This window comes from Cupressus sempervirens, chromosome 8 (assembly GCF_028749045.1).
Source record: "Cupressus sempervirens isolate cs-2001-9-10 chromosome 8, ASM2874904v1, whole genome shotgun sequence".
NCBI classification, from domain to species: domain Eukaryota; kingdom Viridiplantae; phylum Streptophyta; class Pinopsida; order Cupressales; family Cupressaceae; genus Cupressus; species Cupressus sempervirens.
In genome coordinates this window covers 494,026,283-494,170,461 of record NC_143125.1, presented here as the reverse complement: position 1 = coordinate 494,170,461, position 144,179 = coordinate 494,026,283, and positions in this window count along the sequence as shown.

Here is a 144,179-nt window from a genome sequence, read left to right as displayed (position 1 = left end):
TTAAAGTCCCTTCCTCATTATATTAACTTGGCTTCTAATCTACATGTGGTTTTTGAGTCAAAATAAATATTGAATTAGTATCTTCTGAGATTATATTGATGAATATTGCATTCTTAAGTAGAGATATGACTGAAAAAACTATTTTAGTGTATCACTTCCTTTAGAATAGGCTAGGAAATTTTGTTTTCATGCATTCCTCCTCACATTTACTCACAAAGAGTAGTTAGGTGAACCCTAATAGTAAGGAATCTGACCTTTTCTGAAGACTCAATCTCACAATTCAGTTCCCACAACTTGGAGATTGTTTCCATATTCCACAAGGTTGCCTTTAGGTAAAAACTTTAGGCAAGGGTGTAAGCTTTGTGATAATAGTTTTTGGCATGCCTAATAGGACTAAAATATTGAAGAATTTTAATCTCACTACTATCAATAAGAAGAGAACTTCAAACACAATATAAGAAGATAATGCTACTCTCAATACTTGAGGCCTTCAAGAGGCTCATCTCCAAATACTCGGAAACTCCACCTCTACATTGTGGTTTCTAGACCAAATTTGTTGTGATAAATAACCAAGGCTCATGAAAGAGCATCTTCTAGAGGTAATTTTCAATACAATGAGATTTCACTTTCAAATCATACAAGAAAAAGAAGTATATTATACCTATCACTAGTTAGGAGTGCAGGAGTAGCACATACACGTGCAAGATCTCTTTCCACTCCCCCTATTGATAGGTCACAACATAAAGTGCCATACTTTCATTTGAATAGATCATTATTTCATATGACTCAACATAGAGCACATGCATTTTCCACCATTAATGGTGAGAGTCCTCTCCTATTGGCTTAGAGACATGATATTCCAATGTCAGCTCTTAAAAGTATAATTGATTTTACTATTGAAATTTCCATTTCTCCTATAGGACATATCCAAGAAATATAAAATGTCTTCAATATAGATGGTATCACTAAAAATGATGTTCTTGTTAGGCTTCTAGCTTCATCCTTAAAGGGAAAAACATTGCAATAGTATAGGGGTTTACCTCATAACTCCATGACTAATCGAGATGGGTTAGGAGTAGGACTTTGCAAATATTTTGAGGACAAAAGTGATCATGTGTCACTTTTATAGAAACTGACAACTATCAAAAGGGTACTCCATGAATGTATGATTGATTTTAATTATAAAATTTCAGAAGACATGTGATAGAATGTTGGAATTAAAAGAGGGAAAGGTAAACTTATGGGAGGGGGGATGAATCATGACTTTATACTAGGACCCATAAAAATTTCACCTTTCATACATCGCATGCATAATAAACTGAAATAATATATAAAACAGATGCATCAATCATGTAAATATGTAATCAAATAGACACACAAACTTAATGCCAGATATGACTACCTAGAAACCCTCCAAATGAGAAGGTAAAATTGGGGTGGGGATGACACCCACAAATCTTCACTACTAATCCAATAAAGTGTATCCAATTAAGGTTACAATGGTTTGACCATGAATCATGATTTTTCCTATGAAAGGCCTTCCTTGTTAAAGGCTTAAAAACACTATTAAGTCCCACCTTGTTAGAAGATTTCAACAACCTGTTAGAAGTGTGCCTTGTTAAAGGACTTTAGGTCATTCACTTGGAATGCCACCCTATTGAAGGATTTGGTAAAGCATATTAGGACTACTTGGGCTACGTGATTTAACTAAAAATCACCTATCAAAATGTCTCATAATAGATCTTGTGGTTGGCACTTGCTTGCCTAATAATAGATCACCTCTATTCAATCTCTGATTAATCCTTCATGATATGATGTATCAATGTTGTATCCTCTATCCTTTGTTCTTCACTTAACCGATTCTTCAATTTACTCTTACTACTAATTCACCTTGAATGCTCGGCAAACTATCTTGTTCACTCCTCCAATTTTACCATCCACCCCTTTCCAATGCTTTCAACTCTATTAAAAATTTAAGGCTTCATCCTCCTTAAGAAGACTGAGGTGGCTTAGCGTTAGGTATGAATCTACGGCTGAGATTTATCCATTTTGCTACTTCAACCTTCTCATTTTTTGATTGGCTACATCTAATTTACATAGGGAATCTACATATATATTTGTCCTTATCTCTAATGGATCAAAAACTATCCTTAGGTTAGCTAGAAAATGGTTTACATAGTTGTTTGTGCCATAACAAACAAATAAGTCCAATTTATGTTACTTGGCATATGTAGTCTCTGATGCTTGACATACACTATTCTAACTTGACACCTAAATTGCTCGACATCTTGTGTTTACTCGACATTTGAATCACTCAGCATGGTCTATCTACTCAACACTTGAGTGACTCAACACATGAGTGACTTGACACTCATTGCAACTTGACATTGTCTAATATTTACATGTACTCGGCATGCATTAATAGTTCAAAATGAACTAAGTAAATGTCTTAAGTGTGTTGACACTCACTTGTCAAAACCAATTTGAGATCAACAATCTCCCCCTTAAATGTCTTAATTGTGTTGACACTTACTTGTCAAAACCAATCCAAGATCAATAATCTCCCCCTTTGACATGAGGGTCAAAAACACTTGAATATACACAATCAATCTAATCTTTCTCGAGTATAACATATCCATGACTTGGCTTATATACAGAACTTCAAAAATTTTAGAAGTTTGTAATAACCTGCATATCTCAAAATTTGTAACTACCCCTGAGTTAATATATCTACTCTCCATTCTAAGTAGGTTTTTCTTTGCTAACTGATACTCTTTGACTTCAATGCACTTATATTATTTAATGCTCTATTATGTTCTAGTTTTATCTTTGCATTGTATTTCTAAAAAATATATAACTCCCCCATTTTTAATTCTTCCACATAAGATATTCTCATCCTTTTTGTTGTCTCTTTTGTTGTCTCTCCCATAGGGTATTCTCCCCCTTTTTGACACTTATGTCAAATGGGCTATACATAAATAGTTTGTTTGTCCAAAAATGATTTGTGGACCTACATTATGATTTTTAGAGTTGCATCCCAGTTGTCATAGGCAACATCTAATGAGTTGAGTTGGATGGCAAGATCAACAACAAGGTGTACTAGGCCATCTAGAGTAGAAAGATTGGAGTATTTCTTTACCAAAGTTTCTACATAGCCTAATTCCTTCTATAGTATTTTCGTGTGAGGGGTGAGAGGCACATATATATTTATCAATTTGGTTCTTATGTTAGCATCTTCAGCTGTAAACACAACTAGTTGACTTTGTGTTTGAAGCAATGTATTAAAATGCTTCTCACTCTGAGCTGGGTTCTAAGGTAACCTTGTACTTGATATATTGAGATTTATCTCCAAGCTTAGAATATGATGTCTAGGCTCTTGGGTGAAGAGTGTAAGGTCACAAAATTTGGTGTATAATGAGAATATATTCTCAAGTACCTTCTTCACATCCTCAACCTTTTTTGCTAGTGCAACTTGAGTCAGCATTATATCACTAGATATCTTCTCTTTGACCTTACTCTAGAATTTCTTTTTTGACCACTCAAAAAAATTTCCACTTGTATCAATGTCTTCATTTTTGACCTTTTCCATTATGTTTGACAATTTCTATAATAGTGGCTTTATTTCTTTAGGAGTAGGCAAGTTGAATGCCTCTAAAAAGTTATCTTTAATTTCTTGCAGTGCTTACTTTTTCTTGTATTCCTTCCTAAGCATTTCTTGATGCTTCTTCTTCTCTAAAGCTTGTTGTAAAATGCTTATTTGATCTATTATCATTGTGTCATAATCAAATTTAGGAATTATTATCTCTTCATCTAAAGTGATATCACCATAATGAATTACCATTTTAGCTTTTGAAGAGCTTGAGCCTGGCACTATGATCTGCAATGATATAGATTCCATGCTTAGCTTTTGAAGAAGTTTTGTATGAGAAGTGCCAAAAGTTGGTAGAGTTACCAATGCTTGGATGGCTTCTTGCTCCTTTATCTTAGGTGTTTGTTCACCTTCTTTAGACTTATCTTGATCTATGACAATAGCTTGACTTGCACTTTGTGTTTTTGCTTCAGGTACAAATGAATCTATCCATCATGTTTGCTTTATTGTTGTCCCTTTTTCTTCTTCTATAGTCTATTTCTATTCAACTGTATCAACTTTAAGATTAGTATCAACCTTAGTAGATGTATCTAGTATTGTTTCAGTGAAAGGTTGTACTTGAGTAATTGAAGGGATGGTAGAAGGTGGTTCTTGTGGTTTCACCTTATCCCTTGTAACCTCTGTTACTACCTTTTGAAGTTCTTCTACATAGACCAAAATTGGATTATTACATAATTTTGCTTTTACTATAGATTGGTCTAGAATCTTCTTCAAATCATCTATAGTTAATGGATTGATGTTCTAAGCTTATGCATCAAGAACATCCTTGATAATTATGGTCTCTACAGTTACACTTATGTCATGAGGGGGACTGGCACTTGAAATTTATGTGTCTTGCAAACTTTGTTCCTCATGCTTCTATTCAGTTGTGGTTGTGCTAGTATCTATGTTTTCAGTCTCCTCCTCAACTATATTTCCTTCTTCCTTACTATCTTCTTTTTCATCTCATCTTTGCCATCATTCTTACCCTTAAAGGGGTCCTCTTCTCTTTGTGTCACAGTGTTTAATCCATAGATCAATTTCCACATTTTTGTGGATTTCTTTACAACATATTCAATGTTATTTTGAAGAATTCCAAATGCTCTATACTTTGGTGCAAACCTTCCTCCATATTTCTTGTTTGCCTTCGCAATCTTCCCTTTTGTTAATTTTGGCATTACCTAGGTTAGTGTTGTTTCTCTAATTTGTTTTTCCAAATTTAAATAATAATGTCACTTTTGTTCAACAATGTCATCTAAGCCCTTTGGTATAGTGTTATCAAATTCAAGTGGAGTGTTCTTAATTTTAGACATCATTACATACATTGCCTCTTCTACTAGATTCCTCTCCTCTGTTCCAAGTTTTTCAAAATCAATATTCTTTAAACCAAATAAATTTGCATTATTTCTAGCATTTTCACACACATTTTGAATATCAAAGAGTGGTTTCTGGCCTTTTGTGTGTATGCACATATGTTGGCTCTGGTGGTAGGAGTAGTAGGCTTGGCTTTGTAATTTTCTTTTCCTTAGTCACAAGTTGCACCTTGGCTTTTCTCTTCTTTGACTCGGCATGTGCTGGTGCTTCCTTGACTTCCTCTCCCTTAGCACCTTCTATTTCTTCTTCTTCCTTATCCTCTCCCATGCCTTGGGTCAATGTAAGAGGTCCTTATGTTTGTTCTTGTTCTTCCTCTTCATCTTCTTCCTTCTCTTTCTCACCTGCACCTTCACCAAATTTGGCCTTTAGCTTTTTCACTAGTTTATCTTTCTATTTAAGTGTGGAGGTAGTTTTCGACTCCATTTCAATTTTTTCTATTTTGTTCACTTCCTCTATTGGAAGTACAGTTATTGATGCTTATGCTTCATCAAAATTGATCTCATATCCAAGTGGTCTTAACCATCTAACCTATTGGGACTCCAAATCAAGGCCCTGATTTTGAGTACCATTGAAAAAATCAAGCCCTATAAGCACTTTTAATGCATGTGTACACGATTGTACGTTCAAGGCCTAAGAGGTGTTTAATGTTTCTAACACCTTGAATTCAGTACATCTATGTCCTCCATGAAGATAAATTGGCATTCTGAGCCATCTTGTGAAGTTCTATTTTGAGCAATGTCTAAATCTACATTTTTGCCTAAGTGTCAAACAATGATAGAAGGCCTTGTTTGCAATTGAATACTCGCACCCAATAACATTTCATGAATCACCACTTTGGTAGTGTTTAGAATCCATACCATAGAGTCTATTTTTTAGATTTTGAGTCATTTTGAATCTGTTTGACTAGGGTTTTAATCCCTCAAAGTTGGTCATTTATTATTGTCATTTTGATGCAAAATGTTCAAAATTTTGGGAGGCCCTATTTGACTTGTTATAAATTTGACCCAAATGATCAAAATGAGATAATTCCTTTTTTATTGTATTTTAGAGGTCATAGAATTTCTATGTGTCAACTTTAAGCTTATGAAAAATTCATTTGATTAGTTTTCAAATGCAATTTATAACTTTATGCTGGTGTCAACAAATGTAGAGTGATTGGTGCCCCTGTTCGTGATGTAATATCTCAAGATCCATGACAGGTGAGATTGAATGGATTATGCCACTATGTTATAATTTAAAAATACATTAAGTGTGCCGATTTTCAAATCTTGATAAATTCATCTACACACTTTATCAAGTCCATTCCATTTGCAGAAAATGTTTTTCTGCTAGTTTTTCCAATCTCCAAGTTTTTAGTAGCCTGTTTTGACCGCTTCCCATTTGTGTCCATTTATTCATCATGAGCCTCAATCCTAGATTTATACTTTGTTCATAAAAATAAACTAATTCCCCAATTTTTTTCTCCCCAAGTGTCAGTTTACCCAATTTTCAGAGCCAAATCTGAATCTGAATTATAGTTTTCTAATTTGTTTTCTTGCAGACAGTTTTGAGAGGTCAACTTCAATAGTTGCTATCGTTTGATTGAGAATTCTTCATAAGATGAGATTTGGAAAGGTAAGGGTATGTAGAGCATAGAATCAATATCCTTAATTTTAGATCCCGATTAGGTTTATTGATAAGTTTTTAAAGCCAGTCAACAGGCCCTATTAGTAGAAAATCATAGCTGCAAAAAGAGGTGAATTGAGTTTTAAAAGTTGAACCAAAAATGATTGGACAGTTTTTAGTCAATTTCAAATATTTAGTGGATCAATTTGAAAATTCAATCACATGAAAATGAATATTTTTTAGTTAGACCCACTTTGTGGGCCTGACTAATTACATCAGATTCAATAAAAATGTGAGGGTAAGAGCATTTTAAACAAAGAGATGGTTGGTTTGATTTCTAAAAAGGAGAAGCCCATGGAATGTCATCCAAGTGGTCTCCATTAGAGAGCATCAAAGCATAAATTTCAATGATCAATCTAATCCATGCAATTTTATGCAACTAGGATATAATGACATTTGACACACTGGAGTAGCTTGAAGCACCATCACTAATGATGACAATGGCTCCACAAACTTATTACAAAAATGGGGTCTTGATTTTTTGAATTGAATATTATTTTTCATACTAGAATTCATTGAGAAAACCATGAAACCAAGCCATATATCTAATTGAGAGCTTAGGGATGAATTAAATGTGGGTTTTGTTGAATTTCGTGCACTAATAGCATATAAATCTTATGGATCATGACTACCAATATAAGAATTATGAAATATAAGCATTCTCATATTGATAGTAGTAAGGAGGAATATATCTCATCTAATGAGCTTGATGAAGAGAGTTGCATATAACGTAAAGAAGTGAAATGGTGGTACATACCTCTTTTCTTTGACATAGAGTGTGGGTTTTCTAGTAGGGCAGAACATGATGAGCACTAAATCAGGAGCATGGAGATTTGAGTTTGGGGCATAAATAAATGAAAGGAGAAGGACATTGACCCATATTGAAGAAGGACAAACCCAAATTGAAGGCAACTGCATTAATTGGAGACAATTGTTTTAAACATAGACTTTAGTTAATCTAACATCCATGGCTTCATCCTTTCATTACCATTTTCTCCTCATTTTCCCAAAAATTCATTGAACCAATCAATGTATGTGGTCTACACATGAATATTGATGATGGATGTATTGACAGTAAGTCCACTACTTAAGAAAAGAAAAGTGGAAGGACAAGCCCACACTTCTTTGGCTATTAATATTTTGTGTATTAAAGCTCAATCTATCTGGGTAGAGAATTCTGAATAGGAGCCTTGCATAAAAAGGAAAGAAGCCATAACAATGGCTGAAACCATGTAAAAAATGGAGCCCCATGCTATATGGAGAGGAGACGTCTATGTTTGTCCAAAATATTTTGAATGATTAGCTCTTGCAATTCCAACTACTATAGATGTAATCATTGCTCACACTCGATATGCTCACATCTTCAAATCAAGCCTATTCTCTAGCATATAGGTGTCTCAACATGGCATGGGTGGTTGTCATTGATCAACCATATACTTTATATTGAAGCCTCAAGTAGCTATATCCCTGAAAATGAATGTGAAGAGGATGGTGTTGACAATTCCATCAAATGATGCAAAGGCCATAGCAAAGTAGGAACCTACAGGGGACTCCCAAAAGTCGAAGAGGAAGTAGAGGTAGCATTATTGAATCCATCACATGGAAAGAAAGAGGCCCACATTAAAGACCATAGAGGTAGCGTGCCTAGAAGGCAGTTTACATAAACTAAGGAAGACATTGGAGAAGTAGGGCAGCCAAAATGATGCCCATCCTGAGGAAAAGAAGAGGAAAAATCCAAAGCAATAGTGAATTTGGAGACCCACAACAATGCCAAACAAAAAGGAGCCACATTTTACTAGGAGTACAAGAGAGAGGGAAATCTTATCTGGCCTCTATTAGTGGACCACATTAGACCTCACATGAGACTTGCTCAGGAAGAGCCACTTGGCCCTATGCTACCCATTATTAGGATCAACTCTACTGAGGAAGGAATTCATCACTGCAATGCGAGAAATTTTAGACTATAGGGATGAATATTCACAAGAAACTTCAACAAAGAAATGATGATGAGCAATGTAATAGAAACTAGAATAGTTCAAATCAACTCTACACCTACACATGGGCCAGATAACTTTCCATTCCAAGAAATCACTAACAAAATTTTGATGTGGACTCAAATCAAGGTGCCAGTAAAACGCATAGCTATGAAGAAAGCCTGAGGCAAATGAAAAGGCTTGTGAAGTGCTAGGAAGAAGCTGCCATGAGAGGGAGTTCAAAGTTTTCAAAGGAATAATCCCACATTGGGCTAATGATATGAATCTTAATGTTTAAACACACTTCTACTCCAAAACATAGTGTCTTAAAGAGGCAGCATTTTAAAAGGTAGAGTCACATGAGGAGGGGCCCACCGTGGATGACTAGTTGGATGTGACCAATCAATAATTTTGAGCCAATGTGCTAGATGAGTGATGACATCAATATGGAGCCTAGATGAATGAAAACTTTCCAAGTGTCAAAGCATATATCCTAGCCTAAGCATAGAAATCAAGTGCCATGTGTTACAATGGACACATGGTGGCATGTCACTTCCCTACTTCACAGAGATGTGCAAGGTTTAAGAAAATTGGGGAAGTGCTAAGCTCCCAGGTAGTAGTGGGCCCCCTCCATGGTGACATGGTAGGAGTGACATTGGAACAATAATAATGTGCCACATGGAAGTGATGTGGTAGGTGTAGGTGAGGTGATGATAGAGAAATGATAGGGTGTTGACTAGATGATTTGTGATCTAATGAGGAGTTTCCATGTGGCAGTAATGAATAGGCCAATTAGAGGGTGCCATGTGATGCTCAATGTCAGCTGACTATGTAACGATCCAACCAATCAGGTGCTACCATGTGGTAGCCTAGTCAAAGTAATGACAGGGTGTTGACTAGATGATTCATGGTACAATGAGGAGTTGCCATGTGGTAGCAACGAGTGGGCCAATTAGAGGGTGCTATGTGATGCTCAATATCAGTTGACTATGCAATGATCCAACCAATCAGGTGCTACCACATGGTAGCCTAGTCAAAGTAGGTTGACTAAGAATGCTTGGTAAGATAAAATTGAAAATCAAATATTTTTAATTATTTTCTCAAAAAGGGGCATGTTCAAAAAAAATTTAAATCTAAAAAGGTTATATTCTAAAGTATGAACTTTGGAATATTTTAAATTTTTGAAAAATAAGTTACAGACTAGAGATTTATAGCAAAGGAGTTCATTTTTCAAAATGACATTCTAGGAGTTCCTAATAAGCGAACATAGGAATATTAAATATCACTAAAACTAGGAGAAGATGAACTTTTTGATTATGGAGTTTGTTTTTTCACAAGAGTCACTAGTTCAAGTTATAAGAAAAAATGTAAAATTTGGGCCTTCTCAGTGAAATGGGAAAAAATTGAAAATGTAGTTACAAGCATGGTAAAAAGCACATGGTAAAAGGTCTATTGAGTTAATCTTGAGAATATTGTGCCAATCTGGTATAATTTGGCTCCAAGTTTTAGTTATGATGGATACTTGTTTTTCTAGTTGGGTTGAATTTTGAGATTGAAGTTGGAGTCATGATTGAAGAATCAAATCTTTTGTGAAATGAAAATATTTTCTAGGTTAGGATTAAATTCTTTCATCCTATATATTTATCTTTCTCTCTTTCATTAGGGGTTCCAATTGTCATTGTGAAACTAGTTTGTTCCAATTTTGGAGAAAAAATTACTCACTATTATGATACCATGTGTGTTCCAATCTTGATTTTTCTTAGATTTGTGAAATCAAGGTCCAGTCTTGATGTGTTTCCCCAATCTGCAAGTCTGTGGTAGTAATGATAACATCCCCTTCTCCACCAATCTATCTTAGTTTCTCCCTTAAAGATGCTTCATCATCTATTTGAATTGGGGTTTAGCTTGGGGTGTATTGTTCTAAATGGGAGGAAGACCCTTGCTCCAATTTCTTCCTCTTTAGGGTACTGGCCATAGATGGACTTTGTGGTCTTTGTCTTTTGCAACATCACATAACCTGCCCTTTTCTACAAAGTATACTAACTAGGAGCTACTATGTTTCTACTATTTATCCTCCTTTGTACCTCTACAACCTTGTATGGATAGCTCTTGGCATATGTAGCCTTCTTCTCATTCATTGTTAGTACTATTATAGAAAAATTATTCATCAATGCTTTTATTTTGGCTCCCCAATATTTTTTTATCTTTCAGAGGGTCATAATTAGAGTCAAACACATTGATGAATTATAAAGTTTTACTAAACACTATCCATTTTTCTTTCCTTAATTCATGTTCCTATAAAGAGAAAATGTTTCTGATAATATCCTCAGGAAAGTATACCTATTGTACCATATAGGAAGCTTTTGTCCTTTCTCTTAAAAGATCATAGAGCCTTTCTAGATCAATAAATCTTACATTGGACTCTGCCATGTTGTACCTATCCATAAATAAACTAAGGTGTTTCCATCCTTTTCTCATAAAGACAAACTAATGTGCTACAGTAACAATCGGGAAGAAAGTACCTTTCTTGGGAAAATCTCTTTCATCAATGGTTCCAATTTGTCATAATAACTCTGCTATCCCTATCTTGAGAGGCACATGGAATGGTAGCACATGAGGCTTCCCCAAAAAGCCATATACTCTTATTAATGTAGAAACATTATATGGCATTATATCCCCCCAATTATGACTAACCAAAAGCCCTTTTGCATGGTCCTTGGGTCTGACCAATTCTTGCAATGATTGAAGAATCCTAGGGCTATCTCTTCTCAAGAGAAATATAAGCTTGGATGCAAAATATCTATCAAACCTCACAAAGCTCGCATATCTAGCCTCTAAAGTCATGTGCACACTCCATAGCTAAATTGGACTCCTCTCACCATCCTTGGTTACTTCTAGCTCCATAGCCTTGGAGAAGTAGGTAACTCCCTTATATAGACATACATGCATGAGCAATGAATACCAATAGAATGGTTTGTTTACTTTCCCTTGTGCTATCCCCACTAAACCATTGCAAATTTCTCATGCAAGAAAAGTGGAAAAATCAAGAATAGTGCTCATCCCATATTGAAGAGTTTGAGCCATGATGAGAACAATGGAACTTGGGATATGTTTTGCTCCATCCATCCCAAAAATCTTATAGAGAGAAATATATAATGCTTGAGCCTTAAGATTGAAATGTCTCCTCATTAATGGCTCTAGGGTGCTGGTAGTAATCACAAACAAAGTACCAATTTTGGCAGAATGTTCTTGTATTGGCCTTGTCCTTAAATATATTCTATATGCATCATTCCTTGCCTAAAGGTCATCTATATGGATTTTCTCATGCACAACATGGTTTGGATTTAAATTGAAAACTTCACTAATCAATTCAAGGAAAACTGTAAAAAGATTTACTCCAACATGGTTCTTTACCCATCTTGTAATAGGATCATACTTCTTAGCTAGATCACTTAGTAGATCACTATCAAAGAAAATTGTAGGGACTATTAATTTCCCAATGTCAAATTCCTAGACATTGCTCATAGGAGTATCTAGTTTTCATTCTGAAAACCATTTCTAAAATAATTCTAATCCTCCCATAGAGACTTGGGTGTCTCTTACCTAGTTAGCCCTATCATAGAAATGCTCAGCTACAACTACCCTAGGGTTCTTAGGAATCAGCTCTCTCCCCTTAGTAATTTCATTCACAGATAGTGGAAATTTTTCAAGGAAATCATCATGCAAAACCCTCTTTAGGTAATCAATTTTTCTAGAGAACTCCTTTTGTGGAGGCATTTTTAAAGTTTTTAAAATTTCTCGACACCAAATTCTTGATTTTCAAAAGTTGCAGAGTACTTACCCAATAAATTTGTGCTTCTCCTCTGTATGATTTTCACTACAATTTATAGAATCACCAAGTAGAATTTTTTTGCCCTAGCTCTACAATTTCTTTATGCTTTGATAACTTTTTGTACTTTGGTGGTTCAATAATGGTGAGATCATGAATTATATTTGGGCATTGAAATCACATGAATGAATTATGAACCATATTAACTTCTAGTAGCCATTATTCTCAAGTTGCAATTATATTTCTATTTATCCATTGATTTCATCAGATCAAATAGCTTTAATTCAAAAAAGAAACAAGCTTTATGACCTTAAAAAAATGGGCACGTGTTGATTAGGTGCTTCCCTACATTGCTTATCTTTCTTGCATTTTGAAAATGTGGGGATGCACTTATCGTCAATCTTCCTCCATATCAATGATAGCACAACTTAAACCTTTTTGACATTCTGAGATAGAGGTGTTGACCTCACCCTAGACACATGCCTACATGGGACTTACTCACATTGTTTAAATTTTTTTCAAGTTCCTTATGTGAGCAAGCACCCTTTGTCGATCTGACCAAGATCAATGATGGGTCTAAATCATTGTCTGTTATGGTCCCATCACCCAATTTGACCAATAAAATAATACCTTTTAACCCTCATGCTCAGATAAGTCCAACTATCATATTAACTATTAGAGATTCTGCACCCATGATATCATCACTTCCAACTAGGCACACATGTCATATTCAACCAATGAATGCACTTGTAACTTTATGAACTTATAGCATGGCATGACTCAACAATCTCCCCAAAATTTGGTCCCACTTGGCCACATGGTGCAAAGGCACTTACCCACATTATTTAAATGTCCAATAGTTTCTTATTGTGGGTAAGTGCTAGCTGCTCATCTTTAAAAGACCTATAATCATGAATGTTCAATGCATCTTTAGCAAACAACCCATTTGAGTGGCCCAACTAGGAGTACAAATCAGCATCTCTTTTTATAGCTTGGCACAACTCAATACAATACCCTATTCAATTGGTCCTATCTTCACCACACATCAAATTTTCCCTTCCTCGCATTACTTAATATTCATGCAACTTTGTAATGCAGGCATGCACTAACCATAGATGTTACATAGATCAATGATTAAAATCTTGCACACTGACCACATCAAGTTGATTGGATGACCAATGAGACACTTTGCTTTAAATCCACTTCACCTAACAGTTTCCATGGAGGATATGTCATTATTACCTTCTAAAAGGGTAGGGCCATGATGTAATGTCGTGCTACATGTCTTGTTTGCACTTCCCCACATTTCTTAATTCTCATGCATTTTCTTATTGTGGGCAAGTGCTGGCCTTTGATCTAAACAAGATCAATGGTGCATAAATCTTGAGCATAAAATAATACCTTCACTTAAAAGATCAACCAATGATATTGTGGGAATTTTAGAATGTGCACTAATGGTATTGATAGTTTTGCAAAAAGGTTTTGACCAACTCTGACAAGTCATAATATTTGTGGTGCACTGATATTCTAACACAAGCAAGGGCTACATGGAAAAAAGACGCTTGCCTATAATAGTTAAAAACCTTCTATTTCAATGATTTGAGGAAGCACCCTTTGTCAATTTGACCAAGATAAATGGTGGGTCTAAATCATACTGCAGTATAGTCTTTCAAGTGGAACATTCATAATAACTATAATAAAAACAAGAATATAAAAGGTTTAACCAAAATTTATTAAGTCATCCTTGCACAATTTTTAAAACTTAGGGTAAAACGTTCTGCCTAATATTCATTTTGAAAAAAATTTCAAAAGTTTTTTAAAAGCTAGGTTAAAATAATATAAAGAACTAGGGTTTTTAATCAATTTTACCTAGGGTTTGACCTAATTTCAAAATTTTAACTCATATAGTTAGGGTATTTCACTGCTAAAATGCACAAAAATAGGAATGGTGAAAAATGAAGCCAACAATGGCTCTATCTAGGGACATTGAATTCTCTAAATTTAAATGAGGGCTCATAATTTTTTGGAGAAGCATACCACAAAACAAGGATCTCTTAAAACTGACAACTTTGAGAGAGAAACAACTATAGGAAAGTGAAAATATACAAGAAACTATACACAAACCAAAGGATTTACAAGAATGTACAGAAAAGTGCTAAACTACTGTTTATGGAAAACAAGTATTTTAGCAGAAATACCTCTTTAAGAATTGTCCATGAACTAGTAGTTCCAAAATATTATCTAACAAATCTTTGAGAATATCTGAGTCTTCTCCCCATGTACTTTCAATCAAATATGGACCTAACCATATAGGATCAAAATTGCCATGTTTTCCTTTATCTTCAATTCTAGCATTCCACATGAGGACTAAATCTCCATCTTCAATTTTTTTCTTATTGTCCTTTTGTGATGTAATATCTTAAACTATAATTACAAATTTTGGTTCTTGAGGGATGCTTCTCTCCTAGTTTCTGCTAATCCTGACAGCTCATCCATCCTTTCTTGCATGTCATTAGTGATATCTTCATCATACATTTGAATATAGTTACATAGGCTCATTTAAAGGTTATTCTAAGGCATCCTTGCTTGAATTTCATTTACCATGTCAAATGGGGCTACTCCAATGGCTTCCTTTATAGTCATCCTATCAGCCCATATTACTAGCTGAAACTTGGAATCCCATGCCTTCTTATTATCATCCAAGGTCCTCTTAATGACTTTTAACAAGATTTTATTTGTGGATTCAGCTTGTCCATTTCCTTTGGATGATATGGGGAGGATGTAGATTTGGTAATTCCATATTTGTCACAAAATTTTATGAAAATTCCTCATACCTAAAGCACATTTCATTATCTGTTACAATTATCTAGGGGTAACCAAACTTGGAAATAATGTTATTCAGCAAAAAATTGTTGACAACTTTACTAGTTTCATTTCTTGTAGGGATGGCTTCTACCCACTTTGTGAAATAATCAGTAGCAACTAAAATTCAAGAATAGCCAGTGCTAGATTTAGGAGAGATCTCACTTATGAAATCCATACCCCATTGTTGAAATGGTGCTTGAACCTCAACTGGCCTTAATGGAGTATTACCTAAGAATTTTAGTTTTCTAGCAAACCTTTGACATGCATCACATTTCCTAACCTTGATATGAGCATCTTTAAAAAGGGATGGCCATTAAATCCATCTCTCATTACCTTGTGTGCAATGGTTTTGGCCATATAATGTCCCCCACACACTCCAACATGCATTTCACTCAGGACTTCTTTAGCCTTTTCTTGATCAACATATTTTAGTAATAGTCCCTCGAAATTTCTCCACCACAAATTACTTTTGATAATTATGTACTTGATGGCTTGTAATTTAGTGCTCCTCTTCTCATTTTCAGTCAAATGAGGTGGAGCTTCCATCTGTTGTAAATAGTGGATAACATTAGCATACCACTCACAGTGATCCATGTCACATAAATCAGATCTCACATCATCTATTACCATATTTATCTAATTAGCATCCAAATTGGATTGAGCCATGAGTTTAGCTAAACCTTGACCTCTTACTAGTTTTGTTATCTATATCTCAATGTTAAACTCTTAGGTCCTGTTGATCCACCTACACCTTCTTCCTTATACTTCTTGTTGAGAAAAAATGTCCTTTACAACAACACTGGGCACAAATGCAATGAAAATATCACCTATCAAGTAGCATCTAAATACCTTAACAACCTTTACTAAAGCATATACTATTTTCTCATTTATCTCATATTTTAATTTAGTAGCCTGCAATGACTTACTAAAGAAAGCAATGGGTTGTTCACATTCTTCCTCATTCTTCGCAAAAAAATTGCAGCTACAGTGTGGAAAGATGCAAAAGAAAATATGTGCATTGGCTTAGTGTAGTCAGGGGTTCTTAGGACTAGAGCATTTTTTATAGTAGTTTTAATATCTTGAAATGCATGTGAAGGTTCACCATCCCAATTAATAGTAGCCCCTTTCTTGAGCATTTTAGAAATAGGTCTACTTTTCTTAGCAAAGTTTGTAACAAATCTCCTTAGGAAGTTAACTTGCCCAAAGGAAGGTTGGATTCCTTTCACATTTTTTAGCTTAGGAACTTTATCAATGGCTGAAACTCTTTCAGGATATATCTTTACTACATCCTTTGATACTATATGTCACAATAACTTCCCTTCAATTACCCCAAATGTACATTTCTTAGGGTTTAATGATACTCCATATTCCAAGGCTTTGATAAATATCTTCTCCAAGTGCCTACAATGGTCTTTATCCTTTTTAGAATAATTTGTGAGGTCATCTTGGTACACAACCATAAAATTATTTATGTACTCATGGAAAGCCACATCCATGGCTCTTTGAAAAGTGGCACCAACATTAATCAATTGAAAAGGCATCCTCACATATACATTGGTTCCCCAGGGAGTTGTAAATGATGTCTTAAACTACTCTTCTTCTTTTACTAGGACCTAGTTATATCTTGAGAATCCATCCATCATAGACATGAGTTTAGACCTAGTTACTTGGTATAACATAGCTTAAATGTTTGGAAATCCATAATTATCTTTTTAGGAAGCAATGTTCAAATTTCTAAAATCCACACATAGTCTAATATCTCCATTCTTTTTCCTAATAGGTACTAAATTTGAAACCCAAGTGGAATGTCTAATAGGTTTAATTATTCCCCCATCCCTTAAATTCATTAATTCCTCTTGCCTTTTAGGAGATAGGGTGGGATTAATTGGTCTCTATTTTTGCCTAAAAGGTTTTACATTTTCCTTTAGTGATATGACATGTTCAAAGAGATCTTCTCTATAAAATTTTAGGTCATCATATGAGCATGCAAAAACATGTCTATACTTTCTCAATAGGTCAATCAAAGGCTCCCCAATTTTAGCTGATAAATTTTGACCAATATAAACTTTCTTTGGAGCCTCATTTGTACCTAGGTTTATCTCTTCTAGCCCTTGAGGTTCACAATCTTTAGCCCTGAGCCTTGCCTTATCTTGGTTATCAAACATGTTCTCCAAAATAACTAGACCTTTAGGTACTTTATTAATCTTTAATTATATGACCTCTTGGCAAAAGATTGTTTCCTTACCATCTATGGTTTCAACCAAATCACTATAGTCCAACTCTTGACCATGGTACTTATCTTCATTTAACAAGAAATTGACAATGTCTTTGTCATCTTCAAACACTTGCCAATGTTGAATATTATCAGGTATTGAGGGTCTATTCTAGACTTCAATCTGTGAGATTCCTACAAATGATATCTCCTATGGTTTAATTGCTACATTTTCTAATAAGTCAGCCATCTTATTCTAAGTTCTATCTCTCCATGATATAACAAATGCATCAAAGAATTCAATATGATCCCAAACAAAATTTCTATACTATTTTAACCTTTTGTTCTTAGAAGCATATGTTCCCCTTATCTATGAGATAATTAGTTCAAAATCACCTATAACTTGCAACTTTCAACCCTAAAAACAAGGCTTCATACTTAGCAATATTACTAGTGCATGAAAAAATCAAGGTAAAGGAATATCTGAAAGTGTTTTTCTGTGGAGAAACAAAAACTATCCCTACCCCTACACCTTCTTTGGAACTAGCCCCATCAAAGAACATTGTCCATAATATTGGCGATTCCATACAACACTCAACTTCATGTTCAATAACAATAGGTAATTTCTCAACTTCTTGGATAATTAATTCAACTTTGAATGCATTCACACCAATATCTAAAAAACAAGTAACATCTTTGTCAATTTCTTCACCCAAGATATGACTAACCCTTGGCTCTCTATCTACTTTAATAGCCTTGTCACCTATGTGGAAAGTTTCATAAGTTAAGTCACATTGTAGGCTACCTCCCATAGCAGCACTCCACTTTCTAGAAAGCTACATTTCATAGTGTGGAGGAATATCAACTACAAGGACTGCCATGGTCAATTCTACCTCAGGATATGCAACTACCTTAAATGGTAAAGAATTTATAGTACCTATGACTAGGACTTCTCTAGCATCCATACCTCTACATTTTCCTTGTTTAGTGTCTACTCTCAATCCTAAGGCTTCCATTACTTTGAAAGGCATGATGGTGTTAGAAGCTCTTGAATCTATCATGCAATTTTTTATGGTCTTTCCTTTTATTATTAAACTGAGAAAAAATGGGTCAATATCTTCTATGTATGCTACTAACTAATCATCCAAGAACATTTGTGGAATTTAGGACATGATACCACTATCTTCTATTACTAAGGGTGTCTATTGAATAGCATTTTTCTCTACATTGTTGGTATTATTTCCTATCCCTCCCAACCATGACAAAGCTTTGCTCTTATGATCTTCAATTCTAAACAATTCAAACAAGGGTACTTTCATAGTAATTTGTGATGACATGGATATCATGCCAATAGGATCAGATATAGTGGGTTTCACATTCATTCTTGGAGTAAGAGCCTTTTGAATAGCAAGAACCATTGTTTACTTGATAATATCAGGTCTTGATCCCTTTTCATGCATAATTGCTTTTGCTATCTCATTTGTTTGAAATTGGATTTTCTTCTTGGGTTCCCACTTCTTGGTTTTGATTTTTTTAATCTTAGTTGTGTCTACATTAGCCTTCTTATCTTCATCTTTCATCTTATGAGTAATATCCTTTATAAATATAATATAAAGCTTCCCAACATCATTGTTAACTATTCAGTTTCTCAAACTATAATTACTATGTACTTGGGAAATCATCTCTATAGTAATCCTATTAATTTTCTCTTTAGAAGGCATTCTCAAGTTCACATGACTAACTTTAGAAGATGTAACACATATTTGATCTTCATCATACGCTTCATTTTCTAAAAACAATTGTTGATGATGTAACTGATAAGAAATTTTCTTGTCTTCAAGATCACCTTTTGTTTCTTCCAAATCAAAATCCAAATCCTCATTTCACATGCTCGCCACATTACAATTTACATCATGATGGCCTTTTTCTTCTTCTTCCTCCTCATTTTGTGCATTATGGTCTGAAGTAAAGGACTGAGCAACAACACAATATTCTAAGGAGTGAGGTTAATGACACATAATACACCATGGTACATCATCACTCATATTAACAAAGATTTTTTGTAAAAGATTTGGTGTACCTTTTTCTTTCACATTTTGGGTCTGGTTAGGAATTGGCTTACCATCCTTCCATTGAGTAGTATAGGGATATTTCTACACTCTAGGTTGTCTATTGAAATTGCTATTATTGATAGGGGCTTTCTCATCAACATTTGGCTTATATGTATTGAAATTAGTTGGGTTCATCTTTTTCAACAAGTCCAATACCTAGTCTATTGTAGGTTCTTTAGACTTCTTTCCTATAGGGGCTTTATTAGCCTCTATTTTGTTATTAGTTTTAGCATTAAAAAACTTTGGATCATCTCTCCTACCTAGCTTGCTAGATGCCTTCCTATTGTTTTGAATATTCATTGCAATCTTATAAGCATCTCTCAAAGTTTTTGGATCTTCATCCCTTAATTGGTAAGCCATTTTGCTATCAAAAGAATTAAAATAAATTGTAAGACAATCATCCTCATTCAAGCTCATAACTTTGAACAATTTGTACATACCCTTTTAGAATCTTACATTGAAATCAAAGGTGGATTCATTAGGGTTTTTCTTAATGTTATTAAAATCATCCAACATAAATACAACACTTGTATTATCTTTGTATTGTTCTTTGAATAGACTTTCCAAATCACTCCATGAATTAATGTTGTCATTAGGTAGTCTTCTAAAAAAATCTCTTGCATCCTTAGTCAAAGAATGAATAAATAAATTCATCACTACATCCTCATGTTCAACCTCAAAATCATTTAGCATGTCTATAAAAACTCTTAAATGCTCTTCACTAGTAACAACATTATTCCCAGAGAACTTGACAACTTTGTCTCTCAAGTCAAAAGATATAGGGTGTGGGGCACTAGGAATACCTACAAATGAAATTTGTCTATATTTTTCCATGTAGATAGGTTTCTTCTAAAAACCAGCAACATTTTAGCTGCTTGCTGTATTGGCTTGATTACGAACAATATTCTAAGATTATTGAGGTTGACCTAGAGAAATTTTTGTATTAATAGTGGATGATAAGGTTGGAGCCATTTGAGATATTCTCTAAATTGAGATTAATGGACCAGAAATCAAAACAAGAGTTGCAGCTGGGAGAGAACAATTTGGCCATGAAGCCAATGCAAAATTTGACTTTACGAATTAGATTTTTCTCCTAGTTTTTGTGGCTTGGGCTTCATTCTCAACCTTTTCAAGTTCTTTTGCAAGATCTTCTTTCTCCTTCCTAGTATTTTCCAAATCTAGATCCAATTTTGACATGGGAGGATTTATGGTTTTGCTTGGTAAAGCTTGTGGTTCATTCATTTAGATTCCTAGGGCTTTACCTTTACCCTTATCAGTAATTTTCATAGTAGGTTCTATAGGGTCCATTTGAATAGGCCTATAAGCTTGAACTTGAGTGATGATAGGTTCTTGTTTCTAGCTTAGGAGTTTTTCTTTTTTTTAGAACCTTAGATTTTAGAGTGTCTACATCTCCAAATACATCAACATGAAGGACTAAGGTCCTCTCTGTTAGCTTCTTATTTTGTTCTTTTAAAGTGACCATCCTTCTAAGCAGATTATCTATTTCAACAATGGCATCTAGGGTAGCTTGCTCATTTTCTTTCTCTAGATAGATATGCATAGCTTCTTCCTTAGCAACCCATTTCTTCAAAAATCACATCTCTGATTGCAATTCTTTAGGATCTATAGAAGTAGCTTCTAAATTAGTAGGGTCATCTTGATCTATAAGATTGGGTTCCACATGTGGGATTTCTCTAGGATTAAGGGGATCTCCAAATGAACTTTTGAGTCCTAACCTATGATTCATTTTCGCTATCAGATCTAGTCTAGGGGACCTATTCCCTATTGGTGACATATTCTTATCATGGTATGTTTTTTTATTTTGTAATGGGGTACTAAATATTCCTCCTAGGAGTCTTGTGGTTACTGATTTAGAGCTGAGTGAAGGAGACTCTCTCCCTACCATTAGCTGGCATTAAGAATTAATTGATATACTACCTCTTGGCCTCCAAGTAGGTTTTGGGTCTACCTTCTTTCTATTCAAATTCTTCCTACCACCCTGAGGTAAGTTAGTAAACATGGGTATATCAGGATTAGGTCTTGTGTAAGCTCTTGTGTTTTTCCTTTTATCAACCATACTCACTATTTATTAAATTAGCACTAGCTTTCAAAACCTTGACTGAGTTGCCACCTTATTCTTAGGGAGAAAATAACAACAAAATATCTCTTGGCTTTAAGGAAAGGACAAAACATGATATATCATATACGAACACATAATAAAACCAATCATAAAAATTTGATAAAACTACAACTCTTGCTTGATAGATAAGACACTTGGAAGGACTGAATATGTCAATGCATCTTCATGGTTTTTGGTTTTCTTTTTTCTCTTTTTAAATTCTCAAGGTTTATCATTAGAAGACACCCCTTACAAACATGAGCAATGCTAAAGGTCTAACACACATGTACACAATAAGACCAAAGAAATTGTAGTACTCTTCATAGATGTGTTGTACAACTCCCCAATAGAGTCACCATTTTGTTGGTGTTTTAATACTACTGAACAACAAAATGCTCAATACCAAATTGATATTACTCATACAACCTAAGGATCAGCCAATTCCTATTAACAGTTACATGTGCAAACCATTTGGAACCAACTTCAACAAAAGCAAGGAAGATTTTCTACTCTTTACGCTTTGCAAAACCAGGATGGGTATACCTAGGGGATGATTCAATTTGACTACTATTTTATGAGAACTATATTAGTTTCATTCTGATCCTCATCTTCAATCCTCAAACACATACCTAATTTTGACATTTTAAACAAAATATGTCCCATATAGCAGATTTGGTCATAAATTCTTCTATAGATTTGCAAGTATTCTCAGAAATAGGGCTGACTAATGCTAGAACATTCCATACAAACAAGTATTGACCATCTTTGAAGATCTTCAAGAAAAGAAAATAAAGTTTATTTTTATTTTAGACTTGATTTTCATTTATGATCTACCTATCTACATAATAGATAAATTAGATCAATGCCTATTGCATTGGGATTCAAATTCTACTACAATTTTATGGATCTAATTTTTTGCCTTACAACAAATATTATCAGCAATTCTTACTCGAATTCATCCTTACAAACATCCTTTCTATTACCACAGTAATCTCATCAACTTCATCAAAGCTTTTACTTAATTCATTAAATTAATAGCAATAATGAACTAACATACAACCTAAATGAATTTCATTTAATTGCACCACCTTTACTCACACAATCTCAAAATAACCAAGTAACAATAAAGGAGACAAAATTCAGAAAGAACTGATATCCAGGGATAGATCAAAATTTGTATTAATTTCTTTGAAAATTGTATACAATTGTAGTAACTTAGAATGAATTTAGAAAGAGACACCAAGACCATTCCATATTGATGTATTCTTAGAAAATATGCAGAGAAGACATATCATAAAGTTGCTCAAAAACTAGATCGAAAACATCCTAAGTGTAATACTAAAATGCATTAGAAATTGGACCCTCCTCTAGCCCTAGAATATCACTTAAATAATGTGAGATGCAACAAGCTTTAGGCGTAGAGAACTGATTAGTGTCCTTTACAAGAGATATTTACATACACCTATCACAAAAGGAAAAAATTGTGTGCGACATAAAACTTATATAGATAACACTTTTCTGGTGGGCTCCTTTTTTGTTACATCTCTTGGAATGAGAAGAAGACTATGATCTAATTCTTTTATCACTCTGAATCCTCGAAGTAAGTGGCTATAAAGCTTGAAAGTGATGAGTCATGTCCAATTACTTGAAAACTTAATTTAACCTAGGGATTCTCCTTATCTTCATCATCAACTCTTAGGGTAATAGTTACTTCAACATCATCTTCTACTTCATCACCTTCTACCATCTGCTCTATACACATGGATTTATCCTTCCATTCATTATAGGTAGTGTCATCAGGCCAATCAAAATCTAGGACCTCCCTTTGTACAATTACTAAAGAATTTCCAATTGCCTCTATATCAACAAGATCTTTCCTAATGTCAGTATAGGATAACTATATTTTTACCAACTCCTTGTAAGTCATTACCCATAACAAGTGGCAAATTTCATTTATGACACTATTCATCCTCTGACAAAATATCTCATCGAACTCTTTTTTCAATTCTTCCTTTTCCTTTACCTTATCAATAGTTTTTAAAGCACTAGGAAATAAATCAAAATTTTCAAAAATATACTTGGAAAAAAAAAATTGTTAATCTTTTCTCAAAAGAATCTTGTTTGTCCTAAAAACCTTACAATTTAGTTAATAATTCAAAAAATTTCTTTATTTGATGATAGGGCAACTGGATGATAGATATGCACATAGTTGTAATGTAATTATTTCTTTCTATCCACTTATGTACAAGAGATCTCAATCTAACCTCATCTCTCCTTAATTCATCCCTAATGGCTACAATCCTTACTAACTGATCAAAAAATGTTGGCCATTCTATCCTATCCATTAAATACATTACACCCTACCCAAATTTCTCTTCATATTGACTACTCAATTCTACATGTAATGCATATAATTTATTCTTCTCCTCTTAAAAATCCTCTACAGTGTAGAATTGAGGCCTTTCAAGGGTTTTTGGTACCTCAATTATAGGAATTGACTTAAAGGGTTCAATGGGTGGTCATGGGGGGTATGCAATTCTGGGTCTACTAGACTCTCCAACCTTTCTTTTCCCAAGTTGCTTCTCCATTTGAGATACTTGGTTTCTAATGACTGTATCTGCATACCCCTTTCCTCATATTCTTTCAAAACTTCTTCAAATTTAGCATTGAGTTGTAAAAACCTATCCTCTTCCTGTCCAGACACCACATTTCCAAATTTCAGCATTTTTGAAGCCATTCCAAAAATTTGCTTGCTGCCAACCTCACCAGCCCTAAATACTGTTAATTCACCAATATGCTCTACAGTAGAGATTTCCTACATTCTATTTTTGTCCCTATTCTTAATTAACCAAATCACTAGGGCTTGGTGGTCATCATTGAATTTGACTCCTCTATGGGCCTGTAGCACCTCTTCTTTAGGTTTATATTGAACATCCTTTTCTTTTCTTATTGAATCAAAAACCATTGAATTAACTATGTCCCACTTTGATAAAATTAGGACCCATGACTATTTAACTATTTTCCTTCTAGTATCATGTGTAAATTGGGAAAAATCATTCAAAAAATTAGATTTTACCTCTTCCTTTATAATAGAGTTTGGTTTATCAAGTTGCTCTGCTTTTATCTTTTCACATGCTCTTTCAAAATTTACTATATTTAATCTCCACAAAAATTGTGCAAAGGCCCTAGATTTAAAAATATTTTCATCATTTATAAACCTCTCAGAAGCTTGGGAAACTATTGGATCTATCTCTTTACCTTGATAGTCAGCAACTGTAAGGTCCAAGGAGGGTGCAAGAGGCTCTTGTGGTTCCCTAATCTCTAGGTCTATGGTAGTAACAATAACATCCCCTTCTCCACCAATCTATCTTAGCTACTCCCTTAAATATGCTTCATCATCTATTTGGATTGGGCTTTGGCTTCGGGAGTATTTTTCTACATGGGAGGAAGATCCTTGCTCCAATTTTTACCTCTTTGGGGCACTGGCTATAGATGGACGTTCTAGTCTTGGTCTTTGCTTAAGGGGAGCCTGTTGCATAGTCTGCACCATCACGTAACCTGCCCTTTTTTGCAAAGCATACTAACCAAGAGCTACTATGTTTCTACTATTTATCCTCCTCTGTACCCCTACAACCCTATTTGGATAGGTCTTGGCATATGTAGCTTTCTTCTCATTCATTGTTTGTATTATTGTAGAAAAATTATTCATCAATGCTTACATTTTTGGCTCCCCAATATTTTTTAATCTTTTAGAGGGTCATAATTAGAGTCAAAAGCATTGACGAATTCTAAATTTTTACTAAACATTATCCATTTTTCTTTCCTTAATTCATGTTCTTGTAAAGACAAAACATTTCTGATAATATCCTTAGGAAAGTATACCTATTATACCATGTAGGTAGGTTTTGTCCTTTCTCTTAAAAGAACATAAAACCCTTTTGGATCAATAAATCTTGCATGGGACTCTGCCTTGTTGTACCTATCAAAAAATAAACTAAGATGTTTCCATCCTTTTCTCACAAAGACAAAATCAAGTGCTATAATTACAACCAAGAATAAAGTACCTTTCTTGGGCAAATCTCTTTCATCAATAGCCCCAATCTACAATAATAACTCTGCTATCCCTATCTTTAGAGGCACATGGAATGGTAGCACATGAGGCTTCCACAAAAAGCCATATACTCTTATTATTGTACCATAGAAAATTTATATGGGATCATATCCCCCCCAGTTATGACTACCCAAAAGCCCTTTTGCATGGTCCTTCGGTTTGTCCAATTCTAGTAGTGATTGAGGAATCCTAGGGCTATCTCTTCTCAAGAGCAATCTAAGCTTTGATGCAAAATATCTATCAAACCTCACAAAGTTGAAATCTCTAGCCTCTAAAGTCATGTCCATACTCCATAGCTAAATTGGATTCCTCTCACCATCCTTGGTTACTTTTGGCTCCATACCCTTAGAGAAGTAGGTAACTCCCTTATATAGACATACATGCATGAGCAATTAATACCAATAAAATGGTTTGTTTACTTTCCCTTGTGCTATCCCCACCAAACCATTGTGAATTTCTTGTGCAAGAAAAGTGGCAAAATCAAGAATAGTGCTCATCCTAAATTGAAGAGTCTGAGCGATGATGAGAACAATGGAGCCTGGAATATGTGCTACCTCATCCATCCCAAAAATCTTTCAGAGAGAAAAATATAATGCTTGAGCACTAAGATTGAAATGTCTCCTCATTAATGGCTCTGGTGTGCTTGCAGAAATCATAGACAAAGTACTAATTTTGGTAGAATGTCCTTGCAGTAGCCCTCTCCTTAAATATATTCTCTGTGCATCATACCTTGCTTGGAGGTCATCTATATCAATTGTCGCATGCACAACATGGGTAGGGTTTGAATTGAAAACATCACTAATCAATTCAAGGAAAACTTTAAAAAGATTTACTCCAGCATGGTTCTTTATCCATCCCATAATAGGATCATACTTCTTAGCCAGATCAGTCAGTAGATCACTATCAAAGAAAACTGCAAGGACTATTAATTTCCCAATGTCAAATTCCCAAACGTTGCTCATAGGGGTATCTATTTTTCATTCTAAAAACCATTTCTTAAATAATTCTAATCCTTCCATAAAGACCTAGGCATCTCTTACCTAGTTAGCCCTATCATAGAAACCCTTAGCTACAACTACCTTAGTGTTCTTAGGAATCAACTCTCTCCCCTTAGTGATTTCATTTATAGATAGTGGGAATTGTTCAATGAAATCATCATACACAACCCTCTTTAGGTAATCAATTTGTCCAGAGAATTCCTTTCGTGGAGGCATGTTTAAAGATTTTAAAATTTCTCAACACCAAATTCTTGATTTTCAAAAGTTGCAAAGTACTTACCTGCTAAATTTGCACTTCTCCTCTATATAATTTTTGTTGCTATTTACTGAATCACCTGGTAGAGTTTATGTGCCCTAGCTTTGAAATTTATTTATGCTCTGATAACTTTTTATGCTTTTGTGGCTCAATAATGGTGAGATCATGAATTATATTTGGGCATTGAAATCACACAAATGAATTTTGAACCATATTAACTTCCAATAGCCATTATTCTCAAGTTGCAATTAGATTTGAATCTTATCCATCAATTTCATCAAATTAGACTACTTTATTTCAAAAAAGAAACAAGCTTTATGACCTTAAAAATATGGCCATCTGTCAATCAGGTGCTTCCTCGCATTGCTTATCTTTCTTGCATTTTGAAAATGTAGGGATGTGTTGGCTATCGATCTTCCTCCAAATCAATGGTAGCATAGCTTAAACCTTTTTGATATTATGAGATAGAGATGCTAACCTCATGTTGGACACATGTGCCCATTGCACTTACCTACATTGTTTAAATTTCTTGCAAGTTCCTTATGCGGGCAAGCGCCCTTTGTCAATTTGACCAAGATCGACAGTGGGTCTAAATTGTTGTCTGTTATGGTCCCATCACCCAATTTGACCAATAAAATAATACCTTTTAACCCTTGTTCTCTAACAAGTCCAACTATCATATTAATTGTTAGAGTTTCTACACCCATGATATCATCACTTCTAGCTAGGCACACATGTTATATTCAACCAATGAATGCGCTTGAAAATTTACAGACTTATAGCATGGCATGACTCAACAATCTCCCCAAAACCTAGTCCCACTTGGCCACATGGCACAAAGTCAATTACTCACATTATTTAAAGGTCAAACAGTTTCTTATTGTGGGTAAGCACTAGCCAATTATTTCTAAAAAATCTATAGTCAGGAATGTTCAATGCATCTTCTGCAAACAACCCATTTGAATGGCCTAGCTAGGAGTACACATCATCATCTCTTTTTACAACTTGGCACAACTCAATACAATACTTTGTGTAGCTGGTCCCACCTTCAACATGCATCAGATTTGGACTTCCTTGAATTACTTAATATTCATGCAACTTCGTAATGCAGGCATCCACTAACCATAGATGTTACATAGATCAACAATTAAAATCTTGCATGCTAACCACATCAGGTCAACTGGGTGACCAATGAGACACTTCACTTTAAATCCACTTCACCAGACAACTGTCATGGAGGATATGTCATTATTACCCTCTGACAGGGCAGGCCCATGATTTCACGTCATGCTACATGTCTTGTTTGTGCTTCCCTACATTGCTTAATTCTCATCATTTTCTTACTATGGGCAAGCGTTGGCCTTTCATCTCTAAACAAGATCAATGGTGTATAAATCTTGAGCATAAAATAATACCTTCACTTAAAAGATCAACCAATGATATTGTGGGAATTTTAGAATGTGCACTAATGGTATTGACAATTCTACAAAAAGGTTTTGACCAACTCGAACAAGTCATAATATTTGTAGCCCACTGATATTCTAACACAAGAAAGGGCTACATGGTGCAAAGGCACTTTCTCACAATAGTTAAAAACCTTGTATTTTAGTGATGTGGGGAAGTGCCCTTCATTGATTTGACCAAGATCGGTAGTGGGTCTAAATCGTGCTGCAGTATAGTCTTTCAAGTGGAATATTTGTAATGAGTATAATCAAAACAAGGATATAAAAGCTTTAACCAAAAAATTTTGAAGTCATCCTTGCACAATTTTTGAATTTTTTTTCAAAAGTTTTTAAAAATCTAGGTTAAAACAAGATAAAGCACTAGGGTTTTTAATGAATTTTACCTAGGGTTTGACCTAATTTTAGAATTTTAACTCACATAGTCGGGGTAATTCATTGTTGAAATGCACAAAAATAGGAATGGTGAAAAACCAGGCCAACAGGGGTAATTTGGAACCATCCTTGTTTCAAAACACCAACAAAATGGCTACTCCACTGGGGAATGTATTGAATCTGAATGGTAGAAAAACCTTGAGAATTTAAAAAGGAGATTGAATAAAATAGGGGAAGTGCATGGAAAAAAGTTATAGTAGTAAGTTCTCTAATGTATTTTCTAGTTTTCTTACTCAAATGTCATGCACCCTAGTGATGCTCTGTTCAGGACAGAAGTATCTTTGAAGGATTCAATGTAGTTTGTGTTGCTACTAAGTTTTAATTTCAATCAATTTAGCTGGTTTGGTTTTCAAAGTACTATTGTACATTTGGTGTCAGAATTATTTAAAAGTGTTTTCTCTCTTCTAAATGTTTTATGATTTGTAAGTTCTATAAGTTGAAAGTTTAGTTCAAATTTGTCATGTTATAAATCATGTTGTAAATCTTTCTCATAGTTGTGAGTGGTGACTCTCTAAATGATCTCTATCCCAGTGAAAATTGGCTCTACATAAATGTTTTTAAGTGTTGTATGTGATCTATTTTCATAAGAAATTTGAATGTAAGAATGAGTCAAAATAGTGAATTCATTTGGTACTCCTTAAGGACATGGCAACTCTACAAGGATTTTATCAATGGTGTTAAGAATTGAAATCAGCACCTATGCCAATCAGCAGATCAATGTTTTCATGCAGAAATACTAAAGGTATTTCCCACTTTCATGTGATTTAATTTCCATGAAAGTAATCTTTACAAAATTTTCTCTGTTAAGTGGTATTTTCAGCACTAATTAGGAGAACGGTTTGATACATCTCAGCTTTGTAAAGGATAGATTCAACAAATATTTTATATTTTGAAGTATGTTTAGAGTTGAATTGGTAGAAAAGTTTTTAGATCTGTTATAAGTTAAAAAATTTGAAAGTAATCTTGGTGATTGAGTTTTAAGTTTGTTAGGAATGGCAAATTTCTTCTCACCTAGTATGCAACCCATCTATAAGAATTCTAGATCTATTTTTGCCAAGAGATATATGCCATTATTTTTTGATGGCATCAACGGTTTCCTGAACCCTATACCATATAATCTCAAAAAGTATTTGCTTAATTTTTGTGGGAACCATGAAAATTAAGCCAATCGTCATGTTCAATTGTTCAGTGATTTGATTAGTGATTTTGAAATTGCTCATAAAGATATGCATGTGAAGTTGTTTGTTCAAACTTTGGAAGGTGATGTCAGGGATTGGTTTTCCTTTCTACCAACATGTTCAATTTCATCTTGGGATGAATTTCTTTCATCCTTCATGAAGTAGTTCGGGGAAAGAGGAAGCATGTTTGATTATTTTATGAAGTTATTGAAGATCCAAATTAGGAATGGTGAGTTAGTTCTTGAATTTAATATCATATTTGCAAAAGTTTTGAATGATATTCCTAAAAAGTGTGACCCAAATGATCAAGTGTGTTTAGTGGTTTATCTTGATGCATTTGAAAAAAACATGAGTTATCTATTAAGAGATAAAGAAACTAAGACTATCAGGCATTCATGATAGCAATAGAGATTGAAAACAATATAAAGTATGGCTTAACTAGGAGTCATTTCTCTATGAACGTTTTCTAGAAAGATGAGGTGCAAAGGAAAAATCAATGTCAAAAGAATTATTTAGTTTCAGATTAACATGTAGGTAATATTATTTTTGTATATAATTTTGTTGAAAATTTAGAATTAGAGACATGTGTAGGTGAAGTTTCTTTGTTTCAAAGTGGCCAAAAATTTGGAGACCCATGATAGTGCCAAACAAAAAGGAGCCACATTTTGCTAGAAGTACAAGAGAGAGGGAAATCTTATCTGGCCTCTATTAGTGGACCACATTAGACCTAACATGAGACTTTCTAAGGAAGAGCCATTTGGCCCTGTGCTACCCATTATTAGGATCAACTCTATTAAGGAAGGCATTCATCACTACAATGCAAGCAATTTTGGACTTGAAGGATGCATATTCACAAGAGGCATCAACAATGCAATGATTATTAGTGATGCAATAGAAATTGGAATAGTTTAAACCAACTACGCACCTACACATGGGACATATCACTTTCCATTCCAGGGATTAAGAGATAGTGGCATTGGTTCTTAGGGAATCACTAACAACATTTCAATGTGGACTCAAATCAAGGTGCCAGTAAAAGACATAGCTATGAAGAAAGCCTAAGACAAAATAAAAAGGCTTGTGAAGCACTTGGAAGAAGCCACCAAGAGAGGGAGTTCAAAGTTTTCAATGGAATAATCCCACATTGGGCAGATGGTAGGAGTTTTAATGTTTATATAGACTTCTAGTCCAATGCATAGTGTCTTAAAAGAGGCAGCCCTTTAAAAGGGACAGTCGCATGAGGAGGGGCCCACCATGGACAACCAACTAGATGTGACCACACAATAATTTTGAACCAATGTGCCAGACAAGTGATGACATTAGCATGGAGCCTAGATGAATTAAAAATTACCAAGTGTCAAAGCATACATCCCAAACTGAGCACAAAAATTGAGTGCCACATGTCACAGTAGACACATAGTGGCATGGAACTTCCACACTTCATAGAGATGCACAAGGTTTAAGAAAATTAGGAAAGCACTAAGTTGCCAAGTGGCAATGGGCCTCATCTATGGTGACATGGAAGGAGTGACCCTAGACCAGTAATAATATGCCATGTGGTAGTGACATGGCATGTTTAGGTGAGGTGTTGATAGAGCAAATGATAGGGTGTCATGTGGTGCCCAATGTAAGCTAACTATGTAATGATCCAACCAATTAGGTGTTGACACATGGCAGCCCAATCAAAGCAGGTTGACCTAGAATGCTTGGTAGGAAAAATTGAAAATGAAATATTTTTAATTATTTTCTCATAAGGGGCACACTCAGAAATTTTTTGAATCTAAAAAGGTTATATTCTAAAGTATAAACTTTAGAATATTTTAATTTTTTGAAAAATAAGTTGTAGACCAGAGATTTATAGCAGAGTTGATTTTTCAAAATAAAATTCTAGGAGTTTCTAATAAGTGAACATAGGCATATTATATATCGCCAAAACTAGGAGAAGACAAACTTTTTAGTTATGGAGATTGTTTTTGCACAGGGAATCACTAGTTCAAGTTTTAAGCAGAAATGTAAAATTTGGGCCTTTCTAGTGAAATGGGGAAAAATTGAAAATGTAGTTATAAGCATGGTAAAAGCACACAGTAAAAGATATTTTGGGTTAATCTTGAGAATATTATGTCAATTTGATATAATTTGGCTCTTCCAATTGGGCTAAATTTTGGAATTGAAGTTGCAGTCATGATTGAAGAACTAGATCTTTTGTGAAATAAAAGAGGAAATGAAAATACTTTCTAGGTTAGGATTGAATTCTTTCATCCTATATATGTATCTTTCTCTCTTTCATTAGGGGTTCTATTTTTTCACTGTGAAACCGGTTGGTTCCAATTTTGGAGAAAAAATTACTCACTGCTATGATACCATGTGTTTTCCAATCTTGAGTTTTCTCATATTTGTGAAACCAGGGTCTAGTCTTGATGTGTTCTCATCACTATGACACCACATTCTTCAACATATTTTCTCTCATATGAAAAGTGAAGATGAGAGAGAAAGTTTCAATCTATTAGGTGTTTTTTATGTTTTGATTTCATGCATTTCAATGTATTGTTTCAAAGAAATGAATACAAATGAGCAAGAATTTCTTTAGTTTCATTCTTGTTCTTATCTCCTATCTTAATAATCTATAGTCTTATGTTATCTAGGAACAAAGAACTAAAAATCATTTGCATCCCTTTAAGGTTGTATGTTAGATATGTTTTGTTGTTGGAACAAAGGGCCAAGTAAACGCTCAATGTGTTTGATAGGATTACTAGTTATTTTGAGAAGGATACTTCACAAGAAGGAGGTCATTATGAACACTAATCTTAGATTCATAAAGTGATTAGAAAGATCTGATATTTTGGTGTATGAAATATGTCCTTGATATTAAAAATGTAAGTATTTGATTCATGAAATTTCCCAATAGATAAGGCATTGATCAGCTATAGGATCAATGTGTTCTTACTGTTTCATATTTTGGGGTTTTTCTGAAATTGACATCATTAATCAAACATCTTTCCCTTTCGTGTTGAAGAGTTGAAAAGGATTCCCCCACCCAGCCGGTGAATTCGAAAGAGTTGCAATTTGTTATTCAACATCTTTGTTATTACATAAGTATAGGAGATTAAGGGTTTTATCTACTTTGTTAGATTAAGGAACATGTTTTAGCACAAGTACCATATAATTGAATCTAAGGTCCACCTACCTAGGTTTTACAGAGCTTGAAGTAGAAGAAGGGTCTAGCCTCATAGTTGGCTTGATGTCTGAAGTAGTATGTTGAAGATGGGAGTTAGCTACCCCCAGATGTACCTTATTCTCATCGAGGTAATTTGGAACCGTCCTTGTTTCAAAACACCAACATGACCCTTGGTGTGGTAGCCTGTACAAAGGTTTAATCAGCATCAACAAGGAAACATATATTGTTGTAGTGTTTCTCAACTAATGAAATAGGTATCCTCATTCTTTGTTTCATTGACTTCTTAAAGTCCTCAAAGTAGCTAGTCGTCAATATTTCAATTTTTTTCCCATTTGTGCAATATACTCATTGATCTACACTACTATTGACCTATTGGTCTTCCATCCAACTATACCAAATGAGGGAAATGTATTTTTCACATAAAGGAATATACAAATAAGTACTTAACCAAATTTAGTTTTCCTTATAGCTCCTAACTTCTCCATCGATTTTTGCAACCATAGCTCAACCATATCATAAGTACAATCTTTCTTCACAATTTTATAGCCAATATCTACCATAATAAAGTTACACTATTCAATCTACTAGATTGATAGAATTTGTGTGAGATTACCCTAACAACAAATTTTAGTAGTGGATCAATGATAGTGTCAATTTTCATTTCTTGTTTGTTCCACTTTGCCCTTGTGTTCCTCTTTATCACTTGTTTTGAGTCACTTCTTAGAGTCTTAGGCTGATCTAGGGTTGGGTAGCTAGTCACCCTATGAAATATCCTCCTTGACAACCTAATTTATCCTCCATCTATCCATAGGGATCCATCATGTATTCGACTTAAGACAACTATGATCCATTTAGTTTTGAAAATGGTAGGAAAATCTAGGGCACGGGTCAAACCCTTTCTCTCGATGATTTTGAATTCTTCTTTGAGAGCATCATTCTCACATAATTTATCATAGGCTTCTCTAATTTCCATGTCTCCTATCCCTCCTATTTTTCAATTGTAACATTTCCTAACATCTTATACCATAATAACTTTTAGTGAGATCATGGATAGTGCACCAGAGGGATCTTGTTTATACACTATGTTAGGGATGGCCTTGAATATTGGCTATTTGACCTCATTACTAACTAGTTGGACATTCAAAACCTCCTTCCCTTCAACATTCTTTGAGCTAGATGCCATTTTGTAAACTAGGTTTTTGTACAATAAAAATTGCATAGCTCGGCTTGTGATAAATAGCTTGAAAATATTATAGAATTGGTGTGAAATCATTGCTAAAATGTTTGTAGTTGCTTCAAACAAATTTTTGAATCACCTTTTGCTCTATTTTCTCTTATTCAAATTTGAAATGACAAAAAATGTGTATACAAAAAATAACCATATACCCTTCAAAAACCCTTTCAATTAATGCTTAGTGTTTGTACACTTGTAAACTTAGCATTAAATTGATTTCAAAATCATTTGGCATCCATTGATATTACCACCACTTGGTAGCTAATCTAACATCTTGGCATCAACTAGCATTCCATTTGGCATCCATTGTAAAATTTTCATGCTTGGCAAGAACATGAAAATGTAAAATTTAATCTTGAATTTTCAACAACATCTTGCATCTTCATTCATGCTAATGTAGTCCTTTTACTACTAACTTCTTTTAGAACTAATGTATGATATAATACTTTAAATATCAGTCCCACATACCTCTTGTTTACTTAGTTTGATGTGGTGTAACCACCTGATGCATTAGGTGAAGTGATCCCTTCTCCATTTGATGTATTGCAACCATCTTTCTTCTTCCATGTCTTATTCATCTCATTCTTGATGTGTTCAACATCTAGCTTGCCTTTTCCTTTATCAAATTTTACAACTTGGTGCCTTTGACCTAGTTGAAAAATTCTTGCTAATGTGACCAATCTTAAAATAGCTAAAGCATGTGGTTTGACTCAACCACCTCTTGTAGTTACTATTGAAGTGAGTCCTAATACAATTTTTAGGAATATGTCTATATTCTTGACAATAATGAAAGCTATATCTTGTATTGTAATCCCAATTATAAGAGTTTCTATAGCTTCTTACCTTTGTTGGCTTGTTTGATGACCACATGGACTTGGATCTGCATTCAAAGGCTCTATGTCTATAATTTTGACAATTGTAGCAATATGCTTTAAATTTTTGTCTATGCATGGTCCTAGTTCATGTGCTTAATGACCTTGTTTATTGCACTTATGAAAATGAGTCATTTTATTAGGCTTGACATTTTGATTTGTATTGTTGCTCCTGCACACATTAGCAATATGCCCTTTCTTTCCACAACTATGACAAGTAGGTTTGGAATTCTTACCTTTGTTTTTCCTTTCCTTAGCAACTTTGGATGATTCTCCTTATTCAATGCTTGTGTAACCCAATCTTAATGTATCTTTGTTAGATCTAGGGGATCTCAGTAATTATTCAAAGTATTTGATGGCTTCATTTGGCTTGTTGAAACTTTTAGAAAATTGCTTTTCTCCTTTTAGGTCATTTTGCAGTTGTTCATTTTGCAACTTCAATGTAGTTATATCAATGTCTTTGATGTTCAACTCGTGATGAACATTAATCATTTGACTTAATGTATCCAACTGCATGTTTGAGATCCTAATTAGCTCTATTGACTTTTCTTCTAGTCTATTTTCCAAAATTCTTTTGTCTTCTTCAATCATGGTTTTGTCTTCCGTGGACTTCTTCTTTTGTTCAATCACTTTACATAGTATTATAGCTTGTGATATTTTCTCCAACTTGAGATTTCTAATTTCTTTAGCTTGGATTCTATTCTTCTCCATTATATCTACAACTGCTACATCAAATTTACTGGAGTTACCATCTACAAATATTTTGGTGGTGTCTATCTCTTTGTATAGCATCTCATTCTCTACAATGGCAATTTCTTTCCTTCTCTTCAAGGAGCTCTTTAAAGAATCTCTTGCTTCATTCAGTTGAAGTATTATAAGATGTATTTCAATCTCTTGGTTCTCAATAATCTTTCCCAATTTGTAGACTTCCATTTTAGGATCTTTACTATAAGCTACAAAGAATCTCTTTCAGAGAACTTCGCTCTAATACCAATTGTTGGAATTACAAGTGGGAAAGGTAAACTTCTAAGAGGGGGGGATAAATCAAGAGTATAAACTAGGACCCATAAAACTTTCACCTTTCGTACATCATGTGCATATTAAACTGAAATAACATATAAAACATATACATCAATCATGTAAACATGTAATCAAACATGTAAACATGTCATCAAACACACACACTTAACACCAAATATGATTACCCAAAAACACTCCAAATAAGAAGGTAAAACTAGGGTGGGGATGACACCCACAAATCTTCACTACTATAGCAATAGAGTTTATCCAATTAAGGTTACAATGGTTTAACCATGAATTATGATCTACCCTATAAAAGGCTTGCCCTGTTAAAGGCTTACAAAGACTGTTAAGTCCCACCTTGTTAGAGGATTTCAACACCCTATTAGAATTGTGCCTTAAGGGCTTTAGGTCATTCACTTGGAATGCCACTCTATTAAAGGATTTGGTAAAACCTATTAGGACTATTCTGCATAAGAGATTTAATTGAAATCACCTATCAAAATGTATCAGCATAGATCTTGCGGTTGGCACCTACTTGCCTGATAACACATCACCTCTATCCAATCACTGATTAGTCCTTCATGATTTGATGTATCAATGTTGTATCCTCTATCCTCTATTCTTCACTTAACTAATTCTACAATTTACTCTTACTACTAAGTCACCTTGAATGCTCTGCAAACTATATTGTTCACTTCTCCAATTTGATCATCCACCCCTTTGTAAAGCTCTCAAATCTATTAAAAATTTAGGGTTCTATCCTCGTTAAGAAGACTAAGGTGGCATAGGGTTAGGTATGAATCTACGACTGAGATTCATCCATTTTTTTTCTTAAACCTTCCTACTTTTTGATTAGTTACATGTAATTTGCACAGGGAATCTGCATATAGATTCATCCTTATCTCTAAAGGATTGAAAACTATCCTTAGGTCAGCTAAAAAATGGTTTACATAGTTGCTTGTGCCATAGCAAACAAATGTGTCCAATTTGTGTTATTTGGTATATGTAGTCTCTGATGCTCAACATACACTAATCTAAGTCAACACCTAAACTACTCAGTATCTATTATTTACTTGGCACTTGAATCACTTGGCATGGTTTATCTACTCAGCATGGTCTAATTTTTACATGTTTTACTTGGCATGCATTACTAGTTCGACATGAACTAAGTAATTTTCTTAAGTGTTATGACACTCATCAAAACCAATCTGAGATTAACATAGAATACCTATTGCAATAAAACCTTCCCCTAGTAATGTTTCCTTACATTACCTCGAAGCCCTAAATAGTGATATAGCTACTAGAGTACAAACTATGGGAGGGGATACTTTAACAAATGCTAATGAAATTTCTATAAGGGAAATAAATATCTTAATACAAGGAGGGAACCTAGCTCCAGGGCCTCAAATTCCTTCCTTTTCTAATATGCCTAATCATCAATCTAATTTAGCCCCTATCCGTACCACATCCACGAGTCAACCCCTTGATATTGTCTCTTTAGCTTCCACATCCTTAAAAGGAATATATGAAATTAAAGATATGATGCAATCTATAATTGAAAATATAGACAATAAGTTGTAGGGTCAAGAGAAGAAGCTTGAGGTTAGGTTCTTAGTGATATAAATGATGAGTAACAAGGTGGTGACCCTAGAAAGGTAGCATGCTCAAAATAATATGCCTCCCAAACTTCAATACCAAGCCCATGTGCATAATAAGCCTCCAAATCAAAATCACATCAATGTCCGTTACAATCAAAATAGACCTAATTGCAATCCCCCTACTGCAAATACAAATAGGGCATTATCAACCAAATGAGCATTATCATGCTAGTCATGATGCTATATCCCATAACACTAAAAGAAAAAGAAAATCTATTAAAGAGGTTACATCTCCCTTAGCTAATCAAGCTTCAACTTTAGCTACTACTCCTCATGTGCTAGTGAAGAATACACAATCCAATTTTTCTCCTCAATAGAGACAAGATATGAGCAACAAAAAGTCTACTAAACCTCATACTTCTCAAATTCAACCACCTACCCATGTAGCTCCTAAGGTTTAAGTCAAAATAGCTAATACTCCTTTCAAAGTGATAGATCAAATGAAAAGGACTAATGTTAATATATCCATATGGGATGTTGTTTCTACTATACCATCACAAAAAAAGATACTACAGTAGGAGTTAGAGGGCATAGAAGTGAAAGATCAGCCACCTAGAGTGGGGAATGCAACAAGCCTAGTGCAACCAAGCAAAGAAGGAGAAACAAGTAATAAAATTAGGCCTCCTCCCTTTTATGTTTCCTTGATCATAGGAGACAAACTATTGCATGATTGATTAAGGGGCTAGTAGTTCTATAATGCCTAGAAGTGTAGTTAATCTCATGGGTATCAAGTATGAACCAATGGTTAAGGATGTGCTACAATTAGATGGTAGCTCTATCAAGACTATAGGAGTCTTAAATAATGTAGAGATTTCATTACATACTTTCCCTAGTTGTATTGTAATACAAGATATATTAGTAACTGAGGTCAAACCCCATTTTTCCATTTATCTATCTAGAGACTTTAGTACACAAATAGGTGGCTATATTTCCTCTAATTGGCCTTATATGTTTTTTAGAACAAGTTATAGAACCAAGGCTTCCATAAGAGCAAAGCCTCTAAGAACCAATCACATAGACACTTATACTCCAAGTCCCACAAATATGAATTGCACTATTTTTGAAGAAGAAGATGGAGACATAGAAAAGGAGCCCGCTACTTCTTTAGCAAAGGTACTTGATTACCTCTTGGATGAGTTGGCTACTACTTATCAATTGGATCCATTACAAAAAGCCCTAGATACTTACCTTGGAACATATTGTATATCAAAAAAGAATGCTCCTATTCCTAGACTCATGAAGACACAAGAAGATATTGATGGAATGTGGGGCATGTTCTTTTATGGCTCAAGAAATAATAATGGTTTAGGGGCTGGTGCCATGCTCATTTCACCTAAAATGGAGGAGTATTATTTCTCTTAAAAGCTCTAATTCAGTTGCACTAATAATGTAGTAGAGTATGAAGCCCTAATCCAACTTCTCCTACTTGCACAAAAAAGAGGAATCAATCCTCCAAAGGTATTTGGGGATAATAAGTTGGTTATTAATCAAATAAGAAACCAAAATATCACAAAAAACAATCTCCTCAAATCATACAAGCACAAAATGTGGTATTTTCTTGAAGGCTTTCAAGCATTGAATATTCAAAGTGTTCCTAGAAAAAAAACAAACATGTTGATAGGCTTGCAACAATTGGTGCTTCTTATGATGTACCAGAACATGTTGAGGATGAAAAAGAGAAACACATCAGGGTGGTTGTAAGGTCTAAAATCCTACATAACAATACCAATAGTCAAGTCTTTGACTCTGATGTGTAGATTGGATTTTTTTTGCAAAATGAGAAAGAATTCTTAGAGAGGAACTAGTCTAGGCTACAAGGCCACTATGGTGATCAAATCATGAACCTCAGTTCAAAAAAGTTACCCAAGTGCCTAATCACTTTGGAGAGTATCTTCAATGCTAATGATCAAGCAAGGATCAAGGGGTTGAACATGGATGCAAATAAAGATGATCACATACCTATACATGTCACTGATGGAAGGACTCTCAATTTGGGAAACGTGTGCTCTAATATTGACCAAGAAAATTTTGTTCATCTATGTCAAGAATTTAATGATATATTTGCATTGACATATGATTATTTAAAGATTTCTGATCCAAGTTTGTTTCAACATACCATAGATCTAAATAATGATGCTAAACTTGTTAGAAAAAAGAAAATACCAATTAGCCCTAAGATTGAGCCTATGATGAAAAAAGAATTATCCAAGCTAATAGAGGCTAATATAATTTTCATGTTAAGCATTCTTCTTGGGTATCCAACCTTATTCCTATTAGGAAGAGAAATGAAGAAATTAGGTTATGTGTAGATTTTAGGGACCTTAATAGTGATTCTCTTAAAGATCACCATCCTCTGCCTTCCATGGAGAAAATCTTATCCAAAGTTATTGGTTCAAAGAGATTTTCTTTCTTAGATGGATTTTTTGGTTATAACCAAGTATTAGTCCAATAGTTTGATAGATACAAGACAAAATTTACTACTAAATGGGGTAGTCATGCCTACAACAAGATGCCTTTTGGACTAACTAATTGAAGTGCTACTTTTTAGAAGGATATGGCTTTCAAGAATATGATTGAGAAAAAAAAATTGTTCTACCTTGATGATATAATAGTTTACTCCAAGAATGTGGCAGATTATTTTGGCCATTTGAGGCAAGTGTTTATCAAATGTAGAGAATATGGTATGTCACTAAATCCAAGTAAGTGTATGTTTTCCACTAGTCAAGGGAAAGTGCTTGGACATATTATTTCTAAGGAGGGTCTAATTATTGATCCACAAAGAAAAAAGACAACTCTTTCTCTCCCACTTCCTACTCTTAAGAAAGAGCTACAAAGCTTCCTTGTTAGAATTAATTTTTTAAGAAGATTTAGTCCTAATATTGCTACCATGGTTAAGCCCCTTACAACTATTCTCAAAAATAATATGGTCTTCACATGGACAAAGGAAGAGAGGTATAGTTTTGAAAAGATTAAAATAGAAATATCATCAGCCCCTACCCTTATAAACCCTACTTTTGATAAGGATTTCATTCTCTATACCCTTTTTGGTGAGTCAAGTATATCAGTTGTTATGACACATCGGAATGATGCAAATGAAGAACAACCTATAGCCTTTTTCAGTGAAGGGCTAAAGGACTATGAAGATAAGTATAGTTATGTAGAGAAATAGGTCCTCTCTATCCTAAGGGCCTTAAATAATTTCAGATATATTTTATCTCATAACAGGATCCAACTCCTAGTTCCTCATGCAAGCATGAAATACTTTCTTTTAAAAAAGGATGTTAATGAGAAGAGGGTTGAATGTATCACTAAGGTCATGGAGTATGGAATATATATCAAGATCACCAATATATTTATAGGTAAAGGACTATGTGAATAGATGATTTCATCTCAAGAGCCAACTGAGGTTGGTCTAGTTATAGGAAATGCAGAACCAATAGTTGATGGAAATTTAAATGATTTGATATATGACATGACAACCTTCTTGTTAGGAGGAGGATATCCACAAGCGTTAGACAAAGCTAAAAGAAGATTATAGTCTAACCCCTTTGTCCTAGCTAATTGGATTGTTTTCACAAAGGATTTGAATGGAGCCCTATTGAGATGCATCAACACCAATCAAACCTATAATAAGGTCAAGGAGTTTCATGATGATCCTAATGGTGGCCATTTCTTAGCTAGAACAATAGCCATTAAGATCATGAGAGCCAGTTATTATTGGACAACTAATGTAGGAGTATAGTGCTTAGATTCTAGTGGAGCTATGATTTTCATGGTTAGGGATGTGTTGGAGACACATTGGATAACCTTTCTTCATGATTTCATAGAGATTCGATGGATTGAGTTGAAGTTTGAGATGTTTGTACTTTGCTACTAGAATTGTGTTTTCTAGTTTTTGGGTGCCTATTATAGGGCATGTAACTAATTTTATAAAATTATTTAGAGGCTAGACTTTTTAGATATTTAAGATGGCCAAGATTTATATCTATGATCCAAAGAACAAGTTTTAATTCCTTACATGTTGGGAGATATAGAAATTCTCCCAAAGTATCAATTTTTGATAGATTGTTTGATGGGTTTCTATGCATGACTTTTAGGATGGATGCACACTTTTTCTTGGGGAACTAGAATTTGTGCACTTACATAGTTATATAGGACCTAAATTAATACCTACAATTTGAAGTGCAAGTTTTAATTCAATTGGAGCTAGGAGATATCACGATTTTTCTCAGACATCAATTTTTGTTCATTTAATTTTTGTTGGAGGCTAACTTGTGGCATTTAATTTATGTATGGGTATTTAATTTGTGTTCTAGACCAACTTTTAGCTTAGTTTTGTATAATTAGGGGGTCTTGTGGTGTCTTATGGTCATTCATGAGGAAGAAATTAATTCATTTGAAGGAGGAAGTGATTCATTCAGAGGAGGAGGAGTGAATGTGGGAACAGTTGAAGTGCAAGTTTTCCTGAGTCTATGGGCAGTGCAAAAAATGTAAGGAAATTTATAGTAGGATTGTGATGAAGTTATGATTTTGTGTATAGAGTGTTCAATATGAGGTAGTTTATACTTGGATCTAGGAGAAGAGCTAGGACTATGGCTGGAAAACAAGGAGATTTCTTAGTGGGCTTGCAAGCACCAATTTAGATTTCCTTGGTGGTTTCTTCTAGATTTCTATAATATTACAGATCTGGGCTAGCTAGGATTGGTTTTTAAAGTTGGATCTTGAGGGATCTTGTGGAACTAATTTTTTAATTTCTATTTGTTTTTGGCCCTAACCCAAAAGGCCTTACAACCTAGCATATTGCATGTAATCAATTATATTTTATGAACAAACTATTGTAATTTGTTTTTGTGTTTCCACTGCATGGTTATATTGATGGGGGATATGACATCTCCTTTGGGGATACACTTTCCTTGCACTACATCAGGTGGTATCAGAGTGAAGATTGTTCCTAAGTGTGTAGACTAATCACTAAAGTTGAGACATTTTTTACCATGACTTGGATTAGAGAAGTAGATCTAATTTAATCTTGATCTAGTCGTGGATTTTATTCCTAGAGTCCTAGATCTCTTGTTTGCAAGGTGCCAGATCAAGGCTTTGACACGCAATTGAAGAGGGCATACAGATGGATAGATGGATGCAAAGACAGAAGACTGAACTTGTTGAGGCATGATTATAGAGATTTTTTGGATTGCAGATCTACGGTCCTAGACATATGATGTGGTTCCTGATTATTCATGTGAGATTGCAGGTTGCAATCTAACTTGCAAAAAATTCAAGGTTGTCACAAGGAGCATGGGAAAGATTTTTCATAGAGGGTTTGTGAAGATCTTGGGAGATTGCTCTAAGAGGATTGGACCCTAAGATGATTGTGAATCTCCATGATGTGGTGGAGAGGAATTTTTCTAAGATGTTTGCTCAGTTTGAAGCTAGTTTGGCTGATCAAACTCAGAAGGTGGTTGCTTAGTTTGAAACTACTTTGGATGATCAAGATCAGGATAGAATGAGGAAGACATTTCATAAATTTTTGTGGAGTTGTAGCCTACTGATCTAGAAGAGAGTTGTTTGGCCAGTTAAGAGACTTGTTCATAAGAGAAGATGGCATAGTAAAATTAAGGTGGAAGAGGTTGGTTTTATTGATCAAATTGTGGAGTCTAATATAGAAATTGTAGAGAAATTGTAGGTTTTTTCTAGATATATTCCTAACCTTGTTGATGTTGGGATAGAGATTGGTTTTCATGATCAGTTGGTTGGATCTGACATGGAAATTACAAAGCACTTGGTCATGGATGATCTAGTTGTATTTGGTAATGAGTTGTGTGTTACAAAGAATATTGTTGTGAGTAATAAGATTGTTGGGGTTGTGAGTTTGTCATATGTTGTTGAGGAATTACATATTGCTATTGATATGGAGTTTTTTGTTTCTGGTGTGGATTCACTAGTTTCTTATGTGGATGAAGGTTTACTATTGAAGCATTACATTTAGTTTGTTCTTGGGTGTGAGGATGCTAATTGGGTTGCTAATATGTATTTGATTCTAATGTTTCAATGGATTAAGCATAGATGGTTAATTTTTATATTTTTTCTATTGACTTTCATGAACTTGAAGCCTTTGGTAAATATGAAGTTGGTTGTAGATCTTTCTTTGGGTATCAAAGTATCAAACATACTTTTCTATTTACCTAGGGAGTCTAATGTAGGAGCATAAATCTTGTATTTTGGTGGAGATATGCTTTTCATGATTAGGGATGTGTTGGAGATGCATTGGATAACCTTTCCTCATGATTGCATAGATATTTGATAGATTGATTTGACGTTTGAGCTATTTGTACCTTGCTGCTGAAACTGTATTTTCTAGTTTCTGGGTACCTATTGCAAGGCATGTAACTAATTTTTCAAAATGAGTTAGATGCTATGATTTTTAGAGATTTAATAAGGCCTAGATTAATACCTATGATCCAAATTAAAAGTTCTATTTACTTATATGTTGGGGGATATGGTAATTCTCTCGAAGTGTCATTTTTTGACAAACTACACAACAGGTTTATGTGTGTGACTTTTAGGATGGATGCACAGTTTTCCTTGTGAAATCAGACTTTTCAAACTTAAGGGATTGTAGAGGACCTAGATTAAAACCAAAATTTCAAAGTGACAGTTCTAATTCAATCAAATCTAGGAGATATAGCATTTTTTCTCAGACATCAATTTTTGGGCATTTAATTTCCGTTGGAGGCTGAGTTGTGGCATTTAATTTATGTATGCGTATTTAATTTTTTTCTAGGCCAACTTGTGGCTTAGTTTAGTATAAGTAGGGGGTATTTTGGAGCCTTATGTTCATTCAAGAGGAAGTGATTCATTCATTCAAAGGAGGAGTGAATGTGGGATAAATTCAAGGGCTAGTTTTCTTGAGTTAGTGTATAAAGCACCAAATGTGAGGCAATTCACAGCAAGATTGTGATGAAGTTATGAGCATCAAATGTGAGGTAGTTTACACTTGGATCTTAGGGAAGAGCTAGGGATGCAACTAGAAAACAAGGAGATTTCTTGATGGGCTTGCGAGCACAAGTTTAGATTTTCTTGGTGGTTTCATCTACATTGTTGTTATGTTACATATCTGGGCTAGCTAGGATCGATTTTGTAAGTTGGATCTTGAGGGATATTATGGAACTTATTTTTTAATTGCTATTTTGATTTGGCCCTAACTCGAAAGGCCTCATAGCTAAGAATATTGCATGTAATCAGTTATGTTTTATGAACAAACTATTGTAATTTGGTATCAGATCTTGCATTGTTGCTTCTTGTTGTTGTGTTTCTGTTGCATGGTTATAATGTTGGGGGTTAGGACATCTCCTCTTGGGATACTCCTACCTTGTGTTGTGTCAACAACTATGTTTCATGATTTTTATAAACATGTAAGGGGATGTGAGAAGTGTACCTTATTCTCAAGAAAATAGATATTAAAAGGCCTTCCCCTAAATCCTATTTAGGTTGATCAACTATTTTCTCAATGGAGCCTAGATTTTATAAGTCCAATCAATCCACCATCTAGCTCTAGTCACAAATGGATAGATTAGCTACTATATATTACTTTACAAGGTCGAAAAAGGTAGTCGCCTTGACAGATGCCACAAAGTCTTTAGTGGATGAATTCCTTGATGCAATTGTAACTAGATTTGGTGTTCCTTCAACACTCATAGCTAATAATGCTAAGTATTTTGTTGGGAACCATATTTATTCTTGATAATTTGACCATGGTATGTATTCGAGCACCTCCTCAAAATAATACCCTCAAAGTAATGGCTTGGCTAAGTCCTCCAATAAGAACTTGATCAAAATCATGAAGAGGACCATTGAGGACAACCAAAGGTGTTAGAATTGAAAATTAAGAATAGCCCTTTGAGTTGATAGGATTACACCTAATAGAGTAGTAGGGAATTCATATTTTATGTTAGTATATGGAAAGGATGCAAGAATTCTTATTTTAGTTGAATTCCCTGAGAGTTGGAGCTAATTGAAGATGATTCTGTGATAGTTTGGATGGAAGAATTAATGTAGCTATAAGAGAAAAGACTATAGGTTATGCATACACTTGAGATTCATCAACAATAGGTAAATAGGAGCTTTAACAAGAGGGCCAAGGCAAGGGTTTTCAAAGAGGGAGACCTTGTTCTCAAGTGGGATGTAGATAGAGCTAAGCTAGGTAGGTACTCTAAATTTGATGCTATCTAGAGTGGACCTTATGTTATCACTAGTTATAAGATAACCAATACCTTGTAATTATCTAGGCCCAATGGTGATATCCTACAAATTCTGGTCAATGGAATTCATATATATTAGGTTAATTTCCAATTTTTCCAAGAAGTGTCGAGCATAGGTTATCTCTCTATGAGATAGCTAGGTTTTGAAAATTTTGAGGTTATAGAGAAGAGATGAGGTAGAATTTTCAAATTTTTTTTGTTGCAGAGGTTGCAGCTCTTTAGTGTTTTGGTTCTACATAATAGATTCATGTTCTTTACAGCTGTGTATCCCAATGGATATTTAAGGTCACTAATCATATACTTAGTGGGCTAGTATCCCCTCTAAGTCACTATAATTGTTAGTCATTTTTTCCCTCTTGCCAAAAATTAGGTTTTTTCTATCAAACAAGCCCAATGGTCATATTTATTCAAATATTCAAATGGCCTAATGTTATAAAATACATTTAAAAACTTAAGTTATTCTTTATTGCCTAAGTCTTTAAGTGGTCATGTATTAAAACAAATCCCAATGGTCCTACATCTTCTCATTTTCCCGATCCTCCAAGATATATGACTGTCACTTTGTCATTTTTAGAAATTGCATGAGCAAAAGTTATAATGACATAGCAACAAAATGGCATAGTTCCATGTGGGGTCATTTCTCTTTATTCATGCACAAGAATCAATATGTAACAAGGTGGACTATTAATTGGATCTAATCTATAATTGTCATTATATTGCTATGGAAAAATGCACAATCAAAATTCATAGTGACATGGCAACAACGTGCCACATATCCTAGGTGGTCCTTCCTTCTCTGTGGCTGGTTGAGTTGGCAGACAAAGTACAACTGGTGAGATTATATTTTTTATTTATGAAAGTGGGCTAGTTCTTGACATATCTTGTCCTCCATTAGATTGGATTGATCAATGGTTGTCACCATGTTGCTAAGGAAAAATGTGTTGGTCTAATTTTTTACATATATTTTTTCTTAAAATCATGATATAAAAATCAGATGTGAGTTCTTTTTTATTTTTTGATCCTAGGGTTTCAGGTTTTGGGTCTTTTATTTTTTATATCCTTTAAAATTTGTATTAAACCCTAGGTCTTGACCTTTTTGAAATTATCTTGGCACGAAATCTTTTAAAAAAGAGATAGAGGCCAAATATTTTTTTCTCACCTACTTTGAAGTCATTTTTCAAATCCTTTTTGAAAAGGTTTTTTCAACGTCGTTGGATCTTGTTTGGATCTACGAATGTCGCATGCTCACTATAAAAGGTTGCAAGGCTATTTACTATAGCGATGTAACGACCATTGGAAAATTTTGTCATGGTACAATAAATGTGGTCCAGCACTGGAAAAGTGTATCAATTAAAGAACATTATGGTCACGTGCTTTTTCCCAATGTTGTCAGTACCAAAAAGGATGCACATAGAGCAATTCACAAATGGTGTCACTAGGACCTAAGATATTCTTGTGAGTGACTATATCGCGACTGAAAAATCTATTCACTCTGCCAGTAGTGACATAGAAAGTGCTCAAAATATTAAAAAATTGGCAAAAATTTTCAATAATGATGTGACCATGGAATTCCCATGCATTTTCATAAATATACACGACCACCTTCTTTGATAGTAGTATTAATTACTGAAATTTAAATCAATGTGTCGTATATTTTCTGTCACCATAATTCTTAATCCATCAGAGCTCACTACATTACGACTTGAAAAATCACAAAGTTTCTAGTAGCGACATAGTGAGTGCCTAGATATTGCAAAAGACAGTCTTCTTTTAAAATGGGCAGTAATTTTGAGGATCTTGAGGAGGACATCTTACAAATTATGCCTTTATTCCTATGGTAGTTGTGTCAATCATGGTTATTCTAGTTTTTAATTTCCTGGTGCTGATTTTTGATGGGTTACCGGAAGTTGCTATGTCACCACCGGAAAGTTGGCCATTTTTGTTGGTAGCCAAGTAGTGACTCACCTGAAAAATAACATACTGCAAATCCAAGGAGGTGTGATGTCACTAGGGATTAAAATTATATATATATATATATATATATATATATATATATATATATATATATATATATATATATATATATATATATATATGTATGTATGTATGTATGTATGTATGTATGTATGTATGTATATGTATGTATACATATATATATCTATACATATATATGTATATATATATATATACATATGTATATATATATATATATATATATATATATATATATATATATATATATATATGCTAGCATGTTAAGCCAACTCAGTGTTAATAGTAACCTGGACCCACGCCCCATGCATAAAACATGTGAAGGATTCTAATCATCACATCAAGCATGGATCAAGGATACTCATTATTTTGCTATGGAAAGATGTGCAAAAATTATGCATAGTGAGGTAGCGAGTAAGGGACCCACCACATTTTCAAAGATCCATGCAGTTTTCATGCCCTTAGATTAACCTTGAATTCACAACCATTGCTATCTCACTATGAAGAGTTGCACAAAGATTATGTATAGCAAGATAGCGAATGAGGAACCCACCATTTCTTTGTTAAGAGTTGTATCAAATGTTTACCAGATGATGAAAGCAACATCAATGGTTATTGCTATCTCACTATAGCAAGATGCTCAAAAGTTATGCATAGGGAGGTAGCAACTTGATGACATGTTTCCCCAATCATCAGTGGGCCCAAACTGAAACATGAGCATTGAAGGAAAGCTATAGAAGGAAGCATTTTATTGGCTTGACCGACAACATGTTAATAAGAAAGGTGACCCATCCCAACTTTCATTCCTAGATCATAGGATTTTTTTAGGATCAACAACCCAAATTTAAAAGGAAATGTCATGGCACTCTATTTTTCAATTCTATGCATTTATCATCAATGAAAGTTTCATGTGTGAGAAAAATAGAGTATAATATAAGAGATTTTTCCATTTCTAGTCTCATGCAAATAAATATTTCACATTTTTTGAGCACAAGAGCCTAATGATGATATTGTGATAAGCCAACAAAGATGTGAAGTGATCCTCCCTATTTGTGAGCTATTGAAGAGGTTTAGAGAAGAACAATTTTGGCAAATCAAGTAAGTAGTCATATTATAACCTTTGTAGCATTCAAATTCCTATGAATTATAGTCAAGATGCCTCTAAAGAAAGCATTTTCTAGGCAAGAAAATTATATGGATAGGAATGTTCATGACGATTTGCTAGAATTACATGCAATGTCCACCATCGAACCTGCACAATTTAAGAAGTTAATTTCCTTAAACCCTAGGCTTAAGATTGCTGATGGCCTATATGATAAAGGGAATTGGGTTAGGGATGCAACAACTATACAAACTAGTCTTATTTTGTTCAAGAAATGGTTTTTAGAAATGAATTTGTTTGCCCCTCATGCTAACATTTGGAATTTTGATTTGGGAAAACTAGTAGTTCCAAGTGTTTTCATGGATTATGATTTGCTTGAAGCTATTGCCAAGAATTATGACCAACCTATTAGGGTGGTGATAAGAACTAATGGTGTGCTTGTGATCTCAATTAGTCCTGAGGAAATTAGAGAGGTTTTTCACCTTATAGCCATTGTTAGATTATCATGTACCAATTAATCTGTCAGAACTAGAGAATGAATACAAGGAAAAGAAGGATGTGATTAGGGGAGGTGCACTAAGGCCACACATTGGTACAACAGGAACTTTTCCAATAATCACTATATCCTCAAGGGAACCTTTTAAGAAGAGTCTTTTTACTTCCTGGGCTCTAGAGATATATAGAACCCTGTCTCATGTTTTTGGTGAAGATGAGTAGGATTTCATGCAAATTGGCCTAATGTATATGATGGTTCAAATTGCCTCTTTTGGTGTAGATGTTATTTTTGATTTTGCTTCCTTTTTAGTTGAAGAAATCCATGTTGTTTTAGTTGGAATTGCCAAAGGGAAAGTGGAGAAGACATTTGGGCACTATTCTCTATTGATGCATATGTTCTTGTTTAAAAGAGTGGCATATTTTGGTAAAGAGATGGAATTGAATAGAGAAGAGAATGGGGAAGCACTACCAGTCTAGTTGTGGAGTACAGATATGACTTAGGATGTAGATAAGGTTAGCTTTGTCAGGTTTGATAGGTGTTTGCTTCTAAATTGTGATGCCTTATATTGAGTGACAATCCCAAGATCCCTAAGGCACTAATGAATCTCATTAGGCCTATGGATAATCCCCATAATTTGAAAGTTTCACACAATTGGGGAGATATCATTCCTTACTCTATTTCTACTATTTTCAAAATTTATGGTTTTAGGGGGAGCTCTCATGTATTGCCCTACCAAGTACCTTTAAAGGTAGGAATGGTTGAAGTTTTATGGCAATTAGAAGGAGTGGAGGAGATGTTTCTATTGAAAAGGTCATTGGGGTCAATTTTTGCTACTTGTACTATGGCACACTAGTTTGTGATTACCAAAGGGGGTTGGCTCATTTTGCATAAAATTTTGGATCAATATATAATGGTTGTGTCCCATCCCTATTTTTGTATACTAAGGGATTTTTTAATCGAACCTTGAGATATAGGATTAAATTGGGTCTTTTCAAACATGATTCATATTATCCTGAGGCCATTATAAGGAATGAATTATCATTGTAGGAATAGGAAACTAAAAAGGAAAAGTGGAGAGTTTATTCCCAGGTTTTAGAATTCATTCATTGTTTTGATTAGAAATATGGTCCTCTAGATAATGTTAATACAAAGGCTGATAAAGTAAATAAACTCATGAATACTTTCCCTAAAATAATGGAAGCTACGAATGAGAAGAAATATATTTTTATTGATTCACACCCAAATAAGGCTAGAGAGGTCATGAGGAGGTTGGATTTCACTCCTAATATAAGAGTTGGACAAATAGTTGTTCAAAAGAAACCTGGTTATACTATAATTCAAAATAAAAAGGCTCCTGTAGATAAGGGCAAGAAAATAATGGGATCCACCAGTGTAGTTCAAGAGAAGAGACCTGATGAACCTTCTCCCAAGAGGTATAAGGTAATGAAGGAAAATATTCCTCAATTTGAAGAATATTCACCTGCTCAATCTCCTTTGAGGATTGAAGAAGAACAGCTCACTAGTAAGAAAATTGAGCAGATTGGATCATAGGTAGGTATTTTTATTACTCAAGCATAGTTAGATGAGGGTAACCCCCAAGAACCTTCTCCACCAAGTTTGCATCTAAAAATAGCTAACTATAGAGGTAGGGAATTGGACCCTGTATTAGAATAGGCAAGTCATCAATTTTTGGTTGATGAGAGTTTTGTAAAGTCTAGGGCTTTCTAGCAATTTGCATGAAGGGTGAACATGAATAAATTTGAAGAAAGATATAAAAGGTTGAAAATAGAGCATCCAAAAATGGATGAGGCCTCCATTGGGAACCAAATAAAAGAAGAAATGACAAGAGAATTTTATGATATAAGCCCTAAAGAGGGAAGACAAATGGTAAGAGCATCTAGCATTTTGTTGTTACCAAATTAGGACATTGTTGATGCTTTAGTTTTCAATTCAATTTCAAACAAATTGAATTTGCAAGATCAAAATAAAAAGGATTTCCAAGGTACTGCATTTATTGAGGATCAAGCTGCATTGGTTAGCTAGTCATTAAGAAGAGGGTCTAGAGCCACATTATCATAACTTGATGAGTCTGGATTGATGGGAAATATAATTATGAGGAGAGTTGTTGATATCTCTCATGTACAGTCAACACATTGGAATGTGGATTCATCCCAATTTCTTTTAGCCACTGCTAAGAAGGAAGAATAGGCCATGTTTGAATTATAGAGAAAATATGAAACAATTCTAGAGGCCTATAATAAAGAGGCTAAAAAGAGGATTGAGCTTGAAAACAAGCTAACGGGGAGGTCCATAAGGCCAAGAATAACATACCCTCACCCCCCAGTTGAACCCTTCAAATCCACCCCCCTCAGATAAATACTAGATACATCCCAAAGGCTAAAATACTACACAAAAAAAGATTTTGAAGAAGAAAAAAGTAATTTGTGTGCATTACATGTGGCGTTAGAGGAGAAATATGAAGATAAATTAGGAAAGGCTCTCACTTATTTTGGGGACAAAATCAAATGGCCACTAACCTATGATCATTTGGCTAGGGTGATAAATATTTGGGAGGAATTGAAAGAAAGTGATGAGGTTTTAAAGCCTATTGTGAATAAGTGGGTAAGGAGGAGAAAAGAAATGACATTTTTATGTTATTCTATCATAAAAACCTCCTATGATCAAATTGAGAAAACTTTTCATATTGTTTCTGACCTTTTTTATTTTGATAATAAAAGATTTCATTTGCAAAGAATAATAGTTGGCTACTTGAATAAGTACAAGAGCCAAAAGTTTAGTTTGTTTCCTCATGCCATAGATAGAAGAAATAATTTGAAGAACAAAGATGAATGGGCCAAGGAGCTAGATGATTTATTTTGTTTAAGGATGAATAGGATTATCAATGAAAATGGGCATGCATGGTGGGATACCACAACTAAAGAAATAGTGAAAGCCCAAATATTCTTTGATTCTTTAAAACAAGAATTTATTGATATTGAGAGGGAGGTAGAATATGTTATCAAAAAGCAACAAGATATTATGCAGTTTGATTGGCCAGATGATACAATGTTTGATACATGGATGGTGCATATTTCTTCTGGTGAGAAATTTGAGGAAGTTGGAATAGATGATGATGAGGTACAAGATGATAAGGTGGAGATTATTAACACATTAGCACCAGATATGAAAAATGAAGAAGGTGAAGGTCACTAGTTAGCTCCAATTGTAGGTACAAAAGCCCAGGATGTGGATGTGACAGAGAAACAATCAAGGATAAAAGTAATGTTGTCTATCCAAGGTGAAAATAGTGAAAATCCAAGGGTAAAAGTTGATTTAGAGACACCACAAGAGTCGTAATTGGCTAGCCTAGTGGTAGCATATTTAGAAGATTCAAAATAGTGGTGGCAAATCAAAATAGCTAGTATTTTGTTATGATGTAATAGAAATGGGCCTACCAAAGTATATATTGATATGTTAGCTTTTTGTTACATTAAGTTTTGTTTTTCTAGACACTTGTTAAGTTTTCCAAGCCTAAAGCTTGTTGCATCTCACATATTTAAGTGAGATCCTAGGGCTGGAACAAGGGTTTGAATTCTGATGTATTTTTTGGGATTGTCAAGAAATAGTGCAGTTAGTCTAGGCATGTGTAGTTGTGTTTGAGTTTATTCCTAGTTATGTACTTTTCTAACATCAAATAGAAATGATAGTGTCAGCATGAATCCATGGGTTCTTCATTGAGTCTCTATTGGTTCTTGTATTAGTCAGCAAAAGGATAATACAAAAGGGTATTTACACTAGATCTATGTCACTATTTTTTTATCTCCATTTAATGAGTTTATTAATTTTCAGATCATTTGAATAGGATTCACTTGGTTGAATGCAGTCTGGATGGGTTGTATATTGGTTTATTGTTGCTTTTAATTCAAGGGATTATGTAAATGCTTCAGTAGATTAGTAGAATTCATGAGTTTATGAAAAGGATATTTCATAAGAATGGAAATACGTGATTATAGTTGATAAATTCAATTACAAGTTAATTGAACAAAATCTCCTGCTAATAGTTGACTCTTTGCCCCTATAGATAAAGAATTGGTCATATAAATCAAAGGTGTTAGAGAGTAAATTTTGCTGCTACATATCCAAGTTTTTCAATTCTAAAATCATTCTTATTCCATTTTATTTAGAGTTATAATGTTGGTCAACACTTGTTTATATTTTACTCCTGGATATTAGATAGCTGTTATTCCCAAAAGTAATTGTAAACTTAAGGAGAATTAGGACCAAATCTGCTTAAGAGGGATATATATGAACCAAAGAATATCAAAAAATGGATGAATTGCATATGTGATAGGGATAGAGGATGAAGATTAGAATGAAACTAAATTAAGTCCCATACAGAAATATCCTGGTGAATTATCCCCTAGGTATACCCACCTTAGTTTTGCAGAACCTAAAGAGTAGGAAATCATTCATGGTTTTGTTGAAGTTCTATCCAAAAGGTTTACTTATGTAATTATTAATGGTAATTAGCTAATCCTTATGTTATGTGAGTATTATCTTTTGGTATTAAACATTTTGTTGATTCAGTAGTTTTAAACACCAACAAAATGGTAACTCTATTAGGGACAAGTGTCAGTATTACAATTGTCAGATTCGATTAACTACTTGTGGTTTTAGTGGACTTTTCTAGTGACAAACCTTGAGAATTTAAAAAGAAGGGAAACAAAACCCCACTCGCCAGGTCTACACTGACCTATACCATCCTTGTAAAGGTGTCTTATCCGCTAGGAAAGAGTATAGTCCCAAAACAATTTTTGATTGGGTGTACTTTATTTGTCCTTTTATTTCATAATAATCTTGTAATAGTCTATTAGGTCAAGAAGATTATTGTATTACTTTTCCCTAAGTGGGTGGCGATTCAGAAAGGTTTTAACCAGTGTCAAGTTTAAGAACATTTTGTATCATGCGAAGTGTGAAAAATATGTAGGCAAATGTGAAGAAGAACCCAACTATTAAGTTACAGATGGACCTTACTCCTAGAGGAAAGAAAAACTAGGCTATGAAAGGAGCCCAGATGTAGAAGGGAAATTACTCCTAGGAGAAAATGGCAAGGGAAAATAATACCTACATTTTTTTTGAAAAGGATCCTTTTTGCAAGGGGCCTAGATCCCATCCTATTTTGTCTAATGATGATTTCAGTAATACTCCTAACATGATATGTTAAGAAAAGGTTGTACAACCACATACACTTAGTCTATAGGATAGGACTAGTAACAATCTTTTCCAACATAACACAAACCCTTTCATGTTAGATTACTCCACTAAAAAGGAAAGACCAAAAAATTTAGATCCTGAAAGTTTTAATGATGAGGAGACCTTTGGTTCTGAGTTTACCATTCCTAACCCTGATGAGAATGAAATGTTGAGAATGCAATTTTCTAAGAAAGAAGCCATTGATAGGAAATTTTAGAAGGAAAGGGAGGAAAAGATCATGAAGGCCTATGAAGAAAAGAAAAAATTACTTAGATGGATTACTGCTTTGAAAAAGAAAAATGAGATAACAACTAGTGCTTGGCAGCCTAAAATTGTAGGTCAAGTGGAACAATTTAAAATACAAGAGCAAAAGTTGTTATAGGATCAAGATCTAAACAAAGAGGGTCCTATGATACAACAAATCAAGAGTTATAAGACCCTAGATGTTAAACAAGATGTAGAACATGTTGTTGACATTCAAGATAAAGGAAAAAAAAAAGGAAGTTGGTATTAGGATAAATGAACCAACAAAGTCCATCTAGATCCATCATTCTTTCTCACTTTCTAATGTTGAGTTAGAAAAAAGAAGGAAGGAGAAGGAAGCTTTGGCTAAGAAATTGGAAATTGTAGAGAATGAGGCAGCCATAGCTAAGATGAATAACAAAATTAAGTTTCTAGAAAATGCTAAGAAGAAGTCTGTATTTTCCCCTAAAGATAAGGATAGAACAAATTTTGAAAATTAGAATATACTAAATTGTCTACTTCCTTCTTATCTTCTTCATCACAAAAAATGGATCCCAATAAATCTATTGTAGATCCTAGTACCAGTAATGTTTTTAATAATAATGAAAGAAATGTTGTTAGTGCTTCTAAGGTTGATTTACAAAGAAGGCTTATTCAGTTAGAAGGCTATAGGTAGATATGCTTTGAAGGAATTCATGGTTTCCCTAACCCCATCCCAAAAGAAATGAAGAAAAGATTGCCAAGTTTGCTGGGAATAATGCTATTACTTGTGAGGACCACTTGAGAAATTTTCTTGACGTGATGAGTGATTATGAGGTTGAGGCTAAAGATGTTATCATGAAGTTATTTATTCAGTCATTAATTGAAGATGCTAGAGAATGGTTTAAGAGGCTTCCTGAGTCATCCATTGCAAATTCGAAAGATATTGAGTATTGCTTTAAAGAACAATATGGTGATAAACAAAACCCAAGTTATATTCTAAGTGAGTTAAATAATATTAAGAAGTTTCATAATGAATCTATTACTAATTTCAAAACTAGGTTCCAGAAGAGGATGTATAAGCTAATGCAAGCCATGTGAGTTGATGATAAGGTATTTATGATTACTTATTTGAATGCCTTTGATGGTAAAATGGAATATCAACTTAGGGATAAGGAGCCTAGGAATTTGAGAGATGCTTTCAGAATTTCTATCAATATAGAAAACAATTTGAGGATTTTAGGAAGATTGGAGAACAAAAGAGATGACCCTAGGTTATTTGGGAGTAAGGGAAATAGAAAAGAAGAGCACAAATCTATAGGAGAAAAAAGGTAGGAGCCTAGTGAGATGAGTCAAGACTTGAATGCTATTAAAGGTCTAAATCTTCCCCAAAGAAAAAATGATAGGAATCACCCTAAAAATAAAGTCCCTTATCAGTCCAATTTTGGTAGATAGAGTAGATTGTAAAATTTCCCTTATAGTACTACTTGGAAGGACGGTCACCCTAATGTTCCTCCTAAAAATACCAGTAACAAGGTTACCCTTGACCCTTTATCCAAAAAATTTGTAAATATGATAGATGACCCTAACCCCACTTCTAAACCTACATGGTGTTTTGTTTGCCAATTACCTCATGCTCCTGAGTATTGTGCAGTAGCTTTGTCATTTCTTGGAAATCAAATTGAGGTAGAAGAAAATCAAGAACATGAAGAAAGTAGTGATGATGTAGGATGTAATATGTTACATTATGACCATTATGATAGTGATGACCCCAACAGAGATGTAGTGGAACAAAGGCAATTTCAAAGTCATATACAACAGTAGGTATTTTCTAATGAAGAGAATAATGCTAAGGACAATGTATGTAACATGGCATCTACTAGAGAGGAGGTGATACTAAGGAACCCTTCTAGAGAAAAGGTTGATTAGATTACTACTAGCATGGTAGCTCAGTTATAGACCAAACATATGGCTCAAAATGCTAATAATGGTAAGGTGGCTAGTATATTTATCAAGAAAACTGACCCTAATAAAAAGGAAATTGTAAAGCTTAAAGAAATTCCTACTGTGAAGGTCAAAATTTTAGGTAAAAAGTGGGAACCAAAGAAAGGAGGAAATCTTAAGGAGTTAGAATGTTCAAATAATTTTCCTAAGAAGTTTGATAATAAAGTATCAAAAGTAATCATTGTAAGTGACAAGAATCATCAAGGTATCTCTAATACACATCATGAGAAGAAGGATATGAATATTGATAATTCCTTAGATTCCTCTACAAATATGCTAAATGTTTTATCACAAATCACTATTAAAGTTCCCTTGTCTAAATTGTTAAGGATCCCTGAACATAGAAATAAAGCCATAGCATGGTTAGGAAGTACTAATGTAAAGATAGCACTAGATTACAATGAAACTCATGATCCCAAATAAGGAAGTAAAGAAAAGGTAAAAGATAAAGAAGTTGAAGTAGTTGTGTCTCAGATTCCTTAGATGTTTTTGGATAGCTCTATTAATGAATGTTTGGGAAGTGTTGATCCATTTTTCTTGAGTATCATAGTAAATGGTAAAACATTAAAAATTTTCATGATTGATTCTAGTGCTTCCAACACTATTATGCCTTTTGAAATAATGAAGGAACTAGGTTTCAAAGTTGATACTAGTCAGGGAAGATGTTGTGCCATGGATAAAAGAGAAGTGACAGTCTAGGTACTATTAATGCTTTACCCTATAGATTAATAGCCTGTCCAAGCAAAGAACTTACTATGAGTGTGTTGGTTGTCGATATTCCACCTCAGTATGGTATGTTATTATCTAGAAAATGGAGTGCTACCATGGGAGGAAGTTTGCAATGTGATCTATCATTTGCTACTTTTAACATTGATGGGAATTTGGTAAAAATAAATAGAGAACCAAAAAGCATATATATGATAGAAGAAGATATTGAGAATGATATGACAAACTTTATGGATACAGATGTCAATGCATTCAGAGCAGAAGTTTCAACTTTGAAGAAGGAGAAGCATAAATCTCAAATTGAAGTAGAAGCTAATACAAAAATAGATAAGGGAGATTTATGGACCATTTTTTTGATGGTGCTTGTTGCAAAGATGGAATAGGTGTAGGTATTTTGTTGATATCTATAGCAGGGGTAACATAAAAATTCTCTTTTACTTTAATTTTCCCTTTCACCAACAATATAGCAGAATATGAAGCTTTACTATTAGGTCTTAGACTAGCTCATAAGCATGGAATAAAATGTTTACATGTTATAGGAGATTCTGAATTGGTTGTATCCCAAGTAAGGAATGCTTATGTTTTAAAGAATAAGAGATTAAAATAGTATAGAAATGTTATATGGGATTGATTTTTTTGATGCCTTTGGGATAATTTGGAAGGATAGAACTAACAAAAAAATGGTAGACTTCCTAGCTAATATAGCAATCAAACCTGATGATGTCACATTCACTAGTGTCCAAGGTTGAGACTCAAACTAGACCCTTTGTTCCTGATAATGTCCATAATTGGCAAGTGTTTGAAGATGATAAGGATATTTTGAGGTTTTTGAACAGTGAGAATATGTTTTCAGGACAAGAAATTGATTGTGTAGCTTATGTAGAAAATATAAATGGAAAAGATACTATTTTTGGGTAGGAAGTTGTGCAATCAAAGATAAATAAAATCTCAAAGGGTCTAGTGGTTTTAGAAACTATTTTTGACAACCAGGACAGGTCACAAATGAATACCAGTGAATATAATACCAAAGATCTAGTGGAGGTAAACTTGGGAACTGAGGAAACACCTAAAAAAGTATATATTCATAAGAAATTACCTCCTAAAATTAGGAAAGATCTGATAGACCTACTAAGGAAGTATAGACATGTGTTTGCATGGTTGTATGATGACTTAAAAGTCTATAGGGAAGATCTTTTTCAGCATGATATCCCTCTGAAAATAGATGCTAAGCCTTTTAGACAAAAATCAAGGCCAATAAATCCCATGGGGGAGGAATTGATCAAGTTAAGAGATGCTAGGATTATAAAGCCTATCAAGCATTCCTCTTGGGTATCCAATTTAGTCCCTGTTAGGAAGAAAAATGGAGACATAAGGTTATGTGTTGATTTTAGGAATCTTAATATATCTTCATTGAAGGATAATTATGGATTGCCAAATATGGAAGCCATGTTGCAAAGGGTTACTAGTTCTGAACTAATGTTTATGATGGATGGATTTTCAGGCTATAATCAAGTAGTTGTTAAAGAATCAAAAAATTTCAAGACTACTTTTACTACTCCATGGGGTACTTAAGTTTATGTTAGGATGGATTTTGGGTTTACTAATGTTGGGGCTACTTTTCAAAGGGAAATGGATGTGGCTTTTGCTAATATTATTGATAAGTTTCTGGTTGTGTATCAGGATGATCTCACTACTTATTCCAAAGATGAGAATGATCATTGCATACATCTGGAAAAGGTATTTGTTAGAGCTTTTAAGTATGGTATTTCTTTGAATCTAGGGAAATGTAGTTTTGGTGTTAATGAAGGAAAATGCTAGGACATTTAGTTGGTAAGCATGGAGTGAGGATTGACCCTAAAAGGATAGAAGCGGTAGATAAAATTCAGAAACCCAAAAGTGTTAAAGGCATCTAGTCATTTTTTGGACAGATCAACTTTCTTAGAAGATTTGTGACTAATTTTGCAGAGATTAATAGGCCTATATCAAGGATGCCAAAGAAAGGATCTGAGATAAAATGGGATGGTGAACTTAGTATTGCATTCTAGAAAATTAAGCAAGCTATTAAAGATGTCCCTATTCTCAGAGCTCCAAATTATGATAAACCAATGCATATATTTTCTTTAGCCTCATTTCACACTGTTTCTACAGTATTGTTAGAAAAAAATGATGAAGGTTATGAATAGCCCATTGCATTCTTTAGCAAGTCTTTGCAAGTAGTAGAACTTAAGTATGACATCAATGAAAAATAGGCACATGCACTAGTGAAAGGAGTCAAAGCTTTTAGGTGTTACTTAATGGGAGCTATTGTTATTTATTTTGTTCCTACTACTGCTATAAAGGATATTTTTTCACAACAAGAGGTATCTAGCAGGAGATGTAGATGGATTAATAAGATACAAGAATTTAACATTGACATTCAGATTACTAAATTGGTTAGGGGTCAAGGTTCAGCCAAATTAATGACAGAAGCTAATCTAGAGGCAAACCAAATTAACCAACTAGATGATAGTTGCAAAGATAATCTTTGTGATATGGATACCTTTGACTGGTACAAAGATGTGATTTATTATTTGCAAAATATGAAATCTCCTTCAGAGTTGATAGACAACCAGAAAAGATCCCTCAAATTGTAGGCCATAAGGTATGTTATAGTCTAGGGTCAGTTATGGTGGAGAAACATGGAAGGAGTACTTTTGAAGTGTGTGGATGAGATTGAATCTAAAAGAATTTTGAAAGATATGCATGAAGGTGTATGTAGTGGTCATTATATGGCTAAAACCACTGCTCATAAAATTCTTAGGGCTAGTTTTTGGTGGCCAATACTTTTAAGAGATGCTTGTCAAAGGTTTAGTGGAAAGTTGAAATTTTCTGGGAATTTACCACTAAGACCTATTGAAGTATAGACACCATTTAAGCAGTGGGGAATTGACTTCATAGGTGAAATCTCAAATAAATCCAGTGGTGGACATTCATGTATCCTAGTTGCTACTGATTACTTCACTAAGTGGATCAAAGCAATTCCTACTAAGAATGCAACAAGTAAAGTGGTGATTAATTTCATTCAAAATAATATTGTGACCAGGTTTGGATGCCTATAGAAGATTGTAACTAATAATACTATGTGTTTTAGATCAAAGGAATATAAAAAAATTTCTAAGAAGTATGGCATTACAGAGTACACATCATCACCCTATCATCCCCAAGGAATGGTTAGGAAGAATCAAATAATAAATGTATATTGAAAATCATTAAGAGGATTTTAGGAGAAAACAAGAAGGCTTGGGATTTAATTTTTCCATTAGCTAAATGGGCTGAAAGGGTTACTATGAAAAAGGCCATTGGATGTGCCCCATTTGATTTGGTTTATGGTATATAGGCTAGACTTCCCCAAAACAACTTAAAGGAGATATATAAGTTTCTTCAACTCTATGAAGATGATATTGTTGATGAGATACAACTTAGAATGGATGAAATCTTGTAGTTAGAAGAAATAAGGAGAGAATCTTCTGCTCATAATGCCAAGCTATAGTCATAGATGAAACATTTATATGACAAAAGAACTACTGGGAGAAAGTTTGAAATAGGTGACATGATTTTAATGTGGAATGCTAGACTAGAAGATAAGGGAAAGCATGGTAATTCTGATCCAATTTGGCTTGGCCCATATTGCATCTATGATACAAATGGAGAGGACTCATATTTCCTGAAAGATCTAACTGGAGATGTTCTTGAATTGCCAGTTCATGGAAAATTCTTGAAGAGGTACTTTTCTTAAAGTATCTATTTCTCCATGAATAGTAGCTTTAGTGTTTTCTGTGTTCTTGTACATTATGTATATTTTGTAAATCCTTGTAGTTTTCTCTATACATTCTAGTTCCTTGTTTCTAGGTTTTGTCTTGTGCTTTCTGAAGAAGTTTTCCTTATTGTATCAAGTTTGTGGTCTACTCTCCCAAAGATCTTGAATTCTTGCATAGACTCAAGTAGTCTATCATCCCTAGATAGAGCCATTGTTGGTCTAATTTTTTACACATAACTTTTCTTAAAATCATGATATAAAAATTAGATGTGAGTTTGTTTTTTTTTTTATTCTAAGGTTTCAGGTTTTGGGTCTTGTATTTTTTATATCCTTTAAAATTTGTATAAAACCCTAGGTCTTGACCATTTTGAAATTATCTTGGCATGAAATCTTTTGAAAAAGAGAGAGAGGCTGAATATTCTTTTCCTGTCTGCATTGAAGTCATTTTTGAAATCCTTTTTGAAAAGGTTTTTCCCCCACCATTGGATCTTGTTTGGATCCACGGATGTCACATGCTCACTATAAGAGGTTGTGAGGCTATTTACTATAGTGATGTGGCAACCATCAAAAAATTCTATCGTCGTACTAAAAATGTGGTTTGGCACCAAAAAAGTGTATCAATTCAAGAATATTATGGTCACATGCTTTGTCCCAACATTTTAGAATTAGAAAGGACGCATGTAGAGCAATTCACAAATGGTGTCACTGGGACCTAAGATATTTTGGTAAGCCACTATATCGCAACTGAAAAATCTATGCACTCTATCGATAACGACATAGAAAGTGCTCAGAATATAAAGAAAGTGGCAGAATTTTTCAAAAATGATGTGACTGCAGAATTCCCATGCATTTTCATAAATATGCATGACCACCTTCTTTGATAATAGTTTTAATTGCTGAAATTTAAATCAATGTATCATATATTTTCCATCATCAGAATTCTTAATCTGCTAGAGTTCGCTACATCGCTACCAAGAAAATCACAAAGTTTTCGGTAGCGATATAGTGAGTGCCTTGATATTGCAAAAGCCAATGTTCTTTTAAAATGGACAGTAATTTTGAGGATCTTGAGGAAGATATCTTACAAATTATGCCATTATTTCTATGGTAGTTGTGTTAGTCATGGTTATTCTAGTTTTTTATTTTCTTGGCACTAATTTTTTATGGGTCACCAAAAGTCGCTATGTCACCAACGGGAAGTTGGCCATTTTTGCCAGTAGCAAAGTAGCAACTCACCTGAAAAATAACAATATGGCGATGCCAAAGAGTTGTGATGTCACTGGGGATTAAAATTATATATATATATGCCAGCATGTTAAGCCAGCTCAGCATCAATAGTAACATGGATGCACACCCCATGCATAAAACATGTGAAGGATTCTGATCATTAGATCAAGCATGCATCAACAATACTCATTATCTGACTATGGAAAGATGTACAAAAATTATGCATAGTGAGATAGCGAGTAAGCGACCCACCACATTTTCAAAGATCCATGTAGTTGTCATGCCCTTAGAGTAACCTTGAATCCACAACCATCATTATCTCGCTATGAAGAGTTACATGAAGATTATGTATAGCGAGATAGTGAATGAGGGACCCACCATTTCTCTCTTAAGAGTTGTATCAAATGTTTGCCACATGATCAAAGCAACATCAATCGTTATCACTATCTCACTATAGCAAGATGCTCAAAAGTTATGCGTAGCGAGGTAGTGACTTGATGACATGTGTCCCCAGTCACTAGTGGGCCCAAACTAAAATGCCATCATTGAAGGAAAGGTACAGATGGAAGCATTTTATTGGCTTTACTACTAGCATGTTAAGAAGAAAGGTTAGGCAACCCAACTTTCATTCTTGGATCATAGGATTTTTTGAGGATCAACGGCATAAATTCAAAAAGAAATGTGATGTCACTCTATTTTTCAATTTTATGCATTTATGATGAATGAAAGCTTTGCATGTGAGAAAAATAGAGTATACTATAGGAGATTTTTCCATTTCTAGTCTCACACAAAAAAATATTTCATGTTTTCTGAGCACAAGAGCCTATTGATGATATTGTGATAAGCCAGTAAAGAAGTGAAGTGATCCTCCCTATTCATGAGCTATTGAAGAGGTTTAGAGAAGAACAATTTTGGAAAATCAAGTAAGTACTCATATTATAACCTTTGTAGCATTCCAGTTCCTATGAATTACAGTCAAGATGCCTCCAAAGAAAGCATTTTTTGGGAAAGTAAATTATATGGATTGGAATGTTCATGGAAATTTGCTAGAATTACTCCCAGAGTCCACCATCAAACCTGCACAAGTTAAGAAGTTAATTTCCTTAAACCCTAGGCTTAAGATTGTCGATGGTCTCTATGATAAAGGGAACTCGGTTAGGGATGCAACAACTATGCAAATTGGTCTTGTTTTGTTCAAGAAATGGTTTTCAGAAAGGAATTTTGATTTGGGAAAACTAGTAGTTCCAAGTGTTTTCTTGGATTACAATTTTCTTGAAGCCATTACCAAGAATTATGACCAAGCTATTAGGGTGGTGAGAAGAACTGATGGTGTGCCTTTGATCTCAATTAGTCCTAAGGAAATTAGAGAGGTTTTTTACATAGAGTCGTTGTCAAATTAGCATGTGCCAATTAATCTATCAGAACTAGAGAATGAATACAAGGAAAAGAATAATGTGATTAGGGGAGTTCCATTGAGGGCACACATTGGCACAATAGGAACTTTTCTAGTAATCATTGCAGCCTCGAGGGGACCTTTTTAGAAGAGTCTTTTTACTTCTCGTGATGTAGAGATATACATGACCCTATGTCATATTTTTGGTGAAGATGAGTAGGATTTCATGCCCATTGGCCTTATGTATATGATGGTTCAAATTGCCTCTTTTGGTGTAGATGTTATTTTTTATTTTGCTTCCTTTTTAGCTGAAGAAATCCATGTTGGTTTAGTTGTAATTGCCAAAGGGAAAGTAGAGAACACATTTGGGCACTATTCTTTGTTGATGCTTATGTTCTTGTTTAAAGGAGTAGTGTATTTTGGTAAAGAAATGGAATTGAATAGAGAAGAGAATGGGGAAGCACTACCAGTCTAGTTGTGGAGTACAAATATGACTTGGGATGTAGACAAGGCTAGTTTTGTCAGATTTGATAGGTATTTTGCTTCTAAATTGAGATGCCTCATATTGAGTGACAATCTCAGGATCCCTAAGGCACTAATGAATCTCATTAGGCCTATGGACAATTCCCATAATTTTAAAGTTTCACACAATTGGGGAGATATCATTCCTTACTCTATTTCTACTATTTTTAGAATTTATGGTTTTAGGGGGAGCCCTCATGTATTGCCCTACCAAGTACCTTTAAAGGTAGGAATGGCTGAATTTTTATGGAAATTAGGAGGAGTAGAGGAGATGTTTCTGTTGAAAAGGTCATTGGGGTCAATTTTTCCTACTTGCACTATGGCACACTATTTTTTGATTACCAAAGGGGGTTGGATCTTTTTGCAATAAATTGTGGATCAATATATAATGGTTGAATTATAGAGCAAATATGAAACAATTCTAGAGGCCTACAATAAAGAGGTTAAAAAGAGGAATGAGCTTGAAAACAAGCTAATGGGGAGGTCCACAAGGCCAAGAATAACATACCCTCAACCCCCAATTTAACCCTTCAAATCCACCCCCTCATAGAACTACCAGATACACCCCAAAGGCCGGAATACTACACAATAGAAAACTTTGAAGAACAAAAAAGTAAGTTGTGGGCATTACATGTGGAGTTGGAGGCAAAATATGAAGATAAATTAAGAAAGGTTCTCACATATTTGGGGGACAAAATCAAATGGCCACTAGTCTATGATTAGTTTTCTAGGGTGATAAATATTTGGGAGGAATTGAAAGCAAGTGATGAGATTTTAAAGCCTATTGTGAATAAGTGGAAAAGGAGGAGAAAAGAAATGACATTTTTATGTTATTCTATCATAAAAACCTCCTATGATCAAATTGAGAAAACTTTTGATATTGTTTCTAACCTTTTTGATTTTGACAATAAAAGATTTCATTTCCAAAGAATAATAGTTGTCTACTTGAATAAGTGCAAGAGCCAAAAGTTTAGTTTGTTTGATCATTCCCTAGACAAAAGAAATAATTTGAAGAACAAAGATGAATGGGCCAAGGAGTTGGATGATTTTTGTTTTTAAAGGATGAATAGGATTATCAATGAAAATGGGCATGCATGGTGGGATAACACAACTAAAGAAATAGTGAAAGCCCAAATATTCTTTGATTCTTTAAAACAAGAATTTGTTGATATTGAGAGGGAGGTAGAATATGTTATCAAAAAGCAACAAGATATTCTATAGTTTGATTGGCTAGATGATACAATTTTTGACACATGGATGGTGGATATTGCTTCTGGTGAGCAATTTGAGGAAGTTGGAATAGATAATGATGAGGTACAAGATGATGAGGTGCAGATTATTGACACATCAGCACCATTTATGAAAAATGAGGAAGGTTAAGGTCAGCAGTTAGCTCCAGTGGTAGGTACAGAAGCCCAAGATGTGGATGTGATAGAGAAACAATCAAGGATAAAAGTAATGTTGTCTGTCCAACGTGAAAATAGTGAAAATTCAAGGGTAAAAGTTGTTTTAGAAACACCACAAGACTTGTCATTAGCCAGCCTGGTGGCAACATATTCAGAAGATTCATAATAGTGGTGGCAAATCAAAATAGTGAGTATTTTGTTCTGATGTAACAAAAATGGGCCTACCAAAGTATATATTGATGTGTTAACTTTTTGTTACATTAAGTTTAGTTTTTTCTTGACACTTGTCAAGTTTTCCAAGCCTGAAGCTTGTTGCATCTCACATATTTAAGTGAGATCCCAGGGCTAGAACAAGGGTCCAAATTTTGATGTATCTTTTGGGATTGTCAAGAAATAGTATAGTCAATTCAAGCATGTGTAGTTGTGTTTGAGTTTATTCCCAGTTATGTACTTTTCTGATATCAAATAGAAATAATAGTGTCAGCATGAATCCATGGGTTCTTCATTGAGTCTCTATTGGTTCTTGTATTAATCAGTAAAAGAATAATACAAAAGGGTAGTTACACTAGTTCTGTGTCACTATTCTCTATCTCCATCTCATGAGTTTATTAATTTTGAGATCATTTGAATAGGGTTCACTTGGTTGAATGCATTCTGGATGGGTTGTTTATTGGTTTATTGTTGCTTTTGATTCAAGCGATTATGTAAATGCTTCAATAGATTAGTAGAATTCATGAGTTTATGAAAAGAATATTTCATAAGAATGGAAATAGGTGATTATAGTTGATAAATTCAATTACAAGTTAATTGAACAAGATCTCCTACTAATAGTTGACTCTTTGCCCCTATCGATAAAGGACTGGTCATATAAATCAGAAGTGTGAGAGATTAAATTCTGCTACTACATATCCAAGTTTTTCAATTCTAAAATAATTCTTATTCCATTTTATTTATAGTTATAATGTTGGTCTGCACTCATTTATATTTTACTCCTAGATATTAGATAGCTACAATTCCAATAAGTATTTGTAAACTTAAGGAGAATTAGGACCAAATTTGATCAAGAGGGATATATATGAACCAAAGAATATCAACAAGTGGATGAATTTCATATGTGATAGGGATAGAGGATGAAAATCGGAATGAAACTAAATTAAGTCCCATACGGCAATATCCTGGTGAATTATCCCCTAGGTATACCCTCCTTGGTTTTGTAGAGTCTAAAGAGTATGAAAGCATTCGTGGTTTTTTGAAGTTGGGTCCAAAGTGTTTACCTATGTAATTATTAATGGGAATTAGCTGATCCTTAGGTTATGTGAGTGTTATCTTTTGGTATTGAACATTTTGTTGATTCAGTAGTTTTAAACACAAACAAAATGTATGATGGAAATTCATAATGAGACAGTAACAATGTGACATGTAGATGTGTGGGTCCTATTTCCATTATGGATCGTAGGAAAAAGAAAGAATGTTAGACGATTTGGTATAGGGTATCATTTTTATTGGTCAAGGTACCGACAAGGGCCAATACATCTTTGGAACCATTAGATTGAATGCATATCAAATGTTGTCTTTATGTCGCTAACTAAATATGCGAGGTCATTATCCATGGCTACATAATGATAGGTGGACACATGTCTCAGTGGTCCCAAGTGCAGTGCAAGCAGTTGGAAATGGTGGTTAAGATCATATTTGTAAAGTTATGAAAATTTCTTATTAGTTAAGGTTCAAATTATGATGGTATAAATAGTATGTTGGTAGTTAGGTCCTCATTGTTTGTAGGGTCATTGATAGTTGTTGTTAGCCATGAAAACAATGGCAATGATGCAAAGGCTTAGAATCATGCAGTCATCAGGTTGCAACAACTAATAAGAAATGTTGGAGACAAGCTGTAAAGTAGTGACAATGGTTAGTTTGACTAAGTTAAAGGTTTTACAAGGTAAATAGTTAATAAAGGTAAAAAGGTGGTGAAGTTTCGATTAGTGTAAGACATGGGTCAACATAAGTTTGAATGGTTAGCTAGTGAAATGATAAAACATGATGAGTCCACATGAGGATCCTAAGGGTTGACTCTAGTTGAGTGATGACATGGCTGACATGGCATGCTGATAACAAAGAAAGACAATCTTCTAATGGTGAATTTTATCTTCTTGATTGTTGACAACCACTTTCATCGATCTCCATGCCTCATAAATTCAAAGGGAATTCCCTTCACTTCCTAGTTATCCATGTACCTAGTTAGGGCATTAACAATCACCATTTCTATCTTCTTAAAGTTATGTTTTTTAAATAAAATATTTTTTTTACATTTGGATGTGTACCATGCTCAAATTCTTCTCTAGATTTGTAGTGATTGTTCTCTACAACCATTAATACATTGGTTGAATGTGACGTTTAGCTGAAGTTATCTAAGTTACATTTGAACTTTTAAAGTAGGTTTTATAACCCTTCTTAGGGTTGATCTTTTTTTATAATTCTCTAGCAACAATATTCTATTATGCTGCTATAATTCCCTTTTGTCTATGAATGAATATAATCTCTATTGTACCTTATTCTCGACTAATATAAGTGTAAAACCTTCTTACCTTTGTTGATGTGTTTGGTTTCATTTTTTAATCTACTTTCAAGTATCTACTATTTCTCCTTTCAATGTTAGGGAGTGAAGTCCCTTCCTCATAATATCAACTTGATTTATGATCTACATGTGGTTGTTGAGTCAAAAGAAAGGTTGAATCAACATCTTGTAAGATTATATTGATAAATAATGCATTATTAGGCAGACATGTGACTGAACAAACTATTTTGGTGTATTACCTCCTTTAGATTAGGTTAGGTATTTTTCTTTTCAATCATTCCTTCTCTCTTTTCCTCTCAAAGAGTAGTTAGGTGTACCTTGATAGTAAGGAAGTTGACCTTTTCTAGAGACTCAATCTCATAATTCAAGTCCCAAAACTTGGAGATTCTTTCCATTTTTCACAAAGTTTCCTTTAGGTAAAAATTATAGGCAAGGGTACAAGATTTTGTGAGAACAGTTAAACTTAATCATGTCATCTCATCACAAAGTAAACAAAGGGTTACAATTTGTTATTGTTGCCACCAAATCAAAAATAGATCAATGCGTGTTGTTATGTCTCTATAAAGTGTTGCATAAAGAATAATCATAGTGACATAATGAAAATTCAAAGTGAGTACATGAAGGGATCCACGAAGAAAGTGATAAGACAAAAATAAAAAGGTTTATAATGATTTAATATTGATTATTGATTTGAGATCAACAATGGAAGTTCAAAGCTCTAGTAACCATTATAATATGAATTATACAGACTTGGCACCAAACAACAGTATGAAGAATTAAATATTTCTATAGGATTTTATAAAGTTGTAGGAAGATAAACAATCATTGTATATTTTTAGAAGTACCATGGATCCATAATCATTGATAGAAAAGATGCCACATATTCATATCATTGAATAATTTCATATTTAGTTCTCTTTTTCTATTTTGTGATTGTTGCACTACTAAACTAAGGGATGATAAAAGTCTATAAATGTAGCTTCTTTTGGTAATACAATGGTCAACAAACTTGATGGTAAATTGGTTTGTAATTCCATTTATCCTATTTGGTTTTCATGTGTTTGTGGCCTATGCATAGAGCAGTTTTGCATTGAGATTCATGAAAGACAATCAGGTATGATTATGTGAATAATCAAATGAATTCCATTTCACCTTGATATTTTTAGTATAGTGATTCTATTTACTTTCTTTATATATGGTTTTGTTTCTTCTCTTGTTAGTTTCATAACATGTTAGATAGTTTCATTGGAAAATGAAAGATGAATGTGTATGAATCTATTAGTTATTGGATTCCATTTCATTCAAGGCCAATAGTGAAAATAATTCCATTTGTCCTCTTGGGTATTTCCTTTTTCATTCCTCTTTTCATTTAGATAAGTTTAATCTGCATTTAGAATAGGAGTAAGAGTCATAAATCTCAAGATAATCTAATAATTTCATTACATTGAGTGTGGTAGGTTATTTAAAATCCATCTTGCCTGAATTGTTTGTATCTACAAGAAATTTGGTTATCCTTTACTGCTCTTAGGTTAGGAGCTTAATTTTATCAAAACTTCTAATCTAATAAAGACATATTCATTGCACATAATTGAAAGTCTTAAGGGAGATGTACCTAGTAATTCAAAGGGTAATGATAGAACACATACACAAACCCATTTATTGGTAACATCCTTTTGTATCTTTAAAACATTGAATTATAAATAGTCAAGATTATAAAATTTAATAGGAAAATAAATTGCCAACCAACAAAACCCTACAAAGATTTCTTCAATCTACATACCATAGCCTTATCTTCTATAAAAGGAAATCCTTTAGGCTATTTAACATAAAATTCTTCTTCAAGTTCTCCATTTAGAAATTATCATGCCCAAAATTTACAAGGAAAAACACAACCAACAAATTTTTTTCTTTTTGAAAGGTGAACTAGAGGATAGTGCATAAACATATACTTATATTCTATTACAAATATTCTATCAAACTATGGGTTGCTCAAAGTATAAAAACTCATATCCCTTGAGAATATTAGGATGTTACTTTAAGCTATCATTAAGTTGAGAATAATTAATTTTAGTTGATGTGGAATAATTTATTTTCCATTTCAAATTTAGTACTCCAAGTCTCCATGGAAGGCCAATTAGTTTTCTACTATTCATTAGAATTCTAAGTTATAATATAAAAACTAAATGGTATTATCTTTTCAATTCCACATCCTATCCTTGTGGTAAGATATTATGTATATAAGTATGAAGTGCAATTTTTGTATCAATAAAGTTGTAATAGTTTTAATAGTCTACGAATACGAAGATGATTATAATTATCTTGGATGTTTTTGATTACAAGTCATCTTACAATATATAAATATACTTTAGCTTATTACATTCTATGTCCAATCTATTCTAGTTTATTATTTCAAATTAAAATAATATACGTATTAATTAATAACTTTCTATATCCCCAAATAATTCTATCATTACTAAATATCTACATAACACTTTTCAAGACCAAAAATAAAATGATAAGATAAAAACATCATAACTATTAATTTAGTATTAATAAAAAATGCATTTCTTACAAATCCTATTATCAAACTTTTCATGTCATAAAAAATACAAAATGAAATAATCATCATTACCTACTAACTTCCCACCATTCTTCCTAACACACCAAGGCTTTACACAATGATACAACCTAACACACCACTAATTATCCCATTAACAAACAACATTCCACAATAACACATGATTCCACATCTCAATCTAACCCCAAATAATCCTAACTACCTACATTTAATGAGCTATCCTTATCATCAAATTAGGTGCCTATTCACCCATTTCCTATGGTTACCTACTACTCCTAACCCCTAGTACCTGTCCCTTTCCCATCCTAAGTCTACATCCCCCTTCCAAGGTGCCTACTTACCTAGGGTGGTGCATTCCCTTTTCACCCAAGATGGAGGTGCTTGTGAAAGGTAGGTTCTAACTTATGTTAATGCCTAGTCAACATCTCCCCATCCTTACATGTGATTAAAAATGGTTCTTGAAAAGAGGGATGCCAAGGATATGTGGGGTCCTATGTCCCACTAGCAAGATTTTAAAGTTTATTTGACTTCCTTACCTTTTTGGCAGATGGGTGCCCACCTAGTGTTTTTTTAGGTTTGTACATTTTTTAGTTTTGAAATATATTTATTCCCCTAAAATTGGCGCCTAGCTAATAATATTTAGGATGGATGCTTTTTTTGTTGTTTAAGTTTTCTATATTTTTATTTTATTATTTTCTCTTCTTGTCTTATATTTGTATAAAGAACCACTATATCTACACATGCCTACACTCAAGGGAGTTATATCTAATCATAGTTTTGATGTGAATTTAACATGGTTTATGTACCTAGGTAGGTACTTAGGTTGGTATATTATTATGTTATCTTCTTTTTCTCTAAAGTGGTTATTTTAATTGTATCTTATGAAGAAGATTCGCGATATATGCTTTCTAAATAAAATATTGGTCTATAATAGGTATCAACACATTTTATTTATCCTCATACAAATTCTAAAGAAATAAAGTAAACCTACAGAAAACTTTTCTTATAGATTTTTAAGCTAAGTCATAAAAGGAGTGATTTTCTTTCACTTCAACTATGAAACTAAGATGATTTATGGATGATGAAATTGATGTTATCCTCTATTCTATATAACCTTATTGATTTAAATGATGCAAGATAATTCAAATTTTAACACTTCAATGTATAGATTCTATCCTTAAATGTTTCTAAAGGATGATTATTATCACATATGAAAAGAGACAACTACTCATAGAATCAATGAATTCAAGGATGATTGAAATGATATATGGAAACCATTATTCATAGAGACAAATGAATTCTTTCCATACATACTTTTGTACAAATACTACATTGGAACTTTTATTCATGCTTCACCAATCACCTAACAAGAACTTTGCAATACTCTCATTTATTCTAACTTGGAAATAAAATGTAAACACTAACTTTCTATCATAAAAATGCTACATAGTTAAGTTATGGATTGAGTACACAAATCTACATGTGTACAATGAATCAATCTCCTATCTACAACATGAATTTTCTAGAATAATGAATATTACTTCACTTGATAATTTCCAACAAAATATGTACATCCCCTATATGAACTATTTCTTTCTTCTTATACAAAAATGAAGATACTATATTCACAATATCAACTACATGCATATCATAGCCCACATTTTACATCTCCATAATCCCTTTTACATTTTAGAAAACATAATAAGGAGGATTTGACCCTCATAACTCATGACAAAATAACATAAATAGGATGAACGCATCACAATCCTTGGTTTTTCAATAATGTTAAGGCAAGACCCTAACTTCTTCATGATTTTTATTTGCACAACTTGCACAAAGCAATACAAACTGGGAACCATGGAAGCTCACTTCCCATCCTAGGCTTTTATGAAGCCATCCACCAATTAGGGGAAACAAAGCCCAAATGGATTACACACACACAACATTTTCTAATGCATGAAAACACACAACAAAACACATAGCAATCCCTTCCATGGTTTGCACATTGATTCACCATTGGAGACATAAATACATTGGGTGAAGGTGGGCTCTTCAAAGATGAGATTTTCCATGTCAATACAATTCAAATACATTAAATTTTACCATGCCTCTACAATGCTTGCATCATACATGATTCTCTTCACAATTTTCACTTATTACCCCCAAATCATAATATCAAGACAATGGCTTCAATGGAGCCCATACTCCATGAAAATTTCCCCCCTTTTATCCAAGAGAAGAGGTTCTCTACTACATTTTTGAGCCCAACTAACCCCTTCACCCAAGGCTTCTCTTCCCTCCCAATGGTGAGTGAAGCCTTCACACCCATTAACAATTTGACATTCAAATCAAAAATAAGGAGGTCAAAGAATAAAATCAAGAAAATGCATGAAACACAATTCACAATCACAACACAACACAAAGATTACAATAATAATACATGATCCCATCACAACACTCCATACTTGCAGATTCATTATGTAATGCTAAAACAAAATGGTCATGGTTTGAGCACCAACCTTGCTCCAAGCTAAAGGCAATGCTAGTTGATGAAGAGCTCCCTTAGCCTTGTTCCAAAACCCTAACTATCTCTAAACTTAGAGAGTGAGTGAATACCCCCTAGTTTGTCCAAGACTCTCTAAAAAGGCTTTCCCATTAACTATTTTGCCAAAAAAACCTAGCCATTCCCTCTTACAAAATTTTCTTCCCCTAGGTTTGTTATTTTTGACTTAGTGAAAACATGGGGAGGAACTCATGTGACAACTCCATTTTCGAATTGATGGAAGAGTACATGGGTAAAGTGACCCCCTAGGCTACCTAGGCATTAACATGGTCAAAATTAGGTCTCAAACATGTTATACAATCATATGGGTAGCTTATTTACACACAAAAGACACCTTGGGACCACCTAATGACCCTTCAAAAGTCTAGTCAAGTCTAAATTCGAATTTCCTTTGATAGTGACCCATCCTACCCCTTGTCAAGTGGGTTTATTTAATCATTAACATGGTAATTAGTTTTAGGGTAAAATGCTACCATGACCAAACCCTAGATGAGATGTCATTAACACACAAGTCCACAATCGCAAGTGACACATAAAAGAACATTCCATATCATGATGACATGTCCCAAATGCATCTTTTGATTAAAAATTTCACACACAAGAAAGCTTACATTTACAAAATAAAATACATCACAACGAGGCTTTTGAATCTTTCAAAGGTTCATCTTGGCTAAATTGTGATCACATTAGTTTGGAACTTGTTTCCCAAAAAAAAATCCTTGGTTCCACTCCCTACACACTAAACTCAAGCATTAGTAGTCCAAGAAGGTCATATAAAATACATATCATAAATGCATAAGAATTTAAATGCTACATAATACATATTAACATAATTCAATGGAATTCCATTACTTAATCATTTCAAATAAAACATTCAAAATGTCAAAATATCAAACTCTGCACATTACATTAAATCATAAATCATCATAATCAAATTAACATTTTGCATGACATCATAACTAATTCTATCCTACCATGTGTAAAATTGCATCCATATTTGTTCAATCATCCCATTCACAATATTAGGTTCTTAGTACATATCATAGATATAAAACACTAGGGTAATGACATAATTGATAGATAAAATAAGCCACTATCCATCTAAGTCTCAAATAAATGTCAAAATATCAATTTCATGAATATCAAAATGCAAGTAAAAATATCAATTCTATGATGAGTTAGGGTGAGGCCTCATAGAAATATTGACTTCACATCCATCTAATACACTTTAAACTTTTTAATTGCTACATAAGCCAAGGACATTCTTACTACTTCTATCATGGGTATAGGGGAAAATGTTTCTTCATAATATATACCTTCTTTCTTTGAATATCCTTTTCATACCAATCTAGTTTTCTTTCTTACAACTTCACCTTGTTCATTTATCTTATTCCTAACTACCCATTTAGTTCCTATATAAAATTCCCTTCTTTAGGTCTAGGAACCAATTTCCATGTCTCATTCTTCACAATCTTATCTAGTTCTTCCTTCATTTCTTGAATCCCATTATCATCTGTGTATGCCTCGTATGTGCTCTTAGGTTCAATTTGAGAAATAAGACATAATTCCTCATACAATTTGTTTCTTGTCATTAATCATTTGTCTTTGCTTCTAATAATCTATTTAGCAAGGTAATTATTTTCCAACTTCATGTTTGGTGTAGGAGTTTCTATTTCAACTCTTATCTCTTCTCTTGGTTTAGATCTCTATTCTCCTCTTTTCTCAACAAATTATACATCATTTTGAAAATCATCGTTAGTCTCAAATAAAACTTCAACATTTTCTCTAACAAATTTAGGATTATCTTCCTCATCATCAGAAACATAATCCAACAATCTTTCTTTAAATACAAACTTTTTGTCCACGTTCACATTTGCACACTCAAAAATTATCTTAGTCCTTTGATTGAAATATCTGTAAGCTTTTTTTCAATGAATAACCAAGGAGCATACTTTCATCTCTTTTTGGATCAAACTTACCAATATCATCAACTATCTTTATGTAACACTTACTTCAAAATATTCTAAAGTACTTTACTAAAGATGGATGTCCAAACTATAGTTCATAAGGAGTCTTTTTTGTACCTTTTTTGATCTACACTTTGTTCATCGTGTATACTATTGTATTGATTACTTCTCTCCAAAGGATACATCATTCTCAAATATCATTGCTCTTTCCACCTATGATACAAATTTGTTCCTTCTTTTTCCAATCCCATTTGTTTTAGGAGTCTTAGGTGATAATAATTGTCTCTCAATTTTATTCTCTTAAAAAAACCATGTTAAACCCTCTATAAGTAAAATTGCCACCTCTATCTGATCTTAAATATTTAATCTTTACACTAGATTCATTCTAAACTCTATTCTTGAACACCTTAAATTTTTCAAATGCCCCATATTTTCTATAAGAAATGCTACCCATGTCATTCTAGTGAAATCATCAACAAAAATCATAAAATACCTTTCTCCATAGAATCTTCTTGTGCTAGTAGGACTACTCAAGCCTATATGAAGAATCTTCAACTTATTTTTGGTAGTGAAATTCTTGCTAGGAAATGAAACCTTATTCTTCTTAGCCATGATACATTCTTTGAAAACAACATTAGCAGGCTTCATGATTCTAGGCAAATCTAGATGACTATAAATTTACTACTAGCCTTCACAATGTTATCAAAGATTATATGAAAAAGCCTTCTATGTCATAACCATCTGGTGTCCACTTTCACAACCAAATAATTCATCTCAATAGGATTCAATTAAAACACATTACCTTAGGATCTTGTACCTATTCCCTTCAATGTATGATCAATATCTTTGATGATGCAAGTCTTATTTGTGAACTACAACTGATAACCTTTATCAACCAATTGTCCAGCGCTTAACAAGTTATGCTTTAACCTATCAAGAAAATAAACATCATCAGTATTAGTCTTTCCATCAAGAGTAATAGATCCTATCTATGTGATGTGATAGGATGCATTGTTTCCAACTCTAACAATTCCTCCATCATGATTTGGAAACTTAACAAAAAAATTCATATCACTAGTCATATGATGTGAACATCCATTATCTATAATCCCATCAAATTTCTTTTCAATTTGAGAAACTAGGGTTTTTTCTCCTCCAATTTAAATCTCATAGCTCTCTTCTTTTATAGACACAAATCCTAATTCATCTTCACTTTCACTTTGAACTCTTTCCTCAAATTCATCATCTTTATTTGTATACAAAAAATTTCTAGGTCTTTGTTGGTTAAGAGTTTGTCCATCTTGCTAACCTGGCTTTACCTTGACTCTAGATGCTCAAAATGTGAGGAAACAAAAGGATTCTACCAAAAAATGGGTTAGTGTATGTGTTATATCATTGCCCTCTGAATTATAAGCTACAACTCCCTTATATGCAATATATGCAATGAATTGTGTCTTTAATAGATCATTGGGATAGGGGGTATGCTCTTAACCTAAGAGTAGAAGAGGATAAACCAGGATGCTCATAACTATAAACACCCTAGGAAGAAATAGATTTGGACAACCTATAACATCTAGTGGAATGGATATCACAAGCTACCTTGAAGTTCTTCTAACACATATTCCTTCTTCTAAGTATAGATTAGTCCTATTGAAATACAATCTAGAGATATAGCAGAGATGCATATGAAAGATGAAATAGAATCCACCTTGTCTGATAAGTCTCTACTAAAATGGAATCTAGTAGGATATTGTCAGCTTCAAATATATTTGTCTTATAATCTCATATAAATTATTCTAAAATACAATTTTAGCTCAGCTAAAAAAGGTAATGAAATAAACCTATGCATGCTATTCATAAATGGAACTAGAACAATCACATTACCTAACTACAAATAGCATATAAATCCTTCATTCTATCTAATCCTTTGATTATCACTCAAAAAATGGAAATGTAGGGGGAAAGGTTAGATAGAATTTTTTATCCTTGTATTATCAAAAGAAATTACATTTAATGGCCCCCTCTTAGGGTTCTTGGCCACTTACAGATTCATCAGTTACATTAATAGAGCACTTGAAATGCTCAAAAATCCAACAATCAACAATTACAGTTCAATACATCAGGAAAATACATTAGAAATGATTAGAATTTATCAAAATGGTTCACATTCTCCTTTGATTTGTAGCAATCACATTAGCACCAAATCCATATAATTCATATTCCAATGATTACTATAGTTTAGAATTTTTGCCGTCAATCTTAAACTAATGACCACAATTAAAACCCAACCATTTCCCTTTATGACTTGCTCCATAGGTCAACCTAGGTACATGTTTCAAATCATGATTATTTTGCTAAGATTATTTTCCTTGCATCTTTTGTAAGTGACATAACGATAAGCATTGATCTTTTAAGATGTGATAGTTACAATAAAAGATCTTAACCATTTGTTTACTTTTCAATGTGATGACATGATTAAATTTAACCTTTTCACTAGGTTTCATCTTAGCATCTCTTTATTTCATTAGCTACGATGACTAGATGACAACTACTCATTAACTATTGTTGTGATTTCATAGAATTAAATTTAATTGCTTCTTCTAACCTTAGACAATGCAATGACCATTTGATGTTAACTATTACTGTAGTCACTAGGTCACAACTTAACACTACTTGAATGTCTTTTAGCCTATGATCATGCCATGAATATTTGATGCTAACTATTTTCTATTCTTTGTGACTTCGTAGTATTATATTTGAGTGTCATAATTTGCATTTGACCAAGTGACAATCAAATATTTTCAAGATCTGACAACTAAGATTTAGAAGGCTTTAATTATCCTATTTGTTTTGTAACATGGGTCCATCTGCTCTACATGTTGTGCTATCATTATGTCACTATAATTGACATTCAGGCTACTTTACATAGTGATATAATGACAAGTGTTGATTTCAAGTTTGATCTATAGTGATGATTCTTCTAGCAATCTTACCCTTAGTTGGGTCCTTTGAATAGATGTCAACTTGTTGCTATCTCACCGTGATTATCAGTAGAGAATTTTTTTTAATGATATAGCGATGATGACAGATGTTATTTTGATTTAACTTTAATTTAAATATCTTAACTTACTCATCTCCTTTGTAGTGTGGGTCAATCTATTCTACATATTTAATCATCATTATGTCACTTTAGTTATTATTCATGCAACTCTCCATAGAGACATAATGACAAGAGCGGATTTGTTAGGATCTAATGGCTAGGGAGATTCATCATTGAATACTTATAATTATGTCTTTTAAACATCATATGTCAATTAGGTCTTCATTTGACAATCTAGATTTAATTTATGATCCATTTGAATATTCAACATTGCAATATAGAATTGGGGTTTCAAAATAACTTTCATCTCATCTAAGAGACACATAGACTTACCCTCCCTTTTCCTAGTAACCTAATATGAACAAATGCATAGATTTCTTTTGAATGCCCACCTAGGTGCATACAAAGGAGTGGATGATAAGAGAAGTTCCTTAAGGAAATATAGACACATACATAACATCACATTGACTAAACCCTAACCCTAAGTTTCAAAAATATAGGAGACTTAAATCATGTCAAAAATTGGCTCTGATAGGGAACTAGGCATGTTAGTGCCTAGGTAGGAACCTAGCAATCTATGGTTTCAAAAAAAGCTCAGCAAAAAAACACACACACAACAATAGGTTACCTACTTCATTTATTATAGAAAACACCAAATAGCAAAGATCACTGCCTAGTTTATTGGGTTGTAGAGTCTTAAATAGAATAGGGAGATGCTATGCATTTGGGTGACGGGGAAACAAGGAAACCAACACAAAACAAAAGCAAACACATAGAAATAAGGAAAGAAAAGAAAGACAACTACACTAAACACACACCTAGCTTAACATATTTATAGAGGTGAGATGAATCTTACCTTATGAAACAAGCAACAAATTATACTCAAGTGAATCCACTTACTAATTGACTGAAGTAGGATCCCTTCCTCCACAATTAATTTTTCTCTCTAAGTAAGATCCCTACTTGTAGCAACAACAACAACATGGAAACTCAATGTGTTTCTTTGATTACATACACTAGCTAGCTATATATCTATTTAGGTCTGAACAACCATTCTTGTTCATATACTTCATTCTCTCTCTTTGTATTTTTCATGTTATTCTCTTAATTGTCTTCTATTATGTCAAGGAGAGGAGGAAATACATACACTTCTTTTAAGAAAGTGAGCTAATTTTAAGAGTGATTTCTACTTCCTTTATGAGCCTAAGAATAGGAAGATGTCACCTTCACCATGGAATCCACTAGTTGATGGTTTGTCACCTCATTACTTTCAAAAACCAAGCCAATTTCATCCCTTCCCTCTTTCATTGTATTATTGCTATTATCACTACCTTCACAATCTGAATGCACATAAATAAACTCACAAGCCAATGACCTTTCTTCAAATTTTAATTCCATAGATGAGTCATGTCAAGAGGGTTCATCCATTTGGAGGGGTTACAGGAACTCACAAACAATCTCATCTTCCTTGGTATAAGAGAATGTTGCATCTAACAATGAAACTGATTCTTCTACAAACTTATAATTGATCTTAGGACTCTTTTCTTCAATCACATCTTTATCAAGGATAAGAGTCTTACTAGTGGGTTTGTGAAGTTCTTTCTCATGCTAACACAACCATTCTTTGGGCTGAAATTCATTTCTTGTTTCTTCAACTAGAGTCAGATTTGTAACTATTGGCAGATAACAAGTAGAATGCTCTAGTATAGGTAGATGATCATCATATGATTATTATTTATAGGGTTCTAATGGAGTATTGTTACCTTGATCTATAGCATCAGGAATAACATCTTGTCTACCAAAGACTTCAATACTATGAGAACTAGAATTAGTTGACATTACCATGGGAGCTTCATAATTAGGTGTAGAGGTTATCTTCATCTTTAGCTCCTTTCTATTGTCCTTTTGTTGATACTTCAACTTGTAGAATCAATTGTAGAGATGGCCCCATATCTTCCTTACTTTGGGGTCACCTCCTTTATTGAGACTCTCTACAAGATTTAATAAGATCTTCTAAAAGACCTTGTTCTTAGTTGTATGGAGCTCTTCTAAAGAAGGTTCAAGCCTTGGCCCTTCCTTGGTGCTCACATTAGGAATGTTCACCTACTCTTTAAACATCTAAAAACCATAAGGAATAGAGTTAGGTGACATTACCAAAGGTTTTTCATGTTCAACTATTTGTACTTTTTTTAGCTTCCTTATTTCACTTTCTTTTAGGTATTTGTCTTTGGAAATGAGCACAAATGTGATTCCAAAACATCTTTGACATATGATCATTTTTTATGTTGATGTTTTCTTGGGCTACATAGGAGATGCTTTCTCTATAAAGTTCAAAATCTCATGAATCAACTTGTCATTTGTGGTGTGAAGTTCTTCAAAAGTAGGAATGAGCTTCTTCCTTGCTTGCTTTAATTGTAGCTCCTCTCTTTGCATGTCTTTAAGCTTGTAGAATCTAGAGCATACACATTTCCACATGGAAGTGAAAGCATGATCATCTTTGATGCTAATATTCTTTTGGACAATATGGGAGATGCTTTCTTTATATAGAAGTATAAGCTCTTGTAGCAACTTGTCATTAATCTCATTAAGTTCTTGGAGGGTGGGTTTAGGCCTTGTCATTCTTCAATGAGTATTTAAACTTGGCATGACCATTGAGTTACACTTGATGTTCTCAAACCAAAGAAAGTAGGTCTTTCATACAGAGTCGCCAATCTTCATCTTAGGAAAGACACCTTTATATTTCTAAGAATGGGAAACCAAACATTGAGCTTTGATTCCAATCCCTAGTAGAGTAGCTAAAAACTATCGGTTAACAATTTGTCCCTCTTGCTAACTTGGCTTTACCTTAACTCTAGATGCTCGAAATGTGAGGAAACAAAAGGATGTTACCGAAAAATGGGTTAGTGTATGTCTTATATCACTACCCTCTAAATTATAAGGTACAACTCCCTTATATGCAATAAATGTAATGAATTGTGTCTTTAATAGATCATTGGGATATGGGGCATGCTCTTAACTTGAGAGTAGAAGAGGATAAACCAAGATACACATAACTACAAACACCCCAGGCCGAAATAGATTTGAGCAACCTATAACACATAGAGGAATGGATATCACAATCTACCTTGAAGTTATTATAACATCCACTCCTACTTCTAAGTATAGATTAGTCCTACTAAAATGCAATCTAGAAATAAAGAAATGATACATATGAAAGATGAAATGGAATCCACCTTGATTGATAACTCTCAACTAAAATGAAATCTAGTAAGATATCATCAGCTTCAAATACATCTATCCTAAAATCTAATAAAAATTATTCTAAAATTCAAGGCTAACTTAGATGAAAGATATAATGAAATAAATCTTGGCATGCTAGTCCTAAATAGAATCAGAATAATCAAATTAACTAACTACAAACATCACACAAATCCTTCATTCCATATAACTCTTTGATTCTCACTCAACATCTAGAAATGAAGGAGAAGAGTTAGACAAAATTGCCAATCCTTGTATTATCAAAAAAAATTACATTCATAGCCTCCCTCTTAGGGTTCTTGGCCAATTATAGATTCATCTGTTACATTAACAGAGCAGTTGAAATGCTCAAAAATCCAACAGACAATAGTTACAGTTCAATACATCAAGAAGATATAGTAGAAATGATTAGAATTTCTCAAAATGGTTCAAATTCTCCTCTGATCTATAGCAATGAAATTGGTACCAAAGTAATATAATTCATATTCCAATGGTCACTATAGTTTTTAATTCTTGCCATTGATATTAAAGCAAAGATCACAATTAAAACCCAATCATTTCCCTTTATGAATTTCTTTGTGGTTCCACCTAGGTATACATGTGAAGTCATCATTATGTCACTAAGATTATTTTCCTTGTATATTTTGTAAGCAAGATAATGAAAATTATTGATATTTTAAGATCTGACACTTACATTAAAGATCTTAATCCTTTATTTACCTTGTGATGTGATGACATGATTAAATTTAACCTTTGCACTAGGTCACAACCTAGCATGCCTTTATTTAATTAACCACAATGACAAGATGGCAATTTCTCATTAACCATGATCATGATTTCATAACATTAAATTTAACTTCCACTTTTGACCTACAACTATGGGATGACCATTTGATGTTAACTATAATTGTAGTCGCTAAGTCACAACTTAACATTTTTGAATGTCTTCTATCCTACAATCATGCAATGATTATTTGATTCTAATTTTTTACTATTCTTCATGACTTTGCAACATTATATTTAGTTTTCTTAATCTACATGCGACTGATAAAAACTATAGATTTCCAAGATATGATGGCTGAGATTTAGAATGTTTTAATTATTTGGTTTTCTCTATAAGATTGGACCATCTACTCCACTTGTCATGCTATCATTATGTCGCTATAAGTAATGTTCGAGCAACTTTCCATAGTGATATAATAACAAGCATTTATTTCAATTCTAATCTACAGTGGTGATTCTTCTTGCAATCTTACCCTTAGGTCCTGCAGACAAATGTCAACTCATCACTATGTCACCATGATTATCGATAGAGAAATTTTTTACAATAAATAGTGATGACAATGGATGTTCTTTTGATCTAATAGCTATAATTTAAAGATCTTAACTTATTGATTTCCTTTGCAATGTGGGCCCATCTATTCCATGTGTCTAATTATCATAATGTCACTTTAGTTATTATTCATGCAACTCTTCATAGTGACATAATGGAAAGCATGGATTTTTTAAAGATCTAACAATATGGGAGATTCATCATTTAATACTTATATCTTTTTAACATCTTCTATCCATCTAGTCTTCATCTGATGATCTAGATTTAATTTTTGAGCCTTTTGACTTGTTAACTTTGCAACATAGATAGTTAGATCAAACAGAACTCATTTATTTAATTTCAAGGAGATTCATACCACCTTTGACTAGGTTCTTTACTATTTTTGCATCTTTTAGTCTTCACTCTACATCAAATTCAATTGATCCTTCTTGTAGCTCATTCTTATGATCTGCATATTGTCATTAACCTTGATCCTCATATTCTTTGCTACCATTTTTTTTTAATATGTTTATGATTTCCTTCTTGAATGCATCATGTCTTCACCACAAACACTTGATCAAAGCATTAGAGTTTCAAAATAACTTTCTTCTCATCTAGGAAATGCATAGACTTAAACTACCTTTTCCTAATCACCTAATATTAACAAATGCATAGACTTATTTTGAATGTCCACCTAGGTGTACATAAAGGAATAGATGAGAAGAGAAATTCCTTAAGGGATATCTAGACACACACCTTACATCACATTGACTCTACCCTAATCTTAGAAGTTTCAAAAATATAGGGGACTGAAATCATGGCAATAGTCTTCTAGGTTTGAAATTTCTCTTACACTCTTTCTCTCCTTTTGGATTCTTAAAAGGATAATGACCAAATTCATCATAAGTCCAATGTTTAAAAAAAATCTTACCATTTGGTTGTCTTCTAACAAGTAGGTCTATTAATTCTTCAATCTTTTTATCTTCTTCATATTTGGATCTGTTGCTTCTAGCATAGTCTCCAATTGTGCTTACACTTCATGTAAGACATGGATGAACTCTCAATGCACTAAATTTTTCCTCCATTCTAGTCAATTCTCTACATTGCCTCAAACTTAATTTTGCTACTTCCAATCTTCTAAGTAAAGTCTCTCTAACTATATTCATTTTCAAGAAGAGGTGTCAGTAATGATTATCTATCTCACATATTACACATAAGTAGATTTCTTTTAACTTCACTACATTCCTTAAGCTTTCTTTCTTGCAAAATCTCTTTTTCATTATTTGTTAAAAGCCAATATCCTAGACCCATAAACAAAAATTGAGTTTTCATCTTTTCCTTCTAGCTATCATAGTTATCTCAATCAAATTTAGGAATTTCTTTTCGGAAGTGACTCACCATTGATCTCCCAAAGTTATTAAGCTTTCTCTTCAAGGAACTAAAGCTATGCCACCAATTTTTAGAAATTAAAGTTCACCAATATAACTTTGAGAGGTGGTGGGCGGCGAGTGAATCGGTTATCTAAGTATTAAAATATTTATCAACCTTATTATTCTTAAAGAATGTGGACAGTATAATCAACAACCATAACAAGATACTCATACACAATAGAACTGGATATTTTAACTAGGGAAACCCTTCATCAAAGGGAAATCCCTGGTTAGGATGGAATCCATAAAATGATGTAATAACATTAAAGATCTTTGTTAGATGGTGAACTCTATTATAAGCCAATGACATTCAGTACATATTAGTCCCTGTTTGGAGATTCCAACCCTTTAGGAGTTGTAGAAGGAAAATTGACCCATTATCCAAAAAAATTAGGGGTAAGATCATTGTACTCATTGTCTAATTGGTCTCCATATTATTCCTTTTAGAATAATAGAAATTAACTATGCTTATAGCTCCTTTATCCTATCAATCAGAATTCCTCTTCTAATCTTTATATTGGATCACCAACTTCACATCCAATAATCCCTTAGACCACTTAGTCACATTTACCAAATACTTTGCATATCACTTGTTAATTGCACACTTTATCAAAAATAAAATAACCTTCCTTTATGTCATTTCCTCAAAACAATCCCTTGAGTCATTCTTGAGGCATTCCCAATTAATTATAATAGGTCCACATTAAGATAATTAATTATATTACAATTACACAACATTATTTGCTCATAGTCTTTACAAATTCTTACACATGTCAGACCTTGCACACTCAATGATGTCCTCATTAGGATGTCTACTATCACTACCTACCCTCCTATATCTATATTTTATCTCTATTAGGAGATGCAATCCAAACATAATAAACTACTTTTCAGGTACTTTTTTTTCTTATTTTTCTCTATAAATCAAATATAAATTTTGCATGTCTTAATATTTCTTCGTGCACACTTAACCAATTCATCAAGGAATAGTGTAGAGTACACCTTTAACTACACTTCACCTAATCATCGATACTCTATCTATATGACCTAGTTCTCTATCTGCTACTCTATCAACCTTTACAAAAATATTGTTATGTTGAAATCAATGACAAACACAATCATGAATGCAACATCTCAATCATAAACAATCTCTACAATTCTTGGGATACTCCCTAAAGAAATACCATTAGCATTCATGCTAACATTTAAATATTCAAGAAATTATCTTGATAAACAAAAAAAATTATTAACATAAATTACCATTTCCCTTAACTTTATCCTATTTGGTTTGTGTTGAGTCATGACTGTTAAACCTTTAACATATTCATTTTTACTATTCATAATGACTTGTGGAAATAGGTACGAAATCTTGAAACTCAACTTCCTCCAAGTAACTATGTAGATCCCAAAATTTCATCTATGAAGTATGCCAACCAAAAAGGTGTATGTGCTGACAGATAAACTCTGTGACACTTAAAGAATTATCTAAGCATTCAAGTCAAAACTTTTCCTTCATGATATGGTGACTTAACTAGGATGATATATTTTCAGAGATGAATACCTCAATACATTTCCATACTCACCTATTATCCAAATTTATAACAATCTCCCCCTGGCATTGATGGCAATATATGGGAAAATTGGTGAAGCTCAAAAATTGCAAAAAATCAAAATTTTGAAGTTCTTTATATGGCAGTAAAAGTTCTTAAAAATGTGGATCATTTATATATTATATACCATTTTTTCATATCATACTACATCTTAGACTATACTCTACCTTATATCTCCTCATAATTTCATACACAATTTTCCATACATTACACTCTCAACTTGAAATTAGTGATAAAGATGAGTCAAAAACTATTTATAATTCAAAAAAATTAGTCTTCCTTCATTCATCTATGCTAATGAATTATTTAACAAGGTGATAGAATTAGAAAAAAAAATCTTTATGTTGATCAAGCCTTTGTTCCATGCATCATTAACTGAATCTCACATAGTGATTAGTGTGCATAGTCCATAAAATGTCAATTATGTAGCTTGGATGTCTAGATAAGAAAAAAATTCATATGATAGTTTGACCTTTAGAAAATCATCAAAATGCTTCTACACTAGGTGTATTTGTAATGCTCTGCCTAGAGATCCTTGGAACACAAGGACAAAACATGAACTAAATAATTATTTTTCTTGAAATAAGTTACTTAACAACATAAAGTAACCAAGTGCAAGAATGAAATATTGATGCAAGAGCATCTTGAGTGTAAGAGCAATCTTGTATCAACCAAAAATATATTTCATTTAATTTTTTTGAATAAGGGTTGTCTTAATGTAGAGTCATTGTATATGGAGGCTTGATACTTAGTAAGTTAGTCATACAAGCTTGGAATGTCCTAATTTAAGAGGTGGGTATTCATCTTGGATATATCAGCCTATAGTTGAGGCTCAATGCCATATCATGTGTATTCATGGATTTATTGCAGATTTTTGGTTTATAATTTTGGCATATAAACTTTAGGCTCATTAATGGAAGTTTAACAATGTCTGGATGAGGCCCCAGAAACTCAACAAATGGGTGCTTGCATAGATCCAAGCCTATATATTAGAAGTTTAGGTTTCTAAAAATTGGTTATAATAGCCAATCAGAGCAACAGTTCAAGAGTTATGGCCTTCCAAAGTTGGGCAAACTAAAAATTCCAAAATTAATGTCAAAAATGTATTTGGGCAACTCTATATGTATTGTTCGGGTCTCTTAGCCCTAGATAATAAGAAGCCCATATTTTTTTCTCACAATTTCCATTTATTCTTTGTTTCTCTTATGTGTTTATGGTATTAAAGGGAGAACCCTTCATGAAGTGGTATCAGAGATATAATTATTGAGTGTGTGGACAAATCACTCACTGTGAGGTAGTTTGCAGTAAGACCATGGTTTAAGCAAAGTGTCTAGACAAATTATCGATTGAAAGTAGTTTACACTAGGGTTTTAGTGGAAGCACAAAAATGCCTCTATTAAGAGAGCATGGTGGAAGAGTTGAAGGTGTTACACCTAAAATGTATAGAACCCTCCAAAGGGAAATGCAAGAATTACAAGTATAGATGCATAAAGGAATGAATCTTTCTATAGGAGATGATGAAAGTGAGGATAAAAGAGAAAAAGGAAATGCAAACCAAAAAATGGTAAAGGAAGTTCTTAACCCAAAGGAGGTGAATCTTTTTAAGGCTATTTCTAATATTGGAAAAAGACCTAAGTTTGATGTTCCAAGATCTTGAAGAAATCTCAACCCATAGGAATTGATTGACTAGATCAATGAATTGGAAGAGTACTTTGAATATAAAGATATTGAAGATTCAAATAGGGTCAATTTTGCAAAGGCCAGACTGAAGGGTCATGCAAAGATCTAGTGGTAGGAGATCTAGTTGGATTGAAATAAAAGAGGAAAGAAAAAAATCACCAGATGGGATCAGATCATAGCTAAAATGAAGTAATAATTCATTCCCATGGATTATGAATTTGATCTATTGAAGAAGAGGGAAAATCTATTCAACAGTATACCAAAGAGTTCTATTGAGTTCTCATTAGAATTAGCCATGTAGAAGCTCAAAATGAGAAAGTGTCATGTTATCTTAATGGGTTAAGGCCAAGCATTCAAAAGGAGCTGAGTCTTGTTTGAGTGACTAGTATTGAGGAGATATATGAGTTTTCCCTAAGAGTTGAGGAGAACCTAAACAAAAAGCTTGAAAACAAAAATAGTGGTAGAGTTCATGGTGGAAGATTTGGTGGATGGTCTTATGGAGGCAAAAATAATTACCAGAAGAACAAGGGTGAAACTAGAAGTAGTAGTAAGAACTAGAGGGGAAATAGTTTCAATAATTTCCATGACTAGAATAATAGAGAGATCAAAGAGGAAGAGGAAAGGAAAAGGATCTTAAAGAGGAGGCTTTCATGGCAAATGTTTTCACCACATAGAAGAAGAGCATAGAGTATTTTAATATTCCCAATGCCAAGGAAGGATTTTTCAAAGAGTAAAAGGCTAGGCTAGAGTTGTACATGCTAATGAAGATGTCAGATCATTACATTCTAAAGATTCTAAAAGAGGAGAAGTCCTAGTTAATTTAAGAGTCTTGCTAAGTGTCAAAGAATTTGATGAGGAGCTTGTTTCATACTCGATGAAAATTTGAAGATAAGTGTTGTGATGTGATAATTAATGGTGGAAGTATTGAAAATATGGTGTCAAAAATGATGGTCATAAAGTTGAAGCTAAAGAGGCAAAAACACTCAAGTTCATAACATATTTCTTGGGTGCAAGATGACCACAAGGTCATGGTTAGTGAGAATTTCTCAATAAAGTTAAAGATCATAAGTTGTATGAGGTCCTTTGTGATATTATCCTTATGAAAATATGTCATATGTTGTTGGATAGGCCATCGTAGTTTGACAAGCATGTTGTACATGATGGGCAAGAAAATACCTACACCTTGATAAAGGATGGAGTAAAACATAAGTTGAAGCCATTGAAGGAGAAAGAAGAAAAGGTATGTAGTGCTTCCAAAATATGTTTCATTGATGGAAAGGAGTTTTTCCAAGGTATGAAGTGTGAGCATAAGTGTTTTTCTCTAATTCCAAAAGATGTTAAAGAAGAAGTAGAGGTACCTTTAGAAGTTGCAGATACGTTGGGAGATTTTTACAATATTGTGTTAGATAATACACCTAATATATTACCCCTAGTGAGGAATATTAGTCATCAGATACATTTGATTCTAGGAGCCAAATTTCCAAAAAAGGCAATAGACAAAGTGACACCAGCAAAAAGTCAAGAGTTGAACATAAAAGTTCATGAGTTATCGTAGAAAGTGTTGATTTGAGAGATTCTTTGTCTATGTGTTATACCAATAGTATTAGCACCATAGAAGAATGAATGGTGGAGGATGTACATAGATTCATAGGCTATCAACAAGATCGCAATCAAGTATAGATTTCCATTTCTAATGAGAAATGATATTATGGACTATTTGAGTGGAGTTGTATATTTTACAATGATAGATCTAAAGAGTGGGTACCATCAAATTTGCATCAGAGAAGGTGATGATTAGAAGACTAATTTCTAGACAAGGGAATAAATATATGAGTGGTTATTAATGCCTTCTAGGAAAACTAATGCACCAAGCACTTTCATGAGACTCGTGTATGAGCTACTCAAGGAGTTTTTGGGTAAGTTTGTCATTGTTTACCTAGATGATATATTTATCTTTAGTAAGAAATTGGAGGATCATTTGATGCATATTCAAAAAGTGTTTGATAAGTTGTTGATAAACCTAAATAAGTGTAGTTTTGTGAAGGAGGTGGTGTACTTGGGATTTTTAGTCTCATCAAAAGATCTAAAAATAGACCCAAAGAATGTGAAGGATCTCCATGAATGGCCTACTCCAAAGAGTGCTATAGAGGTAAGATTTTTTCATGAATCATATAGTTTTTATAGAAATTTCATAAGATGTTTTAATAGTATTTGTGGACCCTTGACTAAAACAATGAAAGAGGATAGGAAAGAACTTGAGGGAACTATAGGAGCAGATAAGATTTTTAATTTATTGAAGCAAAAAGTTACAAAGCAACCTACTTTAGCACTTCTAGATTTTAACATGGTGTTTCAAGTAGGTTGTGACTCTAGTGGTATTGCAATATGAGTTTCTTTTAGTAAAAAAGGTAGACCTATTTCTTATTTCATTGAGAAGTTGAATGATGCCAAAATAAAATATTCTTTTTATGATCAAGAATTTTATGTGATAGTTCAGACATTGAAGATGTGGAGACATTATCTTCTTCCTAAAGAGTTTTTTGCATATTGACAATCAAGCTTCACAATATTTGAATAGTCAAGAAAAAATGAACCAATGGAATTTGAAATGGGTTGAATTTTTCTAGAGATATACATTTTTTTGAAAAATGGGAGTAGGAAGTCTAATAGATTTGTAGATGCTCTTAGTAGAAGATATTTTTTTCTTATAGAGATGTACATTGAGGTGGTTGGGTTTGAACTAAACAATTTGTATCCAGAGGATCCTTATTTTGGTGAAGCTTGGAAGGTTTGTACAGAACCTATTATCATAATCCAACATGGTATGTTGTTCAAAGGAAGCCAGTTTTACATTCCAAGAAATTCAAGGAGAGCGAATCTCATCAAGGACAATCATAGTTAAGGATTGGCTAGACACTTTGGTAGGGATAAAACCATTTCTTTGGTTGTTGAGAACTATTATTGGCCACATTTGTAATGATATGTGAAGAAGTTTGTACCAAGTTGTATAGTATGTTACATGGAAAAAGGAGTAAAGAAGAATACATGGTTGTATTAGTCATTGCATGTACTAAAGAATTTGTGGGATAATGTTAACATGGATTTTGTTCTTAGATTAGTGAGGACTTAGTGAGGGCATGATTCTATTTTTGTGGTGGTTGATAGGTTTTCAAAGATGGAACATTCCATTCCCTACAAGAAGACAAGTGATGTTGTTCATGTAGGAGAGTTGTTTTTTAGATAAGTGGTGAGAGTAAATGGTCTGACAAACAATATAGTTTTAGATCAAGATATAGAATTTGCTGGGTATTTTTGGCATACATTGTGGAAGAAATTGAAGAAAAATTTGAAGTTTAATTCATAACATCATCCAAAGACTGATGGATAGATAGAAGTTGTGAATCACAATTTGGAATTTTTTTTGAGATGTTTGGTTGGAGGTAAACCCAAAGGATGTGATCTAATTTTACCACAGGCATAATATGCATATAATAATTTTTTCAATAGGAGTATTATTAAATCACCATTTTAGATTGTATATGGGAGCAATCCTAGAAATGCTTCTAAATTGAGGTTGTTGGTTAAAGGAGAAATAAGTAGTGTTGAAGCAGAAGAGTTTTTTGAACATTTGAAGAACATCCATGAGGAGGTGAGGAAGCACATTATAAAGATGAATACCCAATACAAGGCTATGGTAGATGTTAAAAAGGAGGTATAAGGAATTTACGATTGGAGATGAAGTCATGGTTCATTTGAGAAAGGAGAATTCTCTAGTGGGTATGTATAAGAAGCCAAATATTATGAAGTTTGGACTCTGCAAGATAGTGAAAATGCCTATGAATTGGAGTTTCCTATTGAATTGAATATTTCACCAGTATTAAACATTTTAGATTTGACAGAATATTATGAAGGAGGTTATAAGGATAAAGTGTTAAAAACATAGTGGAGTATTCTAGTAGCTTGTTCATCTACAAAGGAGATTGAGGAGACACTAGATAGTTGTGTTGGAAAAATTACAAGGAAAAAAACTTATGAATAATACTTGGTCAAATGGAAGGGGGTTTGCAGATGATTCATCATGGCTAGCAAGGGAGGAGGTTAACCTTTGTGGTTTTCCTCTAAATACCTAAGATGTGACAGGGTCATTCTCAAATTACCCTAGGTGTCTGATGCAAGAGCATCTTGGGTGTAAGAGAAATCTTACATCAACCAAAAAAATATTTCATTATAGTTGTTTAAATAAGGGTAACCTTAATGTAGAGTTTTTTTCTATGGAGGCTTGCTACATAGTAAGTCATTCGTACGAGCTCGAAATGTCTTAATTTCAAAGGTGGATACTCATCTTAGATATATCAACCTACCAATAAAGACATAATTCCATATCATGTGTATTCATATATTTATTTGAAATATTGGGTTTTGAATCTTGTTATATGAACCCTAGACTCACTAGTGGAGGCATAAAAGTGCTTAGATGAGGCCCAAAAATTCAACAGATGGGTGGTTGTTCCAATATAAACCTCAAGATCTATAGGACTAGAAAATATGTTTGAACCTAGCATACTATGAGAAAGCAAAAAATATCAATAAGTATACACTAGACCATTATAATCTACCACGAAAACCAATTCAAGCAAAGTAATTAAAACATAAGCAAACTCCCTCTTCAATTATAGTTCTTATGTCCTTCTTTCTTCTCCATTTTGATGTAGCTCAAATTGCCTATAATGCACACAACTAAAAGAAAAAGACTATGATGTGTTGAATTCTATTGAGACTACTAGAAGTTTGGCTTGGGCATGATGTGTGAATAGAGATTCTAAGGATATTTTAAGGATTTTCTTAAGGATAAAAATGGGAGCAAGATGGCTCAATTTATAGTCAAAGTGAAAGAGTAGAGACTTGAATGAGGGGATGGACACTTGTTACATAAAATGTGCAACTTGGCATGATATTCATTAGAATATATATGAAAAACATAACACAATATGCCAAATGTAGGATTCTAAGACACATGAAAGTCAACATGGCTAAAAGTACAGGAGAACCAATGACATGCATATGACACCTCAAAGTCACTTGTAGCTAACAATCTTATGACAAGTATGGCTTATTATAGTCATGCATAAGGAATAATATATAAATAATATAAAATATATTAGCCAAGTTTAGGGATAATAAATATGGCATATGATGTCCATGTGTCAAGGCTAGGTGGAATATTTGAATTTAAAATTCATAATTCCACACAAATGGAAATTAGTCAATTAGAAATTAGAGGTGGAAAATAGGACTTAGGAAATTGATAATTCCCATAATTTGCAAAGATGAATCAATTAGTTAGTAAAGATCAATTAATAGAGAATGTTGGTTAGTAGGAATAATTAGTAAACATGAGATGAAAATGGCTGAAATGACATAGGATTAGATTATGGCTTATCTAATCCTATAGGATAAAGTAGTAAATGATTGGCCACTTTGATTAGATAAATGCAAGATGAAATATGATGACTATGTAGATCAACTAGGATGATGGTGAGTAGATCAAAGCCATGATCAAATTCATTGAGTGATTAAGATTGAAAACATGCCAAGGATACATGACATGGTTTACTCACACTAGATTGAATTTGATTGATAAGATTGATCATAATAACATTGATAGACATTGTCAATGTTATTAAATTGATTGGATAGGGTCATGATCAAACATTGAGGACTCAAAAATATTAAAGATCTATCAACAAAAATGATACTTTTGACCTAGTGTTGAGGGACATGATAGTGCTAAGGTTAGATTTGATAGGTTTTATAGTTTTGATAGATTTCCAAGGCACTGATACACACAAAAATTCCTAGGGTTCGATAGATGATGATTGATTTGAGATATTTGACATGTTTTGAGTTGATTGGGATTAATTTGGGATGGTTTTGAGTTGACTTGGGATGATTTTGGGTTGAAAAAATGAGGTTTTGATGATGTTGAAATGGTTCAAATTTGATTCCAAAAAATAGAAAAAATGAGAACTGATTCCAAAATGATTTGCAATTAATTTCAATGGGGGTATGAGTGATGACAGATATTATCAAAATATGATTGAATGATAATCAAGTTGGAAAAATGATCAAAATTAGTGAAATGAGAAAATGGGAGATTTTATTATGAAAATTTTATTAAATAGTAGACATGGACCATTTTTGAATGTCTACATTTTACCCCTCTTTGATACGATGTGATTTAGAGCATTGTGTCAAAGAATACTGATGAAAAGGCATAAAAGCATGCCCCAATAAGGGTGATATACAAGGGTGTTCCCTAAATAAATTGACCAAATAATGAAAATGCTAAGTCAATTTTTCACAATGAAGAGACAAATCCATAGCAACTGATAGATCAAAAATTGGAGCCCAAACATAAAGTTGCGGGATCTGAAGTACCAAATGGGGGTACAATGGGGCCCCAGGAGGAGTTCTAAGCATCCAATTTCCCAAAGTGCACCCAAAAATCACCCAAGTATGCATAGGGAACACTATCTTGTGTGCCCTAGGATGATCAAGTGTGCTCTATGTGCAGTTGGGAAGCTCAATTGTGCCTAAGGATGCTCTAGGGGCCAAAATCAATTTGACTCAACTTGGAATGGCCTAAAACTTTGTGTGCATGATCAAAACCATAGAAAGAGGACATAAAATAGGCTAAATAATTCAACCATTGTCAAATTTGGTCAAATTTGATCAAACCTAGGATAGATTTAGGTTAAACTTGGTAGAGAGTTGATAGAGAGCTCTATAGAGGATAAAAAACAATGCAAATAAACTCGTAATGACCCAAAATTTGGTATGCATACTAAAAACCCTTAAAGGAGTCAAAACATAAGTCAAAATAGTAAAAAATGGTCAAAATTTCTCAAACCTAGGTCAAACTAGGGCCATACTTGGTACAAATCCATAGAAGGTTAACAGATAGTTAATGATTATGCAAGAATGTAGGAATGCTTAACAAAGACACTTTTGGTGTATTTGAGTGCATGACTATGGTGGTGGTGGATGAGTGGATGCCAAAAGATAGAGGAGATGAGATGAGGGCCAATTAGTATGAGGTGAGGACTTTTTTCTTTTATAAAGTGCACTATATGTCAATGGAGCTTTAATTTTATATGGCAAATGGAATGCAACACATCATAGCCATTGAGGGCCAAAGCGCAAATGCAACCATTTTGTGTAAAAAATCATGATGCAGATAGAGAATGACCTTATCCCTCCTAAGGCATGTATACATGCCCTAGACTATCAAAGGGATATTCAATAGACAAAAAACAAGAGATGGCCATGAACCATCCCAACCATTCTTATAGATCAATTTATACCATCGAGTGGCATAGGAACATGATCAAAAATTAAAAAAAAATTTAAAAAAATCACTCACTAAAAAAATGAGGAAATAGCTATTATTTTCCATTTTTACTTTCTTTTTAGTGTTTTAGGCCTTTAGAGAGTGTTTGATAGGTTGATTATCTAATGGGTCTAATTTTTGGTTTGATTGATAGGATCAGAGTGACAATTCAAATTGATCATTGGTTTGCATTCCTTAGATAGTTGGCTAAGGTGTGATTTTCATTAAAGCATAATACTTTGAGTTTCAAACTACAAAAGTGCAGGTGTTTAAGAAAAAGGGGTGATTATCCACAATGAATATCTACAAGATCTATTGTAAATTTTTGATGGGTTTTGTGATTTTTAGGATTTTTGGGGATATTTGATGTTTTTATGTTGCACATTTCTTCAGAAACTTTTATGATGGTTATGGATGTTTTCATGACATTATGTAATTTTTATTGTTTTGTTCAGAAATTTTATGGCTTTGAGGTCTTTTTTCAAGATCATATTTGAACTTTTAGGATATTTTCAAGGTCATAAATGATTCACAAGTGTTAACTCCAATCTGATATGTGATAAGTCCAATGGATAATGTGTGCTTAGGGACATGCCCCCTATTCAATTTCAAACTCACACACTATGTAGGAAACATGCCCCTAGATAAGACACAAACTATGTATAATTGCCAAAGATAGAGTATGTACATACTAGTGATGTTTGGATAAGATAACAATAGGTATTAAGCAGTTCATATGCCATGATCAAACACTAAGGATGTCCTAGGTTATGAGAGATGTGATCAAGGAATGAAAATAGGAAAGAACTAGATGGAATCCTGATAGATGGAGGAGCAAAAATTGATTACACATGGTGCCTATTTGCCATGTTTTCACCATGGTACCTACCCAAAGTGCCTCTTTGCCAAGTTTTCACATTTGGATGAATTTTTTTCTCTTGACACAAATTTTCGTTCCAAGATGCCTATTTTCTAGGTTTTTATCAAGGCATCTTTTTTAGGGCTTTTTTCTTTTTAATATTTTTTCAAGACTTTTTGCCATTTTTTGATATTTTTCAAGACATTCCAATGGAAATCAAGAGTGTTTCTAACAAATGCTAAGAATGAATCTATTGTTGGTGCTACTAGATCATAACCTCTAGACCCATAATTGATTATAATTACATCGGATTCATTCCAAGTTTGTAGCTAAACTCAGACCACTAGAATAACCTCTAGATATACCATCGTGTACCATATGCAAGATGGCTTCTTCCTCTTGTGAATCAAGGAATCTATGGATAACTAGGTCAAAGGATCCTTTTTAAAGGATTTTACTAATGATGACATGCTCAAAGATTTTCTAGATAGAGATTTTATTTTTGGTGTTGGATAAGTCAGATAGTAGGACTTGGGCATCAAAAGCTAGATATAAGAAAGAATTGGGAGGACTAAGACCAATAACTTCTCACATGAAGTCTGATTGAGAGAGATAAAGTACAGAGAGAAAAATATTTGGTGACATGTTGAAAATTGGAACACTTATATTCATGGCACTAGCTTGTTCCTTTTGTATCCTTTGGAGTTGCTTAGCATTTTCTTTTTCATGTTCTAATGGTGCCTTTCAATTTTCACCAAGAGTCCTATTCTTGCCAATTTTTGAATTTATTTAGCTTTTCCATTAGAACATGAAGTTGATGTTAAAAATAATAGTCCACCAAGATAAATGAGTGGGGGGGAAGGGGGTGAATCAATTATCAAACAATTAAAACATTTATCTTCTTTAAATAAACTTAACCATTCAAGCAAAGTAAACAACAACCATAATAAGATGCACATAGACAATTACACTAGATATGTTAACAAGGGAAACCATTAATTAGAGGTAAAAACCTAGTGGGAATGATGCCCACAAGATGATGTACTAATATAAATATTCCTTATTAGAGGATGGACCCTATTAGGAGTCTATTACAACATTTAGTATATATGAATCCCTATTAGGAGACTTTGAATTCCTATTAGGAGATTCCAACCCTATTAGAAGTTGTGCCAACATTGTTAGGAGTTGTGGTACAATTTATGCAAGATGAGACCACTACCCAAACATGCAATTTCAACTACAAGGAGAACTCACTACTCAAACATGCAATTTACTATTATGTTCTTCTTTCCTTTGTTCTGTCAATTGAACCAATCACTATTAGACCTTGTAGACCAAAGTCACAAACCTCAAATCCAAATATCAAACCTTGGATAACTTAGCAAAACCTTGCAAATGAAGTCTCCTTCACTTTTGCTCTCCTCTACTCAACTTCACACTCCACTCTCTCTGCTACTTACAATCACTTCCCCATATCAAAATTCCATCTAAAATGGTAAAGGAAAATTTCCTACCTTTATACCAAGTCCATAAAAAATTCCCTAAGTCATTTGTTAGAGATTCTCAATTAATCATTATAGGAACACATTAAGAACATATTACCCTTAGCAATAACATTAATCTTCCACCTTAGAACTTGAATATCTTTTTGTACATGCAATATTATGATGAGTGAACTTAGCCACATCATCATCAAAATGTCTTCTTCATATCCTCAACCTTGATTTTTAGAATAACAACTCTGCTAAGTGATATAACAAGTTTACTAGATTATGCCTCTATAAACTCTATCTCAGAATTAACATCACCAAAACTAACATAACTTCTTCCAGACTTATCATTTCTTCATCCAATGTTAACTACATATACTTGACAATTAGAACTATCTCCCATAAATTTGTATAGTTAGAATACTCAACTAGTCATCCATACCAACTTGATCTTTCTACTATTCTTCTGTTAAATACCACAGAAGACTGCTATGTTGACATCAATGACAAACTTAGTCATGAATGTAACATATCATTGTAGTGGCATATCTACAATACTCCCCCATAGGAATATCATCAAAATTCATGCTTCCAACAATCTCCCCCTTTGGCATTGATGGAAACATAGATGAAAATACATTTAATTCCAATAATACCAGCAAAAGATTGTTCGTCTTTCTTTTCAAATCCTCTTCATCAATAATTCTTCCCCATTGATATACCTCAATGTGCTTTCTATTAAATGTTATTCCATGCTATACTTCTTATGAACATGTTTTACTTTTTCTTGCTTGTCTTTACTTCTCCCCATGATGTTCTCATGATGTTTTTCATGTTGAACTTCTCCCCTGTTGACATCAATTTTAAAAGTTTCAACAACCATCAAACTTAGAAATAATTGATTCTTACTAGCTCAAGTATCCAAAGAAACTATTTTAAAAACAACATTCAACAAGAGTCGTAGATGACTCTATCCATCACAAATACTCCCCCATATAGGAAGCATTAGAATTCAGTCCAGACAAAAATGGTGCTCTGTTACACTAGACTGAAGCACTCTTGTATCTTCTACTCTTATTTAGGAAGAGGCATAACCCCTAGCATAACTCAAGAATATTAAAAAGTCTCTTTGGCAAGAGGCTTGGTGAATATATCTATAATCTTCTCTTTAGTGCTCACATACTCCAATCTAATTTCCTTTTCTACAACTTTCTCTCTCAACATGTGATCCTTAATAGAAATGTTCTTAGTCCTTTAATGCAAGAATGGATTCTTAGACATATTTACTATGCTTGTGTTGTCATAATGTATGAAAATAGGTTCACTAATTTATATCCTTTAGCATCTACTTCTTCCAAACAACTTGATTGTAATGGTTTGCTAATGCAACATATTTTGCTTCCATTATACTTTGTGATGTAGAATCCTACTTCTTTCTTAGCCAAGAAACCAATCTTCCTCTAAGAAAGAAGGCCCCACCACTAGTGTTCTTTCTATCATCCATACTGCCTATCCAATTAGCATAAGTATAGGTACATTAGGTGAAATCATTAGATCTATTGTACCATAAACTAAACTTAGATGCTCCTTTCAGATATCTAAATATCCTTTTGACCACTACATAATGTGCTTCTCTAGGATAATCTTAAAATCTTACAATAATTCCAATAGCATTTTCTATACTGGCCTTGTGTGAGTCAAATATTACAATCCTCTAATCATAGAGTTTTACTTCTACACAATAGTAAGTGTCTCATCCTTTGTAGATAACTTGTGTTTAGTTAGCATAGGTGTTCTAATGGGTTTTCATGTTTCCAAACAAACCTTTTTAGTAAATCCTTCAAATACTTAGTTTGATAAATAAATATTCCTCCTTTATACTATACAATCTATAATCCTATAAAATATTTCATTTCTCCTATCATACTCATCTCAAATTCTTTCTTCATCTCTTTAGAAAATTTTCAACTTTCATCATCATTTCCTCCAAATATGATATCATCAACAAATATTACCAAAATCATCAAACCATCACCAATTTCTTTTCAATATAGATTACTATTTTCCATATCTTTTCTATATCCAAGCTTTGTGAAATGCTTGTCCAACATTGCATACCAGGTTCTGGGTTCTTGCTTCAAGCCATACAATGATTTCTTTAGTTTGCATACTATGTCCTTATCATCTATCAAAGGACAACCTTCATGGTGCTCTATTTACACTTCTTCTTCAATCTCTCTATTCAAAAATGTCAACTTCACATCCATTTGATATACTTTGACTTTGTTTTGTGCTACATAAGCTAAGAATAATCTTACTACTTCTATTCTAGCTACTAGAGCATAGGTCTCACAATAGTCTATTCCTTCTTGCTATAAGTAACATTTACATACCAATCTTACCTTTTTCCTTACAACTTCACCATGTCTCATTCTTTGTCTCATTCTTTACTATCTGATGCAATTCCTCTTTCATATCTTATTTCCAATAATCATCTTTACATGCTTCATCTGTATTCTTAGGTTTAACTTGAGATATCAAACATAGTTCTTCATTGACTCTTCTTCTTATCATTACACCTTTATCTTTGCTTCTGATGATCTACTCAGATGGCTGATTATTTATCATATTCTTTCCCAAAGTAGGAGTTTCTATCTCAAATCTTGGCTCTATTGAAGGTTCTAAGCTTTGTTCCTACCTTAGCTCTCCTTCATTCTACAAATCATTGTTAGTCTCAACAACTACCTCATCATTCCTTTACTTAGTAAAAACATCATCATTTGAATTGTAATCAACTATTCTCTCTTATATCCTAAATTTCCCATCAATTCTCACATTTTCACTTTCCATAATAGTCTTAGTTCTTAGATCATAGCATCTATAAGCCTTTCTTTTCAATGAATAATCAAGAAACATACCTTCATCACTTATAGCATCAAAATTACCAATATCATCATCTCTTTTGATATAAACTTTCTACCAAAAATTTTGAAATACTTAATTATAGGTGAGTGACCAAACCATAGTTCATAAGGGGTCTTATTTGTGTCTTTCCTAACTTTCACTTTGTTTATAGTGTAGACTATTGTATTCATGGATTCTCTTTAAAAAATCTTGGATACACCATTCTTAGATTCTCTTTAAAACATCTTGGATACATCATTCTCAACTAACATAACTCTTTTTTCTTTTGTAATTGACTTGTTCCTTCTATCTACAATGCCATTCTATTTAGGGGTTCTCAAAATTAATAACTATCTTTTGGTTCCATTTTCTTTAGAAAACATGTTAAACTCATTTGAAGTAAATTCTCCTCCACTATCTAATATTAAACATTAATTCTTCATACCAGATTCACTATGAACTATATTCTTGAATATCTTGAACTTATTAAATGCCTCAAATTTTTCTTTAAGAAATGCAATCCACATCATTCTATAAAAGTCATCAACTAGAATCATAAAATACCTTTCACCATAGAATCCTTGTCTTCATAGGACCAATGAGATCCATGTGTACAATCTCAAATTTTATTGTAGTAGTAAGCTTCTTGCTGCGAAAAGAAGTTCTATTATGCTTTTCCAAAATACACTCCTTGCAAATTATGTTAGTAGTTTTTATAATCTTAGGCAAATCTCTAACTACAAACATACTACTAGTCTTCACAATACTATCAAATTTTATATGAAAAAATCTCTTATTCCATAACCAATTGTCATCCACCTTTACAACAAAACATGTCATTACAATAGGATTCAATTGAAATACATTACTACTAGATCTAGTTCTTGTTCCAATTACCTTTTCATCTTTACCTCTAATCATGCATGTCTTCTCTATGAACTACAAATGATAACCTTTTTCCAGTAGTTGTCCAACACTCAAAATATTATGCTTCAATCCATCAAAAAAATATAATCCTTAGTGTTAGTTTTACCATAAAGAGTTATCGATCCAATACCCTTAACTTAGCATGATGCATTGTTTCCAACTCTAACAATGCCTCCATCCTAACTTTTGAAATCAACAATTTTTTTCATATCACTAGTCATATCATGTGAACAACCACTATCAATTATCCAATTAGATTTCTTTTCAACCTATGACACCAAATCTACTTTCTTTGGACTTTCTTCTTCAATTGCCACAAATTCAATTTCATCATCACTAGCACTTACTGCTTGTTCATTAGAATCATTTTCTTCATTTGCATACAAACACTCTCTATCTCTTCTAGTTTTATAATTTCCTTTATAATTTTTCTCTCTTTTATGATACTTAGATGCATAATGACCATATTCATCACAAGTCAAACATTGAAAGACTTTTCTTACTGCATTTTTCTCTTCTTACCAAAAGGGCTACTCCAACAATCTTTCTATCCTCCTCAGATCTACTACTACTAGCAAAATCTCCTCTAGAACTTTTGCTCCTTGATAAAATAGGTCAAATATTCAAGGCACTAAAATTTGTCTCTATTCTAGTCAATTATCTAGACCGTTTAAGCTCATTCCCAACTACTTTAAGTCTTCCAAGAAATGTTCCTTTGTGAAATATTTGGTACAAGATATCAACAACTGTATCATTTGAACTGCTAACTTAAATGGTGATCTTAGAGCAATCAATATCTTCCATATAACCTCATCATCTTCTTTGGTTCCTCCTTGAGATTTAATACCTGTAGTAATTTATGATATCCTTCCTACATATATTTTACTAATTCATCTTCTATCATTTTAGCATCTTGAAATGCACAAATCCAATTTGTAGCCTCAACTTCTTAGAATGTGCATCACCTTCAAAACTAGTTTCCAAAGCTTTCCAAATAAAGTGTGAAGAAACAAGTGATTTTACTTGACTGTATTTAAATTCAAGAAGTGCATTCAATAGTGCTTCTCTAGCTCGCATGTCATACATCAAATGATCTCTTTCATCCTTGGTACAATTTTCCAAATCCTTTTTCAGCAATGATTGTATTCGCTGATTTTGTCAAGATCTAATATCCTAGACCCTTACATAATAGATGTATCTTCATCTTTTCCTTCCAACTATCATAATATATTCCATTAAACTTTTGACAATATTTCCTAAACATGTTTTCCATGGATCTCCCAAAGTTGTTAAACTTTATCTTCAAGGACCTGATGCTCTGATACCAATTGTTAGAAACAATAGTCCACCAAGATAACTAAGAAGGTGGGTTGCGGGGGCAAATCCATTATCCAATAATTAAAAAAATTATCTTCTTTAAAGAAACTTAATCATTCAACCAAAGTAAACAATCACACCATATATGTTAACTAGGGAAACCCTTGATCAGAGGAAAAATCCTGTTGGAAATGACACACATAAGATGATGTACTAATATAAATATTCCTTGTTAGAGGATGGACCCTATTAAGATTTTATTACAATATTCAATACATATGAGTCCCTATTAGGAGACTTTGAATCCTTGTTAGGAGTTGTGGTACAATGTATGCAAGATGAGCCAACTACCTAGGCATGCAATTTCAACTACAAGAAGAGCTCACTGCTCAAACATGCAATTTATGATTATGTTCTTCTTTCCTTTTCTCTATCAATCTAACCAATCATTTTTATACCTTGTAGAATATGTCATGAACTTCAAATCCAAATATCAAACCTTAGATCACTGAATAAAACCTTGGCAATGAAGTTTCCTTCACTTGCACTCTACTTTTCTCAACTTTGAATTATGCTCTCTTTGATGCTTAAAATCACTTCTCTATGTCACAATTCTATGTCATATGATAAAGTAAAATTTTCTTCTTTTATATTGAGTCCATAAAAAAATTCCCTAAGCTAGTTGTTAGATGTTCTCAATTAATCATTATAGGACCACATTAAGAACATGTTACACTTAGTGATAACATTAATCTTTTGTGTTACAACTTGAATATCTTTCTGTACATGTAATATTATGATGAGAAAACTTAGCTACATCATCTCCAACATGTCCTTTTCATATCCTCAATTTCAATTCTAAGAATAGAAAATCTACTAAGAGATATAACAAATTTGCTAGAACATGCCTCTATAAACCCTATCTTAGAAAAAACATAAGAAAAACTTAAACAACTTCTTCTAGACTTATCATTTCTTCATCTAACAAGTCATCCATGCCAACTTGATCTTTCTGTTGCTCTTCTGTCAGATACCACAAAAGACTATTATGTTGACATCAATGAAAAAATTAGTCATGAATATAACATATCATCACAGTAGCATATCTATAATACTCCCCCATAGGAATATCATTAGCATTCATGCTTCCAATAGTTGACTCCCCAAAATATGCCAATATGTTTACTTTAGAAGAGATTTCTTCTTCTTGTTCATCAATTGTAATGTCTTCATAGAGTTCAAAGTCTGTTACAAGAGCATCTTCATTGTTGTATTGATAAAAGATGAATGGTCGACTTTGGTCCCAATCCAATAGTTTAGGATAATGTGAGTGGATGTCATCATCAATGTCAAATGTGATCTAGTTAGAGGTATATATATGGGAATCTAGTTTAGTAGTATTAGTGGGATCATGTTCAAAATTTGGAGCACTTGGATCCCATAAAATGTGAATCCAAGGTGCATAGCTAGTTAGAGTGACATGTGGAGTTATAGTAAGATGTTTTTACTCTTCACATGTAGGCTCTTAGGGTCAAATTCAAGTTCATAAGGACTATCAAGATCATTAGTTTTAGGTTGGGTATCATCAAATTCCTTGTCATTGGTCAAAATATTTGCAATCTCAAATAGGTTGTAAATCCAAGCCCCAAACAAGGAGGTCATCCTTTTGTAGTGATAGATTTAATTATTACTTGTCTGTGAGATCCAAGACCACTAGATCTATAATAGCCTTATTTTTGCACTATAGTAAACCTCGATCCATACTTGTTAGGAGATATCAAAGTGGGTTCTTGTTCTTCCTTTTCTTTCTCAATACAAACAAATGTATTTTCAAACATGTTCTCTATGTAGAACACCACCACTAGTGAAGTTGATAGAAGTGGCTTTTGTGTATTGATCTTAGACTATTATGCTTGTAGTAGTTATGATTTTCCAGAAGATTGGGAAGAAAGTGGTGACTCCCTAATGTGGAATACTTGAGGTATAAAGTATTTTCTATACCCTTTGTCTTCAATCTTTAGCTTTTTCTTGGTCTTACTAAGGAGTATATTAGGGTCCACATATTTAGAAGAATTTTTGGATTGTGCTTCATTGTTTTTTGGGACTTGATATATAGTAGCATCTCTAAGATTAGAGAAAAATTGAAAAGGATCTTAATCACCTAGGATGGTAACCTCCACATTGTTATGGGTGAACTACAGACACTAGTGCTATGTGGATGGGACTTCTTTTATAGCATAATCTAAGGAGGTCATAAAATCATGTTGCAATTCATTTCGATAGCTAGGACCTAGAATAATGTAATTCTTAGTAGCTAGACCAACTCTTATAGGTAATATGATAACAACTTTGGAAAAGCATTCACCATGATCATAGGCCTTTATTGTGATTCTATAGGAGGGATCAACATCTTCTTCAAAATAACCAAGACCCTTGACAAATTTAAGGGTATAGATGTTTAGACATATATGACCTTGGAATTATGGATAAAGACCTTGAGATGAAGGGGATCATTGTGATTAAGTCTATCTTTAGGGACATCCTTGTGTTGAAAAGGTGATATGTTGTGACACAGGTAACTTCCCAACCATGGCCTAGAACTAGGAAATATCAATTTTATTAGGTATTACTAACTCTTTTAGGGCTTGATCAAGGATCCTCTAATGTTGGGGATGCACGTAGAATATCCAAAATGGATACATGTGTGGGGGTTTTTTCAAGCTAGGGCACAAGGTTGTAATCAAAAGAAGTAAGAGAATTAGATCTACTAGGGGCTATAGGTCAAGTAGGGGTAGTAGGTCTAGAAAGGGCTCAAGGTAGGGTGATCCTTGTGTTATGCATAGTGATAGTGCAATGAGGATCCTCAATCTTTAGGGTGAATGTGGACACATGTGAGTTAGACTCATTGAAGTAGTTGATGATGTAGTCATATCCAGTGTATGTGTAAAATTGCCATTAAATCTCCCTTTTGTGTTTCCTCCTCTCCTTTTTCCTTATTCTCTTCTTCTCCTTTTTTTGGTGTCTCCTCTTCTGCGTTCTCTTCTATTTTCTTTTCCTCCTCCACTACTTTGGCTTCCTTTTCCTTCTCACTGGTTTTAGCCTTATTTGCTTCTTCATCCTTGTCATCAGTCAATTTGTATATTGACTTCCACAATTTTGTGGACTTATTCACTACATCTTCAATTTTATATTGTAGAATACTAAAGGCTCTATATTTTGGTGCAAATTTGCCACCATGTTTCTTAGTAGCCTTAGTAATTTGACCTCTTGTCAGATTAGGCATCACATGTGCCAATGTTGATTCTCTGATCTCCTTCTCCATTTTGAGACAATAATGCCATTTGTTTTCAACTATCTCATATAACTCCCTAGGCATGGTATTGTCTAGCTCTAGAGGTGTGTTCTTAAATTCAGCCATCATCGCATATACAGATTCCTCTATTTCATTTTTTTCTTCTCTACTTAACTTGTTAAATTCAAGGCTTTTCAAATCAGTTAAATCGGTATTCTTAATATTTTCACAAATTTTATCTATGGTAGAATTGGGAGAATGGCTTATTGCTCTAAATTGGTTGTTATCCTCTGACTCTATTCTCTCCTCTTCATTGATGTCTAGTTGTGTTACATACTTTCTTCTTTTCCTTTGCACTTAACTAGTATGTTCAATGGCCTTCTTCTTCTCTCTTTTTTTTCTCCTTGGCCTTTTGAGTAGAGGCCCTTGTGGTAGCTCTTGTTACTGGTGCTAGCTTGACTTGAGTTGTTTCTGTAGCCTTCTTTTTCTCTTTTGGTTGGGTTGCAAGCTAGGCTTTGGCCTTTCTTTTCTTAGACTTTTCTAGTGCTTCCTCAGCTTCTTCTTCCTCAATATCTTCCTCCTTATCTTCTCCTAAGCCCTGTGTCAATTCCATAAGGCCTTGGCCTTGTTCTTCTTCTTCACTCTCACCTTCTTCTTCTTCTTCCTCTTCAGCACCCTCAATTCCTACACCAAACTTCCTATTTATCTTCTTCACCAGTTTATCTTTCTTCTTCAAGGTGATGGTTGTTTTTAGTTCCATATCTACCTTGGAATGCACAACATCATATGTTCCAAAGTGAGGTGCCTCTTTATCAATCTCTTTTTCAAGAAACTTTGTGATTGCTTCTGAGGCTTCATTAATGTTTATCTTATATTCTAATGGCCTTAGCCATCTCACCCTTGGAATTTTCTCTTGGATGTAGGTGTAGTCAATGTCCACTAAGAAATAGATATCATTGACCTATTGTTCCACTAGGGAAACTAGTATCCTCAACCTTTGCTTCATGGATTTCTTGAAATCCTCAAAATAGTTTTTCATTTGGGATTCAAAGTTGTCACCCATCTATTCAATGTTCTCATTGATTTGAGTGATTGAAAATTTGTTTGAGTTCCAATTTACCTTTCCAATTGATGGAAACTCTTCCAAGACATAAAAGAATATGCACACAAGAACTAAACCAAACTTGCAATGAGCACCTTTTGGCCTTCTTATTGCTCCTAGGTTCTCATTTATCTATTGAAGCATTAGTTCTACTAGATCATATGTATGATCTTTCTTTACAAGCTTATAGGCTACATCAATAGCAATGCATGGTACACTATTTAATCTACTGGATTAGTAAAATTTGTGAGATATCACTCTCACTAAAAAATCTAGAAGAGGATCTATTATAGTATCAATTGTTATACCCCTCTTATTCCACTTAGCCTCTGTGTTCTTTTTAATGACATCTTTTGAATCACTCTCAGGGTCTTAGGCTGATCTAGGGTTGGGAAACTCATAACCCTATGTACTATCCTCTTTGTTATCTTCATGAGTCCTCCTTCTAACCATAAACAACCATTGTGTATCCTACCTAAAACAATTCTTATCCACTCTATTTTAGATCCTGTAGGGTAAACTAGGGCATGGGTTAAACCCTTTTTCTTGACTATTTGAAATTCATCCTTCAATATTCTATTGTCACATAGTTTATCATACACTTGAAAAATTTCAAGGTCTCCTACTGCTCCTATTTTGCAACTGTAACATTTTCTCACATCCTACACCATTAGGACTTTGAGTGGAATAATGGACAATGCACTAATAGGGTTGTTCTTGTAGGCTACCTCAGGAATGGGTCTAAACTCAGGTTGTTTTACTTCATTACTAACTTGGACCTCATGACTTTCCTTTCCCTTGGGGTTCTTAGAACTAGAAGCCATTATACCAATCTACGGTTTCAATATATTAAAACTTTAACACTGTGTAGGTCGGCACTTGATAAATACCTTAGATCAACAAAATTTATGTAGAATCTCTATTGAAATCGGTGCAAAAGGCTTCAACATTTCTTTTCTATCACTTTTTCACTCTTCTCGTCTTTGCTCTATGTTTGAATGGCATAAAAATGATCAAAAATTACCTTATAACTTTCAAAACCTAGCATTAAATGCTTAGTGCATACAACTACACACTTTGCACTTGAAGGTTTCAACATTATTCCATTAGATTCCATTCACTTAGCTTCCACTAGATTTCCACTTCACTTGATTTCCATTGACATTTCTCAACTTGACACCAACCATCAACTCAAATGCTACTAGCAACTTGGCATGCACTGGAGCTTTCCTCAGCATCTGAGGAGAACTCGACAATATTTGCAAAAACTTCAAATTTTGACTTGGACTCTTTGCTCATGTCGATTTCTTCTTTACAATAGTACTTCTTTGTCTTGGGACTGATGCATGATACAATTTTGTATATTAGTCCCATACACTTATTCATGCTTGGTTGGATGAGGTATGATCATTTCACCTCTTGGGTGAAGTGATCCCTCCATTTGATGTGTTGCACTCATCTTTCTTCTTCAATGTCTTGTTCATTTGCCTTCTTATTTGTTCAACATCTACCTTCTATTTTCCTTTATTGACTTCTGACTTGGGTGCCTTTGACTTTGTTAGGCAATTCTTGTTGATATGACCAATCTTTAAGAAACTAAAACATGTGGTTTGGCTTAACCACCTGTTGTAGTTCCCTCTAAAATGTGTTCTTATGTAGTTCTCAAGAATGTGTCCATATCCCTGATAGTAGTGACAACTATACCTAGTGTTATAGTCCCAATTATAGTGATGACCATGGTTACCTTCTCTTGTTGCCTGATTTGATGTCCACATAGGCCTTGACCTACACTCAAAAGCTCTATGTCCATATTTCTTACAATTGTACTAGTGATCATCAAATCTTGGTGTTCTGATAGTCCAAGTCCTACATTCATGTCCTCGATGTCCTTACTTCTTGCACTTATGATAGTAGCTTGCATTCTTAGGCTTATCATGTTGATTTTTCTTCTTACATTAGCAACGTGTCCCATTTTAGCATAGAAATGACAAGTGGGTTTAGTGTTCTTACCTTTGTTACTCCTTTCTTCTACAATCTTGGATGATTCTCCTTGTTCAGTGCTAGTGAAATCTAGTCCTAAAGTGTCATTGCTGGATCTTAGTGATTTCAGCAGTTGCTCAAAGTGCTTGATGGCTTCACTTGATTTGTTGAACCTTTTTTTTCTATCACATTCTCTCTCCTTAATTCATTCTACAGTTTTTCATTTTGCTTTTTTAGAGTGGAGATCTCAATTTCCTTCATATTTAGCTCATGATGAGCATTCATCATTTGGCTAAGGGTATCTAACTACATGTTGGAGACTTTTACAAGCTCTATGGACTTCTCCTCTAGTCTATTTGCAAGGTTTATTTTTTCATCCTCAAGCATGGTTTTGTCCTCAATGGCTCTTTTCTTTTGTTTAGTTATCTCACTCAGCATCATGGCTTGTGACTCTTGCTCAATTTTGAGAGACCTTATCTCTTCTGCTTGAACTCTATTCTTTTCAATCAATTTAGCTATTGTTGCATCAAACTATTTGGAATCTCCATTGGAAAACACTTGTGTGGTATCAATCTCCTTGTAGTGTATGTCATTTTCAGCTATGGCTATAGCCTTTCTTCTTTTCGAGGACTTTCTCAATTCTTCTCTGGCTTCCTCCAATTTGTGTAGAGTAGGGTGCACATCAATCTCCTGATTGTCTATGATCTTCCCAAGTTTGAAGACTTCCACCTTTAGATCTTTTCTCTAAGTTTTTAGGCTTTTCCTTGTGAGAACCTTCATCTCATAGCAATTTTTGGAATAGTCAAATAAGAAGAGTACTTCTGAGATCTGGGGGGGAGGGGGGGTGAATCAAAAGTAACACACTTTATCCTTTTCAAATCCTTAAAAATAAATAAATGAAAGTAAACTATATGCATGTAAACATATTAAATAAGCATAAAGTAAACACATGCATCAACACAAATAATACTAGAATTTGGTAACCCAAAAACCCTCTAGGAATAAACAGGTAAAATTGGGGTGGGGATGATACCCACAAAATCACTGCAGCAATAATGTTTGACCACTTCTGATGGTCTACTCAGTGAAAGCCTGCCCTGTTAAAGGCTTTACACTATGTCAATAGTGACCTAGTTAAATGATTTAAAACACTTTACATGAAGTGTCACCTTGTTAAAGGATTTAGTTACCTCTTCAAAGGATCTACAAAATAGTTGTTAAACTAACCTATCAACATAGGATTTACCACTATCTAATACAATTTCTAGAAAGTATTAGAAATATTTTGACCTGATTGCTTACAATCTTCAATTGTTGATTTTAGGCACTTGATTTGCTCATTCTAAAGTGATCCTTACTTGATTTGATATCTAATCATAGCCCTTGTTCTATTCTGGTCAACTAAATGTGTAATTGCTACTCAATTCACTAAGTCCTTGACACCCTTGTTGCTTGCCCTATTCTACAATATGCTATCTGCTTAGCAACTTCCTTAACAACTTCCTTAGCAACTGCTTTGCATTATGAAATTATGGGGTCTAAGCCTCCTTATAAAGACTTCATAGACCTAGGGTTTGCAATGAAATCAAAAACTCAAATTTCCTACTCAAATCCTTGGATTTAGCCTATTGATTGCATGCTATATCCAATTTTTTGATTGGCTACATGCTGATAAAATAGGAAAAATGTAAAGATTCGATCTTATCTTCTAATCTCTTTGTGAATCATCCAAAAATGGTTTTGTATCTAATTTTGTAAAGGCACAAACTTATATGTTGATTCTATATTACTCATCACATACTATATTACTGGTGCTCGGCACATATACTATCCTACTTTACTTGGCACCTATTGCACTCTATCTTGCTCGGCACATTTATGACTTTGGCTCACTCAGCATCAACTGTGACTTGGCACCTATATATCACTCAGCATCTATTGTCCACTCGGCACCTAAAGTCACTCGGCAACTATTGAAATTCTAGCTTGACACATACTGTAGCTCAACATATGTAATGTACTCGACTTCTATATAGAAAGTGGTTAATTGTGTTGACACTCAAATGTCAAAACCATTTTGAGGCCAACATTTTTATGAGAAACCCTAATAACTAAATTGCCTTCCTTGATTTTTAAAGTAAAGATACTACTATATACTTGTTGTTATATTCTTTTGTATGTCTTATTTTGACCTTATTTTATTTATACTGCCCCTTTCAATGTTTGGAATGAATTCTCTTTAATACCCTATTGGTGAAGGGTCACCACCTTTCATAAGAATTGAGTCACCACTTTTCATTCTTTTGTTTGAGGAGAATATATTATTCCCCAACTTGATCTTACTTTTTTTTTATCTCCTCCACCTTCTTCCCTTTATATCTTCAAATGTGAGGAACATTCACACATCTGCATAATGCTCACAACCTTTCTTAATGAACAACCTTTCATAATTAAGCTCTTGTAGTGCCCACCCATAGTTTACTTTTCTGTTATATTTAGCAAACTTTGTTAATGCATGTGTTAGTTTCAAGGGTATTGGATTTATAATTATGAAATTATTTCATGACTTGGATTACATGTATATCAATACAGAATTACTTAGTTGATTACATTCCAAATGTTTATTTATGATTATGATTACTAGTGCATTAATAATGCTTTAATGATCATTACTTCATATTTGTAATGATGCATTATTTTATCTGAGCATTTGGTGTTTGACTTATAATTATTACAGTACTTACCCCATGCTTGCATGTGTATGGTGCATGTGTTTGTTTTATCTTTTTATTTTCCATGTTTGATGTCGTCAAGGGAGGGAGTCATAGTCACGTACTAATCAGGATCTACATGATGTACCACTCCCTATTATTGTCTGTTTAGTATATGTATGTATGTATGTATGTATGTTTGAATTTTATGCAGGATTGCAAGTAACGGGCATTGGCTTCCATGAATTGCTAAGATGATCATGCCCTATCACAATAACTAAATGGTAAGAATGGGGAGATAATGTTCAGGTCCAATCCCAACCATAGCCTAAATACTTGTATTGTAGGGAGGACTCGTAACTAACTTTCCACTCCTTTTAAAACACACGAGTTTATCTTTGTCTTTGTTGTTTGATTTTGACCTTTGGCCTATTTTGGTAACGTTACTTTTATGTGCATTTTGCTATGTGATTTATTTGGTAAATGATTTAATTATAATATTTTGATTAATCATATAATATTGAGAATTATTAAATATTATTTGATTAAAAAGAAAATATTAAAGTATGAGAATATTTAATTAATTAAAAATATAATTAAATATTTACTAGAATTTAAAAGTATTAAACTAAATTTAGAAAATTGGTTAAAGAGAAATTTGAATATGATGATATTTAATTAATAATTAATTATTAATTAAATAAATATGTACTTCTATTTAAAAGATTTAATTTAAAAGTCTAATTTAAGAAGTTGGACAAAAAGAGAATAAAATATTAAAGATTTAATATTGCTCTATTATAATTATTTATTTAATAATAATTAAATTAGAGTTACATTTAAACAATGAGCTTTGATTATTATTTCTAATTTAAATAATAAAATATGATTTAATTAGTGCTTGCACTAATTAATAAACTAGAGGAAAATAAAATATAAAAGAATAAAATTTAATGATCAAGTTATAATTCTAATTGTGGCATAGTTATATTTATTTAATTTAATGATAATTATTTAGGAGTTTTATTTTAATAATAAACTCTACATGATGTTATTAATTAAATTAATAAATATATTATTAAAAATGCTTCAAAAATTAATTAAATAGAGAAAGCTAATTATTTAAATTAAGATATTTTGTAATTAAATATCTAAAAGAGTTGTGTATGAAAAGGTAAAAGGTAATAAAGTAATAAATAATAATTGATCTATGAGTTCCCTCTCGTGATTGCACAATTAGAGCCCCAATTTAGGTGTGAACTCTTTATCAGAGATCTAGAGCTCATTTTGCAATTACACAAATTATCGGGAGCAAAATTCAGATTTGGATCAAAAGAATTGTTGAAATTTTCAAAGGGTTTTGATTTGCATGCATTCACAGATTGTCTAATATTTTAGTTGTGGTTTGGAGGTAGGGTTTAAAAACCCATTGTAGAATTTTGCTAAAAAATCTATCTACTTTGTGTCTTCCTAGGTGTTTGCATATTGCTTATTAATTTAGTGCATTGATTGTTGAATAAAGAATTACGTTGTAGATTTTGAAGGTTTTGCAAATGGGGATGCAAGCTTTGGGTTTAACCATGGAGGAAACTCTGTAGTTAAGTTCACTCTGGCTGGAGTAGTACTGGGATGAGTGACCTCTCAGGAAGTCCTAGTCCTTCACCCTTGTGAGCATCACCTAGATCCAATGAGTGCTAAGTGTTCCATTTATTCTCATGAGATATGGATTCATGTTGAATCACTACTCATTAAAGATGGTTCAATGAGTTTGACTCAAAATCACATAGTTGAATCCTTATAGCAATATCAGAATTTGACTTGATTTGGAAATTATCTCCTACATATCAATTGATGAGCATAATGTGAAAATTAACACTATTGTAGTCATTGATTATTAATCTCCTATCATAAATAATTATTAAACTTCATAAATTAAATTCATAGCTAATACCAAAAGATAACACAACTACAAATTCACCAATAAAATATGGAGATAAATTTAGAACAAAAAATAACACAATATTTTGGGACAAATCATCCCTGGAAAAACTCCCAAGGGAAAACCAGTTTTGCAGATAGAAAATATATTAACTTCAGGAAATCAAGAGATACAAAATTCCTTTCCTTTCACTGGCAGAATTCAAAAAACTTCCTAATTTCTCTCACCAATATTCTCCACTACTATCCACAATGCTATCATTGTGCCCTTGCTAACACTACAAGACTATTTGTTATCACTACAAACTTATTTGCTAACACTGCAAATGCTTCTACAACTCTTTTTTTTCTTTGTTTTGTTCTATTCTCCAAATGCCTCCCTTGACCCCCTTTTATACTGCTTAACGAAGAGGTTTCTAGTTGCTTCTTGATAAAGACAACTCAACCAAGAAGTTTCTAGTTGGTTCTCAATTAAAATAACCTAACTAGTAGGTTACTAGTGGCTTCTAGAAGGAGTTAGTTAATTAATAAATATGTGTCATAACTCTAACAATTATTCACCAATTAATTACATATGGATGAACAGCTATCCAAGCTACCTAAAAATAACACTCCCTCTTAGTGAGGAAGTTGTTCTACATGACACCCAACTTATCTCTGAAGAAGTTGAATTTTTCCTTCCCCAATGCCTTTGTCAGAATGTCTTCTACCTACTCCTCCATAGGTATGTATTGTAGCTAAAAAACCCTCATTGTACACAATCTTTGATTAAGTGATATCTAATTTCTATATGCTTCGACCTATCATGAAACACTAGATTCTTAGACAAGTTGATGCATCTCTAGTTTTCACATTATATCATGGTAGTCTCAACCTTTTGACCAAGCAAGGCTACTAACAACTTTTGAATCCATATAGCATCACATGTCACCATACTAGGTGCTATGTATTTTGCTTCTGCTAAACTCAGAGCTATGGATTTCTACTTCCTATTGAACCAAGATATAACTCCTCATCCCAAACTAAAACAACACCCTAAAGTGCTCCTTTTTTCCATTGTACTTCCTACCCAATCTGCATTAGTATAGCCCATTAATCTGATACCTTCAACTTGAACATATAATACTCACTTTAATTTGCACATGTGGGTCTCTTTGCTATGCACTACAAAGCCTTTTAGTTGTTCTACGTATACCTCCTCCTTTAACTCACCATTAAGGAATGTTGTCATGACATCATTTGATGGATCTGCCATCCCATCTATGTTGCAAACAAGATCACAACTCATATAGAAGTATACCTAGCCACTAGAGGAAATGTCTCCTCATAGTCTATTCGCTCCTTCTGAGAGAACCCCTTGGCCATGAACCTTGCCTTGTATTTCTCAATATTATCATTTTCACTATGCTTTATCTTATAGATCTAGCGTGATCTAACTACTACCTTATATGTTGGTCTATGAACTACTTCCCACACACTATTCTGCATTATTGAGGAATACTCCTCAACCATAGCATCCCACCAAACCTGATGCTCTACAGCTTCCTAATAGATGGAAGGTTCACTATCTACTGACTAACTAACTAATGCAACATAGTCATTGAACTTGGATGGTTGTCTCTATTGTCTAGTACTCTTCTTAGGAGCTCCTACAAGCTCCTCATTATCTCTTAGTATCTCTTGAATCTCATGGTTCCTGCTGCCAACTGTAGAGGATGAGATATCAACCTCTAATTCTTCTAGATGCATTTCCTATTGCACCTATTGCTCCATGATTTATGAATCTTCACCACCTGAGCCTACACTTGTATTGGTGACTATACTTGTTCTCCATTGCCCTTGACTAGGCCTTGGAGATTTTGTTGGTTGCTCACTCTAATCATCTACTAGCAAATCTCTAGACCTTCTAAATGTCTTATCCTCCATGAATTTAACATCATGCCTAACAATAATTCTTTTGGTCTTAGGGATAAAAATCCTATATTCCTTTGAGGTTTCAATGTACCCAATAAAGTACCCCCTCTTTGCAGTCTAATCTAATTTGGTATGTGTATCACTTGGAATACTACAATATGTCAAACTCTTAAATATTCTAAAATGGCTAACATCAAGCTTCTTACCTATGAAAGCTTCCTCTAGTGTCATCCTCCCTAGTACCTTGTGTGAAACTCTGTTCTGAATGTAGACTAATGTACTACACACTTTTTCCCATAAGTAGTGGGGCATATCCTGGTCATGTATGATAGATCTTGTCACCTCTGATATAGAACAATTCTTCCTCTCAACAACTCCATCTTGTTGTGGATTGTAAGGAAAAATCCACTATCTCTTGATTTCTTCCCTGGTATAGAACTCCTGGAAGTTATTTACTTTATACTCACCTCCATTGTTTTACTAAAGAACCTTTATCTTCTTTCCTGTCAAGTTCTCCACTAGAGCCTTGAACTCTTGGAACTAACTAGAAACCTCATCATTGGTCTTCAAGAAGTATATTTGGGTCTTCCTAAAAAAAAAATTGATAAAACTAACATAGTACTTATATCCTCTGATAGAATTTATTGACATCGGTCCACAAATATCTAAATTTACTAGATGAAGAACACCTTTAGATTTAGTGTCACTCCTTGGAAAAGATGTTTTTCCAAAATTCCCCAACATGCATCATTTACATACCTCATCATGCTCTATGCTCACCTCTGGAAAGCCTGTCACCATCTCATGAAGTAATTTGAGTGCTCTATGGTGAATATGGCCCATCCTCCTATGCAATAGCTCTCTAAGATCTCTAGGATTAGTGATGCTCATGAGTGCCTTAGGAGTATCAAATTGCAACCTCTAAAGGTGACTACTCCTAACTCCAATAGTTATGGGTGATTTCCAATCCTTGTGCTTATTCAACACATGTGCCCTCTAAAGAGTACATTATACCCCCTATCTTGAAGAACAAATATGGAAATCAAATTCATACCTAGGCCTAGCACATGCAATACATCATGAACTAGAATTATCTTTCCATTCTCCCTTTGAAACTGAACAATCCCTTTCCCAACCAGGTTGAGTTTGGACAAGTTTCCCATAGAAATTTGGATATTGGTGTTCTCCTCCTTATAACTAGAGAAGTACTCTCTAACTCCTACCATATGAAATGATGCCCCAATATCTATATACCAAATAGTCTATTAGGTTGAGCTCACCATACAAGCTATAAGTGCGAACTCATCTTCCAATCTACTGAAGAGTTCTTTTGCACTTGTTGAAGCTGCCACTTGCTTCTTTGCCTTCTTCCTTTTTGGGAAATCACTACCATAGTGACCATAATTATGACATCCAAAGAACTTGACCTTACAAAGTTCCTTCTTCTTCTTCTCACTTTGTGAGCTAGATCCCTTATTTTCTTTTCATTTCCCTACTAGGGCAATGTTCTCTTATTCCACCTCACTTTTTTTACTCTTATTGGACCTATTGACAAGACTTAGTCTAAACTCCTCCTAAGTGAAATCAGTCCATAGTCAATCCCAACTCGGTAAGGTATCTCTTCCACTAACAACTTTAAAAAATACACTCCACTTTTTAGAAAACTCATTTAGGGATATTCTCACTAGCTCATCATCACTGGGACTATCTCCAATAGCTACTAACTAATCCTTGACAAATCTAAGTCTGGTGTAATAACCTGTAACATCTTCTCCCTGGTTCATCTAGGTATCCTTTAGCTTCTCTCTAAGGATCATATTCCTATTAGTGGCAGCATTCTAGTATAGATTCAGAATGGTGTTCCACATCTCCTTTTTTGTATCTAGCTCCACAATATGTAAAATAATATGATCCTTGACACCATCAAGGATAATCCTTCTCACCTTGGCATCATCCTTATTATATGTTGCAAGCTATATAGCATATGTAGGTATAGCTATATCAGTGGTATCATAATCTTTGATACCATTCTCTTCCAACAATAACGAAAGTTTGGCCTTCCAGACACCAAAATTTGAGGCACCATCCAATCTATCCTAATCTCTCAAACTAGTTGATGCCATCTAAAGATATTAAAGCAATAATTCTAAAGGGATCAAAATTTCTTTCCTAGGGAAAAACTCTTCTACCCTCAACAATGTTCTGATACCATGTGAAACTTAAGACTATTCTAATCACTGATTATTAATCTCCTCTCGTAAATGATTATTAAGCTGTCTAAATTAAATTCATAGCTAATATCAAAAAATAACACAAGGGTATATGCAAGATCATGGTGTACCAAACTATGGCCTTAAGTGGCAGTGAAAAATCAGCAAATCAGGTTGATGTCAACTTGACACATAATTTTGAAGTGGTTATGGACTTTATATCAAAAAGTTGTAAGAAAATAATTTGTAGAAAATTGAATTTAGCTTCTAAACTACTAGGCCTTATCAGGAGAAAAAAATAATTGATTGGTCAAAAGTTTGAATTTTAATGCAGTACGAAGAAAATTTCAGGGCGAAAATAAAAAGTAGGTGTATGTCTAACCACCTTAATCAAAATCAAATCATAATATTTTTTTAATATAATTATAGATATGAAAACTAGACTCATGCCCGGATGTGACACATATTTTTTGATATTTTTATTCCAAATAAATAATTAAATATGAATTTTCTACCAAAACTTTTTTGGATTAAAAAAAGTCCCGTGTCTGACCACCCTAACTAATAGAAAATTTGATCAAATTTTTCTTTTTTTATTTTTTTCTTATACTAGGCAAAGTATAGAATGTGACACAACTTTTAAATTTAAAAAATGTTATACCGTTTGAAAGTTATAGCTATTTTTCATTCAGTATGTCAATCAGCACTTTACAATAATCTTCATTGATAATTAACTAATAAATACTTATTGAACTCAGAATTTGATAGAAATTATATTGATGGAATCTAGAGAGCGATATTAAAAAACCGATTTCATTTCATTCAATTTCGATCAAAATAACATTGTTAGACGGCTACCTGAAATCTGAGTATCACTAAAACTCTCTATAAACACGTCTTTGGGGTTGACCAGGCAGGCTTGGTAAATACCAAGCCTGATTGGATATCCGATTTGACATCGGATATCCGATATGGCTCGGTAGTCAAATTCCAGAAATTTTCAAATTTTGAAGAGAAATTCGATTTAAATGTTCTAGTTTTTTATTTTTAAATTATTTCACTTATATTAATATGTAAAGGCATATTTTAATATATTATATATATATAATAATGTAATGTAAACATACAAGATATAATCTAGTAATATATAATAATATCTTACGTTAATCTTATTACAATCTATAAATATAATATATATTATTATTATTTTTACTAAATATAATAACGTAATTTATATATATATAAAATACGTATTATATATTATTATATTAATATGTATGTTATTAATATATTTATATAATAACGTAATATTTTTATTAAATATAATAATGTAATATGTATATGTATATATATATATATATATATATATATATATATAATTATATTGATATGTATATTATTAATATATAAGAGTCAAAGGGGGTCATAGGGTGACCTATAACCCTCTATGACCCATTAAACGAGGACATGTGTCTCTAGGGGTCCTAGGACCCCTAGGGACATATTCGAATCGTTCATATGGGTGAAAGGGGGTCATAGGGAGACCTATGACCCCCTTTGACTCATTAAACGACGACATATGTCCCTAGGGGTCCTAGGACCCCTGGGGACATATCTGAATCGTTTATATGAGTCAAAGGGGGTCGTAGGGTGACCTATGACACCCTTTGACCCATTAAATGATGACATATGTCCCTAGGGGTCCTAGGACCCCTAGGGACATATTCGAATGGGTAATATGGGTCAAATGGGGTCATAGGGTAACCTATGACCCTCTTTGACCCATTAAATAACGACATATGTCTCTAGGGGTCCTAGGACCCCTAGGGACATATTCGAATCGTTCATATGGATCAAAGGGGGTCATAAGGTGACCTATGACCCTCTTGACCCATTAAACGACGATATATGTCTCTAGGGGTCCTAGGACAACTAGGGACATATTCGAATGGGTAATATGGGTCAAAGGGAGTCATAGGTCACCCTATGACCCTCTTTGACCCATTAAACGAAGACATATGTCCCTAGGGGTCCTCGGACCCCAAGGGACATATTCGAATGGGTAATATGGATCAAAGGGGGTCATAGGGTGACCTATGACCCTCTTTCACCAATTAAACGATGACATATGTCCCTAGGGGTCCTAGGACCCTAAGGACATATTCGAATCGTTCATATGGGTCAAAGGGGGTCATAGGGTGACCTATGACCCCCTTTGACTCATTAAACGATGACATATGTCCCTAGGGGTCTTAGGATCCCTAGGGACATATTTGAATCATTCATATGAGTCAAAGGGGGTCATAGGGTGACCTATGACCCCCTTTGACCCATTAAACGACGACATATGTCCCTAGGGGTCTTAGGAACCCTAGGGACATATTTGAATGGGTAATATGGGTCAAATACCCTATGACCCTCTTTGACCCATTAAATGACGACATATGTCTCTAGGGGTCCTAGGACCCCTCGGGACATATTCAAATCGTTCATATGGGTCAAAGGGGGTCATAGGGTGACCTATGACCCTCTTGACCCATTAAATGACGATATATGTCTCTAGAGGTCCTAGGACCCCTAGGGACATATTCGAATGGGTAATATGAGTCAAAGGGGGTCATAGGTCATGCCCATTAAACGACGACATATGTCCCTAGGGGTCCTAGGACCCCTAGGGACATATTCGAATGGGTAATATGGGTCAAAGGGGGTCATAGGGTGACCTATGACCCTCTTTGACCCATTAAACGAAGACATATGTCCCTAGGGGTCCTAGGACCCTAGGGACATATTCGAATGGTGCATATGGGTCAAAGGGGGTCATAGGGTTACCTATGAACCCCTTTGACCCGTTAAACGATGACATATGTCCCTAGGGGTCCTAGGACCCCTAGGGACATATTTGAATCGTTCATATGAGTCAAAGGGGGTCATAGGGTGACCTATGACCCCCTTTGACCCATTAAACGACGACATATGTCCCTAGGGGTCCTAGGACCCCTAGGGACATATTCGAATGGGTAATATGAGTCAAATGGGGTCATAGGATAACCTATGACCCTCTTTGACCCATTAAACGACGACATATGTCTTTAGGGGTCCTAGGACCCCTAGGGACATATTCGAATCATTCATATGGGTCAAAGGGGGTCATAGGGTGACCTATGACCCCCTTTGACTCATTAAACGAGGACATATGTCCCTAGGGGTCTTAGGACCCCTAGGGACATATTTGAATCGTTCATATGAGTCAAAGGGGGTCGTAGGGTGACCTATCACCCCCATTGACCCATTAAATGATGACATATGTCCCTAGGGGTCCTAGGACCCCTAGGGACATATTTGAATGGGTAATATAGGACAAACGGGATCATAGGGTAACTTATGACCCTCTTTGACCCATTAAATGATGACATATATCTCTAGGGGTCCTAGGACCCCTAGGGACATATTCGAATTGTTCATATGGGTCAAAGGGGGTCTAAGGGTGACCTATGACCCTCTTGACCCATTAAATGACGATATATGTCTCTAGGGGTCTTAGGACATATTCGAATGGGTAATATGGGTCAAAGGGGGTCATAGGTCATTTGACCCATTAAATGACGACATATGTCCCTAGGGGTCCTCGGACCCCAAGGGACATATTTGAATGGGTAATATGGGTCAAAGGGGGTCATAGGGTGACCTATGACTCTCTTTGACCCATTAAATGACGACATATGTCCCTAGGGGTCCTAGGCCCCTAGCAACATATTCGAATCGTTCAAATGGGTCAAAGGGGGTCATAAGGTGACCTATGACCTCCTTTGACTCATTAAATGACAACATATGTCCCTAGGGGTCCTAGGACCCCTAAGGACATATTTGAATCATTCATATGAGTCAAAGGGGGTCGTAGGGTGACCTATGACCCCCTTTGACCCATTAAACGATGACATATGTCCCTAGGGGTCCTAGGACCCCTAGGGACATATTCAAATGGGTAATATGGGTCAAATGGGGTCATAGGGTAACCTATGACCCTCTTTGACCCATTAAATGATGACATATGTCTCTAGGGGTCCTGAGACCCCTAAGGACATATTTGAATCGTTCATATGGGTCAAAGGGGGTCATAGGGTGACCTATGACCCTCTTGACCCATTAAACGACGATATATGTCACTAGGGGTCCTAGGACCCCTAGGAACATATTCGAATGGGTAATATGGCTAAAAGGGGGTCATAGGGTGACCTATGACCCTCTTTGACCCATTAAATGATGACATATATCCCTAGGGGTCCTAAGACCGCTAGGGACATATTCGAATGGGTAATATGGGTCAAAGGGGGTCATAGGGTGACCTATGACCCTCTTTGACCCATTAAACGAAGACATATGTCCCTAGGGGTCCTAGCACCCTAGGGACATATTCGAATGGTTTATATGGGTCAAAGGGGGTCATAGGGTCGGACATATTTGAATGGGTAATATGGGTCAAATGTGGTCATAGGGTAACCTATGACCCTCTTTGACCCATTAAATTACGACATATGTCTCTAGGGGTCCTAGGACCCCTAGGGACATATTTGAATCATTCATATGGGTCAAAGGGGGTCATCGGGTGACCTATGACCCTCTTGACCCATTAAACGATGATATATGTCTCTAGGGGTCATCGGACCCTTAGGGACATATTCGAATGGGTAATATGGGTCAAAGGGGGTCATAGGGTGACCTATGACTGTCTTTGACCCATTAAACGATGACATATGTCCCTAAGGGTCCTAGGAACACTAGGGACATATTTGAGTGGGTAATATGGGTCAAATGGGGTCATAGGGTAACCTATGACGCTTTTTGACCCATTAAATGATGACATATGTCTTTAGGGGTCGTAGGACCCCTAGGGACATATTCGAATCATTCATATAGGTCAAAGGGGGTCATAGGGTGACCTATGATCCTCTTGACGCATTAAACGATGAGATATGTCTCTAGGGGTCCTAAGACCCCTAGGGACATATTCAAATGGGTAATATGGGTCAAAGGGGGTCATAAGGTGACCTATGACCCTCTTTGATCCATTAAATGACGACATATGTCCCTAGGGGTCCTCGGACCCCAAGGGACATATTCGAATGGATAATATGGGTCAAATGGGGTCATAGGGTGACTTATGATCCTCTTTGACCCATTAAATGATGACATATGTCCCTAAGGGTCCTAGGACCCTAGGGACATATTTCAATCGTTCATATGGGTCAAAGGGGGTCATAGGGTGACCTATGACCCCTTTTGACCCATTAAACGACAACATATGTCCCTAGGTGTCTTAGGACCCCTAGGGACATATTTAAATTGTTCATATGAGTCAAAGGGGGTCATAGGGTGACCTATGACCCCCTTTGATGCATTAAACGATGACATATGTCCCTAGGGGTCCTAGGACCCCTAGGGACATATTCGAATGGGTAATATGGGTCAAATGGGGTGATAGGGTAACGTATGACCCTCTGTGATCTTTTAAATGATGACATATGTCTCTAGGGGTCCTAGGACCCCTAGGGACATATTTGAATCGTACATATTTGTCAAGGGGGGTCATAGGGTGACCTATGACCCTCTTTGACCCATTAAACGATGATATATGTCTCGAGGTGTCCTAGGACCCCTAAGGAAGTATTTGAATGGGTAATATGTGTCAAAGGGGGTCATAGGGTGACCTGTGACCCTCTCTAACCCATTAAACGATGAGATATGTCGCTAGGGGTCTTAGTACCCCTAGGGACATATTCGAATGGGTAATATGGGTCAAAGGGGGTCATAGGGTTACCTATGACCCCCTCTGACCCATTAAATGATGACATATGTCTCTAGGGGTCCTAGGACCCCTAGGGATATATTCGAATGGGTATTATGCGTCAAAGGGGGTGATAGGGTGACCTATGACCCTCTTTGACCCATTAAATGACGACATATGTCCCGAGGGGTCCTCAGACCCCAAGGGACATATTCAAATGGGTAATATGGGTCAAATGGGGTCATAGGGTGACCTATGACCCTCTTTGACCCATTAAACGACAACATATGTCCCTAGGGGTCCTAAGACCCTAGGGACATATTCCAATCGTTCATATATGTGAAAGGGGGTCATAGGGTGACCTATGACCCCCTTTGACCCATTAAATGACAACATATGTCCTTAGGGGTCCTAGGACCCCTAGGGACATATTTGAATCGTTCATATGAGTCAAAGGGGGTCATAGGGTGACCTATGACCCCCTTGGATGCATTAAACGACGACATATGTTCCTAGGGGTCGGACATATTTGAATGGGTAATATGGGTCAAATGGGGTCATAGGGTAACCTATGACCCTCCTTCACTATTTAAATGATGACATATGTCTCTAGGGGTCCTAGGACCCCTAGGGACATATTTGAATCATACATATGGGTCAAAGGGGGTCATAGGGTGACCTATGACCCTATTGACCCATTAAACGATGATATATGTCTCTAGGGGTCCTAGGACCCCTAGGGACATATTCGAATGGGTAATATGGGGCAAAGGGCATAATAGGGTGACCTATGACCCTTTTTGACCCATTAAACAACGATATATGTCTCTAGGGGTCCTAGGACCCCTAGGGACATATTCGAATGGGTAATATGGGTCAAAGGGGGTCATAGGGTGACCTATGACCCTCTCTGACCCATTAGACAATGAGATATGTCGGTAGCGGTCCTAGGACCCCTAGGGACATATTCGAATGGGTAATATGGGTCAAAGGGGGTCATAGGGTGACCTATGACCCCCTTTGACCTATTAAACGATGACATATGTCACTAGGGGTCCTAGGACCCCTAGGGACATATTTGAATGGGTATTATGGGTCAAAGGGTGTCATAGGGTGACCTATGACCCTCTTTGACCCATTAAACGACGACATATGTCCCTAGGGGTCCTTGGACCCCTAGGGACATATTCAAATGGGTAATATGGGTCAAAGGGGGTCATAGGGTGACCTATGACCCTCTATGACCCATTAAATGATGACATATGTCCCTAGGGGTCCTAGGACCCCTAGGGACATATTTGAATCATTCATATGAGTCAAAGGGGGTCATAGGGTGACCTATGACCCCCTTTGATCCATTAAATGACGACGTATGTCCCTAGGGATCCTAGGACCCCTAGGGACATAGTCGAGTCGTTCATATGGGTCAAAGGGGGTCATAGGTCACCCTATGACCCCCTTTGACTCATTAAATGACGACCCTCTTTGTATTATATATTATTATATTAATATGTATAATAATATAATATATATATATATATAACAACGTAATATTTTTATTAAATATAATATATATTATAAATATTATGATATTAATATATATGTTATTAATATATCTATATAATAACGTAGTATTTTAGTATATATAAAGTAATATTTTAGGATATACTATTTATACTATTCTAGGATAATAATTATAATATAAATAAACATTAAATATTAATATTATTATATGTATAGTAATAATAATAATACTATTATAGCTATAATAATAATATATATTAATACTATATATTGTAGCTTAATATAAATAAACACTATATATTTACACTATTATATCTATATTAATAATATTAATACTATTATAGTTATAATAATAATATTGATACTATAGGTATATTAATACTATTTTATATTAATATTATTGATATTTTATACTAATACTAATATACTATTAACTTAGTTATAAATTAAAGTCGTTTGCCTCCAAATATTTTCATAATATTAATATTATTGTGGCAAAGGAGGGAAACCTTAGCAAGTTTTCCCCCCAAAAGTCCTCTTCCTATATCGGATATCCGATCCTGGATCGGATATCTGATCTATTATTGGATATCCAATTATACTGGCATCAATTTCAAATATTTGACTGTCCCTATAGACTCGACAACATTACTTTTTTACCTCTTTTTTCACGAGATTTGTAAAAAGTCGTGTTTTGGGGCCCAACCAATCGAAAAGAATTCAAAAATATAACCTTAGGTGTTCGAATTTTTCATTTGAATGGGGAGCAGCAGTCATCGAAAGAATAAATGTAAAAGGAAGATATCCAAAGAAGACATTGCAGCATATAGGGAAAAGGACAAAATGAAACACTAAAAAAAAAGACAAGGTATGCTAAATATCAATCAAGTTGACGATGAATTAATAGAAGGTGAAATCATAGAGTCAGATAATGAAAATGTACCTATTGAAAATGATAATGCGGAAATTGAAAATGTAGAGATTGAAAATTTTGAAGAAGAAATGCCACCAAGTCATAATCCAAATTGCATAATTGACCATGTCGAAGATGACAATGCACAGGAACTTAATGCACAAGAACCTTACATATCTCCTAATTATAATCAACATGAAGGTTCTAAAACACCAAAATGGATAATTGAAATTGATGAAACGATTATGACTAGTTTGGAAGGAAAAAAATCAGAAAGAACCATTCGGTTATGGGCTTCAAGACTATATCAGATGTTTTTCGACAACAAGATAGTGGTAGGGCAATGTCAGTTTTTCATGCACTTATTAAAGATGCAAAAGATGAGACCTATGCTTTCCAAACTGAAAATTTGTGTCAATAAAAAGTTGAAAATAAATGCCATTATTGTGAAGAATCTTTTCAGTGCTCTCAATAGCGTTGGGAAAAATAGCAGAGAGAAGGATAATAGAGCTGCTCGAAGGGTTATTACAACCTCTTTGGTAAGTCATCATTTGAGAAAGGGTAGATATATGAGACAAACTTGTATTGATTTGAATCTAAATTGTACTACTTTGAGAAGAGCACTTAGTCGACGAGAGAAAATTGATGATCCTCTTCAAAATGAAACATGGGCATTTGGTGGGAGACTTCCACGTTTTGATAAGAAGCTATCCGACGATGTGAAGGAAGAAATTATAAAATTTTGGCACTCTAACTCATGAGTATCACCCAATGCTAAAGATGTCTTAAAGTTGAGAATTGGCATCAGAGACCGCACACCACATGCTAAACACTATTTGGAGGTAAGTCAAACTATGTTGTTCAAACAATTTAGAGAGAGTCATCCAAGTGTTCATATATCACAAAGGGCTTTTGAATCTTTGAAGCCATTTTATTGTGTGCCACTCAAAATTTAAAATACATGTTGTTGCAAATATCATGTTGAGTTTTCTATGCACCATGAACTATTATCCTCCATCCGTTCTACTTTGCATAGTAAAGAAATGTTGGAGGATTTTGGGGCTAGTGGGCTTCCAAAATCATCAAGAGACTTGTTAGATCAACTCTTATGTCGTAGAGTTGATGGTTGTTCCTTTTATAAAAATGCTTGCTTAAATGAGAAGTGTTCAGAATGTGGTGGCTTATCCAAGTTTGACACATGTTTCCATGAGGGGTGTGAACAAGATCTTGGAAAGACAATAGTGAAAAAAAGGGTCTATGAAATGGTGAAATACACATTGAAGAGTGGGAGTGAGAGCTCTAGATGTGAATTGGTTGGAAAAGATATCAATGTGGCTAATTTTATTTTAGATTTCAAGGCAAATCTTTTTTACAAGTATGCAAGACATAGTCACAGGTCTCAGTGGTTGGATCAACAATTTAGAACATGTAAGGAGACTTTTCCCATTGGCACTATTATATCAATTGTTGATTTTGCTGAGAACTACACATTGCAACCTCAAAATGAGACACAATCTCAGTATTACAACTCTATTCAGATTGCAATTTTTATTCACATAACATATAGACATGCCCCTGATAGTGCGAAAGATAATCGAAAGATTATTAGAGAGTATCATTTTTATATGAGTGATGATAGATCTCACTCTCACGAGTTTGTGCAACATTGTTTCAAGAATTTTTTTTATTTCTTACACGAGCATGCAATTGCTATGGATAGACATATCATTTGGTCAGATAATTGTACAGGTCAATTCAAGAATGCTCGCATGTTTTATTGGTTGTGTAGGATGCACGTAGAGAGAGGGGTGCCTCATATTTGGAGTTTTTTTGAGTCCGACCATGGAAAAGGGAAACATGATGGAGCAGGGGCATGTGTGAAGAGAGCTCTAGTTAAGGAGCAACTGAAGATTTCAACAACAGAGCTTTTTGATGCTCGTAGCATTGTTGATTAGTGTAGTTTAGCATTATCACAGGGGGGGACTCTTAATTCAGTGGTACGCAGGTTCTTTTGGTTGGTTGAGGAAGGGTCCATAGGTGATAGATCAGATTGTGCTACAGTGACAAACTCATCAAAAATGCATTCATTTTGGAGCTCTAATTCTAGTACATGGAGCATTTGGACACGACAACTAGCTTGTTTTTGTTGTACTTGTTTTCAGTGTGATTGGGATCACTGTGAGTCAAGTGAGTGGGTGGACACATGGGCTCCACATTATCTTACTCCATTGTCTATCATACTCTCTATCAAAAATGATGACATGGAAAGTTCACTTGAGCATAATCATCTATCAGATCTATTTCAGCCAGGACATGTCTTTGCATTGGTTGCACCACAGGGGAATGATGAGAAATCTGATTATTGGTTAGCACGTTGTGTAAGAGGAAAACAAAAACTGGCACAACCGATCACAGATGATGATGGATTCACGTATCCTACTGGTTCAGTGGTTGTTGCTGGAACATGGCTGCGGACATACATGCTTAGAAGGAACAGAATTCCTACATTCGAAGACTATCAAAAGCACAAAGTAATTCTCATATATTCGCATCTTATTATAGCAACAAATGTAAAGTTATTGAAGCATCAAGGAAGACCAAAAGTAAAAGAACTTTTTACTATTGCTAATGTTGATCATGAAGCCTTGTTGGAGACCCTAAAATAGAGAGAGGACCCTATTGGAATACTTGACTAGGTATATATACTTCTTATGTTATTTTCTTCATAATGATTTAATGAATTGATGATTATCTTGTTTAATACAATAAGTTACTAATTTTTGTATGATATTGGAATGTAGGTACATCATGAAGAGTTGGAGGGGGGTGGTATTGGGGAGAATTTCTAAAATTTATGATGTATTATGATGTAAAATGTGTAGCTTTTTGTATACGGTTTTTGTATTTTGGTAGGTTCTTTGTAAGGAATTATAAGAGGAAGATATTGAACAAGTTCTTCCAAATCATATTTTCATGTGATACAAGGCTATAACAACAATTTTAAGAGCATTTATAACTATATGAAAGATAATTGCATGCGGATATCTTATTACAAATTTGGTTTTTTCCTTATTTGACATAAAGCTGACATTATGATTATTAAAACTATTTTTATCAAACTAATCAAATAAGAAAAATCCATAAAGTACAGATGAACAATTAGAATACTTGATTTCTTCCATTTTACAACCAATCATAGCATTTGAAAGCATAAAGAGTAATAATATTGTATAATGTTTTGAAAGACTTTCATATTGAAAAGTTGTATGAAGCACATTTGGGATAAGCCATAAAATCCATGAAAGAAGACAGCATGTAGGATAAGCAATTAAAGCCAATAAGCAAGATAGCACATGCATACTGACACGATATGAAGTTGGATATGAAGGCTATGAGTGGATGAGTCATTAGAGGTATCAACAATCCCATCATAAATGAGATCTTGGATTTTATGTTTCAACACTATGGAATCTTTAGTTTTATGAAATTTTCTTCCATGGAGATTAATTTAAGAATGCCCCGTGTGTATGTAAAGGCTTAAGGGAGATTAATTTAAGAATGCAATATTCTCCTCTAACCTTTTCTCAAGTTTAGAATTGATTTCTATCATGTGCTTAGAGAGATGAAGGTAAGAAAGATTATTTGTCTCTTCTAGCTCTTTGTATTGAACATATAGAAAGAGAGATGACAAGTGAACAAATTTAAGTGTAGTCAATAGATCAAGGAAACCATTTAGTGAAAGAAATTCTTAGTATGCATATCATAGACCATGAAGTTAGAAAATAACAATAGCTCTAAGACCAAAGAGCCATTTAAAGTATGTTCAAGCACTAGAGACATAAAAAATCAAAGTCAATTTATGAAACTCCCCTTAGCAAAAAATGCAAACAAATATTTGCATTTGACATTTTGACTTGGTTGAAAAAGTTTGACAATAATTGATAATATTGCAAGCTTGATGTTCAAAAGCAATTTTTTTTCCAAGAAAGATAGTGACACATGGAGTAGTCTTCAAACAATCATCTATCATTTGCGGCCACCCCATACCGAGGAGTCTCCAAGGTGCTCTAAGTGCATTTGGAGGTCGATCTTTCGAGGGTCATAACTCAAAGCTCATGAGGGCTATTGATGAACTGTCAAATGCTACAGGATGATGATCCTGAGGCCTAAAATAACCTATCTCATTTTTGAGAGATCACATTCTGTTTGGATTCAGCACAGCGATCTCGCTCGATGCAAAAACTCGCAGTGTGCCTCAGTTCATAGGTGCACCACAGCGTAACTTTGAAACTGCTGATCTTGGCATCGAATCATCAGTGCCATTAGCTCCGAATGGGCGGGTGAACCCTAGTCACACCTTTTTTCTGGCCACGAAGACCATCCATCATTTGCGGCCACCCCGTACCGAGGAGTCTCCAAGGTGCTCTAAGTGCATTTTGAGGTCGATCTTTCGAGGGTCATAACTCAGAGCTTGTGAGGGCTATCGATGAACTGTCAAATTCTACAGGACGGTGATCCTGAGGCCTAAAATAAACTATCTCATTTTTGAGAGATCAGATTCCGTTTGGATTTAGCACAGCGATCTCGCTTGATGCCAAAACTCGCAGTGTGCCTCAGTTCATAGGTGCACCACAGTGTAACTTTGAAACATCTGATCTTGGCATCGAATTGTCAGTGCCGTTAGCTCCGGATGGGCGGGTGAACCCTAGTCACACCCTTTCTCTAGCCACAAATACCATCCATCATTTGCGGCCACCCCGTATCAAGGAGTCTCCAAGGTGCTCTAAGTGCATTTTGAGGTCGATCTTTCGAGGGTCATAACTCAAAGCTCGTGAGGGCTATTGATGAACTGTCAAATGCTACAGGACGGTGATCCTGAGGCCTAAAATAACCTATCTCATTTTTGAGAGATCACATTCCATTTGGATTCAGCACAACGATCTCACTCGATGCCAAAACTCACAGTTTGCCTCAGTTCATAGGTGCACCACAGCGTAACTTTGAAATCGCTGATCTTGGCATCGAATCGTCAGTTCCATTAGCTCTGGATGGGTGGTTGAACCCTAGTTACACCCTTGTTCTGGCCATGAAGACCATCCATCATTTGTAGCCACCCAGTACCGAGGAGTCTTCAAGGTGCTCTAAGTGCATTTTGAGGTCGATCCTTCGAGGGTCATAACTCAAAGCCAAACTAGTGGAGTGTTTGCCAAAGTTTCTTGTTTTATTTCTACTTGGTTTTGTTTTCTTTTTTTGTGCTTGACTATTGTTATGGGATTGGGACTTACACTCACCATTGTGGGAAGGGAAGAGAAGTCCAGGGTGAAGGGCTTAAGTTGGGTTCGAAAAATGTATTGAGAACCTTGGAGTATGGGCTCCATTGTATGACATAACATTTCATATCTTGCTGGGGGTGATAAGGAAAGTATGGTGTAGAAAGGAATTTTGAGGAGTTACAACTGATGGTAGTGGGCTTGGAGGAGGAAATGTGGAGGCCCCGAGAGGGCATTAAATGGTTCATTTATGATAGCCCCGAGAGGGCATGAAATTTGGTGAATTATGATAGCCCCGAGAGGGCATGAAAATTGTTTATTGCAAATATGGTTTGGTATGGTAAGTCTCCATTTTAGAACACACCTTCACCCTATGTTTATGGTTCCATCTATGAAGCCATTGTGAAATAGTCTTGGGGGGAAATTGTTCAAGTTTGAAATGTAATGTTTATGCATTGAAAGATTGTATGTGTATCCCAATTTGAGCCTTGTTCCCTAGCACGGGGGTAGTCTCTTTGAGACCTATGGTTGGGTGGAAAGCACCCATGGTCCTTGTTATTTTGTTGTGTTGCATATGCAGATTTGTGTCCAAGGGAGCAATGGAAATGGCTTGGAATGATCATCTTGCAGATTGATGTTGGATGAGAAAACTTGACATTGTGCCCTCATTTGTGAAGGAGGATTCACCAGCTTGTTCATGTTCTCAATGATCATGTTGGACAATGTTCATGCTACTCATTGTCCATATCTTTCAATGTCCATGTTCCTTATAATTTTGAAAAGTCCCTTTTGTTGCCCCATTGTGATGGAAGGAGATTGTATCATTGTTACCTAATGTACATGTAGAAGAAAATATTGATAAGGTTGTATATGCATGTTTCATTTGGAGTTTATATTGTTATGAAAGCATTGGTACGAGTCACAGATTTGCTTTGACATCATTGTTATCATTTGAAAATGTGAAAGAAAGTTTTCTCCTTGTGGTATTGTAAATGACTAGTTGATAATAACAATCCATAGATGTTATGTGATACCATTGATTGTATAAATTTAAAACTTAGTAGATTTCTTACAATCTTGTTGTGCACTCAATAATTTGGTGAGGAATCAATGTTGATAGATAATGAGGATATAGTAATATACTAATTGTCACATTAATATATATTGTAATGATTAATGAATGTGTACATTGGTAATGAGGATAATAAGTAATTCTGATCCCCTTCCCTTACATGCTAGAATCACGACCTAGTCCATATGATACAACTGATAGGCCCTAATAGAATATTAGTATCAGAGGCTTGTTAGGATATGAATTACCTCACTAATTTATGAGTGTTGTATCTTGAACTTGCTCGTTTGACTCGTGACGCTAACTTGAACTAGACTGTCATCCAATCTATTTGAAAACCACCTGTGACTAAAATGTTAACACCTTCACACTATTCACATGAGTCTTGAACTCCTATTCAATGATAACCTTGTTTTACAATATGTAATTTCTTATGCGACTTCATAAGCTAAAAAAAAAAAAAAAAATTGTTGTGTTTTTACTAGTAAAATTTAGGGCATGATACATGATCCACGATAAATTGAACAATACTAGATACTAAATTAATATGTATATCATTGTGCACGTAAATGATAAAAATATATATCAAAATACATGTATCCATAGACAAAATTTTAGACAAATATATATCAAAGATCATGTATCCATAGACAAAGTACTCAAATATATATATATCAAAATACATAGATCCATATACAAAATGTGGCTGATCCTGCCATCAGAATGTGTATAATATCAATGTTTCTATATACAATGTGGCATATTCCATCTCAAAATGTCTCATGATGCATCCTACAAAAACTATACTATCCTAGGGTGCTGGTGGATGATCAAAATGCAGCCTCTTCGCTGCACTAGGTGGATCGGATGCCTCCTACATAAACAAAAAAGGAAAACTCAAAGTTAGACTACTAAATTTATATGATTCTACGTATCTAACATTGAATTACTCAAATGCATAATGATCTTTTCCGTATTGGAGATTAATACTATCAAAATTTCATAATTAATACCTCTCTCGTCGACCTCCTGCATCGGTCAGGAGTCCTCTCATATGCCCTCGGCAATGCTGGTACCTCTGTGATTGTGGGCTGTATATGTTCAAATACCTTTGTCAGATGAATCTAAAATTTAAACTATAACATTATAATTCATAGCATGCTAAATTTATAACATATTTAATCATGAATTCAAACTACAACTTACTATTGTAGGCTCCTCCTCAGGAGTGAGTGGTCGCGTCATCAAATCTACATAACTGTCCCGTCGAACCTCATGTGCACTAGGAGTCTCCTATGAGATACAAAATAGTAGTTGTTAATATCACGAAAATTAGTTTTGAATTTATTTATGAAGGTAAGTGATGCAAGAGCATCCCATGCTCATCAGGGGAACATTAAAGATCCAAGGCATTACAGAGGTCATGGAACATCTCTTGAAGTCAATTGGGCAATCCTTGCACCAATTATGGCTCATGGAAGCATACAAAGTTATAATGTTGGACTCATATGTGGAAGAAAGTTGTAATTGGGCATGAGATAGGATTTTAGGATTTCATATGGTAGATGTGTCATTTGATAGGTTCATGTAGGTTGTCATGATCATATCTTGTCATTAGACAAGTCAAAACGTTCTAGAATTGAGTTTTGGGGTTTGAACAAGCAGGCCCTGGTTTTTAAGCCATTTTAAGGAGGGTTTTGAATTTTTGGTGTTTAGGAGTGTGACCAAGACCTATAATCTGGAAAATCTTTAGTGTGTTGGTCCCTTTGTTGAAGCCTTGGTGTGTCTAATTCCTCCTTGTGTGTCCCAGAGTTGAAAGGTACATAAGTGGTGTCTAGAGATTTCTTGGTGAGGAAAGAAAGAGAATCAGTGAGTTGGCCCTTGGGAAGGAAGAAAACTTGTTGTGAAAATGCCTCCTAAAAATCAAATGGCTAGAGAACTTGAAGAATTGAGAGAAGAGTTGGCAAAAGAGAAAAAAGAGAGGAGACAAGTTGAAGCATCTAGAGTGACGGAAGAAAGACAGATGAGAAGAGAGAGGCTGAAGCTTATTGCAAGGATAGAATCCTTAGAAAAGGAAAGGCAAGAACCTAGAGGAGAAGAGGTTAGAGGAAGAAATCATGGAGAGAACCATGAAGAAGAAGAGGTTGGTAATGCAAGGAAAGAGCATGAGACAATAGATGATCCTGAAGAAAGGAGATTTATGAGAATCATTAAGGCAATACAAGGTAATGGTGGGAAGAACCATATTGATTTTCCAATATACCAGGGTAAAATGGATAGTGAAGAAGTGCTAGGGTGGATAGAGGCCCTTGAGAACTACTTTGATCTTGAAGACATAGAGGCAGATAAGAAGGTAAAAGTAGCAACAACAAGACTGAGAGGAACATCACTCACTTGGTGGACTAGTTTTCAGAATGAGAGAGAGGAAAGGTGGTGTAGGGCACCTAACCTATGTGGCAGGGGGGAACAAGTATCTCTATTGCCGGACACCTTGCCACTCCATGAAAGCGAGGATTCAAGTAGATTAGGAAGTTGGAATAAAGGTTTGGTCCATATTTTACAAGTTGGTCTATGTTTTGTAATAAAGGCACATGTAAGGCCCACAAGCATTTTGGTGTGGTTATAAACCAAGTGACTCCATGGGACCAAAAGGCCTTAGAATAGGGTATTTAGAGTCTAAACAGTATTAGCAAAAAGTGGTTGTTTGTTTGTTTTATGGTTGGGAACGCCTATATGGTTGTTCCAATGGTCATGTAGACCTTTATATATGTCATATGTGATCTCAGTTGAAAGGGGGAGATCAGAGTGTACGGTGGTTTTGAGAAAAAATAATAAAAACTTCAATTTTTTGGAAATTTACTTAGTTGCATTTAATAAATCCATATGACCAATTTTGAGTCAATGGAATAGTTTAGAAAGTTAGGGAATGCATAAAAACTATAGTTTGAAATTTGAATTTCAAATTCAAACGGTCATATTAGTTTTGGAGGGAAAGTAGTAATTTGGTATTTGTTTGATTAAATAAACCTTTGTAACCAACTTGGTCGATTGGACAGGTGCATATAAGCCTATTTAAGTTGTAATGGACATATGCAAGACATGAATCATTATTGGTACGGAAAAAATCATAGAAATTGTATAGAACAACAATCATACTTTCCTCTGCATCAATTAAAAAAATAAAAAATAAATGATACTTATACATACAATGGGATTCTCTGTGCGAATGAAAATCCCTGATTATCTAGGACACCGAATCTGTACAGGCTCATCACCAATAGCCACACCCTATATACAATAAATAATGTAATTAAATGAGATTAACACAAACATTTTACAAGAATGCATCAATATTTAATCAATTAGAAAACATCTAATTACCTTTCCTTTGTCAATGCATGCTGGTTCACCCCCCGCACTTTGTCCCCCCGGGGCAGGTGGTATCTGCAAGATAAAAGAAAGAATAGCAACCATATATGCTACAATATCAAATAGAAAAAAGAAATGCGAACACAACATAATGTACTGTAGATGTCTCAAGGCCAAATGAAATGGCCGAGAGTGTAGCATCATCTATCTGTCTGAGCTCCTCCTCGGTCATCAACTAAACATGAATGAAGATCACATACATGTAAAAGTCAGTATGGCTTAAAAATTAAAATTACTCTATTATAAAAATTAACTTTAAATCACATATGTCATAACAAAAAAATGTATACACGTACCGACACCGAAGGAGTCCATGCCTCTACATTCCCCTCCTCTCTCGCATCAAGGTCTATAGCCTCTGCACTTGCGTCTGGTGTATCCTCGTCTAATACAAAATGATACTCAGGAAGATCACCTATGGGACCAAGGAAAATATTCTTGCATGTAATGCAAGTGTGAGGCACACAAACGTGTGATGAGCTAGCCGATGATGAACTGGCACCAACATCATCAACACAAGGAGGCAAGACTGACCTAGCCTGAGATATCATTAGGCTACTCAGCCTATGAATGGCTCTGATGGTCTGAGAGCTAGCCTCTGCCATAATATCTGGATGTTGCACTCGAGGAGGGGGGGAGATATCAGGGGGGGGGACAAAAGTGCCAAGTTTCTTCCGCTGGGAAGAGGGTCTATCCTGAGGAGCTCCTAGTCCTAAGCCCATGTTGGGCTTCATGCTCCAATAGTTCACTTTAAGTTTCAACACAAATTTTGCATATAATTTTTTAAGGAAATAAAATGGTATGTCTAAATTGCCATGTGGAGGGATATCAAAGACCATCCACCAACGGTCCCAAAAATTTGCACGTATGGCGTCATTTGTGCACCATTTAATCGATAGTTTGGTTTTTTTTGGGTCAACTAGTATACCTGTTTTTGGGTTAGCAAAAAGGCTTGCCAAATTGTCTTTGGTTATGTTGAGGGCCGCAACCTCATCATAATCCAAACCATCATCAAACATCTGGTGCATTTCATCATGCCAACGAAGAGCGGCATTTTGTTGGTTTGTAAGAGTTTCAATGTTATCCACTATGGTGTTTAACGTGGATAACATAGGAGCTAGTGCAGGTACATTATTGTATGTTCTATGCAAACCTCTCAACTCAGTGAGATTTTCATTTATCAAATCCTCAATTTGAGGAGGGTTTTGAGGAGGTAGAGGATCATTTGGTGGACGGTTTTGTGGGGATATTGGATCGTTTGGTGGTGGGTTGCGAGGAATATTATTCCCTGCCTCAGTGTCATCATTTTGATCAGCCATTCCTATTGAATTGCAAAACGTAATATATATTAAAAAAAAATCTAAATTTTAACCGTTTTTATCAAAAAAACCCTAGATTCAACTAAAACAAACAAAATCTTGTTAAAATCTATTAAATTTAGGTTTAAAATGAGTCAGGGGGGGGGGAACATACCTGATATCTGATATTCGATTTGACTGGCCCAAATTTGCGTGAAAATAAGGGCCGCGGGTCTGTGATTTTGTGTTTAATCCATGCACAAGTATCGAATATCCGATATTATAATATATATAATATAACATATATATTACATTTTATATATTTTTATATTATATTTTATATTTATTATATTAATTTACTATATATTATAATATAAAATATTATTATTATACTATATTATTATAATTTATAATATATTATACTTTTTTATTATATATTATATTATAAGATATTACCTTTTATTATTATATTATATTATATATATATTATATTACATTACTATATATTATAATATATGAAATATTATATTATATTATTATAATATAATATGTTATTATAATATTATTATTATAGTATAATAATAATTATAATAATATTATTATATTATAGTATAATAATTATGATAATAATAATATTAAATAATATATCATACTATTATATGATTTTAATTATTAGTCGGATATTGGATTTAAAATCGGATATCTGATATGATATCGGATATCTGATAAGGCTCGGCTTAACCTTCCAGGTTTGGTTCCTGGATAGGTAAAAAAAAGTTAGAGCAGATTTTGAAGCGCTTTTAGGTGTCTTCAAACTCTTTTTTTTTGACATCGCCACTTTTTGGCACACCATGATCCTGCACATACCCACAACTATAATTTCACCAATAAAATATGGAAAGAAATTTGGAACACAAAGACAAAAAATATTTTTGAAGAAATCATCCTTGGAAAAACTCCAAATGGAAAACAAGTTCTGCAGATGGAAAATATATTAACTTTAGCAAATCATGAAGAGATACAAAATTCCTTGCCTCTCACTGGTAGAATTCAGATAATCTCCTAATTTTTCTTGCCAATATTCTCCACTGCTATCCCCAAGGCTATCACTACGCCCTTGCTAACACTACAAGACTGTTTGCTATCATTGCAAACTCATCTGCTAACATTGCAATTTTTTTTACAACTCTTGTTGTTCTCTATTTTGTTCTATTTTCCAAATGCCCCCCTTGACCCCCTTTTATACTACTTAACCAAGAGGTTTCTAGTTGCTTCTGATAAAGACAACTCAACCAAGAAGTTTCTAGTTGTTTCCTAACCAAAAGGTCTCTAGTTGCTTCTTGATTAAAACAACCTAACCAATAGGTTACTAGTGGCTTCTAGAAGGAGCCAATTAATTAGTAAATATTTGTCATAACTTTAACAATTATTTGCCAATTACTCATTTATGGATGAACAATTGTCCAAGCTACCTAAAACTAACACTTAAGGGGCTTTCTAAAGAATGGTACATAAGGCACAACACTTGGTGAAGGTTTTTCAAATGAGGTTGCAAGCTTTGGGTTTAACCATGGAGGGAACTCCATAGTTAAGTGTGCTTAGGCTAGAGTAGTACTAAGATGGATGACCTCCTGGGAAGTCCTGGTGCTTCACCCCTGTGAGCATCACCTAGATCCAATGAGTGCTAAGTGTTTCATTTATTATCATGAGAGATGGATTCATGTTGAATCACTACTCATGAAACATGGGTCAATGAGTTTGATTCAAAATCACACAATTAAATCCTAATAGCAATATCACAAAGAAAAACTTATTAATTCAAGAAAGCTTGACTGAGAAAAAATTATAGAAAAAACTATAGAAAATTATTGTGACTGTATTCTTCTATAAACCCTTTTCTAATATAAAAAAAAAATGATAATTGAAAATTGGAAGAAAATAATAAATTGAACACTTAGGGTTTCAACTTTGAATTTGTCATTTGAACTATGTGATTATCATGAATTTTCTAAATCTACATGAATATTCTTCTTACATCTAAAATAATTTAATTGCACTATTTTTTTGGAAAGCAAAAGATAAATTGAGAGGAAAGCATGTTGGAACTAAAAGTATACATGTATATGAAAACAAATATGCTAAAAATAGAAACTAAGTATAGTATGGTTACATATATGTGAAAACAAATATACTAAAAATAGAAAGCTAAGTATAGTATGGTTACATGCATGTTAAAACAAATGTGCTAAAAATAGAAAGCGAAGTATAGTAAGGTTACATGCATTGGAAAATAAATATGTTCAAAATAGAAAACTAAGTATAGTATAGTTGCATGATTTGAGAGATCAAAGACATGTGAAAATACTAATTGCATATTTATTTTAATTTTATAAAAATATAATTTAAATTTTAGATTTATTTATTTTAAAAAATTTATTAATCAATTAATATTGATAGACATTCTACAATGATAGAATGGGTGAAGTGGCATGGTGTGAGTATGTTAATGTTAACTTTTATTCTTTTAGGTTAAATTTGACAATCATCTACATGTCAAAAGTTTAAATCTTATTATAAATAGAATATATTTTTAAAAATAATTTAATAAATACCACATAAAATATTTGTTCAAATTATAATATTTGAAGATATAAATCATCTATACTTTTAGAAATTAAAATAAAAAGCTTAAGATAGTAAAAAACAAAGTAAATGGGGATAAAAGAAATATAAATAATTTTAGATGTAGTAAATTAAAAATCAAATTTGACAATCATTTACACGTCAAAAATTTAAATTTTCTTATAAATAAAATATACTTTTAAATACTATAAATGAAATCTAAATAGTTTTGGGTTTAGTAAATTGAATTTTAATAATTTTGTAGCAGATATCTATCGACATTTCTTTAGATAGATTTATTTAAGAAACAATTAAAAATAAAATAACTTCATGTAATTAATGTTGATAGGCATTTTATAATGACAGAAAGTGTGAGTGTGTTAATGTTAACAATTACCTTTTTAGCTTGAATTTGACAACCATCTGCATGTCAAGATATAACTAATCTATTTTTTTAGAGATAAAAATGAAAAAAATTAAGTCCCTCCCAAAAATACAAATATTTCTAGATTTAATAAATTTAATTTTACAAATATTTTTGGATGCAATAAATTTAATTTTAAGTATTTTATAATTGATATCTATCGAGATTTCTTTAGATAGATTTATTTAAGATATCTATACTAGTTTAAAATACATTTAAAAAATTAGATAAATATTATTCATTCAGTTAAAGTGGATGTTAGCATTAGTGATTATTTAAGTCTAATTAAACTCTTAGTTGGATATAAATGATTTTATAATTTATTAATGCAAGAGGGAAGTTAATAAATAAATATTTATAAATTTATTATATATTAAGAGAAGTTGTGATAGAGTTCACTTTGTAATCATTTAGTTAATAACTATTTGAATTTATGAGAGAAATTATAAATAATTAAATTAAATTTATAATTTTATCTCTAGTTGCATTGTTAATTAAAGGAAAAGTAAATGTTAATATTAGACTTAAATAGAAGTCAAATTAAAATTTTAGAAATGAAATTGATATTAGCATATAATCTAGTAATATACATTTATGCTACTAATTAAATTATTTATGATTTAAGATTATTTAAATTAATAACATGATAATATTGCGTGATATTTTATATGCACAAAAAGATTGGATATTGAAATACTTATTATTTTAAATAAGTATATTAGCATAAAAATTTATATTAATATATATATTCTTACATTATTTCTAAACACATCCTTATGACCCAAACTAAACAAGAGAAATTGGTGGAATTAAATCACGTGACCAAAAACTATTTATTTTTTAATATTTTATATATAGTCTTGCGATGTTTATTTTCTTGATAGTTTTCTTTGTGGGTTATTTGGTAGGCCAAGTTAGGATGTGAACTAGAGGCATTTTTTGAGATTTCTTTTACAATTATTTGACTAGATGTCATGCTGAACTTTATGATTTGAATTGAGATTTGTGTTTTATGAGCTTTATGTCATTGAGAATTTATGAGAACTTGGATTTCAATGGGGGCTGAGACCCAAAGTGGATGCCAGGGTAACTCATTGTAAGTTATGTAACAAGTGAAAACATAGTAATTAAAATATCTTGCCTAGCTCTTTTCCTTGAGATACATTAGAAAGATAAGTTAGAGATTTTTCCTCGTCCATGCCTTGAGTGCATGTATAGACTAAGGATAAGATGGAGATGATACCTTGAGAGGTATGACTAGTTTCTTCATCTTCACAAGAGGTTATTCTGGTTCTACATAGAGTCACTACGGGGCCAGGGTCCTAAGAGACTACTACGGTAACCTTAGAGTTGGCTCATGTGGTGACACTCCATAGTATGTAGCCTGAGTCTTCTTCATGGCTTTTTTTTTTAATATTTGCCCCTAGTGGTGTATTTGTTAGATATTACTTTTGATGGTGTATTTATTGTGAATTTTTACTCATCAATTGGATGTCATTTATTGTTCACAGTTGACTTTTATTAATGAATGATCAGCTATTCATTAATGGTGTTTTTTATTGTTAGAGTTAGTGATTGGTAGTTTACTTTTATTAATGATAGTTGTTATCTATTGATCAATGTACTTGTGAATGACATTAATTTTGAGGTGGTTGTATATTTTTGGTCTTGGTATTTGTATGTTGAGTTGGTATGAGATGTTAGAATTGGAATGAGTGTCCTTCCAATTTTGATTATCTCTTCTTCTTGAGTATTTTGTGTTACCCATGAGGTAGTTTTGGCTATCAGGATTCCTTGCTTAGGATTATTTTATGTTTTGATTATTTGTGTGTGGATTGTACATTATTTCTCCTGCATGGTAGGAGTAGGAGCCTAATTAGGTGACCACACAGTCAGGAGGTAGTGTATTCTTACCATTTGGGTCCCCTTCAAATTGATAGATGTTGGATGCTCCTTGATATAGTGGTACCATTATCATTCTTCCTCTTATATTGAAGAATTCTATTTATTTGATGTATCTATGTATCATGTGTTTTGATATCCTATGGGATATTATATTGTATATTGATGTACTTGTATCTATTTTCACATACCTTGTGACATGTGCAATGAATGTTATTCATTAGAAGTATTTTTATATTATTAGTTGTACTTATGCATTTGCTTATATGATTATGTATGTGTTTATTCATTTTATGATTATGAACATTGTAATTAAGACTTAAACTTATTAATAAAACTTTATTAAATGTGACTCAACGTGAAGGAACCCTTGAAGAATTGAAACTATATTTGTAATTGGTTATGTGCTTTCGATGTGTATGTATATATTGCTTCCACATTATTGTTACTTTGGTGATGTTTAAACTTGAAAAAAAAAATAGTTCAGTAAACTTTGTAACATATTAGGTTTATTTCTTTTGGGTTCCCGAGCAAGGTGTTACAACTCTCTAGCACACTTAGTTCAATTTTGTTGCATATAAAAAAACCAGGGTACTTTGATTAGTATTTTAATGCTAGGAAAGATTAAATTGGGCTATTTACCTCAATGTTCATACAATGTAAAAATTTGATTGATTTTCTTATATGAAAATATGTAAAATAACTTTAAATACATTTTGTTGTAGCTAGCCTTTTACTTAACATTTCTTTTGTACTCCTTTCATTAACTATCAACTTGTTTTATTTTTGTTAAGAGTCTATTAGAGACATTAGGAAGTACTTGTAGCAAATCTTATATTTTGATAACTTTGAATGGTATAGCAACTTTGAGTTTCATTATGAGAGGTCAATGAATATAGGATGTTGTGCTCTACTCAGTAGTGCATACTATGTAACATTGTTTTTAATAGATCTTATACCATGAAAATATTAATTCTTCAAATGACTCATCCTTTTATGAGAAATCTAGTATACATTTGATTTATTAGTAATTTGATTGAAATTGTGCATACTTTTGGCAACCAGTGTATCACAGAACATGCAAAATGAAAGAAGTGTTGATTGAAGATTTTGTAAGTAGTTTATATTAGTAAAGTTGGATATTAGTATTTTTTGAAATTAATATCTTTTATTAATTACCATTTTTGTAATGTAGTAATTAATTTTTATTTTCTCCATTGATCATATGAATTCTTATTTTCTACAATAGTGGTATTT